At 41.9% G+C, this 144,179-nt stretch overlaps 3 protein-coding genes across 3 annotated transcripts; all 3 read right to left on the minus strand.

The window, feature by feature from the left end:
• Positions 1-5,846: 5,846 nt before the first annotated feature.
• On the minus strand, positions 5,847-10,291 carry LOC111228497 (annexin A2-like). The gene is made up of 13 exons (XM_022754400.1): positions 10,199-10,291; positions 9,548-9,605; positions 9,329-9,422; positions 8,780-8,874; positions 8,559-8,672; positions 8,314-8,404; positions 7,976-8,055; positions 7,836-7,895; positions 7,185-7,278; positions 6,967-7,062; positions 6,659-6,717; positions 6,271-6,393; positions 5,847-6,184 (listed from the first exon to the last, which is right to left on the minus strand). The coding sequence occupies exons 2-13, from the start codon at positions 9,593-9,595 to the stop codon at positions 6,125-6,127; spliced, it is 1,014 nt and encodes a 337-aa protein (XP_022610121.1). The 5' UTR covers positions 9,596-9,605; positions 10,199-10,291; the 3' UTR covers positions 5,847-6,124.
• A 266-nt stretch (positions 10,292-10,557) lies between these two features.
• On the minus strand, positions 10,558-19,718 carry ice2 (interactor of little elongation complex ELL subunit 2). Its single transcript, XM_022754519.1, has 15 exons — positions 19,598-19,718; positions 18,166-18,267; positions 17,710-18,067; positions 17,503-17,622; positions 17,277-17,411; positions 16,954-17,070; positions 16,484-16,643; positions 15,528-15,709; positions 14,587-15,421; positions 14,331-14,500; positions 14,102-14,231; positions 12,768-12,852; positions 12,497-12,547; positions 11,670-11,907; positions 10,558-10,992 (listed from the first exon to the last, which is right to left on the minus strand). Exons 1-15 carry the CDS (start codon positions 19,609-19,611, stop codon positions 10,843-10,845), a joined length of 2,847 nt encoding a protein of 948 aa, XP_022610240.1. The 5' UTR covers positions 19,612-19,718; the 3' UTR covers positions 10,558-10,842.
• Positions 19,719-27,048: 7,330 nt separating this feature from the next.
• On the minus strand, positions 27,049-68,175 carry LOC111228395 (nuclear receptor ROR-alpha). Its single transcript, XM_022754241.1, has 10 exons — positions 68,123-68,175; positions 36,314-36,399; positions 34,669-34,810; positions 31,955-32,350; positions 31,199-31,320; positions 30,961-31,093; positions 29,842-29,949; positions 28,685-28,795; positions 28,358-28,470; positions 27,049-27,958 (listed from the first exon to the last, which is right to left on the minus strand). The coding sequence occupies exons 1-10, from the start codon at positions 68,151-68,153 to the stop codon at positions 27,794-27,796; spliced, it is 1,407 nt and encodes a 468-aa protein (XP_022609962.1). The 5' UTR covers positions 68,154-68,175; the 3' UTR covers positions 27,049-27,793.
• Between the last annotated feature and the right edge of the window lie 76,004 nt (positions 68,176-144,179).

Below are 144,179 nucleotides of genomic sequence, written 5' to 3' on the forward strand. Positions count from 1 at the left end.
AGTCCCACCTCAAGACTTATCCTGGAGGGAGCACTATACTCCTATTCTCCATGGCTAATCATACTTCCTGTCTTTGTTATGTGCTTTAGACAAGCGTCAGATAGAAGCACAGGAACAGATTTGCCCCGAGAACCTGGAGAATAAAGCCTCTGGTTGTGCTGTGGCTCGTCTTCTCCAGCGGATTTCCTCATGAATATTTCCACTGTTTAGGAGTGGTGGATTTCAACCCATTGCCGCTTTAAGAAAAGGTGCTTTTAGGAGAGAGAGAGGGAGAGAGAAAGAAGAAAAAACCTTTCAGAGTTCAAGATGCCAGAGTAAATGTACTGTACGTCACAGATAGTGTATTTTTATCTGTACTCCAGTTGTTGACGACAGGAGGCACAAAGGCCAGGAGTTAGATCCCGCTGTACAGTCTAGACATCGTGCTCTTCACTCTGAGCCACGGCGCCTTCCTAACCAGAAGAGACGAGATCGAAGAAGTGAAATGGTTAACAAAATAATTTCACATGCACAGCATATTCTTTGGGCTCAGGCAATATTGCTCTGCCTGCCACCAGTGGCACTTTTCACCAAGAAACGTGCTTTGTGTATTTCAAGCAAGTACAGAAAAGACCATTTTTGCCTGGAGCCAAAAAGAATCAAAAGAAATAGACAAAAAATCCTTTTTGTGTTTTTTTTTTTCCAGGGAAGCTGGAGGTTATACAAAAACCATCTTGTGTTCTATTTTTGAACTGATTTCCATATCCATGGCCACCTGAGGGAGGTCAGGCTGCTCCGGCCAACTTCCTCACAGGGAGAGGAACTAACAGTGACAGCGACACAAACCCCGAGCACAAACCGTCTTCCATCCTTTCCAACACCCACGCCACTCATTATCCTCACTGGCACCACCAAGACTCTCACATGCATTGGGAAATTAATCGGCATAAAAGAAACAGAAAACAACAAAACCATTTCTCCTTTTTCTTCTTTCTTGCCTATATATATATATATATATATATATATATATATATTATCCTGCTTCAAAGCCTGCAACTCTCTACTGCGCCCCAGGGTTAATTAACATGAACCAAACAGTGAATGATCAGAGAGAATGGGAAATCTCCAAAGGTTAAGTGTCACATGAGAAACGTGTTGTCAGAAGAAGAAGAAGAAGAAGAAGAAGAAGAAGAAGAAGAAGAAGAAGAAGGAGAAGAAGAAGAGGAGGAAGGCTGTTTTTTTTTTTTTTTTTTTCCAAAACGTTCAAAATCAAATGAGAGGGAAGCGGAGCGGAGGGAAGAAATTTGTAGACACCTTTCCAAAACTTTGCATTTCTCCTGTCAGAGCAGGCAGAGCTTCACAGTCTGGGTTCAAACAATATCTGTAATTCCTTGACATTTTGATGAACAAAAGAAAAACCTGCAGTTTTCTCCAACTCGTGCATCTTTCAATGTTCCCTGTTTTGTATAATATCATTACAACTCACTTTAGAGAAGTACACACATTACAATTCCATAATGTGATAAGCAAAAGCTTGCAGAAAAAACACATCCATCACAAAGTTAATCACTGCTTTTAAAGACCTACTCATTGAAATTGTGTCTCCTCTTGGTTTATCCCCAGAGGGAAAAAAAGAAAATGACTTTATGATCCACAGATATCCTGGATGGCATGTCTTGCAGGTGAAATAGTATGATTTCTCTCTGTAATAATTAACATGGGCTCCTCTTCTCTCCCTGTGGCTTGTCGCTGACATTTGGTTCATGCTTGAGTGTCTGCCTAGCTGATTTCAATCTCCTGCATGAAGGTGAGGCTGTGTGTGTGTGTGTGTGTGTGTGTGTGTGTGTATGTGTGTATGCATAGGGTCCAGTGGCCAGTTCGACAAGGACATTGATGACAGGCCCTGCCTTCAGTAGATGGGATTAAGCATCATGACAATATGGATTAGAGACCCACTCAGTCAATCCCGAACCACCAACAGGTTAGAGGCTGAAAGCTAAACGCTCAAACACAAATGAGTCTTGTCAGCCTGTTTGTGTTCTTGCGAAATTGCATTATGCAAAGGATCATATCTCACTTGGTTCTGAATACATATTTTGACAATTCCCAAATTTATCACACCGATCTCTATACATTTTGTCTGCAGTGACACGCCGTATTGATTTACACCGTGCTACGTGGATGAAAACACCTCCGAATGGTCACCTCATACACTGCTGCAACAAGCCTTATTTTACATTATTACATTATGTATGCAGGCTTGAGTATGGATAATGGATGAATCTAAAGCAAAGCAGTTTAATTACCCACCATCATTCTGTCTCACCTAGATGCGGAGCACACATCTTATTAGCCATGGTGTAAATAAACATTAATATGCCACCCTGATAAAGACCGTCCTCCCCCTGCGCAGTTCTTGGTATATTATCATCATCGCTGCAAAGTACACACACCCAAACTGATCCAGTGGCATGTGCAAACAACGGAGGAGCTGCTGAAGCCAGGGCCAGACCATTACAACCACTTCACAGAAAATTATCATTAGTGCATCTGGCTGGAGGCCACACTAGCCCCATCAAAAGATTCAACTGTACACACACACACACACACACACACACACAGTTTGCATACATGCATCCAGTATGATATGAGAGCGGGAAACCCTGTGCCTCCACAACCTATGTCAGGCATTTGATCAAAACAAGTGGATCACAGCGATCTCAGCGAGCATGGCTCTCTGTCAGAAAATTCCCCCTTTTGCATGTTTGGCAGAGTGGCGAGTGGCAGAATAGGCACAGGGGATGAGTTTCGTCTCTCTGTGGGCCAACTGACGGAGGGGAGACAGTGGGTGTAGATAGAAAGCGTGTAGGTTAACCAGCCACAGGGTATTCTCATCCCTTCAGCACATGGCAACAGAGAGGAAGCTTCAAGCAAAGAGAAAAGTCAGCATCCAGTCCAGCCCTGAGCATCAAATACTGCTGATCTGATAAACTATAGAAAAGTCTAGTTATCTCTCCAGGCATGCTTTTCTAACAGACTGGATTGTGACTATTACCAGACATGATTGATTTAACGTACAATTACTAACTGCACCCTATGTGTAAATACTGTATTAAACAGGCTGAAATAAAACAGTAGATTCATTGTGCGCTTCAAGTATAACCTTGCTGAGATTCTCTTTGGCTCCTGAACTCTTAGCTGAACTCTTCAAAGGCATAAATTGTGTTGCATGTCCACAAAGCTCTTTTATAAACTTCTCAATATGTCTTTTTTTTTTTTTTTTTTGTCTGCAGATGGACTGACTGCAGCCAGAACCCAAGAGGAGACAGGCCTTTTTCTGCTCTCTTATGTTGTTTCAATCACCAGTCTACTGTACAAAGGAGGCAGCCTGATGGCATGACGGGTGCACATCGCTCATCTGCCTGTGCTGTTGTCTCAGTTTGAGCCTCATAAAAGGAAGCGGGCCTGACGATGCCAGAGGCGGAGGATCCAGCTCTGCGGTCTGAGCAGAGAAACATCAGCGCAGCGCCATCCTTTAGAAGGAGATGTCCTTCATTGTGGTGCCAACTCTCCCTGGGGCTGCAGCGTAAGACACAGCCTCTTATTTACCATATACAGGATCTCTCCATGCCCTTAATGAGCCAGGATATTCAGCATCACAGAGACAAAGGCCACGCTTTCACTGAAGAAGCTTTGGTTTTGCTGAATTAAATAATGATAATTAAGAAAATATTAATCAAACTCATGCTCTCCCGGCTCAGATGTGTTGAGGGAGCGGGTCTTCCAGCTGAGCCTGTAGGAGTTCTCTTTTATAGTATGCCTGCGACCTATAGAGCTGCAGGCAAACACACACGCACACAAACACACACACACAGATGCACACAATTAAAAGCAGACCTTGGTGGCCTGCTACTCTATAATTTAACGCCCTTTGGTGCTCTGCACAAAAATACTGAGCCAGGTTCAGATGTGTCAAGGAGAGAGAGATGAGAAGGAACGTTAAGAAGCTGTCGGTTCTCTGAGTTGCGAGTTCTGTTCAATGCAATGAATTAATAAAAAGCACAAACTAATACCTTCCCAGTGTGCAGTTGGTATGTCTGGCGGGCCGGCAGCAGCTATACAGCTGTACTGTGAAACTTTAATGCTGCAGGATGCCTGCAGCGCTGCCTGGGCTTTGTCTCTGAGGTGGGGGTGGTGGCGGGGGGGGGGGGACTTTCCACATGTTCGATCTAACTGGGACAAGTGCTAGAAAAAGGAACAGGATTTGTCTGACCTTTAAAACCACCAGGATATAACTGTGACAGCTGGGAATGGCCACTGGTTCCTTACTGGTGTATTAGATTATTTCAAAATGACAACTCCTCCTATAGATTTTTTCTAAACATAATGCCATCAAAACTCTATTCCCAAATTCAAACATTACTGGGTGATTATGGTATTATTCTTCACCTTTTAGGCTTTTGAGTGCCTGTCATTTGGCACTAGTTGTTATGGTAATGTGAGGTATTCCATCTCCTTTCCCAGCATGCTCTGTGTTTGACATTCATGGGGTTAAAGTCCTCTGAATGATGAAGTGCCAGCGTTTGGGACAGTAAATTGCATCGTTTCAATTGAGAAGAGAGTTCCCCTTGGGTTTGCTGGAGGTCCCTACGGGCTGGCCTTGAACAGAACAGCATGTTGTACATCCATATAAAAAAGGGAAAAATATGGTGGTACTTTCCTCTTTATGATGCAGAGATTAATCTGTCACCATATTCACGCATAAATCCCACTCCCTGCTTTGCAAAATACTGTTTTACCTTACTTTACACTATATTTTATTTTTTTTATTGCCAATAAACATAAACCATCACAAAGGGCTAATGTTCTCATCAATATTATTACAAAATGATCATAAATCCAAAGCCTTGTTAAAACTTGACACCGTTTCTCTCCTCAGCTACTCAACCAGTGAAAATATTAGACAGAAGCATTATTTTATCAGGCAATTTGGCTCCCAATAATAGATGATCTTCTATCATATTTGAGTTACAGTACACCACTTTTATTTTCATTAGATTATTATGTCCGGGCTTTCCTTTCACATCCTTTCCCTCATCGCTGTGTTCAGCAGTACTGATCTTGCCTTTTGGGGCCATTTTTTTCTTATACTTCAGTAGAAATGCCTTGACAACACTGTGGTGGTTATTTCATCCTGAGAGACCACAAACTAAACAGCAGAAACACACGGTATAGACGCTTGTTTAGTGCTATGCAAATCATCTTTGCCGGAGGTAAAATTAACATTTTTAATTAAAATATTAGCACCAAACAAACACAGAAAAACACACTAATGATTAAATCATCTTGATAGAACCACATAGTGGAAAATGAAGGAATATTTCTCATAATTATTTGTATGAAAAGATGCCGTATGGGTCGTGCTACTCTCTTTTTATGAAGTTATAAATCTTTTAGTTTTCAATCAGCACAGCTGACGTTTTACATTTAAACAGTCATTTTAACTACATTTTTTTAAAAGTCATAAAATGAAAAATAAAACTGCTTTCATCCTGTGCAAATGAAATATATGTTATATATCTGTTTTCATTTATTCTAACTTCATTTACTCCCTGTAATAAGCAGGAAAATGGATAATGATGAAATTCAAAAATGTCATTTAAGATCAAATATTTCATTATATTAAAAAATGTAAGTTCTCTGCATTTCCTCAGCAGGTATCAGATATTATGAGGCCCTGAGACATTGATTAGCTGGAGCTTTCAGCAGCTGCTTTTAATGTTACTATAGCTCCCTCCTGTGGATAACTATGTAAACCTCAAGTAAGAACAACCTGGGGGGAAATTCAGGGAAATTAGGAAACAATGCTTCAAAAACGAACTTTATTTCAAAAAAGGTAAGCTGTAATACAGATTTTTCATGTAGCAAAAAGATATAGTTATCACCTTGAAATTAAACGTGAATTTATTTAAATGTGTGTGCGTGTGTGTGTGTGTGTGTGTGTGTGTGTGTGTGTGTGTGTGTGTGTGTGTGGAAAGTAGGATGGGCTTTTGCTGCAGTTAAGTGTGATATTCGGAAGCCCACCTTTCCAGTGCACCTTTCCAGTGATGGAAAGTGAGACCCTTTTGATACTGATGATTCATCTTTACTGCTCTGGTCCACACAGGCCAAGCAGAGCCTTCTGGTAGTCTCCCTTGGTGTGCTCCTGCAGAAACAGAGCAGGGTGCATGATAGAGCAAGCCTAACTGTAGATCAGTAATAAGCCAGGGGCATGTTTTATAATTCACTCACCAAAATCGTCTTTTGCAGAGACTGTCCATAGTTGGTCTTGTATTCAGAGCAGATCTTCTTCAGGTCCACTTCGCAGCGTGACACAATAATTCTGGTCACTATCTTCTCTTTGGCTCCTTTACTCTGAGCAGACAAGAACAAGTCAGCACTTAACTCAAGTCGTACATGTTCTATACTTAACTACAGCAGCTGATGCAACACCGTTGTAAGACAACTTTTACCAACTTTGGATTCTGTGTTCCTGCAGCAAAATTGCACTTTCACAAGCAGATGTATTTCTTACATCTGTTCCAAAGCAAAAAAAAAAAGCAAAAAAAAAAAAATGTCTGGCCTTCAAACTAGCCACATTTCAGCAAGAAGAAAGAGAGTGTAACTGCAGTGTAACTACCTTCATGGCTTCATTCAGTCTGTTGGCGAAGTACAGCTGTTTGTTTTCAAAGCACTGAACTGGAACAAAAGAAAAACACAATAAATATCCACAATAATAAATTTTGTATCTCTATAATACTTGTATGTAATATGTATACAGCACATTTTCTATTATTGTATTTTCTGTCGTTATGAAAGTGATTCATATAACTAAACCTGAGCCATCAGAAGAATATTTACTTAAGATGATGAATAAATAGGACCACTGTCAAACCTAAGGAAGTACTTGGATTAAGAATATGAATATCCTGATAAAGATAAGTGTACCTAGCACCAGGAAGGACCTCTGCAAGTCTCCTTTGACTTCCTTCTGAATACTCTCCTGCATGTCGTAGGGGCTGTAGCTCTTGTACCTCTGAAACACTAACAAACAGAGAAAGATGATTCATTTTGATTGCTAAGAGGTATATTTTTCAAATTATTAAGTAGAAGTAAAAATCAGCACTTGTGCATGAATGATTCCACATGTAAACAGGGTGTAGTACCTTTCTGCAGGTGGGGTACACTCCTCTCAGACATAATGGAGATCCAGGTCGCCACATCAGTTCCTTTAATCTTTACGCCAGCGTCATAGAGTGCCTGAGCAGAATCAGCAAAATACCGGCAAACGCTGCCATATGTTAAACTTTGAGGCACAAGAGTGGTGCTGCCCCTTTTAAATAGGACTGCACCAAAATTTATAAGTATTTTTAAATAAGTCTGCAACAAAATTATCATCTGCACAAAGTTTGTTCAAATTATCCAGGGTGTCTAAGCTCGTTCAGACTGACTTCGGTTTTTGGTTAAATGCAAAAACTCAAAATGTGCATATTTAGGGGTAAAGTATGACACTGACCAAAAGTAGACTTGGTATTTACTTTAAGAATGAACTGGTTAAAGTCAATAAATTGTTCATATTTAAACAGCTTTGATATCAAACACAAATCAAATATCCATCATAAGGTTGATCTTAGGATAGATATAGAATATAGAGAGGTGACACACACTTAGGAATTTTCAAAAAACAAAACCTATAAGTAACTTCAGCAGTTTAACATTCACAGCTGGAATCTTCAATTATATGTAAAAAAAAAAAAAAATTGACTTTTAAAATCAATTGACTTGTATTTCCAGACAAAGTGAAAATAGCAACTTACTCTGGCATCTTCATCAATCTTTTCGTAGTCTACAATAGAGGATGGTTCGGCTCTCTTGGTCTGCACAGAAATGAGACTCAGGTCAGTTTCGACATTATTGTGTTGTATAAATCATAAAGACAGGCACTGACAGATCTCACCTGCACCAGAGCCAAGAGCAGCTTAGCAAAGTTCCCTGAGGTGTCACCTGCAACGTCTTTGTCCAGCTCCTTCTTGAACACTGTGGGAAATAAATTTTCATTTTTAGATTGTTCGCTCTCTCTGCATAACCACAACAATCACACAGCTGTTGAATTCCTGGTTCAAGGGCATTCAAGACTGGGCACAAGACTTTTTGATGGACAAAGAGAGCCATGGTTGTACAATAATGTTATAGTGCATGGAGAGCAGACAGCCCAACAACCTATGAGTGAGACATTATATATTAAGATGTACTTCCAACCCTTTAAATGAATTCCTGGGATGTTTTTAAACTTACACTCTTTGTACACCTTCTTGATCTCCACCAGCTCATCATTGCTGCGTGAGCACAAAATCTCAATCAGCGTTTCTTCATCTGTTCCTAAGCCCTGAAGAGACGGAAATCTTCATTACTTTTTTATACGTGACACAAGATATACACCACCTAACTTCAGATCTCAAGAAAAAAAAAAAAACACTTTTTCCAGTAGAGGGCAGTGTAATCCCTCATTGGAATCCACTGATGAAATCCATGTCCTTTACCTTGATTGATCCTCTGATCTCTGAGGCATCATACTGGGCCGTGCTCTTCATTAGTCCAAGGATCACTGTTTCCACAGAACCAGACAGCGCTCCCTTCAGGGCTGAGATCATGTCCTAAAAATATAAAAATATAATAATGTTACCTGATTGGACTGAATGTGCCCCACTACACCATCAGAGCTGTGGAGGGTTTTTTAATTTTCTGTCTGGGCCTACTGTACCTTCTTTGCCCTCCTTTCATATGCAAAAGCGATGTCTCTCCTTTGGGAGTAGGTCCGCTTTGTGAGGACGTCAATGATGGTCTGCTCATCCACTCCTAATGTTAACGCAATAAAGACACATAGATTACACACATTAAAAGGGATGGAATTCAACCACTAAATATATTTACAGAATTATATTTTGAATTATATGTCATGTGTCAAAGCAGGCTTGCTTTGGCATGGTCACAAGGTGTTTTAACCCTCATGCTCTCACTAGTAAAGAAAATTAACACCACATAGAACATGTTTATCATTACAACAAAATGGCGGGGTGTTGAAGAGTTAGTGGTCAGGCTGTTGCCAGTAATTCTTAGTCAGTGGTCAGAGGAGAGCTCTGGCAGCACTGAGGCACAGACTTGGAGGTGTTCCCAGCATGGTCAAAAGATTTGAAGCCAGGATGCTGACTCATAAATACCAGCTACTCATTTGTGGAGAGAAGTTGCAGAACCAAGCACTGATTTTTTTTTTTTTTGGCTTTTTTGAGTCATGCACTGTTTTGTATCTTGCCTTTGGTTTTGATAGCAGTCTCTATTCTGGCAGCATCTCTGTCAGGGTCAAAGTCCACAGCAGGTACCACAGTGGGGAACGTGGGTTCATGGGCCTGAGGATTCAAAGTGAGTGTGAGAGATAAAAACAAAAGCATTATTGAACAAACAGTATGCAGTGTATCCAGTGCAATAATCTACTGTATATTTTCAAAAATAAAAAACTATAAGTTGGCATTACCCCAATGTTGAGGGACAGCTGTCCAAGAAACTCTGATACCATCGACATGTTGACTTCCCTGGAAAAGGTGATAAAACTATCAACACCATACAATCTTGTAATCAGATCTCACTGTAATCCTGTCACTAACTTGAACCATGCACAGGGTCATGTTTTGTCTGAACACATAATCACTTAAGGCAATGTCTTCTAAACAGGGGCAGAGAAACTCAGTTCATTCAAGTCACACAAATCACTGCAAGTACCTTTGTTTACAGTTTTGGCATATTCACATTCACATTAGGTCCTAAAATTGATGGACACTACACTAACTTTCATATCCTTAACAGCAACCCCAGAGACACACCCTGGAAAAAGTGCCACTGTACTCCAGTCTGGTATGACAACTGAGCACATTCAAATTCACACAAAAGAACAGGTTAGAGCTGACACTAGAGGGCAGGAACTTAGTTTTATCAAGAAAAAAAAGACAACAAAACAGCACAAGCACAACACAAACTGAATGGAGACTATGTGGAAAGCATGTTATGACTCATGACTGCAATTTGGAAAATTAACTTAAACCTGTACTCTATTTACTGTTGTGTAACGTTAATCTCGATTACAAATCATGCTATTCCACATAAAGATGTATGATCACACTGAACTTACCTTATTTGTAAAAGTTGAGATGATAGAGACTTGTCCAGGCGATGTTAAAGAAGAATGGGTGTGGGAGCTGTAACTTTTCTAACATACAGAAAGGCTTCCCCTTTCACCTCCCCTGACTCAGATTCCCTCCCCTTTCCATGCACTCATAACTCCACCCTATTTCACTAGGAGCCACTGGAAGCCCCAGCAAAGAGTTCAAGGTTTTGAAAGCTTTGTTAAACTTTTACCCTCACACAAACTATTCCAAGCGACTGGAGCTCCGTGCCTTCAGTAGATTTTCAAAGTGATGTCTAATCCTGACTTCACAGTGCAGACCTTACAAATAACTGCAAATTACAGACAATAACCACACTCTCATATGAACACTTGAACAAAGTTTATTGTTGCTCTGTTTTTACAAAACATTACAAAATGACAAAATCTACAAAACATCTCTGAACAAAATTGAAATACAAAGTTTAGATTCTATACTGTAGAAAGTGCTTCAGCTGTCACATCTATAGTTAAGTTCATTATGTATTTCCAGTATGAAACCTTTCCTTTCCCTTCCTTTCCAACACAGACACGGCTCCTCCTCTGATTTACCTAACCTATGATATGAAATGGTAAGAATGACATGATATTAAATCCAATGATAAGGGATTTTAAATGGACTTCTGAATTAGCTTTTTCATAAACTTCTTACGCCTTGCCGCACGTTTTGATTTTTTTTTCTTCGTGTTGCCTCCTGTGTTCAAGTTGTTTGACTGTCCAGCTCCACAGCTGTTGGACTGTGATGACCCATCTCTCGTCGTCTGGTGGGATAAAGGAAAGCAAAAATGGATCTTTAAATAACCGGGTGCTAAATTCAAGTAGCACTACACATTATATCCTCCAACAATATTTTTGTTTGGTAGTCTCAGAAGTCAGTGGCAAATGTTGACAAAATGTACGGCTAAACACTTTTTTTTTATTGACAGTTGTTTTCTTTTGCTGTTGGACAAATTTAAAGATGTGTTCATGTCTTTACTATGTCAAATTTTTGACAGGCATTCTATGAATGTCTCAGAGTCTTACACGAATAAACCACACTAAGCTGCTGCTGATAATGGTATGCTACCTATTGTCCCTCTCGTTAGTTTTGGGCTTGTGCAGGCAAACTATGCAGTGGTGTGCTGGTTCAGCCTGCCTGATAAGGAAATGGCCAAATACTTTGTGCTCACTACAACTTAGTGGGAGACAGCATTTCATTTATCCTGGCTTTTAGGGAATCCCTGTGTCTGTATGCATTTGTGTGTCTGAGATAGGGTGTGGACTTCCTAGAAAATTAACCACTTAAGCACTTCCCAACAGCTCCAGTAACACTTCAACTTTTCATCTACTTGGGTGTGTCATTACTGATGTGTCTGGCCATGAACTCAGGGGATATCATATTTTTTCACAGTGCCATCCGTCAACACAGTAAGTACAGTGACAAAAAACAAGCACACACCTTTTGGAAGGGTTTTGGTGGGAAGGTGCAGGGGACACGGCCATGTGCTCGGTGGAAGGGTAGGACCACAGCTGGATCAACAGGTATCCAGGGCACGAGGCCAGAGGCTGGGGGCTGTGGGACAGAGCTGTGGAGCTGCTGCAGGCTGTATGACCCCCGACTCACTTTAGCTGCTTTTAATAAGGTCACAAATGGTTCCCCTGCTTTGTGCACAATCAGGTACTGTCCTTTGTCTAACCTACAAAATCAAATGAAGTGAATGAGGGTGTGTGAAAATCAAAACCCACATATTAGCACTCTGAGGGATCTCTTGTTTCCTGCCACATGATTGGAATGTAGGTAAACAGAGCCTTAAGAAAGCAGAAGGTGACACATCTTTTGAGGGTTGTTGAGTAATCGATTGTGTAACCCTCCAGTACAAACACGAGGGCCGACTGTCGTCATATCTTTAGCCCAAGGCTGTCAGCTCTGAATGTACAAAAATTTCTATCTTAATTTAATCTTAATCAAAGCATGAAGAAAGATGTTCCCAGACAATTCATCTGCACATGATCTTCCGCTAAAGAAAAGTTCAAGACCCAATCTCTCTCAAATTTTCATCAAATCAATCCACAGTTATCTATTCATATCTATCTTTACAGTTTTCACACTTTAAAAAAGTCATGTGCTTGCATTAGGATCAACGAATAAAAACTGTTGCATTAAAAATGCCCAAACTAACATTCTTTCTGCAGAAATGATTTAATAAGTTAACAGTCTTAAATGATAATGCATCTGAATAAAAAGAGGAAAATTATAGAAGAGGAGCTCAGCACTAAGAATCTTACCCAGTTAGCTTTTTCAATAGGTGGTGCAGTATATTCAGTGACTTTGATGGCCTGTGAATGGAAAAGAGATATCACCAAGTTAAAGTCTGTGTACTTTGGCGGGGTTCCAATTTTCAACACTGATTCAGGCGACAAAAACAGAGGCGATGATTGCGACCAATGATGAAAAGACCTGGATTATTGATAAACTGATGAACTGACTGAATCTTAAGTAACATAATCACAAAGAGATGCTTGGGTTAATCCTAATCATGCACACAACGACACTCACTTGAACCCACAGGAGACATTCTGTTTCCAGTCGTCTGGCAGCTTTCTCAGCAGAGCTACTTTTGATGTGTGTGCATTGATGTGAGCTACAGAGACAGACAGAGAGGGTGAGAGATACACCGAGAACAGAGCTAATGAGCGTGCATATCAAGAGCTTCACCTCATCATCAATGTCATTCCTAGTGCTTACAATGCAATTAGTCTGTGATGATTTGCCAGCGTTGTTACAAGCTTGAGTGGGGGGTAAAAAAATGCTTGTTGGTCTCGTCTTCTTTCCTGCCTCCCACTCCAGCTTATAATTCCTTCTTATTTCAACAGTGCCGTCCTTCAAGTATGGACTATTTTAAAGCCTAAATCCAAAACCATAAATAAACAAATGGGTAAGCCACATGATAAACCACATGATGAACTACGAACCAGAAAGCAAAGAAGGAAGTCCTTTATCAGCTGTTCCTGTCGCATTATATGGGAGATATTCCATATTGTTTCATACAGGCTATTCCTCTTATACTAACGTTAGTACGACAGTGTCCAATATTTCTGACTGGGAAATCTAACAATTTCTCTCTCTCTTTCAAATCTTTCAAAAAAATCATGGAACTCAGATGCCTGATGCAGAGTTACATCCACTTTTTTTTGTTTACAAAGTTGTTCATAGCAGAGCAGCTGAATAAAAGGAAGCAGTATAGAAGCTTGTACTTTCAATGTGTACTGTGCGTCAACTATGCTGACAGACTGGAAAGGCCTATAATTTGGAGATAGCTAGTTGCAAGAGCTATACATTAGACAGAAATTCATAATGCTGGGTAGATGCTGGTGACGTACAATCCCAGACAACACATACATAAGTCAAAAAAAATCAGTGCAGCTATTACAGGAAAGTATTTCCCTGAATCTTGAACTACAGGTAAACAGCACATGTAAGTCGACAGCATCCATTGAAGCAATTTAATCAAAGCTATAAACAACATTTAGCTGAGCTCCGCACACTGTATTCTTTGTAATTCCTCACAACCAAATGTGTCTGTTGTTATGGCAACAAAATAAACTTAATCACCACACAGTGGCAGCAGGATAGTGAGTCATCTGAAGACTATTCCATTGGTTTGTGGGAGGATATGCCTTGTGGACTCTTCTGAACGCAGTGAGGGAAGAAAAAGAGAAAATTCTCTTTTTCTAGCCACATAAATGTTACTTTGACTATTTTCTTAGCATTTATGTTGAGAAATGAAAGGCACTGCACTTGAACTGAGAGCAATTTGGGAACTTTCCTGCCTTGATTTTAACAGAATTCAGAAAGAACAGGATTGCCAGTAGCAGTACTAAAAGTTTTACCTATGTATGAAACTGTGCTGGAGTGGAGCAATGTCTCTGTCCACAGCTGGCAAGCCTCACTGCTGGTTAGACACTCAACACCATAACTCATCTGGTACTCCAGTTTGGGCAAGACATGCACTGGCACATGCTACTAGGGCAGAAAACAAAGGACACAAATAGGATGGTTAGAAATACGGATTTTACACTTCAATATATGAAGAGGATGTTTATAAACTAACATGTATACCTGGTTTTGGCCGCTGCCTACTTTTCTCGAATGGGTCAGTGAGACAGAGCTGCGCACCATGACCAGCAAATCTTGCAGACTGTAGAGCTTGTAGAGTAGGTTGCCCTTTTCTGGAGCCTTGTAATCTTGTTCATCCTCCGCACTAGCCTGTAGGTCTTGTGACAGTATTTCTGCATAGTGGACAACAATGCACTGTGTGTTAGTGGCATACAGACACAACTGAGATCCACACAATGAAAATCAATTTGACACTAACTTTTGTGCTCTGTCGTGTTGTTGTTGACCACTGGTGCAGATTTGTGGGGGGCAGTGCACGTCTCTCCGTCCTGGTTCTGGTTTCTCTCCAAGTATGAAGACACACAGGGCTTTACCAAAGACGTTTGATGGGAGTGAACTGAGGGTCCCGTGTTTCGGCTGGGTGAGTTAGTCTCCTGGGATATGGTGGAGCATTTGCCTGTGTCGTTGGCAGAGTTGAACATTGCTGTCTGCATGCGCAGGATCTCTCCCAGTTGGTCGCCAGCCTTTGATCTTTTGGATTGTCGCGTACGCCTTGGAACTTTTTGAGGGGAAGATAACTCTGAATTTACAGGGTCAGTCTTAGAGACTGGGGTGAGAGGGGGGTCAGATGAACATGATATGGGCTTAGGTTGTGTTGAAGGTGCTGGGGACACAGAGACATCAATGACCAGCTTCTCATCTTCAGAGTCTCCTGCAAACCCAAGGTCTTGGTCACTTTCCTGTGCAGAGTCCTGCCTCACCAGTTCACTCATTGGCACACTGGACTCACTCACAACTGGCTGGGCTGCCTCCTTTCTCATGGGATCATCCATAACTCTCAATGAGGTGTTCATCTCTTCTAGTGAACTGCTGCTAGTGTTTCCAAGATGCTCACTGGCCCTTTCACTTTTACTTAAAGTTGGGGCACTTGTAGTATTTTTAGTTTTAACACATGCATCCTGCTCATTGTGTATTTTCTGCTTCTTTGGGGCTTTAATAGGTGTTGTCTCTCCAAATGTCTCGAGGTCAGTAAGGTCCACCTCAAAGTCAAGACCGTTGTTTTCAAAACACACTGGATTTCTTTGTGAGCTCTCCTGATACAGAAACAGAAAACAAAATTATTGCCCTGATGAAAACACATACCACATACAGTATATTACCACCCTGTTGTAACCACCACCTCCTTGTACGTCAACATACCGCAGAGAGTTGCTGCTCATTCGCAGGAAGCTCTGTCATTAAATGAAACACATTTTTAATTCCATTCTTCTTGATGGAGAGCTTCAAACTCTCCTCATGGTAGAAGTGACTCCTCTCTCTCACTGTCATTTCAGTCTTCATGAGGGGTGAGTCTATGTACACAGTCTTCTTCTGACTACTGCCTGTAAATAAGACGTGAAATAAAGGACTACATGAAACAGTGACACCATGAGGCCATTTGATGAAAATGCACACTTCACTGCTACATACTGTGTTTCGTTAACAAATGTGATTAAAAATGTCTCACCTCTCAAAAACAAAATCAGATGCAAAACTCCTTATATGCAATGTCAACATGAAACCTCTTTTTTTTCTTTTTTTTTTTTAACAGTGAGTGTAAATCTATTACCTATATGTCAAAAACATAGATCCTTATGATCTAAAAATCTCAAGCAGTCTTTTTAAACTTTGAAACATATCATGGAGTAGCATTTTTTTTTTTACTATTTCAGCAAGTTAAAACTACGTGATTTTCAGTCTATTTTATTAGAATTCCTATAATCTTTTATTGAGAAGAACTTAAATTCAATAAGTGCCAACTTATACAAACTAAAACACAATACCATACTATACGTTTCTGTTTTCACTGTGCACACACTACTCTACTTTATTCTTTGGTATAAATGCAGCCGTATGAATCTGTGGTCACCATCTTATTCAAACATGTTTTTTGTAAGGTCAGGTCTACTGTCTGTATATATGCAAACCAAGATTTAAGTTGTCACCTGTTTAAAATGGGATAAAACAGCAAGATTATTTGGCATGATTTGATAGTTGAAGATGGCCAGCATGTATTGTTTTTAAGCATTGTACCCACTGGAAGTAGAGCCTAAATTTGCCCTAATTAATCTAATTTCCACCATGACAGCCTGAGTGGCTGAATGGTGTTGCTGTACCTTTTTCTGGATTTACTTTGATCCAAACAGGCAGTTCCCATGGCTCCCCAAAGTCAGGGCCATGGTTGTCCAGCAGCTTGACCAGGGCATCACGAGTCAGACACACGTGAGGCTCATAACGGGCACACAGCTTCTCTGCATTGCCATCCCTGCTGATGTTCTGTATAGAAAAACAAGACTAAGTCAAACCACCAGAACATCCACGATATCAATCAAACAAATACAAGTAACTACGCAAGTGTCTACAGTTAACTGGACTTTGACAGTACTGTGCCTGACCAAGCATCCTTCAGAAACACAATTAGTAGTGGTTTTGCTGAGCAAGACATGAACACCCTCTGGTGTCTTTTGTGAAAACTGCAAGAGCTGAAATGGAGTTACAATAGACCTGCGGTCATGAATCCCATTCTAGCAGTAAAACATCTTTGTGACTTTATTGGAGTAATTAAAAAAGCGAGACAATTGCTTACAGCGTGCATGTCCTTAGCTTTTTTAGCTGGAGGATTCTCTGATGAAACACTTTGATAATCCGATGCAAGCTGTGCATCAGCAGGCACTATCTTGTGGTCTGTAATATCCACATTGCCCTGGAGAAATAAAGGGTGCAAATATGGAAATGGAAGAAGTGAATCAACACCAAAAGACTGATTCTGCAATACAATACTTCAAGATGAAAGGTTGAACAGAAAACTGGACAATGGCATTTATGAACAGAAATATATGAAGTGGTAATCCTACACCTCCAGCACTGGAACAGCTCTTGTGTGATAGAAGCACTTCAAAAGTACATTACCATGATTAGCAGCTGTTTTTCAAAGGTCAGATTCAGCCCTGGGTTGAAAGTTCCCCCTGTCAAACTAGTCATCTCATGGATTTGGTAGAACTGAGGAAATGTCTTAATGCACTCCAAACAGCCCCTGAAGAAATCCTGAAAAACAAATTTGGGATCTGTATTTTAATACTTGTGAACACACATCACACAGAGCTGCTGACAGGTGCAATCCTTGAAGCATCAGTACCTCTGAATATTGCATAGCTCCCTGTGATATGAAGTTGTAGTCATCGGCACACATTTTGGCCACAGCTTGCAGGTACCTCATGAACTGTATCACTTCATTGTTTACTCGTCCTTTTAAGTTCTGAAATATCAGACCAAATTATTTGAGTTAAGAAATGCAACAGGGACCGTCAGAATCAAAATACTGTTAAGATGAATATGCTGGCACCTGTGGGGGATCACTGATTTTCTTTCTCATCAAAAAGCCGAGATATGTGTTCTGGTCTTTGCTGGACAGGGTGGACGTACAAGGGAATGGCAGTCTGGGTTCAGGGTAAGCAGGCACAGGCTCATTCTCAACCTGCTTGAGCTTCACTCTTGATTTTCTGGTATCCTTGCATTCTTCTTCACCATCCGCAACACTGTCTGCATATGGATCATCGCTATCAGAGCTGTCACAAAAGGACTCTTCCTTACTGATGCAACTGTTGTCTTTAAACTCTGCAGCGTCTTCTGTGGAGGGAGAGCAGGAGGCTTTTGCAGCCCCAACATCACACCCTTGTTTTATCTTGGTATTCTCTACAGGACTTAGGAGGAAAAAAAAAATCAAGGGGGAAAAGAAAATGCAGTCTCTAAAATGTATCTTAACTGATGTGTTACTTAATATGTTTATTTACTGACATACCTTTGGAGAAAGGCCCAGAGTTCCCTGATGTTAGGTGCGAGGGAATATTTTTCGTAGAAATCTCTGGTAAAGAATGGTGTGTCAGGAACAGGAGGGTCCTCCCTTTACATAAATATATTACATAATATATTATAATATATCTTTGCATTGCTTTTATTATAGCTGTTAGATTTGATATTCATTTTTACCATTTAACTAACCAAACACACATTCGGTGTCACACATGACATTGAATGCCATAGTGGTTAATGCCAAAGTCAAAAAAACAAAATATTTAAGATATCGCATTGTACACACATGTATTTTATACTTGATGAGCATCCACCAAGAGACAGATGTGGATGGGAGGCATGCACATGCCAATTAACCCGTATTCAATACTAATCTTATTTCCTTTTTAAACAGTTGGCCTAAACTAGATCAAATAAAATTAACATTTCCCTGTTTCAGCTTGAAAATACTATCACTAGCCTACTTTATTTTATTTTGTCAGTGCCATGTAGTTTTATTTTTTAGCTGCCAATCTTTGATCAACCCAAATTTAATCTGTGATCAATATTATACATTAGCCATCTGGCACTAATTAAAATGTGCCATTCGTTTTAGTAGTTTCTTCCTAATTTGTTACAAATAGCAAGGACCTTATCTAAATAACGTACTAACGAGAATGTAACGCTATATCTATCTCCCAGTATTTTGTGATAATGCCAACTGTACTATATTTTAGTACAACACGTGGGTAGAACACAGATCTCCTTCTGAGGCATGTTAAACATGTTACTATGAGCTTCCCCTTTCAACCATCAGAATACGGGATGACATTGTCGTTATCGTAACATTTCGGTGTTAAATCACTGTCCTGTATTATCAGTAACACGCATCCTGACAACAACGATACAATTGCAATGTCCAAATAATTATAAATGAATTAACAGTAGCGTTTTTGTGTAAGCAGTATGATTAGGATATTTACATGTTTTAGCTAAAATGATATACCATTGGTTTAAAATGATGCTAGACGTTGCATTCTATTATGCTATGTATTTCGTTAACTAAAGTTAAGTTTCTGTCTCACTGAATAGTTTGACTGACAGCTAAGGTTAACTGGTGCAGTTCTGTTTAGTCCTCCCCGGTACAGACTCGTGCTTTAAATATAACAGCAAACGTTCAGGAATAATAGCTGCGAACAGCCACATAATGGTAATCGCTGTCCGGTTGGGGACACTTTTATCATATAAGTAGCTAACGTTTGGTTAGCACGGCTGGCTGTTAACAGTCAGTCAAAACACAACTCTCAGTCGGGCTTAGCTTAGTATGCTAACTAGCTTGTTAGCTAAGAGCTAGTCAAGAGGATAGGTTAGCTAAATAGCCCGAGCTGTCTCAAAATCTACCACCACAGTCTGCAAAAGTTTGCAGTGAACGCATTACTTACCATACCAGCTCCATTGTTGTCCCTTTCTAATGGTCCGCAGGAATCACAACATATAACGTAAACGCTACTGTAAACATGTCAGTTAGCATTAGCCAGCTAACGAACGTTTGACTAGCGCCATTCTTCGTCTGGTGAAATTATGTTGATATTAAAGCTTTGTGAACATTGCTGCCCCCTTGTGGACATTTGTCTGTCTATCTGCCTATTTACTGAATATTAGCAAACACGTCCATGAAACAACAACATCTTTGTAGACTGCCTTTGGTGTCTGTCTAAAATATGAAAGCGGGAGAGGCAGAGAGTGGCAGCACCTGACTCTGCAGCCCATAATATCTTAGTATTGTCTGTTTCAAATAATAAAAAAAAATCATTCAGAAATTTTTACTCAAAGTTATAACTGCTGTAAATGAACAATCCCTTCATTGTTGTGGCTGAAGGACACCTCCATAAATTCTTATTCTTGTCCATTAAGACAAGGAACCTTAGCTGCCCATTTCTCCTCCAGTCATTCTCTCTGCAACTCAGCACAGTCTACATGCCTGTTTCTAAAAGCATGAATTAAAATAATCCCAAATACTGTCCTTACCTGCTCTTTGATTGTGTGCATAAACCTGAGTAAATCTGCAGATATTATCCCTGCTATTCCACATCTGGCTCAGGTATCAACGAGAGGGTACATGCACCCTTGTTTTGGTGAGTTCTACTCAATTATAATTCTCCATTATCATTATCTGGAAACAAATATAGTCCAAAACCTCATTTTGGGCTTACCTAAAATGGAGATATGCCTTTTCTGAACTCACTGAATGATAAAATGATGACACATTTACTAATAATCTAAGGAGATGACATTGATGGGTACATAGCGAAAACTAATTTAAAATTCATATAAATTATTACACAACTTTATCACATTGCAGTTCTTAACACATCATCGAAATGGCCAAGGTATTACATAGGAAAATGGAATTAAACATTAATTTTCCCTGCAGGGAAATTGGATTGGATTCATTTCCAGGAATGAATTTGGACTGCTATGACGTCTTTCATAAAATATCTTGCACTGATATGCTTTCTAAACCTTAATTTAGAGTATGGTTAAAAAAAAAAAATTCAAACTCATGATTTTCATTTCCAGCTGCACATATTTTGATGCAAGTATTACAAATTTAATGACATTATTTGCTCATAGGAGAACAGAACATTTGGAGAACAGTTTCCAGTGGAGTGGAGCTTTGATTAAATACTGAGTCACTAGGATGATTAGGCCTAATAAAATTATTGTGAATCAAAAATATTCAGTTTGATTAATTTTATTAAAAAAGTGTTTGTGTGTGTGTGTGTGTGTGTGTGTTTGTGTGGTGTGTGAGAGAGCAGACAACAGAAACAGTTAAACAGTCAGGAAATAAAAGCCCATTACAAGCGGTAAATTTTATTATGGGATAACAGCACATAAAGCACATCTAAAATCGATGTGTCCAATGCACTTTTAATAAAGGTAATATTAAAGGTACAGTTTCTAAGTACAATATAACAACATTCATATTAGAATGAAAAGTATTTAAAAGACAACATTAAATTTCTTATTTTTCTTTACAGCTGTATTTACAAAATGAATCAAAATACTTATTTTCATATTTAAGAATCAGACAAGAAGGAGCAAAACTACGTTTGTGAATAGACTACCTGCTAAAGAGAGTTCAAAAGAGCTGGATAAAAAGGTACATGATCATCTGTCCCCATTTTAACATCAGTAGCAAACGTGTGACTTAGAAATTTGTGACAACCACACACTAGTTTCGGCTTTCCCATAATTTGAACTGCTTTTGCATGGAAAAAGAATCCGAATCCACCCCTGCTCCACCCACCCTTCATGTTAAGTTACCCCGACCGACTGAGCGCACATTGAACACAGAACATTAAAGAAACCCAAATGTGTTGTATGCCTCTTATACAAACACATACAAATACTTGATATACAATGCATTAGTAAATCTTCTGTACTCAGCGAAATAAAAAATAAAATTGATATAAAACAAACAGAAAATGAAGAAAATATGGATTGCCTGTTAGTTTTTGCCTAGTTGAAACAAACAATGTGCAGGTGAACTTTTCTGTAATATTATTTGCGAGCATTTATTTGACCATTCAAGATCAATATGAAACAAACTTCCCATTTATGTTTCTCAAACAAGGTGGGGGGGGGGGGGGGGGTGACATGTACACTCTAAACAGACTGTCTATACATTAAAACCTTTTAACTTAGCGCATCAACCCACGTGAAAATGATCAACACAGAAAGAAAGAGTCTGAAAAAACATTTGAAGCATGTGAGAGTGAGAATTCATCCTCATGTACAAAAACACATTGTCACTTCAGTACACGTCTGGAAAAACCACAAAAAAAGACAATCAAAACCATGTATGCATCTTGTTACACCGAGAGGCACTCAGTGTGATACGTTGTGTATTATTGCAAGCATATTCTTACTGATATTTGCTACAGAGTGGAGAGAAAAGGTCAACTTTGTCCTCAAATGGCAATCCTTTCATGTACATTTGTAACACTTCATGTGGTGCAAAAGGCTTATGCCACTGGTCTGAAGAAACCACTGTTTCAGGCTAGTCTAAAATGGGGAATAACAAAAGCATACCGAGGCTCTGTTTAATGAAATCCAAGCACCACTTCCCTGCATCAGGTGAAGAACTATGCCGACACAAGAGAGGTAAATATTTAGTATCTTAAAACCTGACAAACTATAGCCTCAGTGAGTGGTTTTTTACAATCAGACAAAGAAAAAACACAATACTGCCGTTTCAGTTTGAATATTATCATTTTTCCACAAACCAGAAAAGCAACCTTAAATAGCTTGTTAATTAGCAGATACTAGCTTTGCTATAAGTCAGAAGGAAATAAGTGCCTTACCCCAAGACGAGCACACTGATACAGGTACTGGCTGGGTAATTTTACCACTATCATTTTCATTATTATTATCATTTATTGAGTCCTAATATCAATAATACATTAATATGCAATGAAATGAATGTACTAAGAGGGCAGCCAGGCTTAGGAATCAATACTTTGTTCACAAAATTAACTTACCTAGCACCACACATCAGGGCAACACAAAATAAATGTCAGCACACCCTGTCTCTATCAAACTAATCCTAAAGGAGGGAAGCAAACTAGAAACAGAGTTATCATACAATATGGTGTAATTGATAAACAGATAAATATTTTCACTGGGTAGGCCTTAGTAGCAGTATTTTCCTCTTACCTATACAGACAGAAGTTACAAAGCTACCTTTATACATGTGATCAATAATAACATTAAATATGGTGAATAAACAGCCGAGAATGAGGGAGAGAGAAAGAGTGAGAAAATAAGATATACAGCATACAGGCCATGTCAAGTTCTTAGTTCTCCACCTGGGAACAGAACTGGTCAAATATACAGATGAAACATAAAAACATCCACAAAATCAACACAAAATAAAACAAAAAACCAAAAAGTGATAAATAAGAGGTGTATTTACATGCAGATGTTCAAAGACTATTATGCACAAAAGAATCAAAAATAATACACAGACATATATTATTGCTTGACATTCGATTATGGCTAAAAGTTGCTTTTCATTTTTATTTTTTTAAACTATATTCTTAAACGTTTTTTTAATCATAAATCCTTATCAGCTGTGCTTTGGAAAATGAGTTCTGTTAAAATGTGATGACTGACTCATAATTCTGGGTAACACACCGACACTCCAGCACAACGTTCAGCGTGACATAACACTGATCTTCACAATTTATGGTCACAAAGACTCATTTTTTCACAATTTACAGTCCTGAATTCATTTCAGCTCATTTCAGCCTCGGCTGTGGCTGCGCTGTCCGAGCTGATGGCGAAGCGTGTTTTTGCCGTGAAGCTGGTCAATGTTGCTTCATGGCATTCTGCAGACCAATGAATTGTTGAAGGCATTATGTCATGCTTTTGAAACCTACACCTATTATGGATGGATCAAGCTCAGCATTTCCAAAACCTTTATTTAAAAAAAAAAACAAAAAAAAAAAACAAAAACAAAAAAAACAAGTCCAACATAAAATCAAGACCACCTCATCCGCATAACCCTGTTCCTCTGTAATTATTAAAGCCTTGTCTGGGGTTTATTTTATTCACACACCGTGAGAACAAATACATACACACACGCACACACACACTATTGCTTTTTACAAACAGACAACAGAGCAGAGACAGAAGGACCAGCACATTTTACTGTATACTATACACTGATTGAATAGCACACTTAGCATCAATCCCTTATTTAAATTGGGATTTCTCAAGTGAGAATATACAGAAGGACATCACTTTACAGGCCTGTGTGAAGGTGCAGTTTATAGTTAGACACAAGTATTCATGTGTTTGATGACCATTTTCTGCTATCTTGCCAATATCGCAACCATACCAGTACATAAGGAGATGAAGACAGTAATGGGGGTTTATTACATTTTGTTCTGGACTGAGAGGAAATGTTATCAGTTTGAATCAGCTGAATGAAGAAGGTCAATTCAAAAGGATGATGACTGCACTGTAGAGACCCGTAATTGTAACACAAGGCATATTGCTCGTTTTATATTGTCGAACATATTACAAGCCACTCAACTATTTAGACTTGAATGAAAATAAGATTTTCACTTTGTGACGGCAGACCTTAGCTGATCATATTTGATGAAATACTGAATTGTTTTATGTGACCATCAAACAAGATTCAAACTGAATCATTTTCAAGAAACAAACTTTTTTTTCTCTTTTTTTTTTGCAAATAAATAACAGGAAATCAGCCAAATGTCCGACTCTTCATTATTTTCTGAACAGTTAAGTGTTGTACTGCATGTTCAGTGTGCTATGCCAAAAAGTTCAGCCACCTCCTCTTTATCAATTGAGTGCTAATAAGTTCACAGAAGAGCTAATGAAATGCTCTGCAACTATCCAGAGGAAAGCGAGCTGCTTCTTCAGTCTACCTGTTACCTCCCTGAGCATTCACACCTCACCCTCCTCGCTGCTCTTGCAGGGCCTCTGGGCCTCTCAACCTGGATTGTCTAGCAGTGTTCCAGACTGGGTTTCTTTTGCTGGGAGACTGAGGTTTACTAGTCGTAGAGGGCTTGTGCATATCCAAATAGCATTGGATCATAACAGAGATTATTACTTAGGTACAGCATATCTACTACAACCCAAACACAAGAGATTTAGTATTGCATAAGAATATTTGGTTTTTCTAACAAAGAGGGTTATCATTTTTAAAGACCCTGATGACACCATTTGAAACCAAAACAGATTTTTTTTTTGTGTGTGTGTGATAAATATGCTGTGTACTGATAAAACTGTGGTTTGTAAAAGTGATGGGCTTTGTTGGTTTTACAAATGAGATTTTTTTTTTTTTTTTTTTCTATTTAAACTTGACCATAGGGGCGCAGTGGTCTTTGAGTGGCTGGAGGCCCCATCAAGAATGTAAAATTCTGAACAACTCAGTGATGAATATTCAAATGTTAATCTCAACCACCTCTCATGGACACATCCCTGAACAAAAAAAAAAAACCAAAAAAAAAAAAAAAAAAACCAACACAACAAACTAAACCTAATGAGTACAAACAAATGTCCTCTCTAACTGAAAGCGCAAAAGAAACTCTTCCCTGAGGGGTGACAGCACAAGGCATTAACGCCTTGTACAAATTGCACGGCAGAGGAATGATAGTGTGCAAACAGAAAACAAAAGACAAACAACTGGATTCTATGTCGGTGACAGATGTGTTAACATGCTTTGTTGGATTGTTGGATTTCTAAAGGGATATCATTTTTTTTTTTTTTTTTCCAGTTTTTTTCTTCTTTTTTTTTTACAGATATTCCTAGAAGCCGCTACTGAGATTGCTGGAATGTCTTAGGAATCCATTCTACATTACAGACGAGTAGACTGGAAAGCGGAAGCAACGACTACTGTTTGGCACATCCAGGGTTTTTTCTACCACTTTACTACCACACTGACAAGAAAAGACACACTCAACAAAACAGAAGCACGACAACAAAGCATTCTGAAAATAGCACTTGTCCTACCATTTTTATGTTTCTCCCCTAATCATACAAACAACAGCTAGTCTAATTATTGCAGGAATATAGTTAAGTGCTACCTGACATCTTTTTCTCTCCCTCGTTCTCTTTCATGAGTTTATTAACCAAAACATGTTACAAAAATAGAAGCTTTACTACCAGACAAGGCTTTGAATATTCACTTTCCCTTCACTGTTTCCTCTGTGTCCTGTTGCGGTGCTGCCGGGCGGAGGCTGTGGTGAGAAGGCAGACAAAGCCACTCAAAAATAACTACAAACCCTCCCCCACCCCAAGAAAAAAAACAAAAAACAAAAAAAAAACAAACACTCAAAAACCGTCTGAGAGAAGCTTGTAAATGTGCTTTTAGGTTAGACAACGTATCTTTGTCATCAGGCTGTTAAGTAGCTTGCTGTATCTTTAGCTTCCACTAGATGGAACAATTGGATTACAGTCAATGTGTGATCGTTCCAGTTCAACCACAAGAATATTCGATATTGATTTGCTAGACCTGGCTGATTTTATGTTTTATTTTTATGTTTTTTAATAAATTACCTTTTCCCAATAAAATGAGGACCAAATATTTAGAAAATAATATGACAGAATATGAAAACCATTGTATTGCAAATGTCTCACCATACCTTTGTTTTACTTATGTTTTAAATGCTGTTCAATCCACGTCTGTTCATAACACAGAACAGGAAAGCCTTGACACGGTAACATTACCTTTACTGTACGTGTGCATATATTCTCTAAAAGAAGTATCAGAGCTACATTTTGACAGGTGTTGTCAGGCAGTTGTTGAGCTAACAGGTGATTAGAGTGTCTCTAACCTGCCTTCTCATACATGCCTCTTTGTTAACCGGCGAGCAGCCACGCCAGCCATCCTACCAGACAGCCCTAACAACTTCTAGACCAGTATCATCTGTTGCTCCCAGGACCCGCCTCTATGACCATGGTTCAACTTGTATTTCTTGTGCACATGCAACACATCACTAGGTAAATATACACGTCTTAAATTAAAGAAAGGTGTAAATAAAAGTGCCTTATCAATTCAACAATTAAGAATGGTCTAACTACTAATATCATACATGTTATTTAAAATAGATTCTATAAACATTACTTTTTTCTGTATAGTAAGTACTTATGACCATATACCCTGTAGTACATTATAAAACAGGTGGAATGGACCCTTTTCATTGTGTTGGTGCCCTGTGCTTCTCCAGGGCACCTGTCCAGAGAAGGATTAATAGCAGATGGCCTTACATGATTTCACTATGCAACAATGGTGGATGGAGTCTTTGACAGCTAAAATCATTGCGGTTTCATTAGAATTACCAGAATTCTATGTTTCTTTTTTTTTTTTTTTTTAAACGATTGTCCATAGAGAGGTACCGATTGCATCACCATGCCGACGGAGCCTCCCTTAAAGTTGCTGTGAGTTTTCATTCCAAGCACTGCGTCCAAAAGATACGACTGAACACAAGAGAAAAACGGCTGAACTTGACCAAAGTGTGCGCATTTATCCGCTTTTTATTTCGGGATAGGGACAGGACTATTTGAAGTGTTGAATATGAAAATACTAAAAACAGTTTCGGGAGTGTAATCTGAAAAATAATACTGATGTTGATTCATCTTCATTATCTTCTTCATTTATCTACTGAAGATGTCTTCAGCTATTTTAATGCCAATAGTGTCACATTAATTGTTTATATGATTACAAATCAGATGCACAGATAAATCATCATAATAGTGATTCAATAAATATTGGTGAAAATGAATGAATGATCGTAATGACTCTCAAGTTCCATGTTAGAAATGCGCATAAAAAGGTCAAATTCAACCAGACAGAAATTATTTGTCCCTATCTCCTCTTCATGTCCCATGGGGTGTCGGGTCCCACAAGTCTTCCAAAGAGAACTAAATTCAATAAAGTAAACCTTGAGAATCAACTCCCTAAGCCCTCCCCTCCAATGCAAAAGACGAAGTTGAACAGCGTGCCATCTGTCCGCTCTGGTTTGTGCAGGGCACCAATAAAGTGTCTCAGATTCCTCCTCCACATTCCCCTACGGTGGGCACACTGGCACCTGGCAGGGCTGCTACCCGTCAACGGGCATGGACTGCTCAAAGTCTGATCCGAACAGCTCCTTGTATAAGGGGGGGAAGTGGGCACGCACAATGTCTGGGTATATTGCTTTGAAAGCTGTAAGCTTCTCTGTATGCCTACTGCACAGCGCTCGCAGTGTCGACACTTTGCATATCAACTGTGGAGAGAGAGGAGACAGGCTGTTTAGATTTACATGGAGGCAAGGACATGGAGCAATGGTAGTGAAAAACATTCTTCCCTACAGTGTATTCCCACTCGCACAGGGGCAAACAGACTTGTAAATATTGAGCCAAGCGCTCAGACACGAGGAAAACTTGACATTTCATATGATGGAGCTGGTACAATTGATAAATTGCCACTATTCTACTGATAAAAAAAGTATGTAACATTATGAATGCTTCCCCTGAAATCTATTAGTTTAATCTAATGTACTAAAAATGTTTGATAGCCTGTGGGTAAAGATCCTAAACAGCAGGAGATTACACTGCTACAACATGCTTAGCAGACAGCCACTTTCAGGGATAATGGATGGAGCATGTACTGCATCGCACTGTACCTTTGTAAGTATACCATCCTCTCTGTGGTTCTTCTGCAGGACGTGCTGGAGGGCCAGTTGGATCTTCTGCTGGAGTTTCTCCACCTTCACCTTCTCCTGCAGCCAGGACCGGTCTGAAAAGGAAATTATCAGAACTTTTCGTTACTGCACAGTCACATGTAGGCAACTTGGCTCATGTGAAAAGTAATGATGCACTGCCACTAGTCTAAGATATTAATTGATAGAGAAAAACAGGAGGGCAACAGCATTCCTTATCATGGTGAATGTGTGTACTATCCTTTTTTTTTTTTTTTTTTTTTTTTTCCTTGCACTGTGAATGACACCTACCAGCAGACATCAACACAAAGGCGGAGAACAGGGCGATCTCATCCTCAGACAGGTGCATAGAACACAAGTTTTTCCCAAACTCGAAGACGGAGCTGATCAAGTCGTCACAGCCTGCCACAGCAAAGGACGCAGAGAGAGGGCTTAGGATGAGGAAGACCAAAGAACAACATTCACTCTTGATCTTTATTGGGAGAGAGGCACACGGGGAGGGGAGAGGAAGGGGAAGGAATGAAAAAGAACGGCATGCTGACAGCACATGGGAGCGTCTTGAGCAGAACAGGCAATGCTTTTACTGAGTTTTGCCTCCCAGACGAGTCACTTTTGGCAGTTGGGTGGTGTTATGCAAGCCAAAATGAGGTCACTATTGAGGCTTTTAGTTAAATCAATTATCGGGGATAGAGAGAGACAGGCGGATGCCACCGCGGCTCGGGAAGCCCATCACTCTGCCTCCCCCGCTGCGGACCCCTCTGCACAGAACACACAGGACACTGGGACAGACACACATGCTCGCTCGTAAACACACAAACACAGAGTTACAGGGATTGTTAAACTCACACTAAGAAACAGAATTCAGCATTTTTTACTGCCACTATGGGACACATTTACATTTTTCGTCAAAAGGCAGTTGGAAGTGCAAGAAAATCCATGGTGGAGAGTCTTAGTAATGTCATGGCAGCCAAACACAAATGCTATTTGCTTTTGCCTGAGATGTTTTATGTCAGACTATCAATGATGGTTTTGATAGCTCTCTCCCAAAAGACACTCTGTCTGGCTTTATTTATTCCACAGTTACAGGAGCCATATGCAGCAGAGCCTCACTAACATCTCTGTTCTACCATAAATAACCACTGCAGAGACAGCAATGCCAGGTGAGGCAGGGACGAGTGCTCAGTGTTTGCTTCCAGGCCTTCAGCATTGTGTAGAACAGAACAGCAGACTCTAATTTTGGCTATTACACCAAGGAAAGGAGTATAAGACACTGTAAGAAAACACACACAGCAGCAGCAGCAGCAGCAGCAGCACCACCACCAGCAGCAGCAGCAGCACCAGCACCAGCAGCACACTAATACACACATGCACACTCACTCAAACGTGCACACACACACACACACACACTCACACACACACACACACACACATACACCCACTCTACTTACCTAATGACTTGAACACATCAGGTCCGGCATATTTTCCATCAAAATAGACTGTGTTGTTTTGCGAGTCAAAGGCACGGCACATTCTGACAAACACAACTTCCAAAGAGCCTGTGGAGACATACAGGAACAAGATGCTGAATCTGAGCTTTGTTTCTTTCTTTTTTTTCTTTTTCTCCCTAACAGTTGCACATCAGTCAGGGATGCAAAGCACATGATTGTGCTTTGTGCTATTCTTCAACAATATGAGTAACACAACCACTTTGAAATAGAGACGACTGCCATCAGAGGGAAAAGAAAAATCACCTCTGCAGATGATAATATCACAGACGGGAGGCTATTCTTCCATAATGACATGCCAGATAAAAATTGTGCTTCATTCAGTAGTGACAGTGCTTATTCATTCAACCTTTATTTAGTGAGATAGGTGGGGAAATTATTCTATGCTGTAATTTGTACCACTCAGTGGGAGTGGATAAGAGGATCAGGAAAATATAACAGAAGCCATTACTGCCTCTAAGGAAGATGCTACTGTTTTAAAATGTCATGTCTGACAAGGGATCTCAGTCTTTATTTCATTATTCATATGGCTGTGCTAATGTAAACAATACCCAGGGAAAGACCCAAGAGAGGTGTTTGTTTGCTGCATGCGCAGTAGGTGTGTATGTGTGTGTTTGAGCATCTCTATTTATGCATAAATATAGGTGACAGTGTGCACAGAGCCGTATCAGTGTTTAATATTCTGTAAGTATGTCTTCACGAGAGCAATTCCAATGGGCAGACATCACTGGTGTCTGGGAAAAGCGGGGGAAATGGCAGCCGTCATGATAAGTATTATCTGAGCTCAGAGAACACATTGCTTATCTAACGCTGTGTCCATCTTTGCTATGTATGTAATGAACAGAGGAAAATAGAGAGCGACAGAGACAGAGAGAGGAAACAGGCAGGGCAGGGTCTCCTCTCTGTGACACTGTCTGTGCGTGTGAAGAAGAGGGCTTTGTGCAGTCAGGTCAGCTACGCCCTTGTGACAATGCCAGAGGGGGGTGGTGGTGGTGGTGGTGGTGGTGGTGGAGGTGGTGGGTGAGTCTGACGGCAGCAGGCCATGTTGACAGGCTGTCATACCTGCTTTCAGCAGCACTATCTGATCGTTCTGACACAGCTCCATGAAGCCGTCGATGCGCTTGGCGAACTCCACCACATACTGAATGGCCTCTGTTATTTTGATAGCACACAGCTGCCACATGACTTCCCGGGGCTAAGAACAGATAGGACAGAGAATGGGTTATCTACTTTAAAACAATGTATTTGATGATTGCGACTGCTGTGGAAGCCAGCGCGGGCCCGGCTGCGGTCAAGATACCTTGTTCTGGTAGCTCTCCACCTCTTCCTGCAGGAAGGCCTGCCAGGTCATCTGCTGCAGCTCCTCCCTCAGGTACTGACATGTCTCCATGTGTGACTTGGAGATGTTCTGGGCCAGGTGCTCTGCAATACAACCATCATCACAAACCCAGAAGATCACAGTTGAGATCTGAATGTTCCTCACAAGGCTATGAGAAAGTGAAGACCTCACTGATGAAATATGCCACAGGAAAAGAAGATTTATTTACTGAGCTTTCAAGAAGGAGGAGAGGCGGATACGCGTGGGCTTTTTTGACTGGGAAAAGGCTTGTTGACATTTCCTTTTACTGCCTGCAGGAAGCTCATAGCTTAAGGTTGAGGCAAAGCCAATCTAGTTATGACACAAATGCATGGAGAGGAGGAGGGGTGCCACGTTACTCACTGAAACAAAGGTCACATTTTCTCTGAGAGAAATATTGAGTATAAGAATTTAAATGGTTTTGAAAACACATCTGTTAAAAGGAGTTCCTGGGCACAGGGGAGCCTAAAAAAATGATTTCCCCAGACGCCTGCCCTGCTGGATCCTGATTGGCCCTAATTAATGGAAACTAATTACAAAAAAGAGGCTCTTTTAATGAGTGTTGGAGATGAGTCTCCAACCTCCTGCTATTTTAAGCAACCTTTGTGTCGTTTGCCCCACGGTTGAGTTGTTCTCCCCCCTCCTCCATTTTGCTGTCTCTCCTCTTGTCTCCCCCTGTCTCTCTCTCCCGCTCCTTACCTAGTTCAGCCATGGACACGGTGGGGGAGGTTTCTCCGTTGGTGAAGGAGCAGTAAGGGAAGAAGCCAGAGCCGGGGGCAAAGTCGCAGATGGGCTCCGGCTTGATGCCGTTGATGTCCAGGCCTGACTGGTCAGGAGATGGCTGGATGTCCAGGTAGAAGCTGCTGACCGCAGAGTCTGGTTTGCTGCCATCTGGGGTGTGACCGTCCATGTAGCCGCTGAGGTCGTCATGGAGCTCTGTGAGGCCATTGGCTGAGAGGCCATAGCTAGGTGTGAGTGGCTCCGCCTCCCCAGGCTGTTGTTGGTGGTCACGCTGTTGCTGCTGCAGCCGGTGCTTCTGGACCTCAGCATACAGGCTGTCTCGCTGCTTCTTCGACATGCGGCCAAACTTCACCGCTGTGATTAGCAGGACAAAAACACGAGTGAGACTCAAGTGAAACAGCCCAAACAGTTTAAACAGATGCTGCTCTACTTTATTTCTTTATATGTGGCAACCAGGGTCTTCCCTGCGTAACGTAAAATAAGTCACCCAAAAAAAATCATTTGTATTCAAAATAAAACGAAAGCCCTAGTTAATGAGTCGATGTATAATTTTTGGAAATTACTCATCCTCCATGTTACTCATCCATTTTGTGAATTTTGTCAATTTTATTGTTGAGTCTAAAAAACACACACTCCGATATGTGAAGTAATCTCATATCAAATCAAATTATCTCGCACTATTGACTAAGTTCTTATTCCTCACTGTGAAAAAATAACTCTTGGAGTCTGAGACAAAATGACTTGTTTGGACAACAATGAAAAAGGATTGAATTGTGGATATTTTTTGGACACATTAATTCCCTGCTGGCTACAAACTGTTTTCAGAGGTCAATATGTGCCCTCCTCTCACACAGTAACACACAAAACTCATCCATGTTCAAGTTGTATGTTGCTATTAGACCAAAAGACGGCAGCTATTATCATCATACGCCACTAGACTGATGTACAGTCGAGTACTAAAGAGTGAGACACTCTCTTAACAGATAACACTGATGACAAAAAAGTAAATCTCCATATTTCGGGGGGGGGGGGGGGGGGTCAGTAATGACAGAGATTATTGCAAAAATGAACAGCTTCATAAGTGCAGGGGCAGAAGTGGGAAGTGACTAACAGCTTACCAGCCACTCAAACATGAGAAGGCTAAGTTGCTGCCTCCTGTTTCAAGGTTTCCAGACTAAACAGTGGTGCTGAGAATGAGACTCCTTGGCCAGAGTTCTGGGGGCCTGGCAGTATGTCAGCTGGTCACAGTGAGTGTGTGTGTGTGTGTTTGTGTAAGTGTGTGTTTTTGTCTACGCACAGTGGAGCGATGCAGAGGAGAGTGCGGGCAGATGGGCTCTGGTTGTGTTGAGTGAAGGCAAGAGTCACCTTCGTCTGTCCTGAGTGTGTGTGCGTGTGTGTGTGTGTGTGTGTGCATGTGCACATGTGTGCGTGTGTTAAGTACGATGTGAGAATGTGTGTGTGGCTATACAAAGGCCCTCATAAGTGCTAATGTACTTCTGTGTTCATTCACACTCATGAATATGTATGCATGTGTGTAACTGAATTAAAGCAAAGCAGTGTGCATAAAGGCATGCCGGCCTCTGTGCATGTATGTTCAGGTTCTCACTTGTCTGTGTGTGTTTTACAAAAAAAACCAAAAGCATAACTCTGCTCTGCTTTGTTCTGATAGAATCTCCTCAGCCCGGCCCAGTCTGGACCAGCACGGCACAGCAGGAGCACTCCAGCACACATCCCCACCTGTGCGCTCCCATTACTGCATCTCAGCTGCAGCAGCACTAATGACAACCTCGAACAACCTCCTATTTCATCAAACCTAGTTTCTATCACTGCAACAAATTAGGCCTGCAGACAAAGCACTCACCTGCAGACAGTGAATGAAGAGTGACGTCTTAGTGTTCACGTCAAGGTTTTTCTGAGGACATGTCTGCTCTGTCCCTTCGAGAATAATAGCAGTCATTGTCTGTGTGTCTGCGTTTTTCTTTGTGTCTCCATCAAGATATCAATATACAGTACCACACAAACAAACAGCCAAGCAACCATAGTGAGTTAGGCTGTCGCAATGGAGTTATGATGTTGTTTGTTTGACTGTTTTAGGTAATATACCCTGAAAAGGATCATAAGTTTTTACACATTTTCTCTGAAAAATAGCCAGATTTTTGCAAGGACACTTTTTTGTCCCTACATACCAATAAGTTCTTGCTGTAAGAAGATGCTGACCAATGTAGTTTAAGCACAGCTCAAAAAATCTTGTGGCAACAGAGAATGCAAATTAGCTGCTGATTATACAGTAAGTATATAAGTAAGTAAATATATTAAGTATAAGTGCATAAAAAAATATCCAGTCTGCCCTCATTCTTTTACTTTCAAAATAAACAGATGAACACCAAAACAAAAATAACAAGCCCTAACTCTACACTACACACAAAAACTTACAACAATGACCATTTGACTTTAAGGTCCCCATGAGGAAATTCTTTCCTCTCTTGCCTGCCTTCAAAAAGGGAGGTCAGAATCCACAACAGCATCCCCCGAAGCAACTGGCTCAAAGGCACTTCAGCAGAGCACAGTCTTGCCCACACATGGGCTTGACCTGAGCTCTTCACCTCTGTCTACTCACCACGCCACCCTGCTGCATCCGCCCACCTAAATCTCCTCTTCCATAAAGCACTTACCATCTCGTGACATGCCCACTGCCAGGCACTTCTGCAGCCGGCAGTGCTGGCAGCGGTTGCGGCTGGTGCGGTCGATCAGGCAGTTCTTCTGACGGGGGCAGGAGTAGGCTGCATTGCTCTGCTGACTCCTCCTGAAGAAGCCCTGCACAGGAGAGGAGCACGGAAACACCTCGGATGAACCACCGTGGGTGGAGAAATGTGTTGGGACTGGAGGATCAGATCATGTCTTCGTTGTGTTTTAGTGTTGACAAAACTCATTACTGATTGATAGTGATTTATTGCATTCCTCGTGGTGATATTTTTATTTTACCGCTGCCAAACAGATTAGATAATAACACTACTGTGGTGGTATTTTCCTGGCTGTTATGCCGTAATATCTGGCATTTAAAGAGCGCTGTATATCAGCAGTGTGTTCAGCATGAGGGTGGTGTGTTTGGGTAGGAATGATAACAGTGGATGCTATTTTTCTTCACTGGGGTTATTAGTGTTGATTAACGCAGCACTGGCATGTGCAGTGCTAAAGGATTGCGAATGCACACCGACTGGATTCCTCATCCTTTGACTTAATGAATTGATTCCAGCACATCATTAACATGCCCCACTCTACCGCTCCATACACATATGTCTTAATTAGCTGCTCATTGGCTGTTTAATTACAAGAAAACAGCTGACAGCTGCCAAGTTGCTTTATAATGGAAGCCATTATGGAAACAGGCTATAACTGCCAGTGACAAGCAGCACTCTTTAATAATGCTATGATTTATGGTCCAAACTTTTGTACTCGCACATATCATTAAAGGCCTCTCTGCCTGGACTAATTAGCAATCATTAAAGATAGATTTCAGCAGTTTATTCTTTAGTGTTTTGTTCCTTCCAGCTCCTGTGTGAGGGAGAGAAGAACAGCTGAAAGGAACCTCTCTCTCTGTCTCTCTCTCTCTCCTTCACACACACACACACACACACACACACACACACACACACACACACACACGAGCAAACAGCAAAGGTGCAGCCTGGCTGAGGAATGCTAATGATGTGCCTGGTGACAAGCACGGGGACAAGAATACACTCTAAGCACAAAATTCCCCTCACTATGAATGGCTGGTGCATTTGAAACAGTACAAAAGGCGGCTTCAATGGAAGCAACACACTGTAGCAAACAGCCAACAATCTGCTATAATTCAAAGCACTCTCCTTTTGATCATTTTATTTCAAGAAGAGCAGGCTGCAGCAGAGGCAAAAACACAGTGAAAAGACATGTCCCTGGGAGGGAAAGGCAGAGCAAGGCAGAGGAATGACTTTGTACTACTAATTGTGGTTTTCTGTGATGTCCTTTGCGGTGCTTGACCACTTTAATGATCATGTTCTTGGTGTTTACACTTCGCAGTCCCTCTCCAAATCTCCGTAAAACTTCAGCAACATTTTTCAAATGTTTTTCCTCGCAAGCAACTTTCTTTACTCCCTCAATTTTCCCTGTCCTCCCCCTCTTGGCTCTCCTGTCCCTCACACACATCTACACACACACACACACAGCTACACACACACACACACACACACACACACACACACACACACACACACACACACACACACACACACACACTACTTCCCATGACACAAGCAGGTTTAGTCTCATGATGCTTACCTTACATCCTTCACATGTTATCACGCCGTAATGGATGCCTGATGATTTGTCTCCACAGATCTTGCAGGGAATTATTTCGATTTGAGCTGCAGAGAAGAAAAGGAAAATCAAAGAAAAAAAATAAAAAAATCAACATTTTGCTGTCACAAGTCACTGTACAACACCCTCACCATGGATCCATGTTGGTACATGAAAGAGCAGTGTGCTTCTAAAAACATCTCATCCGGTGGCTTTTGAATCCTCACTTCCACAGAGCATTAGCAGAATATTTACAGAGTTGTGTGTGTGTGTGTGTGTGTGTGTGTATGTGTGTGTGTGTGTGTAAGACTGAGTGAGTGAGTGAAGGGAAGGAGGCCATTTTAAGTCCTCACAAGCAGCCAATGTAAACATAGTGTCAATCTGCATCCTCAACACAGCTCACATAAGGAAAAAGCCGTGCTACCCACAAACCATAATATTATCACGGTAGCGCTAATGCTAGCCGTGTGCAATGACAAAGGCTCATTTAGCCACATGAGGAGATGTATTCCCTCCTGGAAAACTTGACTTCACGAAGCCTCTTAAAGTTCAAAACCATAAAAACCTCAGGAGTAAATCCACTGTGGCCACAAAGAATCAAAAACATGCCCACTGCGCTCGGATGGAGCGGTGGCAGCGGCTGTGTGTGCACGTTTGTGTGCGCTATAGAAAAAGGGTTCAGTGGGGGTTTTAGCTGTGGTGTTGTGCTGTTGACAGGCTTGTGATTCACGCGCCATAGAGGACAAAAGCACTGAGAGGACAGGCCTCATCCATCGTTGGCCTTCTCTTCAGGAGAAGACCACAGGGCAACACAACAGAACAGACAGAACACACAGACATCAGAGACACAGAACTCCCAGCTTGTCCCACTGCTCTCAGCTTTATCACTGCAGCCACTGATGCTCCATCCCTCTCCACCTCCACCTCCCCCTCTGTCTTCCCCCCTCTCTCCATCTCTCTTTCTCTCTCTCTCTCCCCCTCCAGAGATCTCTATCTCACAGCCCTCCTCCACATCTCCAACATCTCAGTCCCGCCATCCCAACAGTGCACTGCAGCGCCAGACGAACTCTGCTATCTGATCTAAATCGAGGAAAGATCACCGCGGGATATTTTCTCACGATGTAATGGTTTTCTCCAACCAGTCATGCAGCCAACCAATCAGTGCAAAAAGAGATATTGCAACACAAGTCTATACCAATTAGAAGGGGGTGGGGGGGATATTATAATTTTGCCTTAATACGATGCAATAAAAATTATAATCATTAAAAAAGTGGTGGTACATTCACTATGTCAAAGTGTTACATCAGCCTCTCCCCTCTAGCCAGGCCTCACTGTCTGCTATAAAGCCTCGTGTCTCTTCCTAAGACTAGGAGCTTCAAATATCCCTCGTACACCTTAACAACCAACCTCTTTAAACTAGTTTGATAACATCAAAAGTACTTTTGCTGGGTTCAATCCAGAGATCCCTGCCCATTTTAATCAGCTGCCTAGGAGCCTGTAATGTGTCATGTGGATAATGTCCTTGTCCCTGAGGCATGCCCGGGAGAGGCCCTTAACACAGAGCCTCTAATCCACTAACCCCGGAGCCACACTCTATTCATTCAGGAATCTGTGTCTGTTCTCCTCGCACTGCTGGAGTCAACAAGACTGGCCATGTTTACATGGAATTAGCCTACATTTTAGTAAAATGAACAAAAGGGAGTGGTGGAACATGCACAATTAATTCTCCTCCAGACAACACCTCCTGCGATTTGTGATTCTCACATACAATAGAGGGCACTGCACCTCGTCGGCCCGGATTAGAGTGAAATCCAGGCAGGAGGCGGGCTCTGACAACCTAACTGAGAGGGTTAATTTATAATTAATCTTTTCCTTGCAGTGAACAGTTGCTTGTTATTTCAGTTAGGTCTATCGCTGTATGAGTGCACTCTATTGTTTGTTTTTGTGTTCTCCCTGCATGAGCATTAGCAGTGCAGTGTGTTTCGACTCCTTTAGCATTTTCAGCCTCATTACTTACATAATTTGTTCTGACATGCACTCACAACAACTGAAGCGTGTTGTAATTATGACTAGCTGTGGTTATGTTGAACTAAAGGTTGTAGTGTTACTCCCCTGCCATTGGGTGGCAGTGCAGGGCTGTGGCTATGGTTGTCTTGCCAAGTTAAGCCAAGCTTCCACCCACCCTATCCAGCCCACAGGCTTTTGGCTCTGAGCTCCAGCCTCTGATAGCTCCAGGCTTAGGCTGCTGCTAGCTTTCCCCACCCCCACAGCACAGCTGTGAGATGCCTTCATCTTTCCTGAAGAAGCGAAGCTGGCTGGGCGCTCGCTCAGGCCTGACAGAGGCTGTGCCACATCAGGTGAAAGCAGTGGGAGTAGAGACGCGGGGGTGCCAGGCCGGGCAGGGCATACACACACACACACACACACACACACACACACACACACACAAACACAAGCATGCCTCACAAAGCCCTATCTGCAGCAGGAAGGCCCTGAGTGCGCACAGCCTCACCAGCTAACACCCTCTCACTCCACCGCTGCACAAGCCCCTGGATGCTCAGTGCACTCAACAGTAAAAAGGGTTTGTCTCTGGACCGGCTGAGACAGGCTCTGTAGTGTCTTGTATGAGAAAAGATTTCAGTCTGAACATATAGTTATTTCCACTCTGGAAGAAGCCGCTTTCAAAAAAGAGGGGTTCAAGGAGAATAAACACTGAGCAATGACACAATGGAGATCAAATAGGCCATTAATTCACCTACATCATCAGCCTGAGTCAATATTTGTGTATCTGTATGACTGTGCAAGTTGTCCTCTTGAGTGACTGGTCGTGGGGCCCCTAAGCTACACTTTTGACACTGAGGATGATTTAAACTGAATTCACACAGGGGAGTCAGTCAAACAAAAAGGCCTGCGTTTATAAGCAGTCCCAATCTGGCAGTCAATATCTATTGACATGAGCTGCGGTGTTAACTGCCTCTTGGTGTGAAACAGGCAGCTGCTGGCTCGCTTGAGCTTGACCAGCGCATTGCCACTGATCCCATTCACCGCGCCTGCCTGCTTGCCTGCTTGCCTGCCTGCCTGCCTGCCTGCCTGCCTGCCTCCCTGCATCCCTTCCCTGCTAGCCAGCCCTGCCTGCTCTGTTTACGACATCAAAGCCAGGCACAGTTAGACGGGCAGCCATGCTAAAGCCCATCCCAGCAGCCTGCCGCTCCTCACAGCACTGTGAGATGGCCTCTGCACGCAGGCCACTTCAAAGACACCTGCTAAGACGCCAAAGATTATGTGTGAATCACATCGCCGTGCAATCATACCACGTGGATAACCATGAGGACTGGACAGCAGCGCAACACCAATTTCCTGTATGCAGCAGTGCAACCTGACGTGGGTGTCTTGGACAATGGGCATGGCGGAGAGAAGAGACAGTCAGGCCGAATGTGAAAGCTTGTTCTTTGTCTGTCTGTGGCTGAGCAGTTCAAGGACACTGATTCACCACACTAGCAGGCCCTTTGAGGGGATGACGTGTCACTCAGAGCACATGTACAATAGGGCAGCGTGGCCTCTGCATGATCACCCACTGCCCTTCACTGTCTTCACAGAGATCAACCCGCTGCTAAAACCACAGTGCATTATTAAGACCTGGAAACTGACAGTCACATGTAAACACCCAGAACAATTTACCAAAAGCACACTAACAGCTCACAGGGGCCTTGTCATAGTTTATTTCATTATAGGCTCTGAACAGACACTTTTCCCATATGCGCTGCAAATGTAGCACTGCCATAAACATTCACAAGAAGCGGAGAAATGAGCAATTAGTATGCATCTATGTGTGCTATAGTAGACTATATTTTTGTCAGATATAACAAACATTTGATTTAATTCTTTGCAATTATTTTTTATATTGTTCAAATGCTCAATATAGCATGATGCTGGTAACATATACAAAATAAAATAAAACTGAAAATCCTACAGGCTTGTGCAAACATGGAAAATCACTAGTCAAAATCTCCTGGCTTTTCCCACTGAACCCTTGGACTACTGACATAACGCTGGAGGATTACGATTATCCCTTACATTACAGACCCATGCCCAGTGCCACCGTCATAATGCTGAGAGCTTAACCCATTACTCGATTGGACCATTAAATCATTTTCTCATGGCCTGATGATTCATGATAGAGGTGCACAATATATGAGGCCTGACACCGAGGCTTCTGTACTGCTCTGTGCATGCAGGGGTGCTACATGTTTTTTTCATTGGCTTATTTACAATGCACAATCGTTCCGAAAGAAAGCATGTGAAACAGTTGGACGAAAAACACATTTGCTTCTCTGTGTCAGTTGTGTCAGTCAGTGTGTGTATATGTGTGTGTGTGTGTGTGTGTGCGTGCGTGTGTGTCACGTCGGCCGTGTTGTGTTGACAGCTGTCAATGACAAGAGTGACGCAAGCCAGTGGGCTCATGTCAGAGATTATGTAAGGAACTGGACAGGGCACAGCATTATGAGCAGATTAACAATTCGTCTCCCATCAGACAAACTGTGTTAATACATTCTCCTCTTATAATATTTTGCAACAAAACCAAACAAAAGCTTATGAGGATCACATGCCTGCTCCCAGGACTGTTATACAAAAGCAGATTTTCTTAAAAACAGAGAATTTACGCATGGTCAGCAAACACCAACACCGGCTGGTAAATGTGTGCTAAGCAATCTTCCTCCATGGTTGTGTGCAGCTATCTATTTTGCTACATGAACTGATTTCTCTGGCGTTGGAAATCAGCTGTTGGTTGATAAACAGTCTTCTCTAAACAGATACCCATGACTGTCGGATCTAGCCGTAGAGCGACGACAGCCTAACAAGAGCTGGAATCCGAATTTTGCCTCTCTTCATCTGCCAGGGGTCCGCTGTCATGTGAAGTCGCACAACACAATACTTTTTTATTCTCATTTATGCAGCAGAAGAAAGGTTATTTGAATGTCAGCGGCAAAGGACAGTCGTGGGATGGAACACAGGCTGAATAGTATAAATGTGTTATTTATTTAGGGATCGGAGGCTGTTGGCATATTACTATAGAGCTGTCCTAATGGCATTTGCTAGTTTGTAGCAAAAAAAAAGAAAAAAAAGAAAAAAAAGAAGCACACAGCACTGTACAGAAATTCACCTGCAGACCAAAACTCTATATCATCACTTTAAACAGCTTCCATTCAACCAATAAACACGCTGAAGTCATCAGAAAATATTCTGACCACAAGGATTAGAGCAAGGAAAGACATAATTGACACATTTTGATGTCTCTATGCTGTGTGTAGCTAATTCCCCCCCAATCATTTAGCTGCCTAAGCTGTGAACCCCCTTCACTAGAGACTAGCTATATTTGAAAAGATATTTCTGTTTCAAAAGATGGGCTCTTTAAGCCTTTCCTATTATTCCTTCATAGCAGTGCAGTGACTTTGCTAAAGCGCAGGTCTGGACCATCGCCCTGGGCTGCTTTTTGGATGAACTCATGCGTGCATCTCTGTGTTTGTTTGTGTGTGAGGCCTATTAATATTTCAACACTGCCCAACTCCAGATGCCTGTACAACACAGCAGTGCTTCTCTCTTCATGTCTCTCCCTGTATTTACTTGACTGTTTTATTGAAGTGCATTCTGACACCCTCTATGAGGGGGAGCAGGAGAGGGGAAGATGTATTCCCAAACCGCAGCACAAGACATCTCTCTCCATGTCTCTTTCTCCACCGGCGTAACAGTAATTTGGGCACTAATTTATGTGTTGTTGTGGCAAAGATTGACGAGCTTCCTGGCTGGGAGTCTGCACGCCTGCACTCTGGGGGAAACAACAAAAGCCCGGGTTTACCGAGCAGACGAGCACCATGAAGGGTAGCATGTGTGCGGCGCTCCGCTCCCCTCCCTTGTCTGCCCCACCTGAGCTCAAATCTCTCTCCCCATCACTCCTTACCTCCCTCTATCCACCCCCCACCCCACCCCACCCCACCTCTCCCCTTCTCGTCTGTGACTGCAGTGACAAGTGAAGTTGTGCCCGGGTGCTGGGGACCGGAGGGCACGCCCCTTCTGTGTGTGTGTGTGTGTGTGTGTGTGTGTGTGTGTGTGTGTGTGTGTGTGTGTGTGTGCGAGCGAGCATGTGCATGCGGGCGTACATGTGTGCCAGGAGGGAGAAAGGCTCACACTGTTTACTCTGATGGCAAAATACAATCTGTAGACAGCACTCACTTATGCATTCTACCAGCCCCTAGTTAGTCATAGAGAGCCAGGAGAGCTAAATAAAAAAAATCTGTGTTGCAAATATTTACATGCTTTGTCTAACTGTTAAGATCATTTGGGCCCTTCATAAAATCAAATATGATACGTCCTCTGTTATAATGCGATTGTGAATGGAAACAGAAGTTCTTACATTGTAAGTCTGAGTCAGAGTTGCTTGTGCATTGTTTGCTTTACTCGTGCATTGTGAAGCTAGACATTGGGATGCACCAAAACTCAAAACTCACTGAGGCTGAAATCACACAGGACTGCCTGATTGACTGGTGCAAGGGCCTGCTGTTTGAATCCTAAGATTTCAGCTGAGGATCATGTGATGCCTCTGAACCTTTAGTCTGACCACTTGAACTAAGCAGGCGGTGGTTAAAGCCTCGATTGTGGTACAGTGCCTTAGTTAAGCACCTCTCAGCCCTCCATCTCCCTGCAGGGACGGCAGCCTAGTAGGCTCCTTTAGAAAAACACAGGAATATATAAATAATGAATCCTTCAAAACATCCACTGCAATTACACGCAGAAACCTTTACATAACAACAAAGAGCCTTGTTCCATTGCACCAGGGAATTTGCTACTGCCACACTGTACAACTTCCTTCCTCCTATAATTGCTGTATTAGTATGCATTTCTGTAAGACAACCAGAATTCAGCTGTGGGTTTTTGAATAGGATCTTTCTACTGTTTCACACAAAGAAATCAAAACTTACATCCACACACAACTTCCTGCATGGTCTTTTTTTCTTCTTTTTTTTTTGCCAGAGGGCTGACAGAGTATATGAGCATTTTGTATGTTCATTTCAGACATCTGCAAATTGCATATTTGAATGCCTCAGTGATGGTGGATGTTGGGGGGTGAGGGTGTGAGGAGGTGGGGCGGGTGGGGGGAGAGAAGAGGAGGGAGACTCGAGGTCCCATCTCATGCTGCTGCTCAGGGTCAGTGGGTCAGAGGCACGCAGCCAGAACACACATGGAGAGCAGGCTGAATAGTTCAGCTGACAGTAATTGTCCCTCTGTGGTCTCCTTAGGAAAACATGTTTCCAGACAACGCAGACTGGCTGCATGGGCCAGATAGTAATCATGATCTTGATTTGCTCCATCGAAGAGGGAAGCTCAGCATAAGCCTCCAGTTATGGCGCGAGTCACTGTTTCCATTGGAGCTGACATCAGCTGAAGCCAGCTCTGCGCGAGGACACGTGTTAATAAATCAAGTGATGAGTTTTATTCCAAAAACATTTGCAAGACATTTTTGGAGAGAGACAGAGAGAGAAAAACACATCATGACGGGAGTGTCATCACGCAGTGTCTCTACATATAAGAGAGAATAAGGAGGATCACACTGTAAAAAAAAATGTGTGCCAGTGAACAACTATCTTTTCAAAAATTGTGATACTTGAATTGGTGGAATTAGAGTGTAAGGTATACAGAAATGCAGGCAATATGAGAACAATACAGATGCCCTCACACTGTGCTGTTCTTTGCCTGCTGATGCTGCGTACTGACTCAGGCAGTGGACAACAAAAACAACTGCTCTTAGAAGAGCTGAGATAAAAGAAACATGTTCTCGTCATCGGATAACAATTGTCACAGTGAATCTGAAAATTAAAAAGTCTTTCTACCCCTGATGAAATATCGAAAGTTTTCATCTACAAGCCTCAACAATGAATGCTCCATATACACCTCTTTTTTTTTCTTTTTTTTTCATGGCTGGGCTGATGAGCACTTTTTTACAGCACCTCTGCCATTCTACTTGAAGGTCTTGGGTTTTCATCAGCTGAAAAAGAGCAGGCAAGGACAGGGAAGATGAATGACATCAATGGCCAGCCGATACTTCCAGGGACATGTGATTGAGACAAATGAGCCTTGTTACATTAGCTGGGATACTGAATCCTGCTGCTAAAAGATCCAGAGCTTGATAGAGCTGAAACTAGAGGCACCCAACCTTTCCACAGATCACCGGTGTCATGGGGCCCCAGAAGAAGAGCTTTCTCAAAGAGCCCCGCTTCACTGGGCTCACTCTTTTTGTTTTCACCTGGTGACGAACTACTTTTGTTTTTCGCTACACACGTGAGCCGTAATTCATACGCACGCACACTCAAGAGCTGCTATTTGGCCTTCAAAGATTTTTCTGACCCTCTTCTCCAGGTGCAGAGAGCAAAGTAAAGTGAGACAGAGCCATTATCTAATCCATATACAGTGCCCTTGGCTATTAGTGTCTTAATAAGTGACTGCGAACACTTCCATCATGCACCATTTATCCTCAGTCCTATAATAAATGTGCAAAATGATTGAAGTGAAATCTTAGGATCGTGACCATGTAAAATATTTACTTGTGATGAAATTTGCAAAGCATTTTAAAAATCAATCTGTTTATTTCATTTCGCTCCTGGCAGTATCATGACCAGGATAAGTAGACTGAGGCAATGAATGTAAATGGCTTGCTTAAGCCTCAGTACACTGGTGTGTCACTTTATCAGCTGCAGAAAATTACACAAACATATATATATATATATATAACAGTTATATCGACACTGTATCTTATTACATTTTTAAATAAGTTGATGTTCCTTTATTCTTCCTTATCCTTGTAGTCTTTTTTTTTTTTTTTCAAACCACCTGTATTATCTCCAAAATGCATTGTCACTAAGCTTGAAACAAGGACATTTGTATCTCTTTCGAAAACTGTACGTGATACACGGTTTTCACGAATGATTACAAGAGAAACTTCAATAATCTCTGCCTTCACTGCGGAGGAGCTGCTGAGCAACTCCACTGTCGTCCTCCCTCTCCTCCAGTTGTAGCAGACCGTATGAAAGGCATTCCTAGATGACAGCGGTGCACGACGAGTGTCTACTGCCACACAGAGTTCACAGACTGCTTACAGCGTGTGAGGCACATTCCCTCTGCACTGCTGTTTTCATAGTCCTACAAACACTGGCCTGGTTTTGTTTAACATGGCAGGATTAAGCAGCCATGCGCAAAGCATGCTTCCCTACTTGCACGCTTTGCTTACAGAGGAAGGCCTGCGCGCTTGCTGCTACCTTTTGGTGAACCAGCTTCCCTGACTGCCGGTGAATGCGCCGTGGTGCTCTAATCCCAGGCAAATAAACAAGTGCCAAGACTAATGATTGCATAAACACATCCCAAAAGCCCTGGAATAACAATCAGCTCTTCAACCTGCTCTGCTGCCATGCAAAAGCTCTTGGAGTCAGCTGACAGCCAGTGTACTCCTCTTTTCCTTCCTACCGCCTCACAACAGCCAGGAATTGTCTGTGCTTTGTTGCTTCATTGACGACAGGAAGCTGTCAATATTTATCACACGAGACTGGGTATTTGCAGCACTGCATAGGGAGGGAACTTTTTAACCAGAGCGGGACACAGGGTCCCTCGCAGGTCTTCACTTCTTCCTTCTTTTTGCAAACCACGGCCACTACACAGCATGTCTTGCCCCTCAGCGCCTGACGTAACGCACGGGTCTGTCTGAGGCCATAATGAGGACGGCACGGTTGAAAGAAAATGGAGATGTCAATGCACCTCTGATTAGTTCATCAACCCACCGGCCATTCTGAGTTCTAAAACAATCGCATCTTTGACTTGTTGTGGAAAAACACAGTTAAGCAGACATCCAGGAGGACATTAGAAGTGTGTGTATAGCAATAAATCACGACCACAGCAGACCAAACAAGGCCATTAAAATGACATTAGGAGCACGGACCATCCTCTCATCCCTGTCATCCCTGGTCTGCGACTATAAGACGAGCTGCTTTGTGATGAGTATTGGAGACAGGGAGAGGTAGAGAGAGACAGATAGAGAAAAGAGAGGGGAGAGAGCAGTGCAGTCCACTGGTCCAGGGCAGGGGAGCGTGGGACGTTCAGATGAAGTGGGAGGCCCCTCTCCAGGAGGTTGCTCCTCAGCATGAAGGCAGACGCAGCACCCCGCCTAATGAGGGGTGAAGTGGAGCCCCCTGTGGGACCCCCTCAGGCACATTCATTAGGAGATGAAAAAGCGTTTCCCGCGGCAGAGCAAGTGCCTGCCTTGGCTCGGACATGTTTAATTTAGGGCCATATGAAAACACAAGGCCACATTGGCCAGGTCTGCTGTCATCGGTCAGGGGAATCAACAACACACAGGGCCAGTGAGCCGGAGCTTGACTAAATGATGATGTTCAGAACTGAATGGTGTTCTTTTTATGGAAAGGTTTAGGGTTTGATACCACCTTTTAAGCTTACAACATTCAGATTATTAAAGGTCAAGTGTGCTGATTCTTCCAACTGTGGGTAAAAAGTCTGTTGTAGACAGGCTATTATAGAGAAAATGTGCGGCTTATCACAAGTTTCATTCCCTTTAATGCATTGCATTTTGTTGCATCTTTTCGGCTCCAGGCAAAAATAATAGATTCATTTAGCCAGTGGTGGTTTGTGGAAGGGAACCAAGGATTATGGTAATGCAGCACTGAACGCTGCAAGCAAAATACAGTAAAAGAGAAATTGCTGCAGTAAGAGACACAGGAAGAATATCTGAGAGGTTAATTTATATGATTGCACAAATCTGCATTCACAAATGCATCTTGAAAATCTCATATCGCACAAGGTATGCTGTTTGTAAAGACAATGGAAGAGACAGTGCTTCTTTCCTTCCACTGTATGAAGAAGGGCATTACAGGGTATCAATCCATGCTGATTCAAATACATGTCCGCTTATCACAGCCGCTTATCCTTTTTCCTGATGAATCCTCACATTTATTAAGGCTGTCTTCTTGCCTTGTTAGATATGTATAACCAATCTCCTGTAATTAGCAACTGCTAACCTTTGGGGTGCTAATCCCCCATGAATTGTGGATTTGTACATCAAAGCCCACTCTCTCCCATATAGCTGGTGCTTGAAATTACACTCGATTTGAAACCTGCAATTATTTGTATAGCATGGATGCAAACAGTCTCCTCTTTTATGTCTCTGAGAATCCCGTGGGTTTGCAGTAAAGAATCCTTAATCCACTCCAGTGGAATCCAAATATAGAGTTAACACTAGCTCCCTAAAATTTAGATGCACAGCCAAGTGCCTTCCGTGCACGTAAAGCGGAAAAAGCTTCTCACTCTCACTTTTTTCTTCTTCTTTTCCTTTTTTTTCTTCTTGCGTAGTTAAGATTAGATTTCTTTAGTGGCTTAGATGCATCATATAAGACTGCCCGTGGGTATAACACGACGACGTTTCAACAAAGAAGCACGGCTACGCTTGTAGTTGTGATCCTGTCTTTTTCACAAGCATTAATTGAAAGTTAATTAAATAATCAATGGTCTTGCCCCTTTGTTTTAATATAATCACACGACCAGGGCTCTGTCAACAGGGCGAATGCTCTGCTGTTAAGAGTCAACTGCAATTTGTACTCTCTTCCATTCAAGGCCAGGCTAAATCCATTGTGCAAGGAGGGAGAGATTATAGAGAGGGAAAACAACTGAGATAGCTTCCCACACACACACACACACACACACACACACACACACACACACACACACACACACACACACACACACACACACACACACACACACACACACACACACACACAAACTTGATGCTTTTGCAGAGAGGATGCCTGAAGCATTTATTTTCTTTAATGAGAGACATGAGTCTCACATGTGTCAGTGATGCACAGCATGGGAACAATAGGGTGGGCTTTAATTCCATCAATCTACTGCATTTATCCTTGTATCACATCAATACCTGTCAGTTAAGCTGGATGAGATAAATCATGTCAAGCAGACTGAGTCAGGGCCGCACTGCGCTCAGTAAATATGCAGACTTAAAACTCATCTTAAAACTCAGGGGTGAACGTGGTTACACACAGTCGGTGACAAATTTAGAGCATGGGTTTTAGGGAGGAAATACAAGAGATTACCTTGTGAGACAAGATGACACAAAGATCATCCATCCTGCACTTACTCTAGTAAGTGATTAAATAGCTTTAAATTAACAATGATGTTGTTAGGTATTTAGAGGAAATGCTACACCTCTGCTGTCACCTAAGCCTCCCATGGAAATCTCTTTACTTACCTTATTGTAACAGGGATCCCACAGTTACACTTCTTTTGCCATCTTAAACAGGAACTGACACCTCACCTTCCGACACCTGACATAAAGCGCATGCATAAGGGCGGCCAAGGTGCTATTGAATGACACGGAAAACTTGCCTGTGACGAGCGGAGTCGAGATTCATATAGTTCATCCGTGCCCATTTGTTTGTGCATGCCTAAGATTACCTGTACAAGCATGTGCGAATCTGCCATTATGTGTGAGCCGTGAAATAACAGGCAACGGCATCTTCGAAAGTCCTTCCCACATATGTGTGCAATAACATCCGATTTATCGTCAAAGCAACACATAAAACACTTCGAGGATTGGCTGTGAGCGATAGCAATAACCCTGCAGGCAGGTAAATTATGATTTATGTACTTTGGCTTGAGAGTGCATGGGGCAGTAATGTATATGTGTATGGTAGCTGGGCTTCTCACTGTAGCATAGGAGCGACTCAGAGAGAATACATTTGGTGTAAAATTGCTTCATCTGTTTACAATTCCATTTGGAGTTTATGAGAAAGACAGGCAAACACAGGCTGATATATTGCCCCTGTGTCACGGCATGGCAGGAGCATCCACACAAAGATTCATCTCTCACTTAGAAGCCAAATGATACGTCTAATTTGCTGCGAGCACAGTTATTTTTAACCTCTCCAGCTGTCAGATAATGGAGCTTGACTGTCAGCGCTGGTGTATGTGAGTGTGTTAAAAGGTTGCAAACTCTTTTCAATTTACCATTCCCTTTGAGTGAATTACAAAATGCACATTCCCATTAGTTTCCCTGATTGACATTGCCTTTTCTTTTATCAAAAACCAAAGGGGGGGTTTAAAGAGAGTTGACTGAATTAAGATGGAGACTTCCAACGGCAATCTAAATTTGGTTTTCACATGCGTTGTCAATAATTATGATGCCCTGGCACATCTCAGAAATCGCAGGGAAATGAATATTGTTTTTCATGGGTATTAATTGGACATTGTGATGTCTTTTTAGGACTGTCCTGAGTGATCAGGTCCTTTTGTGCAGCATACTACACCACAGCACCATCATGCGCGAATCTGCCACATCGCCTAACCTCCACGATTGTTCCTCCACTTTTCATTCCCCATTTAGGAAGGCGAGTTACCGGGTTAAAAAAAAAATGTGCTGTTTAATCTTGGCAGCTTTTATTTCATTTGGGCATTTCTCTTTGACAAAAGACAAATTGAATTGTATTCCACGATGTCTCTTCTTTCCACTAACAGGAGAACAGCAACATTGTAGAACTAATGCAAAGGGCCAGTTACATAAGGCCAATGGAAACTATTCTTAATCAATGAGCTGGCAGCCGAGTGTACGCTGGTGTCACTGGTTTGGCTGATGTAATTTAGATGGACACTAATGGATTCCCCAGCCTCTCTTCATCAAACATAAAGTAGGTGTAAATCACAGCACCTTCACTGTGAAGGGACATTAGAAATCTAACAAGCAGCACTGGTCAGACTGCACTAACATGATAACGTAACGGGGAAACATTATGTCCTCAAAGCATTGAAAGATCCAAAGAACATAACAAAGGACTGGATGTGGGCAGTGGCACAGAGACATGGACAGAATAGAACAAGTCATGTCAAGTTTAGTTTTCTAGGCTTTACATTCAACACAACCTCTATCCTGAACTTTATCATCATTGTATGGAATATAAACTAAATAACAAATCGGCCATACGCCAAAGAAAATGTTTATTTTTTTTAAACTCATGACAAATGGCAGGAAGAAAACCATTGTTTGCCTCACACAGCAATCTCACTTTTCTACTGTAAATAGTGCTCCAGTGAATGGCTACATTTCCACTGTCCCAATAACCAGCTGACCTCTAATGTTTGCTAACTCCAGCTTAACAGCGTGTTATGTAAGAGAAGGAGCGGGACATGCTGGGACTGAGCTCTGTTCCCTTTGACCAGGCCAGCAGAGGCAGCCGCCTGCCTGCTCTCCTGCCTGCCTTTGTGTATCATTGTGTGCTTACAAAAAGTATAGCAAGCTCTCAGTGTGCAACGGCACTTCACATTGTCCAGCTCTGACTTCAGCTTTAAGGTAACTCTAGATACAAACCACGCTCGTGGCACAACCCCAGCTGCTCTCAGCCTTGTGCTTACATGACCAGACCAGAGCTCAAGTGACCTGTTATAGAACAGCTCCCGACCTCAGTGTTAAACTATAATCTGTGGCTGTTGTTGCCTTTAAATCTCCCTGTAAGGTGTTGTATCACAGCTAAAAACCGCTTGAGTATGACAGAAAATAAATTCTCTTGTTCAGCAAAAAAAAACCTAAAGGCTTTAGAAGAAGTAGTAGTGTGTAATATGGTAGAATTTCTCCTCTAAATGTGTCATAACTGCATGTTGCTTTTGATTTAAGATTCACTTGATATGCTGTGAAATGACAACTTGATGCCAATCATATCACACCTTGTTATTCTGAGGCTGAAATTAAAAAATCATGTGCTGTGCTTGGAAGAAATCAATACGTTAATGTGCTCCAAAGTCAAAAAAAAAAAAAGGGGTGGGGGTAGGGGTGGGGATCATCTTCTTTTCCTTCAAAAGATGCATGCTTATCAAAACTGAATTTTTGCAAATAGGCTGATGCAGTACAATGCTGTTCTTGCTCAAAAAACTTGCTGAAAAAGCCTTTATGTATTCTAACCAAGTGCTCACACTTCATGCTGTAGGAAGTGAGCAGCCACTGTACTGTTAATATGCTTCCACATTGGCAGTGTCTCCTGCCTCACTTCATAGGCGGCTAAGCTTCATACTCAGGTGCCAACAGTAGTGCTCTTTAAGGCTTACATAAGTAGCAGCTAATGGTGCTGGGTCAGTATTTGTGATCTAATCCTCAGAGGCAATATGATCCACCACAACAACTCTCTACATGTTGCCCGAGCCTGGCAGGAAACACAACACTCTTTATGAATCCAAACAAGCTGCATACAGTGGTGACTATAGCAGGAAGAATGATTTCTCTCTCTCTCTGTCTGCCTTCTTGACACACTAGATCCATTTCTCTGCCTGTTCACTTGGCACAAACGTTGCCCTGTTACAAAAGAACACACGGCTTGGGGAATTTTCTAGAAAAACCCTTTGCAATTCTCCTCCATGCTAGTTAAATTACAGAAGAGGTCACAGCAGGGGACTTCGAAACACAGCTACCAATCAACTGCAGCAATTCTCCTGGTGTGTTTGTCAACATTGCTGCCTGGCGTAATTGGCATAATTGTCAGGTTAGAGCTCAGAACAAACTGGGCGTCCTCTTGGCGAGCATGGGCCGTGTCATTAAAGGGACATGTTTCTGGAGGCGCTCCCGGGGACACATAACATGCGAGCATGTTGGAGCGACAGCTCGCCTGATAAAATGGCTGCCTCTTATCTCTACTATGCATATGAAAGGCTTATGCCTTCTCCATGACAGATTCTACGCCTCATCACCATGGGATTTGCCCAGATACACCAGAACAGAAGCTGGGAGAAAAACAATGTATCTCATGTATAGCCTCATCTTCACACTGTCGACTGATGTTTGTGTGTGTGTGTGTGTGTGTGTGTGTGTGTATCCTTGTGTGTATGTACACACATATCTGTGCTCACTTAAGAAAAATACAGAGTGAACATGAACACACCAAACTGACTCAGTACTAGTTTGCTGTGGTTAACAAAATGTGTGTGTTCCTCTCCAGCTCAGTAATTCCCTGTTTACTGGCAGCACAGTGAACTTGGCAATCCTGGAGCAAGCTTCAATTATCTTGATAATCTGTAGTGAATACTTGATATAATAATGATATAGTATCTATAATTACCATGATGAGGTGGTGTAGAGAGTGCTGAAAAATAATCATTTGTATCATCACCGCTGGGTAGCATCATTATTAATCTGACAGCACTCATACAGTGCTTTGTTTGTTTTCTCTGATTGCTCTTTTACTACCAAAATAAACAACTTGGCTCCTTTGAGTTACAGCGGTATAATTTGCTGGAACAACAAAGGCATTTATCTATAAATTTATTTTCAATTTGAGGTAAGCTGCAGTCATGAAAGCTAAATCACTACCAGGGAGAAGATTATTCTAATTACTAACCAGCTGTCGCACATGCTGCATGAGCACAGGATGTGTCAGAACACAGAGCAACCAGTAATCAGTTTCACAGAATCATTTGAGCACACATTTACATCTTGCACTAAATGTTAAACATGAAATTGTCTTCATTTGTATGGTAATGTTGTAAAACTAAAAGAAGCGTATGCTATAACATGGCGTAACTGAATTTAGAAACACACATTTTATGCTCAATTTGTGATGCAATCTTAAAAGCTGAGTGTTTATTTGCAGCTGGAGTAAGCCTGATGATGCTTTAGTTTCCGGTATTTGGAAAGATATGTTGATCACCTGACATAGCATAGGAATGTAATTCATATACTTGGAGTGATGCGGGCACTGTTTATGATTAAAAGGGAAAAGTGAGTCCATACTGTGATTCAGCCTCACAGTAAAAGCTAGAAAGGCAGAGCAGAGGAATTTTCTCATATGAAAGTCTGTATTTTCCGAGCTATATCTGAATTAGACCATAATGCTAGCATGGCTCGGTCCCTGGGGTTTTCTTTGCCATTTGCACTGCTAGCGCTGCAATCCCCCTGACAGGCCTGTTTATGACTGCTCTGCTATCAGAGGGCTGAGCAGAGCCAGGGACGCGCCTTCATTAGAGATTAAAGTGACCATCACAAAGTCCAAAATCATCACCGCTTCCCACAGCAAAGCGAGGGGAGACACTGAATTGGCTTAAGCTCAAGCATCCACAACTTCATATCAGACGGATCCTCCGCTTAACACACAAGTTCCTTTAAAATTTCAATATGCATATGTGAATGACATTTACAGACATGTTTTAAATTGGCTACAATCAATCTCTTCGCTTGCAAAAAACCTGTCGTGTTCATAGCTACGTTGCAAAAAAAAAAAGAAAAGAAGTATGTTTTGGCAAAAACCATGCATAACATTACCTTCTTAAAACTGCAATATTTGAAGTAGGAATATTTGCGCTTCAGCAGCAGACGTTTGTAACAGAGACGTGAGGATGAACTGCAATATATCAACATCAGATGCAGTTACTTTCTTACTAGAGCGATCATATAAGATTTCCACTGACCGCAGAGGTTAGGCTGAGTGGAGCTTCTTGCCTTTAGTGGTAAAGCTTATCTATTTCCTGATCCAGAGCTGCTGGACATTATTAGTGATAGGAACAAATAATATGAGACAGAATATGTGCATCTGGCCTTCTGACCATAACACTGACCATAACTGCTCAAGATGCCTTCTCCTCCCAGGCTGTATGCCATGTACGCATCTGTCTCTCTTCCAAAACCCTGCAAATTCACAGAGAGGGAGATGCTATATACTCGGTTACAACGATGATAGTTTTTCTGTGAGTAAAACTCACTGATGAGTTTAAATTCACAAAATCTGTGAGTTCTTTTACACCTGCATTGTAGGTAACAAAGAGAGATGTAACGCCTAACAATACTGCCCGGAAATAATGGAAGACGGGTGTTAAACAAAGCAACAAAGCCTTTATACACATTACGCACTCATTCCTCCCTCCCATCAAAATTCTTGCTGTAACTTCAGAACAAAGCAGCTATTCTCAGAGGAACATGAAAGACAGACACCTGTCAATCACTGCTCCTGTGACTCCATATTCCCCGTGTCAGAGGCTGCAGGATGGAGAAATGTGCAATATTCTGATAATATTTCATGCAAACTAATGCAAGTCAGAACACTTCCCTGCTGGCCAGAAGGAGGGGAAATGAGAACAGGTAATTATCGGATTGCCTCAAGGCAAGAAATGATAGAGATTGCAGAGAACGGGGATATTTAGCCCTGCTAATGAAGGCCCATGTTTTGGGAGCACCAGGAAGGGGGAGCAGAGGGAAGCTAGGCTGTGGCTCAGCAGGAGGTAGAGCCTGATAAGACCATCTTACATAATGGCCACATCCAGGCCTGGCTCTCTGTTTGGACTGAGGCTCCCTGTCCCCCTGGTTCTCTTCCATACACTCAGCATGGCCGACCAGGGGAGTGTAACATCGACTGGGTATTCCATTTGCCTCAGCATTAGCATTTAATATATTATCCCACAACAAATACTGTAGTATCATTTACCGTGTTTATGGTCTGAGGGCTGGGCCTGTTTACAGATGCAAAGCTACGGTAGAAACAATGACTACTGCGAGCATGTTAGATCAAATACAGTTTCTTATGTTAAGCATTTTGATGCCAATTATATCTGGTGAAGACAACCAAAGACTTGAGTGATTTGACTGAAGGAATCCCCTCACATGCCCACCCCCCACCTCGCCCCTTGGCCCGGTCCATTTAACCCTATTGAAGGGTTTATGTTTGCCAATCTCGACAGCCTTACTTAAAGTGCTGAAAAATAAAAAGAGATTGCTTATTTTGTATATGCAGCACTTCCCCCGGACGGATATGAAAGTTTAATCATGGCATTAGGATTCACAGGCATTCCCTTGCCAGACCTGCTTGCAGACATCAGAATTGCTAATTTGCTGGTTTTGCCCAGGAAGGCCTGGCTGGTGGGTGAGGAGGGGATGAATGGAAACAGGAGTCTGATTTGTCCAGATAACCTTGAACCCCAACGCTCAGCTTCCTGTGGCTGTACGGAGCTCAATCAGTCCCTCTTTATCATGTTGATCTGAACCGCTGTCCTGTGTAGCGGCCGGCACAGCGCCACACTCGCGCTAACCTGACTACTTTGAGAGTGTGTCATCAGCCAAAATCATTTTCCTCCTCTCTTCCCTGGCTCTTCTGACACAGCCAATAACTTCCGCTTAAATGTCATGAATGAATAAATGTAGCAAAAATAATTGCTTTCAAAGACGATCTAAGCTCTGCAGTATGATCCTGATCAGATATCAACATTAAGCCAAAACAAAGCCTTTGACAAAAATCACAGTAATTGTGGCTCGGTTTCTAATCTCAATAATTAATTTCTAATGCTTGTGATGAGAGTCCACCGGAGGCACAGACATGATAAAGAAGAAAGGTCCTGACAGGGTTATGAGTCAGCAGAGATGTGAAATTCAAATAGGCCAGGCTAAGCAGTTTGGAGCTGATGGTGATTTGAGTAGACTCACTGGTCAGCCCTACAGTACAGTACAAGAGCCCTGGGCTGAAAGATGGTGGAGTTACTCATGGGCACAGGTGCTTTATCAGCAGACCACATGTGAGGGGATGAAGCAGTAATAATTGAAAGCTTCATCGAATGATACGCTCTACTCTTTATCTTACCGTAAATTCTGAAATATCTTCCCACAAGCAAAGGTTTCCTTTCCTCCTTTTTTTCCCCCAAATGAACCAAACACATCTTCATGATTAGCCACATCGGGTTGGAATAGCTGTCTGTATTTTGTGCTCCGAGTCCATCGTCATGGCTGCACTTGTGCTATTAACTAAATTAAAGTGGAGTTCTATCACTGGCAGGGGAAGATGGAGCGGCAGGAGCAGAACTCTTACTGTTTTCTGTCACAGCCTCAGCTGTGTGCACACACTCTCCATGCACACTGCCATCTTTCACTCAGCCAGGCACTTGCCTCCTCGCCCACTGCGCCCACCAGGCCTGGGCAGCACATGCCACTGCCAAACATCCATTTACTCCCTGCAGGACTTCTGCATATCTAAAGTGGGCCTGTCATTGAGACCTGGTTCGATTTAACTGCACTGAAAGCCGTGCACACAGGTGAATACGTGTTATTTGATCAACTACACACACACACACACACACACACACACACACAAACGCACACAAAGCATGTAAGTAAACGCTTTGTTTAAAATCAGCTTTGATAATGTCTCTGCTTAACACCTTGTCGAGCTGAGCCGGCCAGACTCGATGGAGGGTGGTAAATGCATCCCTGCAGAGAGGCTAGTAGCCTGCAAGGGTATGTGTGGATTTACTGTGCCACACATGTCCACTGGTCTCAGCCAGTTCAAGCTGAAAAACACACACAATCGCCACAATACACATTATATGTACAGCTGCAAGTCTTTGTGTAGCCACGTGCTCAGAAGTTCAAGCTGTGGGGAGCAAACATGCAAACATTATGACCTGATGACCAGAGATATGTTCTCTCAACAAAGAATCCCACCTCCAACATCTTAGCCTGGAGGCAGATTTAATGCTAACCTGCAAACGCTGCCTTTGTCTTTGAAGTGGAGCGATGGATGCAGCAGAACAGATGGAGATGTTGGATGCTTTCAGGAATTATTAATGGCATGCTATGATCCCAAATGACCTTCAGCAAATAGTCTCCCAGCACTGGAGTACACAGGCAGCCCTGCACATCCATATTGTATTTAGACAACACACCTGGGTCAATGGAGAAACACCGAGCCATCATTACTGTACTTTGAGCTCTAATCCAGTCGTGGAGGGTTTGCTTCCCTTTTTTTTTTTTCATTCCAAGGCAATGTAGAAGCATCCCATCACATTAAACACAATCATATGTTTCAGGAATAGATTTGAGATTTATGCAGCGAACACACTAATTCTGTAAAGCCCAATTTGTTTCTCCCACAATGGGAACCACACACTGGAATTAATCTGCAGAAAGCCTTTCCTGTAGTTTTAAAAATAAACCAGTCATCATTGGAGGCTTTTTATGGTTGTGCAAGGGATATGCTATTGTGACATCAAATCTATCTTACAAACATATGTCAGTAATAGCCATAAAATAGCTGTTGCCTATGGATAACATTCAGTTTACAATACAAACTGAACAATCTCTGGATTCCCTCAGAGAGAAACTGAGCTGCTGAAATATACCACCCCTGCCTTTTCTCTTTCATGTGCTAGAACCAACGTGAAAAACTCGTGGAAACTTGTTTATGTCAACACACGTATGTAGGAAAATAAAAGGTTCATAATGCTGGAATCTTTTAAAATTCTGGACGAATGTAAACACACAAGACGCGTATCTCATTTCTGATAATTCACAAGAGTGTAAGATAGTATTTTGAGATTAAAGTTCCTTACTTATAAAAATTACATAAAATGTCAAAATAACTGTCAGTATCTATTGTGCTCCACTTTTCAGAACATTCATTCAATTTGCGCTTGCAGTTAGCATGTGATCTACTTAGGTTGCTACAAATTACTCAATCAGTGAGACTGCCCTCCAGGCACATCCATGTAGTGACAAAATTCATTTACAATGGATGCAATTAATGTCTGTCTACATATGATCGCTGCTAGAGGTGTCATGCGCTAGCTTGAGCCAATGTTCCTTTAGAAAAAAAAACAAAAAAAACGATGCTGCAGTGCTACCTCGTGCATGGCACACACGTCTAATCAGATTCCAGTTTACCAAAAGGCTTAAACACAGAGAAAGTATTACAAAGTTTCCAGTTATATAAGTCAAATTTAAAAATGATTGTGTTTTGCATATATTTTGTGATTCTTGTTTAAAAATTGTAGATTGTAGATGATGAAGGCTTGTAAAAAATAATGCAGAATAGTGTACAGATGTACAAAAGACAAGTTTGGTAATAAAAACATAAATCCACAATGTTGTTGACTACAATCTAACATATTTGCATGTTCAATATGGAAAAGGTAAGTGAGCATCCAGTGCTGTGTTTGTGCAGTCTTTTCACTGTGTTGTTTGCATGTGGTGCTAATTTCCTTGATTGACGAGGTAACGTGAACACAAACACACATCATGTATTACTCCATGAAGTGATTACGTCAGCTAGCATTACCAGATGTTGTTTTCATTTTTATTTTATTGCACACTGTGTCAAAGGCGCTCAGTGTTGTTTTATTGAAGCTGTGCAGTGCACTTACTAATTATTAGTTGTCATTAATATTTTTTAAAGTTGTAACAGTGCACTTTTCCTTTACCTGCAGCAGTATTCTTTTAGTAAATCCCCCAAAAATTGCACAAATTTTTCTGTGCAAAACTGGCCCTCTCATAAACCCTCCCCTGAACTCAAACACATAAAGGACAGAGACATTGTTTTTTTTTCTGCTTTCATGAAGTTGTGCCTCAGGTACCTGGAAACATAAAATCATAAATGTTCTGCTCATCTCTAGGGCACAGAAGTGAGCAAGGTAGGCTCATCTTAGTATAAGGCCCTCTGTATTTTTAGTATTACCCCGGCCAACAGTACACTGCAAACTGTGGACCTAACTGAAGCTGCTGTGCTGCAACACAAGACAGCAAAAGTGAATGTTTTACACCTGTACGGGTTTAATTGGGGTTATACAGTTCATATATTGAGAGGGAATTGTTGGCTATTAGGATGATTCAGGCAACAATCCCCTGCAATTTTTTGTACAGTATAAGCGAGGTCGGCAGCCTTCAGTTTCTAGAGAATAAATACGGTGGTGGTGCTCTCATAAGACACTGCATGTCTTCAAAGAGCTACATCTAAGGGAGGAATTGATCAGACACTTTTTCTCACACTCGGTAAAAGTAGAAAGGAATAAATTATTTGAACAGTGTCTATCTTCTCATATACCATGGCCTCTGATTAATTACCTTAGGACTCGCTAATGAGAATGTGTAAATGAATACAATGTTAATCTACTATGTATACGATGTTTACTCAAGTTTGCTGAGGCCCAAGAAAAAACAAAATCCCTTATGTATAAATTATAATAATCCCACATCAAGAGAAAGGAAAAAAAAATCCATGCTGAGATCAAAGCAGAAAGGCCCAACGTAATCATGTGTCAAAAGATCAAAAAACAACTTCCTCACCCGCTCAAGTGGGCAAGGTATGTCAAACATACAGTAGTTTTACTCTGATCATCCTCATTTTTAGGGAAATTTGCTTCACCTATCTCCCATCCCGCCTCATTTCCCCTTACCTTTAGTTCATCCACAGTGACAGCAAATGTGATCCACAACAATGAGGCTGATACACGATGAGAAGAAGTATGAAGAGTTGGAGTTTGCTTGTTTATTTACGTAACAAAGAAATGCGACTGAAAATAAAATCTAAGCACGAGATCCCTTAGGTTTAGATTTGATCCATTTGTTCTCTACAGAAATGAATGATACTTACATATATGCACCGTAAGATGCAATTACAAATATTTGCATAAATGTGTTAAAATGAAATCAGTTAATTTTATACACAAATAACAAAGAATTCCTGCTACACAAAAACAAATAACACACCCTATAAGAGCGCGCACACACACACACACACACACACACACACACACACACACATGCACACACACACACACACGCACACACACACATGCACACAAACACACACACGCACACGCAGCTACAAACAGAGTGTGGGAGGAGCTTCCCACCCATCACTTCTCAGACACTGTGGTTAGACATGGGACATGTTTGGTGCGTTTCATCGCAGCAGTATAACACCTTAAAGCATTTCATTTACACAAGGAAGCAGAGCTCAGACAATTGCCATTTGTTTACTGGGACCGATGGTGTCACATCTCTCCATCAGCTTCACCGTTGACTGCACGGTAACATAAGCTCTAAATTAGCCTTCAAATACATATACACAAGAGAAAATGACAGTTTATTGAGCCTGTGTACAATTAGACAGTACTGTTGGTAATATTTCTGTCTTAATTGAACAGCAGTATACTATTTGCGCTTCCACTGGGTAACGACACACATACGCATTTAAGCAATAAGCAGTAAAACTGTGGGTGATGCGTCTGACAGTGGGACGTCATTAGGAGTGGGCTGTACAGCTTTGATAGTAACCGAGAATGCTCTGTTTGGGCAGATTCCTCCTCTGTTGCCCCAAATCACACATTAAAGGCATTAAAACAGCCTTCAGCGCAGTAGGAACACGACTGCCTTCCTCTCCCCTGCAACTATTGACAAAAACAAAACTTAGTGACGACAGCTGCTGATTTGTAACTAAGTGACAGATTCCTGCGAGCAAATAAAGCAGTGGTCCCAGTCTTTTTGCTCAAAAACTCCCATTTGTTTCCCTGTGACAGAAACCCATTGAACGGCACATAAACTCTTAAAATTTTACATGGAGATACATCTTTTGAGGCGCTATTTACTTCAATTTATATGATGCCTTTGTCCCATGTATTGGATTGTAGGAGCTATGTCTACATCAGGGAGGAGGGTACTTTTTTTTTTTTTTTTTTCCCAAATTAAGCTCCTGTAAGAGGTTGATCATAAGCATATCCTGAGACTTTGAGTGAGGGTCTTTGCTGATGCTGCTGTTGTTGAGGCTGGACTAGTCTGAGCTGAGCAGCCAGGTTGACAAGGACCTGTGCTCAGCACTAGGAGAGCTCTCATCCAGAAACAAGAAGCCCAGGGGAACAAAGACAACAATATGCCAAAAAAAACGCACTTGAAAACAACAAAACAACCCGAAAAGCCTCCAAAAGAGTCAGTGGTGGGTGATTGCCAGCTGCACTCCAGATTACCAGGCTCTCTGAGAGTCTTTCAGCAATCGCTGAGAGCTGTAGCATCATCTCCAGCTCCTTAATCAGTTCAGCTGGGGAGGGATGGATCCTGACATGCAAAAGGCTCAGCACGATGGGGAATAAACTCATAATCAGCAATCATATATTCCACATTGCTAGAGGGGGCAGGGAGCTCATCTCAGATAGGTCAAGGATCTCTCCACAGCCGGTTAACCCCTTTGCTCCAGCTGGTAAACATCCACACACTCATTGTCTGGGACACCCATTGTTTAGATGGCTCTGATGCCTGACTCGCTGAATTAGGATATTGAGAACGACACGTGCGAGGGCGCATCTTTTTTTCTCTTGTATATCAACTGTGCAAATGCAGTTTCAATTAGAATACATACTGTATGCATTCATAAATGGGGTTGGGGTTTCATTAAAGCAGCATGTCCCTGAAAAAAAGCCATGTGCTGCGCCTTTAAACAAAGTTCACTGCCTTGCACATTCTCCCTCCTTTCATCTTTGTAATTAGCTCTGAAGCAGCATTTCTTTTATTTCAAATGAATGCATGTGCATAAAAATCAATCTTAAGCAGACTGTTCTGGCAAGGCTGTTTTTCTTTGTTATTTATGATGATAAAATTCCTTTCATGCATCTTAGTCGGGGTGATGAGCGCTTAATGCTGCCAACCTTGAGAGTTAGTTCTCACTCCAGCCCGCACAGGTTCCTCTGGGAGATTCTGACATGCTTTGTTACATTCCGCCATACGGAGGCGAAATGTAACGTTAACGGTGAAGTTAGGTTGACGGTAACAAGTTCAAAACTCTGGAAAGCAGATAGTCCTATCATTTGTCTTTCTTGAAGAGCCCCCCCTAGTGCTCAGGAGGATTCACACTGTTTGTTCATCAGTGTCAGACGCCAGATCAGATGAGTGTAAATGATGCCATCCTACAAGTAGAACCCCTAATGGCCTCTGCTGGGACATGTAATCAAACGCCTCACACACTTCTCTCCCTTTTGTAATCAAGCGGCAGAGCGCATGTTGTGACGACCTTTGTTATAACGCTGCCTGTTCCCTCATCTCATCAAAATTCCATGCACCTCTCATTTTTCATCCTTTGTTCCCCGCCACGGTCCCTAGATGCCGCAGTCGCTCTCCATGGAGCGGAGGGGAGTGTGACTTAGTATGCTGTGACCTCTGACCCTTCCTCATTCCCTGACTCTACAGCATACTTGTGCTGCAATTCTGGCAATGCCACCGCTGTTTACAGTCTTTTGTCTTACTACAAATTCCACAGACATCCATAGGTGCAACCTAGGAAATCAACGAAGATTCATGCAACGCGTCTACGCCATACAGTGTTTACATGGCATAATTGCTGAGTAAGCCATACCGGTGACAGCTCTTATCAGCGGCTGTCACCGGGAGCTCCTTTTTAGTCACTCTAGGTCACGTTAACACCTGAAAAGTACTCCTCTCTCATCTCACCTCGGCTGGACTGACACAGGAGGAGGGTAAAGGTGATAAACCACACAAACAATACTCTTCTTCTTGCCTGCTGCCTAGCAGAGAGATCTGATTACAACTGAGAAGAGAGCAGCTTGGTGTTTCATGGAAAAGCAGGTCAACTGGAGAGTGCTGTCAGAGCTCGGGAGTCACCGGCCTGATGGAGGAGGAGGAAAAGCTATCCGACATGGCGGGGAGAGACGGAGGTTTGTCTCCAGCCGTTCTGTGATGGGCTTTATTTACTCTGCCATTAAGAACAGAAAGGAGAGGAGAAATGATGGAAGCGAGAGGACTGAGCATACAACTCCGGGGAGAGATGCATTAGTGTTGTCTGGTGTAACTCCTCACCTTCTACCTCTTTTGGTCTCTCCCCCGTCTCCCTCTGGCTCACACACAAGAGACAGAGCTGCCCCACTGCCAACACCTTACTCCTTATGTGTTTTTCTGTCCTCAGTGTTTGAGTCAGACAAAACGCAAAATCAATAACGCTTTTTCTCCCCCATTTCCTCTTTGATGCAACTTCAAAAAGCCAATGGACAGCCCTCCAGAGGCCCATAGAGGAAAAAAGCCAATGGTACGAAACACGCTCAGAATGAAAGTACAGGAGGAAAAAACTTCACCCTTCACTCTCTTTAAAACATTGTTAACTTCTGAGCCCCAAGTGGCTCAGCATTTAAGGGCAAAGCAGGGCACCTGAAGACAACAAAAATGTTATTTATTCTTATTAGTCATCTCTGTAATTTATTTTTATATAGACTTTCTTAAAGCTAATTTAAGCTAAGAGCATGCATGTCAGTATTTCAAACTAATAACAAATAAGAGAAAGGAACAAGCAAAAATGTCCCATCTCTACTGTCTGTGCATATTCTACAGCGGAAGCTACAGGAAGAAAGAGAAAAAAAATGAAAGTGAAAATGTTCTTTAACTCCATGGACTGTGGTACCTGATTATCTAAGGAGTGCTGACAGAGGAAGTATTCTATCAGCAGCTAAATGCTGCATGACAGGGAGACACTTCAAAGGATCTATAAGTGACTCCAGAAATACTGAGTGAAAGTAAAGTAGGAAATTACCCTTAAGTTAGAGGCATTTGACTAAGCCCAGTGAGGTGTTTTACCTGACTGGAGAGCCAATACTGAGAACCCCGACTGAACTCGGGTGTGAATGTTTCAGAAGGAACAAAATGATCTCATGTAGACTGATGGCTATCTTGTGCCTCTGCTGTTTGTTGTATCACGCTGTTTGATTGGCCATAGGACAAGGCAGTCATTTAACCTCGCTCGTGATTGGACTAATCTGTCAAAACCACACGGTGTGACTGACAAGACAGGATGACTGACAGAGCTTTCTGGCACTCTGGCAATCGCTCGGACTGAGTCGCAGATTAATGTGTGTGCAATATAAAAACTATACTCAGATATGGCAACAAAAAGACTGTATTTTTGTCTATTTGGATGCTGCAAGGACTGTTATAGTCTCCTCTATGTTTGGGCAAATCAGTTCCACAATGAGTACTTACAAGATGAAAAGCTATTTACTTGCCATCAATATCTATTGAAGTACGGACAGTAATTAAGTACTTAAGTACTATAAAATGATACTTTTTTTACATGCACTATACAGATTGAGAATTTTATTTTGAATCAATTTATTTTGATGGTACTTTAATTTTAATTTATTTTATAATCATTAGTCATTCATTGGTGATTGATTATGATCACCTTTTATGCGATTTATGATTTTACTAGAATTATCAGTAACACAAATCATAACATAATAAACAACACTAGCAATTTAATTAAAAACAAAAGAAACAACATCAAATTCAGAAAATAATGCTCTCCTCTCCTCTCCTCTCCTGAGTGCACCTCCCTCTCCTCCCAACTTCTATGGAGCCAAATCAAAAATCCATGCTCTCAATGGGCAGTCAATATCTCATTAACCAGTCCCTCCACACACAGCCAGGCAGCCAGGATGTTCGTCTCAGTGTGCACAGCACAGACTGGCACACCTCACACACTTTAATAACCTGTGGGGACGCCATTCCACTTCCTCAGCCAGCTAAGAGGCAAGAGAGAGGGCTGAGGCACACACCCTCCGTCTGTCTGAGAGACTCTTGTTTGTTTTGTCTTTCCTCTGCTCAGATATCATCTTTTCAATTTTACTGTAACATGTAAATTTTCCCTTAGAGGAGGTGAATTTAAATCAAAACATTTTTCATAAATGCAGATTCTATGAGATATATAATTTGGGAGATTGTAGAAAATTTTATTTGAATCTATTACCATTGTTATTGGAATTATGTTCACATTCAAACAAGGATTATTTTAATCACAGACTAAAATAAATGTTTGTTTTTTGTTTTTTTTTTTGTTTTTTTTTTACATCAGAAGCTGTGAGAACAGCTCTTCTTAAAATATTCATTCTTTGTAATTGGGTCTTTTATTTTAAATCCTTGCAGGTGACTTGTGCTATATTTGCCTTCACCTTAATCTGTGGCGATTTTTCCTTTGGCTCTTCATGTCCTCAGTCCCTAACTGGATAATAGCCAATCTTGTTAACCTCTGCTTTAATGTGTGAGAGCCTGCAGCACTGAGTAGTGAGCACTTCAATCGGCCACTGATAGAAAGAGACAAAGACTACCAAATCTACAGCAAATATTTACAGCCTTGTTAACATAGCCTTAAAGCGCCTATTACAAGATATTTGGCTTTACCTTCTCTACGGCCCCAGAACATTTTTTACAGTCTAGTACACACTCGTGTTAAATCACATATTTATGTGCAGTCTGCATACACTGTAGTGGCTTACTGGGCCTCGCTTTCAACTATTTTAAAACACTGCTGCTATGTATACCTTTCCACAACAATGCCCTTTATGAATGGTTAATTATATGTACTGTGAATGAGACGCACTTTTTTTTCTTTTTTTTTTTACTTTTTCTGTCGATCCACACATCAAACAACTTTCTTTAATTATGTAATTGGAATTTTCATCTTAATTGTGCTGAGTAGGCTGGCTAATTTGCATGGGGTAATGAGAGGGATGTTTCCATTACAGGTAATTAGGTACTTGAGAGGCAGTGGTGTGATAGAGAGGCTGAAAAGAGAGGGAGAGGTGGTAGTGTTGGCGGGGGGTGGAGGGGGGTGGGGGGGGGTTTGCAGGATAGAGACAAAGCCACAGAGACACACAGAGATGTTTGGTATAATATATTAGCATTAGTTTGTAGTGTACAGTATGAAAAACAGTGGGGAAAACTCATCACCAAAGAAAAAAAAAAAAAAGGCACATGCATTGTGATCGCAAGAAAATATTAACATAATGAAGAAGTGCATGCCAAGGCAGCAAGTCATTGTGCTGTTCATCCATTTCACTGACCATTTTCAGGAATAAATTACTACTGCTGTTTAAATTAGTTTCCAATTATACAGCTTGTTCACATTTTAATTTAATTTCTGACACTGTCGCAGCATCCTATGATGACACCAGCAGCTCCTGTCAAACTGAAAGCACCAATAATGGAAAAGACAGAACTAAAAGGAGAGATGAAAACTGGCTACTGTACAGGTTACCTAAGTTAATTCTGATGAATTAAATTGATATATCAGTTCAAAAACTGACTTCACAAAAAAAAGTCTGCTATGACACCACGTCGAGAGGAAAAAGAAATATTCACATTAAAATGTCGTGTATACGCCACACTTTAAAAAGGTCACAGAAAAGCCACATAGCACAGGACACTCAATTCTGCCCAAATATATGTGATTTCATTAAGCCCTTCACTTTAAATTGCATATAAAGGACAATGGGTCAAAGGCCATTTTTCATATGTGTCTCACTGAAAATGCGAAACAGAAATGCACTCTCTCTCCTTCACACAAGTCAGACATCACAAATGACTGTGAGCCTCACTTCGTAAATGAATTCTCACATACTGTGACCAAAAAAAAAAAAAAAAAAAAAAAAAAATTAACGCTCTGATCATAGTTACCAGTCTCACATAAACAGCAAGATACTTAACAGCAACTGAATGGTAAACTAATGTGTAAAATAATGAATAGACATTAGATTACATTGTAAGGGTAAGTATAAATATTACTAACAATGTTAATAATATATAAATTTGGTTATAGCATTATTTTTTCCATACATGAATTATATTTGCTTAGAATAATATGTATACAGAGACATTTAGAAAAATGCTCTATTGGCTGTTTTTTTTTTTTTTTTTTTTGTCTTGACAATTAATAAATTAAAACTCACAAATGTAAATGTATTTTTTGACAGGTGGGAGGAGAGAAAAGCAGCATGTATCAAATCAAATTATCATTACTGACACCTCTCATTTAACACAGAATGACAGTGTGCCTCATCTTGGTTATTGTATTTGACTGTATCATCATGGGTGCATGTGAGCACATATGTTTGGATATGGTTGTTCACATTTCTCCGCATGGAAGAATGAGTGTATTCATATGTGTGAAAAACATGATTATGTGCGTGTGTGTGTTTGTGTGCAAGCATGCATGAGAGAAGTGTGTACTGTACTGTATATCTGACTGCACTTTCAGTATCTGTCTGCGTGAATGTGTGTGTGCGCATGTATTCCTGTATGATGGAGGGGGGTGGAAGAGCTGGGATTAAGCATACTAGATCAACATCACAGCGACTGGGAGGACCCAGTCCTGCTCTCATGGCCACACATGTAAACCCAACTACCCAAAAAATAGGTCAGTGGAACACAACACACTCACACACAGATATAAACACACATGCACCAGTATCAACTCAAAGAATCACAGTCTGCCAGTCGCGCCAGTGCCTTGTCGCCCGTCTGCGACCCACGTTCAACACTGCCACGCACATCTTCCCGCGGAACAGACACGTCCTCTGGACTGGAACAACAGGATTAAGAATGGGGCAAAAAGGAATAGCGACAGGAACCCCCCCCCCCTTTCCTTTTAAGACCTTCTGCCCCCCCACCACCCCTGCATGCTATCACACATCTATGCCAAAAAAACTTCTGCTCTGTAGCTCAGGAGCTGTTCTTGTCAGAGACGTACCCGTGCAAAGATTATACCGGCTGTGGTTTCCACAGCACCCCACACAACAGCAGCAGTTAGAAAACACACACTGAGGAGAGTAAAATCAAAGCAAAATACCTTTACAGATATTATAAGTTGAAGATTTCTAGCTCAGTTTCTTTTTCTGAATTAAAAGAAGAGATTTTGTCCATGCATGAAAAGAGATATTAGCAAAGCTTAATTCACTTGCACGCATTCAGGAGCACTGTATTACTCTAGTTCTCACTCCCTCCCTGCCCGTCTCCCTCTCCCCTCTCTCTCTCTCGCTCGCTCTCTCTCTCTCTCTGTCACACTCATGCCTTGCAAATGAAATGCAAAGAGTTGGCAGGCTATGAATAGCGGAGCCATACTTCCCTACTTGTTACTCTGGGTGCAGGATCAGCATGCATTTTGCTCTTACCTTTCATAGCTGAAATCACAAAATACATCATTAAGCTTCGAGTCCATAAGAGAAGAACTATCACCAGCGCAAAGCCCTCCACTGCTGTCTCAGCAGCAGCTGGCCAGCACAGCTCTGTCTCTCAGCCTCCGAGCATGACCACACCAGAATCCATGTGACTGTGACATCAGTGTTCATGTCTGACTGCTCCCCACCCACTAGCCTTTGATTGGCACAGCATGCAGCCAGTAGGGGCGCTGAGAGCTCAGGCAGGGAAGCTGGCCCTCTTCCCACTGATTGCAGTCAGAGGCTTGTATACCGGCTTGCTAGACACAGCAACACTCTCACTATCGTCTGTGGCTTATCTTTTTAGTGGAAGGATAAAGTCAGAACCAGTTCTAGCATACACCAGTTTTTCAACCTCTTGTTCTGCCCCCTTCTACTCCCTTGTTCATTTTTGTTTTGTTTTTTTTTTGCCTTTAAAAATGGTGCAATGTCAAGGATAAGAAAAAAAAAAGTCACAGAGGGGATAAAAGAGCTAGACATGGATGAGAGAGGGGTGAAGGAGAAAAAGAGCTGAAGAAACAAAAGAAGGAGGAAGCAAAAAAAAAAAGAAAAAAAAAAAGAGGAGCGTGGAGAGGATGGATAAGAGGGGAAGTGTAATTTTTCTGTGGCTCAAAGATCGAAGCGCTCTGCTCTTCTCCTCCTCCCTGTCTGTAGATATGAGTGATCAGTGTGAGGCCAGATGTCTGCGAGCAGCGGTGGGCCCTACACGGAGAGAAGATGAGTGGAGTCTCAGCTTCTTCCCGTGACCTCTCAGAGGACCCGCATTCCCCTCTCTCTCTCTCACACACACTCCGACGGCTCTCACACACTCTTTTTGACAGGTGAAGAAGGGGAGATAGTGACGGAAGGGTTTGGATGATCCCCTCCACCCCACAGCGACCGGGCGATGAGTTTCTTGCTATCATTTCTCCCTCTCTCCCTCCCATGCCCCTCACTTTCGCCCCCTGCTTTCCATTCCAGTCCCTACCTCTCTCTCTCTCTCTCTCCCTCTCTCTCTCTCGCTGTCTCTCTCTCCTCCCCCTCTCCTCGCTCATCCTCTCTCATATGATAATCTGTTCTGACTCCTAACCAGCTGCCTCTCTCTGATACAATATTCTGGTTTTAGTGCAATCCAGCCTTGGCCAATAACCACGTTGCATTTGGCATTTCCATGAATAAGCTGGTGCTCATATCATCCCGTCTTAAGACAAACATCGCACAGCTTCGGTTTCAGACGCTGCAATATTTGAAACAAAAAATATTACATTTTTTTTTTACACCACCAATATTTCAAATTTGAAAAATTTGGAGGCTCATTTCCCATTCTCCATAGTTGTTTGATCTTAATAATACTACTGCAGCAGCAGAATGATTACGCTTCCACAGGGCAATTTCTTATTAAGAGACACTTTGATTATTTATTTATTCCTATTTTACACTCTAAATATCTGTATTCATTTGAGGTCTTTGATCGTTGCTCTGTTCATTGAATAAAGGTACTTCTAACCATATATAAAATGGAAATGAGGACTCAGCAGCTTGCTACATAAATCTTCCCATGACAATGTTTCATTAGGACCTCTATGATCCATTAGAGTAACTAAACACATTAACTCACGTTGTGTCAACACTGGTCTCTTATTGCACACCGTCTAATGAACAAAATATCATTCAGAGACTGATAGCATCAAATGGAGCGTGCCTTGGATACAAACTAGCCATAGACGGGCCCTGGCAAACTATTCAAAACAATGTGATGTCAGAGACAGTACAATCGTCTCGTTTCAATGTTGGCGTCTCCCCACAAGATCTTCAAAGTTCACCAGATGAGTCAGGGCCAAGGCCTGCGCAGGAACATGTTTAACTGCCACTATCTGTGGTTGTCTCTAAGAAACTGGCTGCTGTATCAGTCTTTCTAGAACCAGCTGTGGCTCAACACAGTGTGGCATAACACTGAGCTATGGTGTAAGGGGGGAAAAAAACACAAAACATGATAGCAGGGGTTGAGTCTCTTGGCTGGTTATCCAAGAACATCTGAGAGGAGGATAACATCCATATAACGATCATCAGGAGAGAGTTGGAAGGAGCGCATGTTTTGTCTACTTACAAGCTATGTATGTGGTGAATAGGTGAAGTTCCGAGAAAGTTCCCTACAGGTTAGGAGGATTAGAATATCACTCTGTGGCTCCTTCTAAAAATACATTTAAAATAAAAAGAAAAAAAAAAAGAAAAATTTGTAAAATGTCGCATTAAAATCAAGATGTTGACACACAGAGAACAAATCAGCTGGATTTGTCATTTTTGGACATGAATAAAGAAGCTTTCTGCCAAGCTTTTCAGTGAACTGTAAGGTTTTAGATCACAAAGGGTCTCATTGTCCAATTAATTGTTTTCTGTACATTTACATGCTAACACACGCACGCACGCACGCACGCCAAATTCCATTCACCTGCACTATATGGTAGTGACAGAAGATGGATATCTCGCAACCATGGGCAAATAAAACCAAAACTATTCGCAACTATGTGCCAACATAGGTGAGTGTAAATATATAATTTTCTTTGTAATTTGGGTGAGCCAATGCCTCAAGAAAGACATATAGTAAAACTAACAATTCTAAATAAACTAATCTGGATGTTGTTCTGTCCTTTCAGCTCTACAACAAATATAGTGCTTCCAACTGTATATAAATGTGCTTAAAAGCACGGGCCCCCCTAAGGACAGATGTTTCCTGCAAAGCTGCTTCATTTGCTCTTCACCACACTCTCCCTTGACTGCTCCACATTACCAGTGACAGTATGCCAATATGATGCCGACACTTATCCATTAGAGCATTGATTAAGCCACAGAGGCACTGATGGTCAAATGTTTGTGGGTATTAATGTGGTGATGTGAAGCCATCAGTACAATCATTTTTAGTCAATTCTTTATAGATAGTGAAGTGAGTTTTTATCAACACACTACTGGTAGAGACACTGAGCTGAACCAGGCACAACACACTAAATTTCTGCATTAAGACCGGCGCAGCCGTGTGTCTCACGCTCCTCTTGGATTAATTCAAGCAAATGTATTTACTGTAAACAAGCCCTGTGGAATGGAATTCAATTGAGATGAGATGCAGAGCATCCACTGGTGCCCCTGGAGGAGAGGAGAGGACCAGAGCTGATAATGGCCTCATTAGCAGTCTGTCAGTAGCCATTCCACACACAGACTCACCATGCAGCTGATCCACATTAACTCTTACAACTCTGGGCTGGCCTCTGAGACCAAAGACGCGTAGTGTGCAGGCTGTTGCACTCGGCAGCCTTTGACCCCACAGGATAAACAGTTATGGACTTCCTCAATTTGTGTCCCAATCTCATTGTGAGGTACTGTATTTTAGAGAGCTGAGGCTTATTTTCTACCACGGAGCCACCTGGGTGTTTGGAAGTGCACCACCAGCCCAAAGCAGCGGTAGAATTAACAAGCTCCAACAGGCACTCCATGAAAACAATACAGATCAATTTAATATAGATGCCAAGGAGTGGAGGGCATAATATTAGAACCATAACAGCACCGGCCCACACCACACAATCATAAACCAATTTAGGGCCATTCCAGGCAATTTCCTGGGGGCTTCCACTTGTGGAAAGACTTCAATAAATCACACAGACAACAAAGAGAATATCTATTTCAGTGAAAATAGAGGACACTATTGGGTTATGTCCAGAGGACTGCAGAGGGTTGCATTTAAAGACAAGTTTAAATAAGAGCAGTGAGGGTTCAAAAACATACTACATGCCGATGCTGTGCTGTGGTATAATATGGTATTATGGTATAATGTGTAGCTACAGGAAATGCTGTTAAGTCATTACGGCTAATGGATTTTCCATGGAGCAGCACAGTATGTCTAGGCTAGTGAGGTAGCAGCTGTACGCGAGTCTCTTTTTACTATCTTTACAATTGTACTCTGATTAGATGACTCTATGTTAGTGACTATATACACTGCCCTTCATCCTTTATATACACAGCAGCCCCATGGCCAGCTCAGCACTATTCTCTCTCTTTCGATCTGTCACTCAATGCACATACACACAAACACAATATTTATAGAACAGCAGGGTCAAAAGGAAGAGATATGAAAGCATATCATTCCTACACAGGTGAAGTGTACACCTGTCAGCTGTCATGTAATCCGAATCAACAACACAGTGCTTATGGTGAATGGTTGACAAGGCTATAGCCTTTTGTTTTACAGCCATTGTTATTTATAGAGATAAATTTAAATCTTTTTCCTGAGCGTCTTGTATTTCCAAATCGATTGAATCAAATGTTTTCAAAGTACTGTGTCAACATGGCAGCAAAGCCAATTTGTCCTCCGCGGACTGACCAAGCCTCACATCATTTAAGGCGGACTTGCGTGCCGGCATCACATTAAACGACCCCTTGCAGGTACGTGTGAGGTGGTGACAAGAGGCTGTGAACAATATGCTAAGCACTAAACGACTTCAATGAAAAACTTCGTGCTTTTTAGTCGCTGTTCTGTTTAGTGGCTGTTTAGTTGTTGCTGCTAGTTGTCTGCTAATGAAAAGCCAGGCTGTTTCCTTCTGTCTTTGGGCACTTGAGCAGCAACAAAAGTGTTTACAATCTGCACACTGGAAGTGGATGGACTAGTGATGGACACAATCTTGGAAAAAAAAAAATACAGAAAGTTATTCAACAAAGGTTATTTATTCAGTTTACCAGATGAAAAGGCAGCGGTAAAGAGAGATCTTCGACACTGCTGGAGTGCTATCACATAACTCACGGAACAAATTTTCAATAGATCAATAGAAATCAGATTTAACAATGAATTGCACTGCATCTCTTTTGTGTGAGGCTGCCCTTGGGGACAGAAAGGAAAGGGATAGGAGGATAGAGAGAGAAGGAGCGAAAGTGAACGAGGAGGGGAGATTATCGCAGGCATGGCAGCCTGTGTGAGAGGCTTAGCCTGGCTAGGCAGGGAGGTGGAACCCTGTGAATTCTAATGAACTGGCAAGACTCCCCCAAAACCAGCTCCATCTCCATGGCATGAGGGCGACAGGAGGGAAGGAGGAGGTGATTAGGAAGGCGCAGCCCCTCTACGGCAAACCAAACAGAGCAGGTCATTTTCCCCGTGATAATTATGGCTATAACCAGGCATGAGGGATTGGTAATGGACCTGCTTATTCTTCATGCCGTGCAAAGGCAACCACTGAGCCTGTCAAGGGGAAAAGCATGATGATGTGTTTTTTTTTCTTTTCTTTTTTTTCTGTTGGTAGTGTGACTCTGGTAAGAGTTGCAACGGCTGTTGAAAAGGGCAGCAGGGGAACTTGGCCTTTGAGGGAGAAGTTAACGAATGAACTTCATTATTGAGGAGCATACCAGGGAGACCCCCCGGAGTGTGTGATGTATTACCTAGCGTCAAACTTACACACTCCCCCAACATCACCAATATAGCCCAACATCAGCTCTGGGGGGAAGGTGGGTGTGTAAACTAAAATAGTTAACCTTCTGGCTTAAGGCTAGAAGAAAAGAAGAAAACACAAACAGAAACTGGGATGTACAAGATTTGCATCAATAAAGTTTTTCCTATTTAAAAAAAAAAATAAATCTATTTTAAAACTTCTAAATTACTCCATATTTTCTCCGCTTTTAGGCTGAACAATTTGACCATTATTCTCTCTCCTGAAACACCAAAGTGAGTAATGAGGCTGTGCCCTTTCCTGTGACTGCTCAGCGCAGAAACCCTCAGAAGAAAACTGTTTTAGCTTAAACTAACATATATTTAATGTTCTCCCTGTGACTTCAGGTAATGCAGTTGGTCCAGTGAGGCGGTCCAGATCAACGCAATGTAGATTACTCTCATTTATTAAAAAGCAGCCCTGTTCAAGCATGAAAGGAAATTTTCCTAAGTTCTACAAGCTTTATAAAAACAAGTGACCCACCAGAGGGACTAATGTTTTCCTCAAGATTGAGGGAGATCTTCAGGCTATGCCGGACGTGCACCACTTAGCCTTCCCCCTTCCTGTCTTCCATCGCGCCTGGATGGAGTTTCTCTACGGTGGACAGTGCGAAGGAGCTCTTTTACTGAGCGCACTCTCAACACTTTTACTCTTGACTTATGAGGATGCCACGGGTGCAGGGGAGTGATTCATCACTGGGTGTGCTCCTCTTGCACCCTCACACATTAGTAATGTGGTCCGCTGAGGAGGAGTCCTGTCATCAGTCTGTACCTGGACCCTCTGAACAAGGTAGGTCAACAGGAGGCAGCAGCGGCTGGCCCACTTTTAGTCTTTCACAGCACCTTTAAGTTTCCTCCAGCTCTGCCACAACTGAGCCTGACGGACACACTAAGACCAGCCTGGTCAAGGGGAGACACTGCCTCGGTTCTGTAACTGGTGTACTCACTATATGTGTTGACTCAGTGAAGCCTGTCCTCCTAGTGCCCAAGTACAGCAGGCCAAATAACACTTGGTGAGAGGTTAAAGTGAGAGGGGGATTGTAACATCTTGGATGAAGATACAGTCTAAATACAAAAAATAAAATAGAAAAACAAACAAGAAATGACTCATAGTTTGGAAAAAAGTTCCCAGACTTATCCATCTGAAAGTGCCCGAGGGAATTTCATCACAAGACTCCTTAGTCCTCTGTAATACAGCTGCAACAAAATAAGTGGCAAACACATGATCTTCTGTTCTTTCACAAAATACAGAGCCACTGTAAGTTAGTCATAAGCCTTTGACCTTAACATTGCAGGTAATGCACATTTAAATACCTACCTCAGTATTCATGTTTGTCATTTTACTTGTGAAGATTAGGTGTAAAAAGGCTATTTGAAACCAAAACACAGGATTAAGGGATAATGCTGCTCTGTGTCTTGTGAGTCGACCTTGATTCTGTAATCCAGCACAATACTGGAGAACAGCATATTTCTCTCTCTTGTACATTCAACACTCTCACTGTAGAACAGCTCACTCTGATGTAATGGTAAAAGCATAATGGCACCACGCTGAAAGTAATCTGAATTAAGAGGAACTTCATTGTAATATCTGTGTAATAGAACTGGAATAGTATTACATGATTTGTACAAAGAAAACATACCACTGACAGAACCTTTACATTTATTAGATATATAAAAAAGGAGACTACATGAAAGTAGGAGCTGACACTGTTGTTACAGGTAAAATAAATAAATAAATAAATAAATAAGTGATTTGAATTACGCAGACCTGCACTTTAATGACCACGGTGAGAAATGAACTTGATCTTTAAAGTGAACCAACCTACAGTCAGCCACAGCATTATTAAGCACTGTGCCACTTAATCAGAGAGGACACCAATTTAGCAAGGAGCTAACTATGCAGGAGGGACCCTCTGTGGCAGCTAACACATTAAATAGCATTGTGTCACCTGACTCACATGCAGGTACGTATACATGCCCCTGCCCCCCCTCCACATCTGCCTTATTTTCCTGACTCCATAACTCCTTTCCTGGTTTTTTTTTTCTTCTTCTTCTTCTTCTACTTCTTCTTCTTCTTCACCGTGCCGCAGACACAGTAGAATGAAAACCTGCCTTTGATGTCTGGGATCCTATAATGCTGAGCAGTAGAAATCCGCATGCCTGTTATCTGTAGAATCTTAATGATGATGGCTAACTTCACAATGGGTTAACCGCATCCCTCTGTTCTCGCACTGCACATGCACAGAAACACAAATTAATAGCAACGGGGAAAAAACAGCTTTTCTCTAATAAAGCAGATTCAACAAAATGCGCACAATGCGATCAGCACAAATGTCAATGTATAATATCACCGAAAGCTTTTGTGAGCACTTCTGCTTTCTTCTCTGTAGATGTTACTTTTTTTTCCTACTTTAGCATCTGCACAGAATGACATTATTTGTCAGAAAAATATGATCCCAGATTCAAATTTATCCAAATTCAGTTTCAATAAACATGTGACGCTCAGTATGCAAACAGTCTGGTTTGTTGTGTTTTGTCCCAACATATTTTTCTTTTTTGATATGCTGCAATGATTGTTATTGATCTTGAAATGGTGCACACAAGGTATTTCAAAAGACTGATATTATCGGGGACATCTTGCTCGTTGCATGGTTTATTCAACAACATTCTTCTCAACAATTCAGGAATTTAATTAGAAATGTTAATTTTACCGCCTTTATTCATGCATGATATTGCATCAGAATTTTCATATCCTAAAAAATCCTTACAATAGACTTTTTTTTTTTTTTTTGGGGGTGCTGGTTTTTTTTTTTTTTTTTTTTTTGGGGGGGGGGGGGGGGGGGGGGGGGGGGGGTACACACCATACAGGACGATAAGCTCTGAGCACAGTCTGAGTGAACGGCTGTGACTAGGGAACTTGATGATGGCACAAGGACATTTAATTATGGCCCCCATCTTAAAGCTTCCCCATCAGCATCAGTCAGGATCATATCTGGAGGAGCTCTATGACCTCCGCCTCTGTCGCCCTCCATGAATCAAACCTTTCATTACATGCCGACACTCTTGTCCTGCGCTGAATGTGTGTACACCATGGGAAAGTGATGAGGCATCGGAAACCTGATGAGTGACGGATAACCTGCGCTTGTGCAAAGGCTCGGCTGACTGTTCGCCGCAGCGAGTGCGAGGCCGGCCGTGCCCTCCCAGCCATGCCAACTGCTTCGCCTGGCAGACGCCACCGTCTCAGCACAGCCCTCGCTCCCTGGCCCCTCTCACCTGAGGCGGCAGACAGCCGGCAGAAGAGAAATCGCCCACAGCAGATGGGGCCACTTACTTTGGCTGGCCCATCCAAGCATTGTGTCCTTGTCACATGTCACTTATTCTTGTTTTCTGGTCTGACAACACCTCAAGACAGGGCCTTTTAGTATTGGGTGAAACACAAAAGGGAAAGGGTGAGGAAAAGCTGACGAGGCCTCTCTTCGCTCTGGCTAAAACTCTTTGAAAGAGCCGGCACCAAGAGAAGAACCAGATTAAGAGCCAACAAAAGCGGAGCACCCCCAGCCCCACAAAAAGCTGTCGTGCACCCCTACAGTCCCCCTCACTACTCCCCTCCTTATAAAACACAGTGGGCCCCCAGGAGGTGATAAAAAGAAGCGTCCTTACCCACAGAAACGTATGCAAAGAAAGTGCATTTTCAAAGGCCATTTGCAATTTTACAAAATGGCAGACATAATGCTTTACTGAAAAATGAGGACCTGCCATATTGTGTTGGAGAGGGAAAAGTGTGGCAGGGGAGGAAAAATGGAGAAAAATCATGCTGGCCTGGTTTACGACAAATAGATAGCTCTATTGATTTCCCTTTTACAGTGACTGTCCATCCCTCACTGTTGTGATTACACTGACCTATTTCAGAAAAAAAAAAAAAATAGCCGTCTATTATAGATTAAACCCAAATGTCCAGAAAGAAAATACTCTTTTTGTGGAACAAACAGAGTAAGATGAAACATAACCTACAGACAGAAGGAGAAAAAGATTGTGTCAATTTAAGCGTTCAATGTTACTCTGGGAGAAGAGGAAACAACGAGTTCTAGTACCATGCTGAGAATCAAATAACTTTCCACAGAAAGAGCAGCTGTGCTTAGTGGGGCCCTGCATTGTCAATTTCAATTCTAACAAAAAAGGCAACAACAATAAAATAATTGCAATATTGCTCAACTAACATTTAAACATAATAATGCCAATTTTACAGACTTCGAATGGTGTTTTGCAAGAACAACAGAGCGTAACATATTTGATAATAATCTAATGTACTGTATGTGTTACTGTATTGTGTTTTCTTACTCTAATACTACTCTAGCACAGTTCAGTGTTGTATGCTTTGTGCTGATGATTCCTTTGCGTCTGTGTGTATTGCTGTGTGTGCTCGTCCTGCTCCACTATGTCTGTGCCGCGCGTCTCACTAGACTATCTCTCTCGCGTAGCTCAGGGGACTCTGGCTGGCTGATCTTCATTATCAGCCCTAGCTTAACAATGTACTGGATGCACTTCCCACATGAGTGCAACTAACAAATCCCCACAGAGCTGAATCAAGGCAACAATGTGATGAAATACCTTCAAACAACCACTGAGCATGGAACACTGAGCTATGCAGAGACAACTCACACTGCCCCGGGCGATTCCACAGGAGTGCGCCTGTTGCCAAGCAAAATTAGACAGCAACTGGGACATATTATTCTCCTAAATTGGCAATGTACAGCACTATTAAGGACCATAAATCTCATGTTTGATTAAGTGAGAATACCTCAACTCACAGAGCCAATGCATTAGCATTGTACAATTCAGAAATCCGAGCGGGATGTGCCATGTCATTTAGAGGTAAAGCAGATGCTTCACATGGGTAAAAGCTGTCATTGTGGCATGTGAACACAGAGAGCATTATTGGGATTAATAATGCTGTTAGTATATTTTTTTTTTACCAAACATACACCAGACTACTTTTATGAGAAATTTCAAATTCACAAAGGCGTGAAATCTACAAACTCTGGCTTCATAACTTTGAGTGATTATAATTTCCCTGTAACTTTGAACTCTGTTTTTCTAAAACAGTGCAGAAGAATCTAAATCATCTGGCTCCTTTAAAACAGATTGGCTGTACTATTACTATGTGAGAGCAGATCGCTGATGAGAAGAGCTCAGTGCAAGCTGCTAGCAAATAAATGAAGATGCAGCAGCGAGGCCATGTTTCTCAATCAGTGTAAGGAGTCTGTCACCAGAATGGAGATAAATATAGTGTGAAAAATCTGGGACTCTCTACAGCGTATCTGTAAGACTGAAGAGAGGAAGCCTCGTCTGTCTCCTTCCCTCCTTTCCCGGAGTTACATTTATACTACTGCCTCCCTCTGGCCACTCTACTCCCAATCTTCAGACACACACTACACATACTACACGTTAATAAAGGGGATCTGCAGAATAATGCAAAAACCTGTGAAATATAATGAAAGCAAATACAATAACATATCATGAACAGTGCTTGAATAATAGTGAACAGTGACTATTCGGGTTTTCAGTTTCTGTTAAGACTGTTGGAGGTGCAAATTCAGCTCTATGGTGATTTTTGAGAACATAATTTCTAATGTTGTATATATATATATATATATATATATAATAGCATGGTCTAAATACATCTTGTATGTTATGTCTAATCTTTAAAACAAAACAAACAGACAACTTCATCTGTATATGCAAGCCTTTGTTTTGTTGTGTATCATAGTCTGAGCAGCCAGCAGACAATCAGTATATTGTGCATCTACAGCTGCAAAAGAGAGAGGGAGGATTAGCTCTAGGTAATCAGGAGATCTGCTCTGTTCGGGGAAGAGCATCCTGGCTTCATGACCTGTGTGTGTGTGTGTGTGTGTGTGTTAGCGAGCTCTCTGCTATTCGAGCTGTGAGACACAGCCCCAGACTGCTGATGTTAGATTAGAGGTGAGACGTCTAATCTCAGTGTAATGAGCTGCTGCATCTGATCCTCCGCTCCACACCATCTCTCTCAACAGGTCCAAACAGAAATTCATCTCGCTGAAACGCAGCCCTGCCAACGCAGGAGAAGGTGACGGCACATATCTTGTGTCCACCATCAAAGTAGGAAGAAGAAGAAAAAAATAACAAAAAAACCACAATACAAAATTTTAACTGCTTTGGAAAGTCCAAGTAGCGTATGTAAAACTGTCAGGGAAATGTACAGGAAAACCACAGCTGACTTCTTGCTGAGAATTATAGCCTTGTGGTAAAAGTAAGTGCCGGTGAGGGGCCGCCCCTTATGGAGAATGAAGAAAGAAGGGGAGACAGAGATGAGAGAGACAGAGAGAGAAGGGGGGGGGGTGTGTGCTGCCTCAGACAGTAAATCTACATAAGAGGTCATCACAGTCATTGGCACAATGATAAAAGTATCTGTTTTCATCTAGAATACTTCACCTTCTGATGGCTCAATGATTAGACCAGTTGAGTGGATGGAAGAGGGAGGTAGAGGAAAGAAAAGATGGGCAGAGGAGAGGAGAGGAAAGGAGAGGAGAGGAGAGGAGAGGAGAGGAAAGGAGAGGAGTCTGCCAGTGAACAGCTGCCCCTGTAATTTATATTGATGAGGGGACTGGCATGGCGGGGAGCTTCCAGCAGTTTGATCACTCAGGCAGAGTGGGGAGTTAGTCAGAGACATGGCCCATCCCTGTGGTCTGGGTTGGACTGGGAAGACCTTCTAAACACACACACACACACACACACACACACAAACACACACACACACACACACACACACACACACACACACACACACACAAACACACTTGCACACACATACACACACAAGCAAGACTGCCAAGCTAACATTACGAGCAGCAGTGTGGACTGGCGTAGTGGGGAAAGCCAATGTTTTCACTCTGTGAATAGAAATAGATCCACAGGCCGAGTATAACCATGTAGGGCAGAGTGATCTCCCTCATTATTACTCCAGCAGCCATATAATCACCAGGCTTCTCTGAAAAAGACCTTCCCTCCACATTCTCAATGACCATTAACTGGCCCTTGAACTTCTTCATGTGCACACAGCTCTGACGAGATTCTACAGCCGCTTCCTGTCTGTGAGGCACACCAATCAACTACTTGTTAAGGGGCTTTACTTTGATTTCCTCACATGGACAAGATTTGAATATTTCTCAGTGAATTGAGACAGCGTAGTCCAGTCTCTGCCCAGGGCTTTGAACCCAAGACTCCTAAATCATGCTCTTTGATTTGAGCCCCCTTCCGGTGTAGAGGTGCTTAGCGCCGCACTAATTAAGATCGCGGGGCGGTGGATGGTGGGTCAAAGCATTTCTGTTCTACCTTGAAGATATCCTGATACAAACACGAACATTCACACACACACACACGCACACACACACACATCAAAAAATACCATACCCCCTCCAGATAAGCAAATAGCTTAACACACAATCATGCTGCTGTTTTGACGGCGCTGTTTGAGTAAGGTAGAGATGTCTAGCGTGGAAGATCATATCCTTTGCCCTGCTGTCTGATGTAAGAAAGAGCCGGGGTGTTTTACAGGGCGAGATGCAGCCTCTCACAATCTGAAACACTCCGACCGCTCTTACAGAAAAGCCCTCTGGCCTTCCCTCTCCACAAGTTTCATCAGAGTGATCAGAGCGAAAGGATAGCCTTCAGGGCTAGTTTCTTCCATTCACACAGTGGGGTATGAGCACACACGCATAGATGTACACACAGGCACAGACACACTGCAAGGCACTACACAAAAGCGTTTTTACATGCCTTTTCGATTGCACTTCACGCGTGTCAAAATCCAGTACAAATCTCTTGGAAATCATTGATTTCTACAGGTTTGACTGTTCATCAATTCTTCATGAGCAGACTGAAATTGAAAAGGCAGTGATGGTTAGAAAAGGCAAAGCCTTTGTGCTATTGTTGTAGTGCACAAAGAAGCTTTTGCATCTCACGTGTGAGACATGTGTCACATTCTGTGTCTGCATCTTTCAATTTCAGTGATATGATCTGTACTTGAAGACTACAAACTGGTAGTTAATGCAGCCTCAGAGGTTACAAACCACCACACAACACCACATCCGTGTTGTTCAGCTGCAAGGCCTTGCAGAAAACAAAGAGGTGCTTCAGCACAGAATCTGCTTCAACTGTGCGTGATTATCAAGCAGTCATAAGACTGCATCGCATTTTAATTTCCTCTCTGGGGTTATCATCATATTCTCTCCAGGATGGAGATGGAGAAATATGCAATAGTGAAAGTGGATGGCACATATCTAAATGAAGGTACTGATTTATTACATTACTAGTAAGGCAATAATATGTTTATAGGCAATGATAGGAAAAACTCAAAACACAAACACAAACACGATGATCTTATCATCTCTACTGTGTAGATGTACTGTAGAGATATATGATACAGAGATTTTTGTTTTGAGTATTGGATAAATCTTAAGAATTAAAAGACATTTTTCAACAGAAAAGAGACAATAAAAAGTATTTCTACTCACAGGTATGTGTCTTCTTTGTTACTGAGATACCTGCAAAGACAAAACAAAGAAATCATGAAAAATAAAACAACTGTAAAATATTCGCCACAAACCATCCTTTTTAAATTCACATGGAGCACTGATTATGGCTGACTGATAGCGACGACAGTGATGAAGGAGGAGACCCTGTGGTCCAACAGACTGTCACTGTCCAAGGTCACTGAGGTGGCAGGCCCAGGATAATTATGTGTGTAGACTGGTGTCTGACCTACAGCCATGCTACATCAACATCCACGACAAGGTGGTTGAAACTCTATCCTCCGCGGGCACTGAATGAAAATTTATACTAAAACAAACAACATTTGGAATGCTAATGTGTTGAGCAGCCACACTGATTGGGCCTGAGCACATGACTAAGCCTGTGGCCCAGAGCGGGATGGAGGCACTTTGACCTCGATGTTAGTTAGTAAATCCTTTATTTAAACAGGTAGTCTCATTGAGATTAGGACCTCTTTTCAAGAGAGGCCACATACAAAAATGTATATGCGAAAAGCAAAGGACAAAAGTGTAATTTAAAAACAAATTAATTGACTAAATTAATTAGTTTTATTTGTACAGGTATTTAAAACTGGTTTTAGAAAGCTTGAGATTGAGAATGTGGAGCACGGAGAGTTAAAAACCCCAGTCTTGTGACACCAGATAGCAGAGGCTGCTTTTCAAGCAGCCAATGTGCAATACAAATTCTTTCTTTAAAAAAACATGAACATCCCAAATTTTAATTTAATATACAATAAGAGTGGAAAATGTGCACTATGACACAAAAGATCCTGAGTTCTTAGGCTGGAGGGAGAGGCATGCCTATAGACTACATCTACACAATTCAGTTAAGACGTGCTGTAATGATCATCAAAATAGCAGAGGAGAATTATGATTTGTTTCTATACAAGAATGCACTTTTAACTTCAGGTGTTCACCTACTGTCCAGCCAGATTCCCACGTTTATATAAGTGAACATTTTCAATCTCAGTATTGTTAAGATATCAACACATTGTTTTATCAGCATTTGCATCAAAATGTTTATTAGTCCATGATAAGTTAGAGTGGCACAGATAATATTTTAAAAGTATGTAAACATATAAGGATGCAGTGCTTAAATTAAATGAGCCCTGAGGCGTAGAAGAGGAAGGATCTAAACTATCCCCATCTTCAGACTTCCAGCAGTTTGAACTGACCGATCGGTTGTGAACGTCACTCTGCCTAACACAGGTCTGAGAGCAAATGTATAGTGGCATTAGTAGAAAAGATTAAATAAACTATAGATGAGACACGCGCAGGGATGATGTGTGTGGCTGAAAAAAACTGCTTATCAAACAAGTGGCCAGTCTGACCAGTGTGAGTCAGACCCGGCTGACGCTGAGGTGGAGCCGGGCTGCCCTCGCGCTCAAGCTGCCCTTCCTCGCCCCTTCGGGTGTCAACTCATCGCATGAGCCACTTCGGTTCTTGCTGTGGCTCCGGCTGCTTCTCCTGTCTGCAACATCGGTCTGATGCCCCAGGAGCCTGACGCGGACGGGCGTACAGCCAGCCGTGGTCCCCAGCGGCCCACTGGATGCTCATGCTTTGCAGGGCGAGAGCACACTAATAGATCCCACTTGTCATGCGGAAGCAATGGCTAATTTTTCTACAGCTTGCATTTGAAACTCTGGGGACGGCGAGCTGACATGATTCAATAACTCTCTGTGAAAAAGGCGTCTGGCCGGAGATAACAATGTTTCAGACACGTTTGAGGGGAAACGAGTCAAAGAGCAACAAGGGGGAAAACAAATAAGCCCTTCAGCCTCCTATAGACATACACAGAGATACACATAACTGATATCAACGCCACTGAGCAGAAAGAGGGAAAACAGTCACCTAGGGGCTGGCAGTCTGTGATGGAGCTCTAGAATTGTTCCAGTGCTCAGGGCCAAAAGCGTCTGTTCTGTCCAACTGTGACATTACGCAAGGAGAAAATAAACAGCAATCCAGTCTTAATTCTACACTTCAATCAAATGACATGGAAGCCAGCAAGAGCTGATGGTCCATTAAAGAGCAGCGGTGTCAAGGTGCGGCAACACAAGGCAGCTGTAAAAGCCTGTATTAAGCAGTTAACTGGCTCTTTGTTGTGATGGGTAAGGAGAGTTCTCACACCATGTAAGGAACATGGCTGGTGCGCTTCATGGAAACTGTAGAAGGAAATAGCAAACAGGCAGTTTTTTCCTGGCTTTTATTCAGACCTTACAATACTAATACAGACACATAAAACAGACATTCTCAGACTGCTCAACAGGAGACTGGTGACAATTAGACACGAGTCATTATATAATCTAAAGGTACTTTATTTGACATCAACTATAAAGCACACACAGATGATACAAAAGGAGACAGACAATTCAAAACAACAGCCTGATGCCTGTCTTCGTCTAAAGTGTTAACCAATGTGCCTTTACCAGACCAGAGATCTTCAAGTTACAAACAACCCTTTTGCTGTGCAAAATGTTTATGACAGAGGAAGTGAAAGAAACACAAGTCAGTTTGTGAGTGTGTACAGTATATGCGAGTGCTTTCGCCCAAGATCAGCCACACAGACCACACTGCTGTCACTGGTTCCTTAACTGATTAAGTCAAGAAGTAACAGTTCATCTGGCCGTGCACAGGCTCACGTTTCTAAAACTCAGATTATTCTATGATCTCTAAATTTCTTAATTAATATACTATAATAATTACAAATAACTTGATGAATTTATTTATTTTTTATTCATTCTGATGCCAAGTAAATTTCTATTGCCCCTCTGTAGTGAACATATTGAATCCGAATGCCTCATAAAGTCTATTTAAGGAGAGGTATTTACTGTAAAGGTACTCTGGGGAATTTTCTGTGTAAACAAACACTGTTTTGTTTACTGGACTTTGGAAGTTTCTCACTACAAAGAATTGTAGGTATCCTTAGGCCCTTAAAAAAAAAAACATTTTGAATGCATTAATACCTCATGAAAATTTGCTAATTTGTTTTGACACTTTCATTGTTTAAATTGTCCAGCAGTTGCCTTCTTCCTCTTTTTTTTTTGTCCTCACTGGTACCTGTTATGGTGAGTTATGCTCCTCAGTCAGCAGGAAAATGTACAGCATCACCCCTGTGCTTGTAGCATTGCCTGTGTATACTCATGTGCATGCTTGGGGCGACAGTTCAACATATCTCTCTACAGTGCCACTAGCGGTCAAAAACTCCACAGTGAACCTTTAGCAGGTTCGTTACTAAGTTGATAAAATCAGATGCACAGAAAGAGATAAAAACAAACGATAGAAAACATATATGTGCGGCAAATCACAAAGCCCAAGAAACATAGAAACAGCCAACACAACCACGGCTTGCAGTTGCTGAATCAGTGTGTGTGTGTGTGTGTGTAATAAGGGGCACCACCAACTGTTGTCCGTCTCCCTCCCAGCGAATTCCGAACATTTAATAACATGAAAACTATTCTCTTCATTAACGACTTCTAAGGTGCAGAGTGAAAACAATTACTGTCTTTTGCAGCAGAGGCTCATTCGGCCCGTTGCTATGCAGGTTAGAGAGGAAACAGGAGGGGTGGTTAGTGGGCCCACTTCCTCCTCTATATGTCATTCAGAGCCCTGTGATTGGAGGTGGCAAGGCAAAGGGGCCACAAAGCCAATGAATGAGTCAGGCGGTGAGAAAGAAGGAGTTAGCTCTGGGCACTGACATTGGCAATGGCTGCCAGCTCATGTCTTCTCCACTGGATGGCAGGTTCAGAGGTCAGTCTGGAGGTGAAGCTCTCCTTGGCTGACAAACAGGCTGCTATAAACATGCTTACAGCTTGAGGGCCACCTTTTATAACAATCTACGTGCCTTGTTGGCATTTATTCAAAGTAAGTAATAATCGAAATTGAAGTTAAAAGGCAAGCCAGTTGTCTGTATGAAGTTGCAGCTGAATTCTAATTTCTACATTACCATTTGTCACAGTGGAAGGAGGGACAGTTGTCACCATGTGGCCTTTGATCAGTCATATTTTCCCTTGCAACGGTAAACAATTCAGTGCATGTTCTCATGAGACTTTGCCTATGCTATAGAGGAAGAGAAGCGCTGTGCAGGCGACTGGAGGTTAACCTCCACCACATCTATCTGCAGGGGGGCACACATCCTGTAAACATGCCATTTAGACAGGAGGAGAGTGAGTCTGGGGTTTGGCAGCCACAGTGCTGCAGCCGGCTGTGGAGCACCGTGCCATCGCAGGCGACTCAAAGTGACAGCGCTGTAATGAAGTCTGAGGCGCACGGCAGGCTGTACGTCATAATTTCAGGTTCCTTAAAGCCTGACAGGGAATGATTATCATGGATGGTTATTGTCACCCTGCCTCCCTGGGAGACGAGGCGTGCTCTGGGGTTGTTGCACCGTGACATTCAAAGTTACAGTCTCCTTCATATAATGGAGCTGTCCTCTCAGCGCGCTAATGGGAGCGATCCATTTAACCTGTGCCAGAAACACACAGACGAGGAAGTTCCTAATGCGAGGCCTCTCCCGTGGGGACGTCACACTCCCCCCCTGGCTGCTCCCTTCCTGCTGCTTGATTCATTGACTGGCGCTCCTCACTTATCCTCATTCACTGTTCAGTCTGGGGAGACAGGGAGGTTCGCTTCCTGCCGCCTGCTCCACATGCCACTGCTGCACGTCCGCTGCACACAAGGACACAGCCGGTGCAACAGACCCAGCTGCAGGAAGCAGCCAGTGAGGGCCCAGTGAGGGACGGGCTAGATACCTACTGGAATTACGGGTCGATTCCATAGGCCTTGGGAATGCTAGACGTGCACACACTCACGCTCACAGTTAATAAGGCCTCTTAGAAAGAAAATCATGAAACAATGAGGAAAAAGGTTTGGTTATTGTTCTGTCTTAATGACAGCAGCTGAATGGGACTGTTAATTTTAGGCTACTCCTGAGGTTGCTAGTTAATGACAGTGGCTTAGCTATGGTCATCTTAAGAATGATAGATGTAGCCAGATTCAGTAGTCCATCTTTTGACTGCTGCCGCCTGCCCGACTGACAAATTGCTGCTACATCCCTGAGAGAAAATAATTAGAAACAATTAATGTGTTTCTCCTCTTAGCCATCACAAAGCTCCAAATGCAGCCCCCCAGTTGTTTAGGAAACATATTTTGCTGTGATTTATGGAGCTGTACATGTAAGAAATTCAACATAGTACGAATTCAAGCTTGAAGAAAACTAGAATTATTCAGTAGGTGACTTGTTTAGATAGTGCTTCAGCAATTCATACATTTATTAAAAGAAAGAAGAAAAAATAAACTCTTAAAGTAAAGCAGTGGATCAGGCAGTATAAAGTACTGCCAAAGTACAAAGATATAATGCAAGGTTGCTCTTGCATTAATGCTCATCTCATCAAAAGTCATAAAATAAGATGGATGAGCTGATTCAAGGATCTCTGTGCTGTTCTAACTTCAGCAGTCTTTGTGAAGGCCAAGTTTCATACACAAAGTCATTTAAACAATCCTCCCTTTTGCTGTGACACACTTAGCCTTATTAGCTATTATACTGCTATAAACTATACATGCAAAAATTTAATGATTAAAAAAGCACAATGATTCTAATCAGCTGCCCCCTAATATACTAAAACACTTAATCCATGGAGAGGCCAACTCTCTGGGGAGGCTCAAGAGAAAAATGACTTCTCTGTCTCCAGGCGCTGTTATTTCTGGTCATTTCTAATTGGTTTTAACTAAAAGCAACCACTCCGAGACTCCACAGGTTACTCCAATGCATCGCTATGGAATTGTCTGCAAATAGAAGATATACATCCAAATTAGTTTTAGAGGACACCACAATTGTCTTTCAGAAGACGAAAGGAGAAAGGTCAGGAAAAAATAAAAGGATACATGCCTTAGTGGGAAAGGCAAGAAGTTGGAAGATCCCAACGGAGAAGCGATGTTATCAGGGTGACCCTGAGATCATAGAAGCCCTGGCTGACTGGAGGTACCATGTCTCACGCACCTCGCCCCCTACAAATGTCTCCCAGACTGATGTACTACAGCTCCCCCAGTGCAGTTCTGCATTGCTGGGCCTGCGAGTCTCCAGGTGAGTCCTCAGTGCTGTTTGGTGGCTCGTGAATTATACATTGCAGCAGAGGAACTGACGTGGCCCAGGAGGGCCGAGAAACAGCAGGCATGGCTGGGAGGCAGATTGAAGACTCTGACGGAATTTTAATTGTACCGCAGGGAACACTGCGATAAGTGCTATTGTTATTGGTAAGACACTCCTGCAAAGGTTTACTTAGCTGAGAGCATAAAAAATGACAAGTTCCAAAAACGACTGTTGCACAGCGGCCAAGGCTCTAACATGGCACCAACAGCCCTACTGTTAATGACTATCCTGAGGAGAGTGGTTCATATCACTGTTGTACCAATGCTCATCTCTGTGCTCTCTCTCTGTGCTCAGGATTTATCGGCAACATGCTCAGAGGACCAGTGAAAGCTAGCTATGGCAAAGGAAGCAAAATTCAGGAAACATCTATAAACCAAACAAGGAACCGCTCCATCAGAAACCACTGAGGCATTCCACTCAGTTATTTTGTTGTGTAATTCAGTGCAGTACTGCAGGTGAAAAGCCAAAATGTTAGGGTTTCTGCTGCTCTGATGTTGTTCACTCTGATCCTGGCTCTAGCCGGACTATACAGTAATTCTCCTCTGAGTGTGAGCTGGTCCCGGGGGGCCTGACGGATGCAGGAAGGCCCTGGGCGCTGGTCAAAGTGAGGCCAGGGGCACAGGCAGGCCTCTGTGTACTCTTTGCGCTGGCAGTTCCCAGCCCAGCGGTAATCTCCCAGTGATCCAGCCTCAACCACACATGAAACCCAATAGCCTTTCAGCCCGCACCATAAATAAAGACAAACCGCATTCAGCAGACCACCCTGGCTTACTTTACTGTTACTGAGCTACACTGAACAGCAGTCTGCATGGGCCACCATCGGCTGTGTATACATACTTATATATATAAACGCTTTAACTACATAGATTTAAAATTGATACTCTGCCATGGGAGGGCTTATTTCAAGTGGTGTAATTACGTGAAAATATAATCTAGACCTTTCTTTTATCTACAGAATGTATACAGAAAAATGCATCACAATTCCCATTATTACAATGTGGAGGTTAGAGGTTGGTCTACCTCTCTACTAGACAACAGTAATGTTCCCCAGAGACAACACTTGTGAATTTCTATTCACATTACAATATATTACCTTAGCCCAACACAGGTTGAAATCTAAAGGGGGAATACAATTACAATACCCACAGCTCCTCAGGCATACACTCCAGTTATGCACTTTTTACAATAATGGGTTGTAAGAGTTATACAGTTGGCCAATAGAGATGTTCCCCCTTGGGCGAATCTACTCAGAAGAGCTTAAATATTCAAGATGCGCAGCATACTGCAGTTAAATAAAGACAATCTCAGATCTACAGGCTGCTTGTTTTCACTTGTTTTGTTTTTCTGTCTTTGGTTTCTATGTATGGTTGAAAAGGATGATTCACAGGCCATCTACCCAAGGAGACCACAGCTGTAGACCACCTTTGCCAAATATGTCATTGTGAGAGATGAGGTGTTGCTCAAGAGTTGTTCATTCAGGTCACCTGTCCAAGCCTGATACGCATATCATATTGTCTCAAGAATAGCAGTTACAAAGAAATGGGACTAGAATAGGTGAGTTGATGCGTGCTCTGGCAGTTAGTGACAGTCTGTTACCAGAGCTTTCCAGGTCTGTCAGTAGAATGTACATGCAAGCCTGGTTGTATAACCACCTGGGGGGGGGGGGCTACAGCTCTGATGACAAACTAATGTCAGCTAATATCAGCTCCATAAAGGCTGACTCAGAAATATATTGGTACTGTTTCATTACCATCACTCATTCAGTCTCAATTCTCATCCAGTAAAGTACAGTACAGCAGGCACTTGTCTAATGAACAAGGGTCTATGGGGAAGGATCACTCTATGTGAGTGTGTTGGAAGTCAAGGTCCCACAACAGTGGACTCGTGGCTCTGCTGATAAGGACTTGGCTGTAATTGCTCAAAAGGGAGGGAACTGCAGCCCCATTAGGTCTGGTCTTAGCACTTGCCAATAAGCCAAACTGCCCCTCTGAAGCCTCCCATGTAATGAAAACTTCCTCTGAGATGAATTACATGTCTGTCAATCCACTAATTAATATCATGGACTTGTCTTTTTTGCTTCTCCGCAGTAACGAACTGAGTCACAGAGACAGGGATTGAGGTATTTCTTGAGCACTGGAAGACATAAAGGAAGGAAAAGCAGAGGCAAACTAGCAGGCGCGCGCTGCTACTGTGATTCACTGCAGTCATGGTCGGCACTTAGTGCAGCATCTATTTTTCATGTATTTCATAATTAAAACCTGCGAGTTCTGTAAGCCCTCCATGCTCCATGCAGATCAAAGGTAGTCCTATTAGCAGGGAGTTCATCAGTGGAGCCACTCTTCCATTTCCAGGCAACAGAGCCATGCTTAAAGCACAAATACCCTGTAATTACACACATGTGTGATAACGGGACAGCCACGGAGCTGGACTATGATTAATAGAACACAGATCACAGTTTCCTCCTCCTTTTTCAAAGCTAACACAACAGAGGACTTTACACACGAGGATAATCCATGCGTAGCAGATAAAGAGGTTGATGAAAGACTGAATACATATTTCACACATTGCCTCTTGTGGTGCAGGTGGAGTGTGCTTCAGTTTGTTGCCTTCTCCCTCCCCGCTGCATTCTCTATGTAAATGTAATCGGAGGATAACACGGGATAAACCTCTGCAGAGCAGAGACATGATGCCTCCATTCTGCGGGGATAGAGGGATACAAACGTACCTCACATGGTGTAATCAACAGAGTGAGCTGTCTTGCGTTATTTATTTGTCCCATTGACTCCTGGGTAACTTGACGCCACAGGGCGCGCTGTCAAGGCTGTGAGAGATATTTTCCAGCAACACTGTAACAAGACAGCTGATAAACACAGCGATCCTATCTGTTCTTCATTTTGAAATGATACCATATATTTCTGCGGTTCAAAGCCTTTCTGGCTTGTGGTCCCTTTAAAAAAAGCAATGTGTGCTTGCGAGCTTTCCTCCTCCTTTTTTAGTGGTTGTGACTAGTTCAACCAAGGAGTGAATGGTTGTTTTGTTTTGGTTTTTTTTTAGGTTAAATGATCTAGTAATTTCACAAGAGAAAAGTAAAGATTAGATGAATGTCTGAAAAATGAAACATACTTTGGTGAAAGCAGAAAGAAATATATTCAGTATACAATAATATAAAGTTTTTAATACTCTTTGAGTATCTTTATTCATTTTTTAGTCTTGGTTAATTGTAGCTGAATGCCCAACTAAATGTTTTGCAGGGGTAGAGGAAATAAAAGTAGCAAAACCACAGTTAATGTTGTTTAAACTATTTTACATACTCTTGGGTGGTTTATTTTGTTGTTACAGGTCGCTAATCTGCAAAGTATAACTGTCAAATAAAGCTCTAATTACTCAGACAAGATGTACATCTGAATTGTAGTGGAGTAGAAGTATGTATACAGAGACACAAAATTTAAATCCTAAAGTACAAGTGCCTCACACTGCTGCTTAATTACAGTACTTGAGTAAACATACTTACTTACTTTCCACCACCGAAGCCTTTGCCTGATCCCCAGCAACAACCAAAATCGAACAGTGAGATCATATAGCGATTTAGAGTGTATGCACATTTTATATCTAGAAAATCTGCTTACTGTATCTTACTACTACAAAGCTTCCTGCTCTCGATGGGGTTATTCTTATGCTGTTGCATGACAATGTCAATGAAAGAACTCGTGGTGAAGTCATATGAAAGAGGAACTATAATTAGCCATACTAGCATTTGCACACTCATAGGCATAGCAGTCGAGTTGTTTATTCTCCCTTTCTTATTGAAAGCATAACAACTCTCCACTCCAGAGCCAAGTTAACAGTAGGGAGCAAACTGCTGAACCTCCTGCAGGCTCATGAGGTCAGTTACAGTTCACGGTGCAATTGCCCTACACTAACAACTGGACAAGGTAACAGGAAGGGCTGTTGGTTTATCGAGTAGGAAGATGACAATCCTAATATACACTTCTAATGTTACATGATAAAAATGTGGCGTTTGTCCAGGAGGCACAGCGAGATAACACATCCTACAGCCAGGCCAGGTTACAGAGAGGACAGACAGTGGGGCAGGGATTTTGTACTTTACACAAGGGAAACATCCAATCAGCATCAGCGATCACAATGCTGGCCTATAACAAAGGCAGTCTCAACCTTCCCAGTGGTGTTCAAGCAGGACTATGGGGAATACTGCCCATTTCAATAAACATTTTTTTTTTCATCTATCTCACATTATTTCTTATGCAACTGTGACCACTGGGACACAGTCGACACAGACATGTGCTATGAAGAGCATATAGAATGCACACATACCCAAACAGACATCGCCAACATATGCACAGACGGGCCTCGCTGACTCTCACTGCAATCACAAAGTCAAGAGGGGGCCGAGGTTGAGGCTAGGACCGCATCTATACTGCAGCCATACATTCTCAGCAATATGAAAGCTTGCAGCCTTGGCCAGCAGTAATAATTAATAGCATAGTCTATAAGCATTCCATTAGGTGCAAGCAGCTGTCATAAACATCTTAATTAATTTACAAAGCAAGCAACTAGGGAATTATGGCGACGTAAAAATCTGCTTCCCTCTGCCGCTCCATAGCACTGGAACAGATCGGGCTTTTAAATTTTTAAACATGCCTTTCATGTTCTCTAGAGCACTAAAAAGCCTTTGAACAGTCAGCTTGTTAGGAGATGCACCTAGCAGCCCAATACCTACGGGTCGTCTTGCTATTCTTTTCATACAGTGACAAGAGGTTTTGGGCTTCTCTTTGCTGCTCTGTCTTGACTCAAGGAATCTATCTCTTCCTGTATATGGTATCGGCCCTCCCTCATCTCTTCTTTGTCACAGTGACATAACTGCGCCGTGTTTTTTCTGTCAAACACTCCATCTGAGCTCTGCGTCCATCTTTCTCGGTTTGCTTGCAGCGTGTTTTCTAAAGGAGGTGCGAGGAAAGACATTTACAGTTAATCTACTGATGAGATGAACAGTTTTCCTTAAGTCCCAGTTATAGATTTTATTTGGAATATGACAATATTAACTACAGCACAAACAAGGCTCTCAGACAGAGAAACAAAACCCTCCCACTATGTGCGTTATGTAGGAGGGAAATCCTCCTGGGGAGCAGGGACGGGAATTGATAACATTCCACTGATACGGCTGGCATTATCAGTTTTATATCGGTCCAATTCTGTATCAGTTCCCTTAACGATTCCTGATCAATTTTCTTGTGGAAAAAATAGTAGGCCTACACAGGTTTTCAGCGTCAGTGCAAGAGTGCAGAGTCTGAAAACAGGCTGTAGCCCGAGAGCTAGCTGTAGCAACAGTCTGTCTGTCATCATCTAAAATGGATGAAATGAGAGAATATTTGTACAGAATTCATTTCAATTTAGGTTTTTCTAAGTCAAAGGAAAAAAACCTGCTAAGCCTGCCTGCGTGGCCCTAACTTTATTATAACATAAGCTATTTACCGTCTGTAATGGACGGAGCTGCTCAGTTTCGAAGTAGTGGCACTCGTGACCATTTTACAGACATAACAGTGTTTTCCCACCGGTTGAAATTTTGCTTGTGATGGTGGGCAGCGTGGCGTGTGACCGATGTGCTTGCAGAGACTCATGTGGTTTAGAAGGAGAGTGTGTAACCCAGGTTATTTTCTGTAGCTACAATTTCCAGATGTCCCATAAACGCCTAACATGCAGACTATCTTTAGACGCTACAATTTAGGTTTGTTCCCCGAACGCCTCACATGCAGGCTTTCGGTAGATGCTAAGCTAGTCGGCTGCACGCAGACGAGCCCAGTTAGTTTGTGAAATGACGCCACAGTTTGGACCATTTGTTCCTCTCTGCAGTGACTCCTTCTTCTTGCAAGTTTCCAGCAGCGTAGACGCATGAGTTCAGCGTTATTGTTTTGCAATGTGTAACTGCCAGAAACACATGCTGGCATCCATAAAAAGAATTATTAAGCTCTGAGGCATACGATTCAGTGGTTCGGACACTGGGTCTCAGCTGGAACTGCTTCTCGATCCCCGTCCCGACAGAGGGAACTGGATGTTGCAAAGAGGGAGAGTGGCAAAAGAGCGAGGATGCCACTCCTGCGCTGCTCTGTAATCTGGATAGTGTAGTGGCAAAGCAAAGGTCAGAGTGTTGTGGTAAAAACTCTTTTCCTTACCTGCTCTCACTCAGAGGGCAAGATTAGACTGGCCACTCCATTATAGGAGAAAGGCTTAAGAGCATTTCCACTTTCAGAGCGAGGATATCAGCAGCTTCTGACACTAAGCAGGGCTGACCTATCATTTTGGAGGGGGTTGAGTGGAGGGTATCAGCTGTCTGGGCTAAAATCATTTTTTCTGACAACTACAGTCCTTTCAAAGAAATACACTGCGCTCTGAGACAACGGTGCATGTGTGATTATTCTATTAAGAAACAGGGCCACCACCTCCTCTTCTCGTTAATACATATATATGCATTCACTATCTGCAATTATGAATCAGTTTAACTATGCATAACATCCACAGTATGCCATTTACCAAGCGGACATTGAATTTTAATGTGCCCATTACTCTCTGATGATAGCCAGGCATCACATATCCCTTTTTCTCACTCCCATTCTAACCTGTCTCTTCCTCCCCATCTCTCTCCATTTCAGCCCATGCCATATTTGCTTAACCCAGCCAGTGTGACAGCACTCAATGCTAAAGCACTCCCAAGGCAGATGATCAAAGTCAGCAGTCAATTCACATTACAATGCATTGATTTGATGTTTCCTAACCTCCCAGGCCTTTCTCTAATGCTGCCAAGGACCTTCAGGATATTTCACAGCGTACCTCCTTTCCCAGCTTTTCTCTGTCTCCCTCTCTTCCTCTCTCTCTCTCTGTGTGTGTGTGTGTGTGTGTGTGTGTGTGTGTGTGTCTGTGTGTCTGCAACTGAAAATGTGGTTGACAGAGATGTTTCTCTGGTCATGTTCGCATATGATTTGAGTCTATATTCTGCCTCGTTCACAACATATGGTTTTAAATTAACAGACGTGACTCAAAGCCCAGCGGTGGGCTGACTACTTCAAAACCACCCTCCTTTTACAATGTAATTATTGCCCTTCACTCACCTGCTGTTTCAAATATTGTTTTAGAGTAAATCAGCCCCTCGTTCTCATATACCACACTTCGTTTGCTCCTCATCACTTATTCATTTCCAATTCTTTATTGAGTTGGCTTCTATGCTTTAGTGACTGCCATTTCCCTCTGAGGGGATGTTCAGAGCACTTCCATGTTTTATTCAATTATGAAAACCTAATATGGTGGAAAGGTGTGCATGCCGCTCACTCATAACCATGCATTATTTCACACGTATTATTCTTCCTCTTTTTTGTCGGGTGGCAGAGACGTGAACGAGCAGCCTAAACAGAGGCGTGCTCTCTTGTTTCTGCCCTTGACCCGCGGGTCTGCTGGGTTAATAAGGGCCACAGACAGAGAGAGAGAGAGAGTTACCGTACCCATGTATAACAACTGAATCTATTGCATCTGCCTTGCTTTTGGAGGGAAGAGAGTTACTTTGGGGTTTTATTTTTTTCCCACTCAGAGGTTGTCAAAATGCGTAAGCATCATGGCCATGGCACAGTGACACACTGACCTACAAGCACAAAGGAGAACTTTGTCTGCCTTGATAAACACACACACGCATACACAGACAGACACACACACACACACACACACACACACAAACACACAAACACAGAAAGAGCAAGGGAAAGAGGAGAAGGAGAGAGAGAGTGTGCAAAAAAGAGAAAGGAGGAGAGAGAAATAAGAGCTATTGATTTATGTAAGAGCGGCATTCCTTAAACAGCATTAGTCATCATGGTTGTGTGCAGCAAGCTGGCTCTTTAATTATTCCTTAGAAGCCAGACAAACTCAGCGCCGCGTGAAGAGCGCCTATTGATTTCTGCCTGGCAGATGGGACACACTTACTTATAGCAATTCACAGACCGTGTGGATGATCAGAAAGACAGAGATGGTACTTACCTCCTATTCAATCTACAAAGCAACAACAGAGCGACTGTTAAAGCTGGCCATTAGGGAGGCGAGGCGGACTCAAGAGTACGTTAGGTCAGACTACAGAGGTAAGACAACCTGTTGTTTCACGGCGACTGTATCTGACAGGTGAGCGGCACCTGTTGTGGCGTATCACAGTTAGAGGTCCGGCCAACAGAGAGCGAGAGGACGTGAGCTACGTGTTACTGACCTAAGCGTAAAGAGTGGCTTAAATGAAAGGATAATAATTGGATGGTAGGGTTATTTACATACAGGTTTGTGATGTTTTTTGTTGTATAGCATACTGTAGCGCTGCAAATAACATCTTTTTCATTGATTAATGAAATGAATTGTTTTTTTCCGACCAACAGACTAAAACCCAAAGATATAACATTAGAAAAATAATAATTTCGAAAAGCAGGAAATCCTCTCATTTGAGAGGCTGGAACCACTAAATGTAAATTTTATTCTCTGTCTAATAATCATTCAATCAACTTGTTCCATCACTGCAGCATAATCTGAGTCTCTGTTTGGCAAGGCTTCTGTGTGTGTGTGTGTGTGTGTGTGTGTGCATGGATGAGAGAGAGAGAGAGAAAAAAAAGAGAAAGAGGGGGTATGTGTTGTCTGCTACACACAGTTACATATGGGAAGTTCTTTGCCCAAAAGACCAGCTTTCAAGAATAAGAAGGATATTTAGAGGACATAATCAAAAACTACTGTAAGAACAGATATCTAACACTATGGTGTAGGCCGCTTGATACATTACATCTGCTGTAGGATATTCAAATGTTCCAATTAAAAATCAAATAATCCATATCAAATCCAAAATACACATAGGAAACTGTAGCATGACAGTCCATCTGTCTTGCTATTATGCCTTTTTTGGAGCCGACTGCTCATCCTCTGTGAGGTCTGCGTTTGAAAGTGCCACTCCATTGTTATTTCATGAGAAGGGCTGAACACAGAGCCGGAGCATCGTCTTGAGTTGTGGAGGGAGAATTCCCCTGCATGGCTACACAATACACAGACAGCACATTTAGAGATGTCAGCCCCTAACTACAGAGCAGTCAGTAAGGTGAACCCACTAACCCCACGTCTTCACCATGTCTCGCCAGGCTGCTCTGGAAACCCCAGTTAAAAAATGCATTTGGTGTAGCTGATGCGGCGGGCAGACCAGGCTGTTAGGCATGCCAGGCCGGCTCACATGTGCCGCTCACAACCCTGGTTAGTGAAATGCCACTACTGTATGCCTCATCACTGCTGCTTTCCCTGCACTTACATAATTTACACAAGCAAAGGGAGGGGAGGACAGCAAGAGGGGGTGGGGAGGGTGGGGGGGCCGGGGTGCTGAGCTACAGGGAGCTCACGTCCAATTGCATTTGGCCATGTGGAGAGACAAATACGGCAGTATGAGGGGAGCTCATGCCACAGCGGGCCTTGATGACTACATGCTGAGACGCCCCTACGACATGCTGATAGATAGTAGAAAGACCCCACCCCTCCTTTGCATTTACGAAGCCAAGCGGAATATAGACGCAACAGGAACAAGGCAGAGAGTCTGAGCACATTAGAGGCGCACTGATCCAAGACCATGGCATGGTTATTTATTAATCAGCTGAGCTTAGCTAACTGCCTGCTTAGATGAACAGCACAAGCCCGTGGTACATTGCAGCATCAGCCCCAAGACAGCAAAACTGTTGACATAATGCAACTTAAAATACATGATGCGTGAACTTCAGATAAAGCTGTTTGCTCGAGCAATTTCCCCATATTTTCATGTAGCATGTATCATTTTTCCATTAACGCTCGCAGATAGTGTGTGAGGAGAATGCAGTCGAACACAGTGAGCAAACCATCTGAAGCTTAGCACTGTAAATCTATTTTTGCTTATTTGGCTGCAAAACAAAACATTACTATGTGATCCAAAGTAAATACTGTCAGAGTGTACAACAAACAAAGAATGTTTGCCCATTTGCACATTATTCATCTCATAGGGTGAAGTCAGTGATGAGTAACAGCATGGCGATGTTGTCAGTAAATTCACTCTAACATACACAAAATCACCCTTTTCATGTTGTACTTTTGGAGTTCACTGGCACCACAACACTGTGCGCTGACAATGTTTTTTGCCAATTTCAACACCTCACAGTTGGGGTGTCAGCACATTGAAATGGTGTTGAGAAACATAGCCTTTTAACTGAGAAGAAACATCTCTTGGAGGAGAAAAAAAAAAAAGAGAGAAAAGAAAAACAGAATGGGATGCAATTCTCCAGAGTGTATCCCCCTCATGTCTCTTCCACTGTTTTTTTGGCAGGCCCGGTAATACACAGGAAAGCTCTGGCACACAACACTCTCTCTACCTGAACACAAAGGGAAACATCTCAGCCTGGAGTTTGGGCTTCAGAGACTAATAGGAGGCTTGCACATCACCACAGGGAAAATGAGTGTTAGGCTCTCCATTGGCTTATACTGTTGATGCAAGCTTTACAGACTGGAGTGTTTTTCCTAAGTCCTTCATTACTTCAGCAGCCATTTACGAAGGTGCCACGGAGGAGTGATGGAGGCTTCTGAAAACATTTGGGGAACAGGCAGTGAACAGGAGAGGGAGAAAGTTGATGTGGTCATTACCAGGCACTTCCTTTCATCATTTCTGAGACTACCTCACACACTCTCTTATTCTTCCAGACTTCTGCAGCACTGAGCTGAGAGAGCCTAAGCCTCTTGGACAGTTCATTTAGGATAATGGAATGATGAGAAATGGGGAGGGGGGTGGGGGGGGAGTCTTGTGTGTGCGTGCCAAATCATGTCTGATAAATGTTTCTTTTCAAACTGTCTCCTCTGACTCAAACACATTTCAAGCAAGATGCAAAACATGTCAGCAAAGACAAGAATAATTATTTTCATAACCTGCTGAAACATAAAAAGGCAATCTAAAGTGTAGACATATAATTATTTTATGAATTCAAATGAACAACACAAAAAGGATATTTCAAAGAAATTTTCACATAAAAAAAGATGGAACAGAAATTATCTAGGGGCTTTTTTCCCTTTCTTCAGACTTCAGAAAAGAGAAATTTATTTCTGCCTTCATCTCTAAATTGGATGCAATTTATTGCCTCTCCAAAGCACATTTTTCACTAGCTTGCAGGATCCATGGGCCATGGCAGGCAATGCGTATCTGCCCGCCTCCCCTGGCCTCGGGTGCTAATATGTGGAAACTGGCCTGGGGATATGGAGCCCAACCAATGGAAGAGGAGGCAGAGGGACAGAGGAGAGAATCAATCCCTAATCGCTGAGGAGTAGGAGGGGTGAAGAGGAAGTGAAGAAAAAAAAAAAATCAGGAGAGAGAAAAGACAGAAAGCAGTGTGTTTACCAGCAGACATTTGGGTGCTGTCAGCTGACTGCAAGAGCTCTGGGATGTCAAAGAAAGAAAAGGGAGTTATATAACCAGGCTGTTAAAGCAGGAGGAGAGAGTGAGAGAGACAGACAGACAGAGAACAAGAGAGGGACCAAAAAAAAAAAAAAAAAGAGAAAAAAACCCCAAAAAAACATCACCATTTAAAGTGACAGGGACAACATGATCAAAGCAAAAGCAAACATGGCACACGGTGCAGCCTGCACACACACCAGACACAGGCAGGTGAGTGTCCAACGAGCACAGATCTCTGGTGAGTAGTTAAAAATGCAAGCACCACACAGATGTGTACAAAGGTCAGAGGTTGTTGCATCCATCATGTATGCATTATCTTGGCACAGGGTCTCATGTAAGCAATGCTTGCATGCCCCTGAAGCCACATAGTTGCCTGGTAACCTCTGCACTGTGAAGCTTTTTGGGCTTCATCCAGCTCAACAGAAAGGAATCTCAGATAGTCCAAGCCACACCACGAGCCAATACCCACTAAGGCCGCTAATAGCCTCTAAAAGTCCACTAAACCCTACAGTGCCCACCCATCGACTACCATTAGCTTTGCACTTGAGCTGGACTCCATCAATTTGGTAGGTGGCTTACTGTAACATAACAAATCATTTAATAGTCTCTTTTGCAGAGGATGCAAAATAGGAACTTAATTTTTAGAAATGTGTTCTGTTGGACACCACAACCACACACACACACACACACACAGTGCAGGCATACGTAAACATTAAGTACAGTTAGCTCAAGGTGCATTCTGTCCTGTGACCTTGCTGTTACACATCCACAGAGCAATGAATAACTATCGCATTTCTTTGGCTGACAGCTGACACCAAGAGGCCCAGGTGATATACGAGACATGACAAGTGATTCTAATTAAATGTAGAGCTTGTGGATGTAAAGTGGCAGGAAGGGAACAAATCCTGTCCAGGCAGCAAGCGGCAAAGCGGCATGCCTTGCTCCAAACGAGATGAGCTGGGCTGTCAGGGCTGCCTCAGCTGTCCTGTAAACCTGGGCCCAGCTCCCCAGGGGGACTGACAGGTTTCAGCTGGAGGGGAGAAGGCACACCGCAAGCCTCCTGCCCTTCCCACAACAACAAACACATGACACACAAACAGGCAGTTCTGATGCAAAGCAAAAGCCATGTGGACCATGTGCATTTGTCACATAACTGTGTACTAACAAGGCACAAAGCATGGTCGTCTGTATCCTGAGCCCAGATGAAGTCTGTCATGGAGGCATCAGCTCCGGTGTGATTCGGTGACTAAATAGAAAAACAGGCTACAATCACAAAGAATCAATAGATACAGGAAGGAAGACACCTCTGTTGATGCTGCATCCCGCTTGACTGTATTCATCCAGCTCAGTTTGTGAACAAAAGACTAGACATGATGAGTTTTTTTTCCACAGAAGCCAGGTTTTTTTTTTTTTCTTTCAGGACAAGACAGAGGACCCAATGGTACTCAAGGCAAACATGAGTGTGTCAGTATGTGACACAGGACTGCACTTTACAGAGGACACTCACAGGGCCTTCAGCTTCCCAATCAGACCCCCGGAGACAAGCCTCACCAAATCAGTTAACCTCTGACCCATCTGAAACAACTTGCGTCCCAAAAGTCACGGTCAGCCAGCTAAAAGACAATGTACATCATGCTCTTTTCGACTGACAGAAGCAGTCACGTTGGTTGGCATCTGTCCACTCTGGAAAATGATGGAACAGAAGTCTATCATAAGCCCATCTAATGCCGGCCAGGAAATATTTCTTTGATAATACAAAGTCACGGCTCAGTGCTTTCTGTTCTCTCCAGAAAAGCAGGGCTTGACTTGATACATCTGGCTTGCAACCTGTCGATTTTTCTGCTATGGCAGTTTAATATAATGTCTTCAGTGAGACAATGAAAATGATATAAAAATATTGATATATATACATTCAAATATCTAAATAAAAAGTAGTTGTTGGTTGGTGGGATATGTTTTTCATTTCAGTCTTCCAGAAATATATGGGAACCTTTTCAGCCTGGGAATCTCCCCTGCAGGTTATTCACTGCAATAAATGCCATACATTGTATCTGGCCAAAAGAGAGATGTATATGAAAATATCTGATGCAGATTTCAATTTGAGGTAGTCGTCATTTCATAAACAACATCAACACACATGATACTTAAATTTTTTTTCCCATATGTTGCCTTTGCAAGCAGCTTATTACAACCCATAGTTCTAAGTTTTATTGTTGGGCGATAAAGGTCCAGTACGCCTGTCACTGGTACATTCCTATAGGTTGTATCCAAGGCTAGGGATGAAAATTTAATAAACTGACTTTGGGACATGGGAAAAAAATCAAAAACTACTTGTATGATACATGCGGTTGTTAACAGTTCTATTAGCTTACATCATGTTGCATCAATTCACTAATTTTGTAAAAATCTGAGGCGTGCTTTTACTTTCCTAGCTGACATTTTGACATGTCATCACAGGAAATATTAATGATGGCGGCATTCTGCTTCAATAAGCCAGTTCCAGGGATCCGGTACTAGGCGTGATGGCTCACTGGAAGGATTCATGGGACATTTAATGCAAGATGCAAGATAGAAGAAGTATTAACAAACATTAAATATTAATATTTCCTCAATACTACATAAATATAAATTATTACAAAAATTGTGCTAAGCTTAGCTAATTGTATCATGGCATTGTAGATTTGATATCATGAAAGATATCGCATATGGTGGGAAATATTGCGATATTTGATATTATCAAATATCAGCCCAAGCCTAAGACCAATGTAACATCAGACAGACATTACAGTTTGGCTGAATGAAATTGCTAATAAGGCTCAGAAGGAATGTTTTTAACGGGAGACATAAAAAAAAAAAAACTAAAATTAAATGTAAACATCTAATTAGTTTCAGGATAAGTGCATCCCATTTTGGTTTTGTGTAGTCAAGTTTGTTGCCCCTTTCATTTATGACATCTGTCTTTTTCTTAGATGCTTGCTGCTGGGCCCCAGACCATTTACTTTCTTTGGCCCTTAGCAACTAGACCCTTCAGTTTTCCCCGCCCCCTGTCCAGCCCACAATCCCTCTATTTTGGGTGTCTCACAAAGCCGCTGATGTGATTAGAGAGGATGATGATTACAGTTACATAACAGAATCAAATTAATTTGTGGCCTGAACACAGCAGTGGCAGCAGGAAATCACTCAAGCTCTCAAATCTCCCTTTCTCTTGGTTGCTCCTGTGTTCCCTATCTTCACTCAACACCCCCCCCCCCCCTTCTGCACTCACTGCCCCCTCCTAGAACACACAGACACACCCCTCTCTCCTCCCTGCCCCTCCCTCTAGTCAATTAAAGTCACATCGAGGGATTAAAAGGAAGTAGGTCAGTGGAGCATTGCTGGGGGAAAAAAAATGCAACAAACCACGTCAGAAGTCACTGTGTCGACCTTGTGAAACACAGACCAAACTAGCGGCGGCGTATGATCTCATCCTGCTTCGACCAATGCTGGGGCTCGTCATGGAAGCCAGGTTCAAATCCCACAGACCGAGCTTTGCCCTCACCTTGATTTCTCTGCAGCTCACAGGAAACCCCCTGGAGGGCAGCCTGGGGAGCTAGGCTTTGGTGGCGGACACTTGATACCCTCTACAGAACGCTTTGTCTCCAGTCCCCCGAACAGATCCTCTTCAAATGCAGGATTATAGCAGTGCTACAGGCAATGAGAGCCCCATAGCTCCACTGCAAGTAGACAATGCCAATAGCCACCATGCAAGGCAGAAACACTACACATGCTTTGACACTTTTATATCCGTTGCAAACAGTAGATACATACGATGCAGGTCTAGTGAATGTACGTTCAGAATGCATAAGACTGCGATCACAGATTAATCCACTGCCTTTACTGTTAACACTCTTAAATCTTCAATTCTGGTTCCATATGCATTGCTGATAAATGACATATTAACAATGAATTACATCACATACCGTGTAAACTTCGAGGACCACAACACTATGTTTGCAGGTTCTAGTTTCATAATCCTTGCAGACAATTTTAAAATTAATTCTGTGCAGTTACAGATTTCTGTATATATGATTTTTTTTTAAACCACAAATTCAGGCAGCCATTGGTTTCCATTCATTTCCATCAATTAGCAGACTCTTCAAACTGTCCGACTACTGATGTAATCAATCACAGCAAACACCGAGTCGGCACACATGACGGCCATTCGATCAACCTCCAGCACAGATTTAACTTGCCCAAACTGTTTCCGTCCGAATGGAGTGTTAGAAGTGGCCTCCACTGTGTGATGGAAACTCAGCAGGGGAGGTGAGCAGGGAAAGACCTCACTTGAGCTGTGCCATGACAGAGTGGTGCTGCTGTCGACGTATTGCACTGTATTTGTCCAACTTAATCAGCCTCATACACGCCGCGCACCATACAGGAGCGAATAATAATGGGAAACAATGTAACAAGCTTGTCATCGCTGCACGTTAACAAGTGAAAATTATCTTAGCTAGCTGCATGCTCACCAGCTGTGAATGTCTTGACAAACAATGTAAAAAGGAGTTTTCTTTTCTTCCTGACAGTAACAAAGACAACATGACACATCTAATCGTTAAGCAACACCACATACTGAGGTGGCAAAGGGTTTGAAGTAAAGAGATTCTGCAAGCAGTTTGTCAACCCTAACCCTAACGAGAAGATTAACAGACTGGACACTAAGGGCATAAAAATGTTTATAATGCATCACAAATGCGACACTGTAAATCAGCTAAATGAAATACTTGTGGATTTATATATCTATCTATATATATATAGACGGATGAATAGTAGTAGTAGTAAATAAATCATCAGAAAATGTATTTTAGAAACCAGCTGTGTAAATTTGGTTAAATAACATGAGTTATGAAAAAGTAAGAGCCTTTGAGTATTTTTCCTCTAAGTTGATTTCCATAGTATTGTGCTGGCTACTTTATTTAGAGTTTACTTGGACATTGAATAAATTGACATGTACCACATGTTATGTTTACTACTTGTTACCTGACTGCACAGATGAATTTCAATTTTATATTTTTTCATGAGATCATCTTGTGCTGAATCAAGCTGACCAGTTGCAAATTCCTATAAAGACTCTCCCACCTGTGGTGTTTCTTGTGTGATACAATGTGTTGTTCCAGAAGAAAATCAGTACTTCAATCACAGTGCACGTGTTATGTTATTTAAGCTTACTCTTGTATATAATATATAATATGGGTACACCTATGATATCCTTAACCTTATTCTTTGTTGCAATGAAGGTCCCAGGTTGTCTAGTTTTGTGTAGTTAATTTTAGACAAGTGCAATTCAGCAAGTAGTAGTTCAGCCTGGTTACATAATACAACAGTCTCAGTAGTCCTGGATATAAAATTGAATATTATAAAAGTTTTTTTTTTTTTTGTATCGATCACCTTTCAAGAGTTGTATTTTGTTAATGAAGAAAAAGGTTTGAGAGAAAACATTCTGTTATGTAAACACAAAGTAGAAAGTAATCACTGAATGTAAAAAGAAACTTGCAGATGATGAGTTTTAACATACAGCTGCTGCACTGGCAAATCTCGTTACCACTAAGCTGCCTGACTGATATAGATATATGGAGTAAACTCAACATACATGTACAAACAGATAGCGAGGCTCAGAAACTGTTGTCATCGATCTGAAAAGCTGATTCACGAACCGCGCTGAGATCGACAGAGTTGATTTAAGGTGTGGGCAGACAAGCAAAGCTGCAGCCGCACCAAAGTCAGAGGGATTTGCAGAGCCATGTCTAATGCTCCCTGATGACCACTAAAGGGCCTAGAAGAAGGAAATGAAATAATTCCTTTTGACATCAGATAGTCCAAAAGACTTTCCCAAGCTGAGCTCATGATGCAGCTCTCTTACTGCCCATCTAACTCTTTCCAGCACACAGTCTCCGCAGTGCTGCAGTGCAACAAAGCCATTATTACTTCAAATGCTATCAAAAGTGCGTCAGTGACAGTCATGGCTCCTATTTGTTACAGCTTAAATTATGTCTGATTTCTTGTTTTGGCTTTTCTATCAATAAACTCATATTTGACAACAATTTGTTTGCTTTATCTAAGAACCATTACTGAGTAAGTGACACAGTATTGTGTAATTAGCTCTGATGAAGAGGCATGAAGGAATCAATGCTTTCTGCAACAACCTGGTTTGAGTAAACAGCAGGGTTTTCCTTGGTGAGTGAATACACTCATTATTTCATGATGTGGATACATGAGACCTGCTCAAGCACTCCATTTACAGCACTCAGTATTTCAATATCCCATTTACAAAATAGTTAATAGTGTAACACACCGAAGAATAGTACATTTTCACATATTACTTTCTAGGAAGCAAATGTCATAACATTGGTCAAAGTCATCTGAACTAAGAGATCTTGATAAATCTTATGAGCAAGTACTTACAGTAAATATGAAAACTAAAGATTATTTGATAAGTGAATACAAACTTTGAGGTTAGCAGCTTTGCAACTGTTACCCTGGAGAGAAAAAACAAACAATGTAACAAGATTAGACAATTGAATCAGCAAAAAAGTGGAATTTAGAAATAAACATGCTAATTAGAATCTCTACTAGATTACGCCAAACTGCTCTTGACAGCTTTGCATTTGCTGTATCTAAACTTTAAATGGTTGTAAAATGAAATATTATTTCTTTTATTTGCATTCACTACATACAGTAACTGTGTTCGTGTTGAGACATTTCACCGCCTATAAACATAACCATGTTTGAGGAAAAACACATGTCACTGCAAAGCCCTCCAAACAAACTAAACTTTTTTTTTTTTTCTACCTTTGACCTCTTCATCATCAGGTCATATGATTCTTTCTGTCTAGTTTTACCTCTGGATTCCTTCAGTCCACAAACTTCCCTAATAAATAATAACCCAGACTTAATGAATGACAACAGGGTGTCTGATGATGCAATCCACTTGTTAATGGGACTTAACAGGGCGATATCTCAGCACAAAGCTTTCATTAAGGCATCAAAATAAAAAGCAAATCGCCCCACTCCCAAACAGCGGTACACTGGGAACAATGTTGTTGCTAGATGATGATAGGCTAATCAGCTTCAGATGCAACTGGAGACACTCGCACACTGACTCAACTTCTCCTCTGCCTATGTTTTGTGAGATGAAATACTGCACTGTTAGAGACATTGATTTCTGATTAACGAAAAAAAAAAAAAAAGAAAAAAGAAAAAGTGGTCAAGCCTGCCACATCAACACTACATCAAGGCAAAACCCTGGCGGGGATGTTGGCTCGAGTCCATCTTTTCAGACTTCCTCCATAATGAGCATGTTATCGCATCCTGATTTCAATTAGAGCAGGACACAGATCTAGACAGCTGCATGTTAAAGTGTCTGCACGTCAGGATTCCCCACCGTTATCAGATGAGGAGATGACTGAGACAAACCTGATTGGTTCTGTGACAAACTGCCGCAGGTCACGGTTTAAAACTGACTCGAGAATCCATTTGTTGCGCCTATCATACGGAGAAATCACAAGATGTGACGATATGAGAATTTTGATTAGATAAATGTTGTCGAGGATAACATAAAACTAATATCTAGAGCTCTCACATCTTGCTCTATGTGAGGTTGAAAGGCCCAGGCTGCATCAAGAGGACGCATCCCGCACTTTAGTTGAAAGCATGATTGTTGATACAAACTCACAAAAGGGATTATTATACGCGCATCTTGTGAAAAATACACAAAGAAATAAGACTCGGTGTGATCCTCCCTCTGATCTAAAGGTCTAACAGATTCAGAGCCACTTAATTATGTACATAAAAACAACTCTGCACTTTTCCTCATTTTATCAAAGCACCGTCAACAAAAAAGTTCATATATATTTTTAGAGGTAAAACTAAATGAAGATAGCAATATTGCTAGCAAGATTAGCCTTTCCGAATCTTTGAAGAAATGGCTGTGACAGTGTGATATTCCACAGACTCGTCACTGTGAGGATGAAAGTCTAAGAAAAGCAAAGGATGAAATCTGCATCCCCGAAAGAGCCTGCTGCTCTAATCTTTGCATTGTGAAGGCAAAAGACGAGTGAGTCAGATTTACGTCACTATTTGTTTGCTCTTTTTTTTTTTTTTTTTTTCCACCCACAAATGCCTCTTCCTGCTTCCTCTTTCAGACTTGCCTTAAGGAGATGAATCGTTTTACAGTTTAGTTCTTCATTTAAATGAAGTGGGCGGGATGTGGGGAGGGTATTTTAATCACTTATATAAATATTTGCATTCACATGGGCTGACCCTTGGAATAGTCTATTACTTCATCTCTTTCACCCGCTGGCCCCCACCTCTCATCCAGACACGCTTATTTACCTCTTCTGCTCACCCATTCAATAAGACTCCAACCAGCCTAGAGACATTAGCATAGTCACACAGCTCCACCGACCAGACGGCTATGCAGCTTTGTTCGCCGCTTTGTTCTGAGGGGACAAATAAAGCCTGCTATGTGAGACTAGTAGCAGAGGAGGAGAGGGGGGTTGGACCACTGGGGAGACTGGCAAGTCCTCTGTTTCTACCCTCTAATGCTTTGACAGCGAGTAATAAATTGACCATAGCATTGGGCATGATGCCGACCTTGAGATTCCCTCTTAAAGTAGTAGCTGGGCAGCGGAAAGAGAGAGGTGGTCATCATCCGACTGCAATGTGTGTGTGATTTACTGGGCAGACTCAACGATAGTGATCTGGGATGGATCTCAGAAGAGACAGGGCTCCTGCATCTTTAATTGTTCAGAGGAACAGAGCCTCATCACAATTATAGAGCATTCAGGAAGCCTCCAAACTCATTTAGCTCTCCTCATCTGGGAACAGGAATCCACTAAACACAAATTCCTCTTCTGCCGCCTGCGGCAAAAAGCCTTCTTTTTTTTCTTTTTTTTTAAAGATTAATAAGATAAGAGATTTAAGAATATCCAAAAGACAGAGGAAAAGACTCATTGTTGAAAATGAAACATCTCAACGTGTCAGCATGTACAATGGGGAGAACGATGCACGAAAAACTTGACAACGCCCTTATTGTCCATTTCATTACTTTAATTAAACCTTAAGTAAGCTCTAAAAATATGCATTTTTTTTTTCTCTGTACAAAACACTCTCATTATGTCTGGTCTTTCAGTCTGCTCATTGTCTGCCTGTCTGTAGTGATCACACAGGGACAGTGAGTGAAACATGAGCTCATGAGAGGAAAAACATGCACGGGGCAATACACCAAACGTTCATTATAAACCTTCTCATCTCTCTGTGCACTCATAATCTACTTCCCCTTCCAGCGCATGAGGTAAATTACAACTATAATTGAAACATTGCACATGTTTAGCAAATGCGAGCTCTCTCATCCATAAGGAGACGGAGGCAGGAGATGCATTAAAACAAATAAACTAATCAAGTCAATGCTGCGCGGCACACTCGTCAACAGATAAACACATAAACAATTTGTACCAGTGCTGCATGTCAAAGATGTGAAAATGTGAAAGAGGCTGATGCTGCTGGAACAGCTATGGGTTTGTGCAAAAAGAAAAAAAAAAAAGAAAAAATGCCAAAGAGACTGAGTCTTTAGAGTCATATTCTTCCTCATCTTAATGGATATATGCCTGTATACGTCGTAGCCATTGTGATGGATGTCCCTGGGCACTGGTGGTAAGTGCACTCTGATTCCTTGCATGGCCCTCAGTGAGATGCAGCATCACAGACTGAAGCCCAGAGTGTTAGAAAGGTGTGACCCAGGTATCTCTCTCTCTCTCTCTCTCTCTCTCTCTCTCTCTCTCTCACACACACACACACAGGCATAACTCTATATTTTACCCCTTCAAGCAATCCACATTGAGGCTTTCAAGGGCCATGAGAGTGAATAAATATTTGAGGTAAAGTAAGCACACTGTTCCTTTACCTTTGACAGGGTACATTTTTAATGCTGCCACAAACTGGCCGACCGCTTTATTGTTCCTTTTCAGGAGGAACAATGTTTATAAGGAACTCTTTAGCCAGGTGGCCTTTACTGATATTTAGTTGCATGCGACTACAAGCGCTGAAGACTGCATCTGCTCCCCTTCAGAAGGGATGATTTTTGTCACTGTAAATCACTGCAGAATTTTCCAGTTATGACAAGAGCCAGGTATTTCTTTTTTTTCGCTCAGCGTCAGTGACAGCTAGGACTGTGGAGTAATTAGATTTAGTCAGGAAAAAGAATGTCACCAACATACACCTGTAGAGGGCATTGTGATGCATGTAAGGAACAGTGCCCCTGCTGTGCGCCTTGTGAAACCAATGAAGAAAAAAACAGACATGGCACAACTGTCACCACAGTGCGAGTCTCCCTGTGCGTAATCACATCCCCCTGATCATGGCTCTTTAGTCATCATGGTCACATGAGAGAGGGGAAAAAGAAGTGACATAATTTCCTCCATTTCAGCACATCTGTTCCACATCTGACAGCCATCCAGACAGATTTAGTGAGGTTTTCTGCCCCTGCTGTGGAGATTGTAAACAGGCCATTCAGCTTGTGTTGTTAACTCAAACAAGATGTGAGGCCGCGGGCCAAGTCTGCGTTCAACCTGGGGCCTTCTGATTACGCTGGACTCGGGACAGATTCGTCCCCCTTGCCGAACATCTGCGTAAGCCGCAACACCTGGTCTGAGATCAGTGAGGGAGTGCAGGCTCTGAGAAGAGGGGTTTGTCTGCTGTAAGCCAGGGCTGAGTGCTGAGCAGATAACTCAGGTTGCGTAACGCTGCCCACTCCAACACTAGCCTTAATGAGGAGAGAGCCTTTCAATTCGCCTCACAATGACGAGCTGTAAAGGAGAGAGTGAGAGAAGAAAAGCGCAGGGCTGCAGGAATCCCATTTGTATTTTCACGATGAGCTCTCTCAGACAAAGGTGTCGCTCGTAAGTATCACTGTGTAATGTGGCTAATCTCACACCGAAGATATTGTAAATGACTGCTTAAGACCTCTCATTCATCTGCTGCACCGCTGCTACTCATCCATTCGATCAGCATCATTTAGCACGTAAACACGCAGCCAGTGACAGGTATCAGAGCTGCCTCTCTAATCATACACATACCTCAGCACTGTGGCATATCCTCATCTATCTCCCTCTCCTCAGAGGCAGCACTGCCTCCCAATCAGAATGGATAATACCCTGTGGACCAACTACCACTGTCTGCACAGACAGAGAAACGCCGCAGCTAAAAAGAAAAGACAACCCGGGCCCATTTAGCATTGGTGTGTTGACACTAATGGACACACAGACTACACCCTCATGTTTGAGAATAAGGATATTATGCAGACATCCAGCTATCCCTTTGCTTTCCTCCCTAAAGCATAAGGCGGCGGGGGAACAATTGGTTTCATGGGTGCTGTGGGGTATCATTTGGTAAGGTCTCCCTGTCTCTGCCTCTACTTTGTGAGCTGGAGCTGGTGGAGTTTAAGAGGAAGGGGTATTATCTCAGACTCTTGCCAGCCCAGTGCACTCTTTGGGATAATGTTCTTATTGGGCGTGATCCTCTGACTGCAGAAGTCATGCTGTCTTTACTCAGAAAAGCAGAGGGGGGACTGGAGGTGGGTGGCTGGCTTCGCCCCAACAGATTTAAAAAAGAAAAAAATAAAGTTCCTGTTACACTTGCTTGAACCCACATGTTTGCAGAAAATTAGGGAATTAGTAATAACAAGAAAGGAGGTTCATATTGCCATAATTACTCTCATAATCACATGAGAAATGCAAGAAAAAAAGACACCAATTTATTAGATCTCTGGTGCCTGGTGAAAAACAGCCAGCTTCAAATTTAGGATTTATTCTTGTTTTTAATACAGTTATGAAAGAAAAAAAAAGAAAAGATTGATTTTGTTTTAAAACCAAGTTTTAGTTCACCTTTGGCAGACGTTTTGTAGTGGAAAAATACACTTAAAAGATTTCTGCACCAGCAGCCCGTGTGCACCTGCTCTTGCTAAACAAACAAACCACTCAGGAGGTCATGTAGACCAAAACAAGAACAATTCATCTATTCTTTAAACTGAGAACTTTGAAGAAACTTTTTCAGTTGAAACTATACGCTATGTCAATATTTGACTCGGACCTTGACAGGATGTTCGCGGGAAGCCAGAGGGATATACAGTTCCATAAGTACATTACAACACAGGAATGCAATAACAGTACATGTGTCCAATAACGCTGTATGGGCATACTGTAGAGACAGGTTCACCCTCAGCAGACCAGAACAGGAACATAGGTTGGTGCCACGGTTGTCTCTAAGCACACAGAATTAAACATAGCATTATGTTAGCATCTCCCCTCCAGCATCACATCAGAGAGTCTTTTGAAGAATAAATAAACAATCTACGAGGCTTCAGGTGACAACGCAGCGTACTGGCAGCTCCTCAGCATCTGATAAGGTCCATCTCCTTGCCCATGGCTCACAATCAGAGGGATCAATTTCAATCTGGAGACGTGATAAAGAGAGTTGACAATGTGCCCCCGCAGCTGTAAATACACAATGTCGTGTCTGAAAATAACTGATGAGAAATGATCTAAGATCAAAATGTGCATTGATTTCATTGCCTCACTCCCACCCCCATTCCAATAATTTCAAACTCAAAAAAAAGAAAAAAAAAAAAAAAATCAACAGCAGAGCACCAGGCTCAAATTCATAAAAAGATCACCCTTCCTGCTAACATATGAATAAAAGATATTGCATTACAGTCATTTTTCTTCCAGTGTGGTTTCCCAGTTAGCTAATCTCAACGATACAGTGTCATTTCATACAGCAAATGTGTTCTTTATTAACCAACAGACATTCTAGTCAGACAGTGTTGCTTGCCAGACGGAGGTGATTGTGTTATCTGTGGGGCCGGCTGTGCAACTCTCCGCTGGGCTCCTGCAGCTCGAGGATTGTCCCTTACCTCTCCACTACCCCAAGCACTGCTTCTCCCCTGCACTCTAATTGCCTCCATTACTGTATCTGCAGTCAGATAAAATGCTAATTTCACAGCACATTAATTTCTCCAGGCTGAACAATAAGCAACACAAAGCCCAGGCCGCCTGTCTTTGCCTGGGCAAGCATGTCTGCAGCGCTGGGCTCCTTCCCAATGGTAGAGGAGTGAGAGCACCATTATGCACAGGTCAATGAAATGAAGGAAAAATCCATCGATTCTACATTTGAAAAGAAAACACAGGAGAAGGGCTGGGACAGGGTGATTTATCAGTCTCAGACGGAGTCTGGCAGTCGGGCCAGGAAAATGCTGAGGAGAAATGCTCCATCCTCATTGGCCTGTTTCAGCCAAACCATAATACAGTAACATCTGTCCATAAATATATATAGCTTTTCAATCTTCACCTGTAACATGATAAGACTTTTTGAACTGGGATCACAGTTGGAGAGATTAAACTGTAACTTAACTAAAAATGATCTGTTGTTGACATTTTGTGGATTTTGAACACAACTCTATCTCTGATCTACTTAAGCTTTATGGGCTGATGTAGCTCATTTCATATCTGTCATTTTTTCCTTCCAGAGTTCATCGATCATCCCTATTTCTCTTGCTCAGAAGCACCCGTCTGTGTACATCAACCTAATGTTCTCATATTATATGCATGGCTTGATTCCTCCCTCCAGCATCCCCAACTGTCTCTGGATTAGCAAGTCCACACCCCACTTCACAAATCAAAACGTTTAACATAATAGCTCCCATCCTCTAATGGCTACACAACACACTTCATTTATTCAGCCACACTTTTTAATAAGTCATTATCAAATTCTGCTTAATTCTATTCAGCCCTCCAGAACAGCAAGACTAGTGAAGGAAGTGCTGTTAACCCTATGCAAAATGTGCATTTGTTTGTGTTTGTGTGTGTGTGTGTGTGTGTGTGTGTGTGTGTGTGTGTGTGTGTGTGTGTGTGCTTGTGCCAGGAGCAGAGTGAATCCTGACCCAAGGACAGCCTCTCTTCCTGGGAGAGGCAGATTTCTTCCCTGGAGTGGGGCTGGCCTCGACTCTCTCCGATAAGCTCTTCACATGAAGAGCACTGCAGGGCTCAGTACGCTGTGCCACAACATAAACAAGTCACATCAAGTCACAATTCCACTGTGTGATTATACAGTATATTAACAAGGGCCCCTGACATACTAATATGTCACAGGTCGCGTGGTGATGAAGAGCCAGGCTGGGCCGAATGAGGCCCAGGTGGTGTTCTTTCCTGAAGACTCTGGAAGCTCTCTGAAGTTAAGAATGATCCTACATAAAGGATGTGAGCATGTCCAACAGCTGATGAGAGATTCAGAGATGAGAGCTTATTATATTCTTGTGTAAAGAAAAAAAAAAAAAAAACGCGTACATCTAGAATTTGAAGTTTGTAGACGTCGGTGTGCCCTCGTGTCCCTCTGTTATAATATATGATGACAGCTGTCGCAAAAACATCCCCACTTCCTCACCCCAGCCACCTCAACGCAGCCTGTCGACAGCAGACATGTACACAATACTAAACAGGCAAATGATGGGACTGAAATAAACCTGTGTAAGAAGGTGTTTTCTTCCCTACAGCGGGAGAGGTTTTGAGCAGGAGGCAAACTCAGGTCAGGACAGTCGCACGGCACTGCTTCACTTCCTACTGCAAATGATGTTCACTCTCTCAGTGTCAGGCAGGCTAATGTTTTGCACCTCACCAGGGTAATAAACATTATATATATATATATATTCTTTAATGGTAAATTATTCAAATCAGCCTGTTGCATATGAAGTTAGGATCATAGTTGACATCCTGAAGTGAATATCCGTGTTACAATTACACAGCAATTCAGCACAGCACATCATGCTTTACACATTGCAAATATGCAAATTTACATTCTACACCTGTACGATAGAATACACTGTATTTGTAATGTAACATCACTAAAAAGAAAAAAAGAAAAAACAAATAACCAGCCAACCCTTTTGATGCATCTAAGAATCTGTTTAAATGGTCGAAATATAATCTTGGAAAACTAACTGATACGAACTGATATAAAGTTGCAACTGGCACTGAAATGTTTTGCTGTTGCTTTATCTGGAGGCCAGAGAATCCACACTAAATTGGTGAAATCACAGCTTTTCAGTCTTACACATCAACTCAGACCGCGCACTGACTGCTGCCATCTCCTTTAGAACATGCTCATTTGGCCAAACAGTCTGTGTTAAGGATCAACGAGTGCAAACACAGCTGAACTCATTGCAAAAAAAAAACACTGAGGGGGAACGGCTGGTCCCAGACACTCAGTGACGGCCAAACAATGCAGAGCTGGTATATTTCAGAGCCGTAGTGCTGGGCAACAGCCAATTGATCAAACGTTCTGCAAAACATTATTAGATGAAATTATAAACATTTGCTGAGGGCAGCAGATCTGTATGGGTAATCTTGGCAGTTAAAGTAGGAGACGACATCACATTGGTTAGTTACAGCAGTGTGGACTGTCTGCCAGGAGACAAGTATGACCTTTCTTTAAATTTCTGGATGATGCCTGAAGAAGAGTGCCAATTTTTCCGCACACTCTTTTCATTTAACAATTTACCCCCTCTCTTCTATGGCAACTTTCTCAACAAAAAATTAAACATCATACAACACAGTGGTGAGCTAGTTTATTAACTATTAAATCATAATGTTGGGTGACATGCCAAGATGCTCTCTCTAATCACTTTAATTATTTTAGCAGCTTATCATAAAACATAATATCGTACAGAAACAAATGAAATATTGGTTTGAATAAACTGCAGAAAAAAACACTTTTCATCGTTGTGGTTTAATTTTTTAAGGAATTTCACAGCGAGATTAAAATTGATTTGAGAATATTTAACACACAGGGACTTTAAAAACAGATTAAGTGAAACTATTTGAAAATTAAATATAAACCATCTAATAGTTCTTCTGCTCAGTGTGTGTGGTTTAGACCACTGAAATACAAATGACGGTTCGTGTTTCCTATTGTAATAACAGAAATCCCTCAGTGTCTAATGTAAACCTGCACAGTGTTACAAGTATAAACATTCTTACTTAAGAATTTCAAAATGTTTACCATCCACAGAACTGGAATGGAACTGAATATCTATTAAAACATGGTAAGCTAGTGAAAGGCTTAAGTGTGGCAGACCAAGTTACATCATACTGGAGCTGCTATTAACCCCCTGTTTCTGAGGCCTGTTATGGCAAGTCTGTGTGGTTCCTCCTGTTTCCATTCAAACACTCTGAGTGCTGTGGAAGTGTTGACAGACTGAGCACGCCCGCACTGGCTGGCTGGCTGGCTGGCTGGCTGGGGACTGGGTGGGGTGGAGAGAGAGTGAGCGAGTGAGTCTGCCGGAGGAAAAGGAAAGAGGATAGGAGGCTGGGGCCACACGCTGCACGAGGGACAGTGAACAGACAAGCTCTGTTAACTCTGCATCTCGGTATGCATCAGCAGGCGCAGTGCTAACATCTTCAGATAGTGTTTATCAATCAAGATAGTGTTTATCAAAGAGTGTGGAGGACGACTGATAGATTGAGAGGTGTCTCTGGTGTGGAAATCACTTTGGCGGATGTTTGAGAAGTGATGGCAGGTGGGATGCCATGATGCCTGCCTCCCCTCCCCTAATTAAACCATTACTGCAGGGCGTGGAGACTTGGAGGGTATTACATAATGCACTCCAATGTGCTGGAATGGGCCAGTCCCAGTGGACAGCAGGCAGTGAGAAAGACAGACAGAGAAAGAGTAGAGGAGAGAGGCATTTGAGGCATTTGAGATTAAGTCCCTTTCATCTTCAACCAGACTCATATTTCCTAAAGTTAAGTACTAGATGAAGACTGTGCGATTACTCTCTCCCTCTCCGTCTCCCCCTCTCTCTCTTTCATTCTCTCTTTCACACACTTTTGCACACATGCACACTCTACATTGGTCTCTCTCGCTTTCTCTCTCTCTCTTTTTTTTGCCTTTAGTGGAGGACTCACAAAATGTGCATTCAAATGCCTGTGGAAGATTCAGGCTCCCAATCCCCAGTGCTAAATACAGGAATTTCTAAGAATCACAGTTCAAAAAGGAGGCACTTAGCTATCTGCTCTCACATTTCACAAGAGAACCAGAGTCAATGGCTGGGCTAGGATGCTTATAGTAGATGCTTCAACATGGAGTGGATCATCTCAAAAGCTGCAGTGTTGCCTAACACTGAGGGTTATTTGTTGCTATCCTCATTGTTACTTTTTGGGAATTAAAACAAACACATGTGGAAATTAAGTGGAAGAACATCACAAGTGATGTCTGGTATCCACTGGGAAACTATTTTCACTAATGTGATCAAAAAGGGGGAAAAAAGACCTGATGGAAAAAATGTGTAGCGGCAAGAGAAAATACAGACATGTGCTTGTATTTAAGGCAGCATTTTTCTGATTTACACAGGGCAGATTCACATTGCACTTACACAGTCTTTCAAACATTCTGCATACTGAGCAAACATTTCGGTCACACAGTGGGTTACACCTAAGAGAGGCTTCCCGCAAAATCATCCTTCCCGTAACAGTTTTGTGCTCTGCTTTCTCCCTCAAAAGCTCCTAGTGAGAGAATGACAATCACTCAGCATCACCATTCACATCTCTAAAGACTGAGATAAACTCAGATAGAAACTTCGTAAAACAAACACTAAAGCTCAGATAGGTCACATGAACATGAGTACATGGATGTATTATACTAAAAATCTCCAGTGTGATGGAATTGTTTCAGCCAGATACGGGGCAGGAGAGTAAATCACTATGATTGCTCACAAACAGTCGGATTCAGTGGAGATATGCTCAGGTTGGGGAGCTATCACTCAAGCCCAGAGAGACAAAACACTCAAATCCGCTCTCTCTGAGCCTTCTCCATGTCAAGTGGATTGGGGGGGGGGGGGATATCATGACATGAAAAATGTCTATTCTCTGGCTCCAATCACACGGGCCCTCATATGATTAAAGCATCGCAGCAATCAAGCAAATTCCTGATTGTGTGTTTGTGTGAGAGAGGGAGAGATCTCCACCAGGGCAGGTCTTCTCCACTCAGCAGTGTTTGCTGAAATAAATCCTGCATCTCCAGTGGTGCCAGACAGCAGGCGCTGTCTTTGCCAGCTGTCTGCCATGCCGCTCTGCTCCATTCTACTCGCCGTTTGCTGCCGTGACTGCTGTCCGACGCTCAGCACTCAGCCCCTTGTTTTCATAACAGTTCCGGCACGGACGGCTGGCACAGCTGTTCTGTGGGTCCCCACGGCCTTTTAAAAAAGGCAATAAATCAATCTAGGCACTCAATACAGGCGGGAAATTGACCAATTAGAGTGGCCCAAGATGCTTATGTTCAGGCGGACGATTTTACAAATTGGCTATCTATTTATACCAACACAGGCACTCCACAAGAAATTCACTGGCTGCAGTCAGTGCATTAATGTTTTTTTGTTTGGTTTTTTTCTCAGGCAACAGACACCGCATCTTAGTATTCTGAGGCCCTGCTGCTTAATCACACACAGCCTTTGTATAGCTACTACATTCTTTGTAACTCCCACTGTCTCTATTAGCAACACAAAGAAAAGATGTGATCAAACATCAAATGGTGTAATTTTATGTTTGTTTTTATACTTTATGTGCAAAAAATAAATATGGTCTTATGAAGGCCTAGAAGTAATGAGGTCTTATTAGCATGTAGACTCACTTGCTTTGACAAAGCCTAATGAGAAGAGGCGGCCCAAAGTATTTCTTACAAGTGCTACTAAGCAATTTACTTGAATAGTGTGTCAGAGTTTAACAAGCAATCACTCATTTGGGCTACAAAATACACAGGTGCACACAATGCTGTGGTATAGCATGAGATTAAAAGGTGATAACACTTAATGGTTACTTGCTGTGTCTTTTCACTATACAGAATATTCTACTCATCTATTTATCCTCTCCTCCCAGCCTAACACAGTGGCTAAATGAGATACATAATGTATTTAGTAGGTACTACTTGTTTATGAGTACAATGAACTTTAATCTCTGCTTCTATTTCACTGTTACTGCATCTTTTTGTGATCTACAGGCCTGTTGCCTGTCTAACACCTTTCTTCCCCCAAAACAGAAAATGAACTCAATTAGCAGCTACAGGTGCGCTGGCATCTGTTAGCAATCTGTCTGTATCTGTGTACTGGCATTTTTTTCTGCTCTATATAAAAAGCATTTATTGGAAGCCTTTTCATTAAGCAGACCGAACATCATCCTGATGCCTCTGCTCTATGATTATCAATCTCTAGGTAACAATCAAAGAACAGGCTGCTCACACCTGCACGGCTGTATCTCCATATGCTGATCTCATAACAGGTAACAGTGTAAGTTAGCATTCATCCCCAGAACTGGCTGATGCAACGCTCGGGCTAAATCATGCACAAGATCCAGAAACAAGCCACAATGGTGGTTTTGTAGAGCCGCTGGCTAAACGTGGTGAGGCCTAATTAGTGCTACTCTGTAACAAAGTCCACTGACTACATTCTGAAGAATGCCATGAGCACAAGCAGCAGTCCCTTATGTTATGCTAAGTAGAACTCCTGAGCATCATTATCATTCATAGTCTACTTGCCTGCAGACTCATTTATGCTTACATGTCACTTTCCCTCCATACAGTCTAATCAGCTGATTAACACACACACACACACATATTTGTACAACACCACACAATCAGCGTGCAGCAACACACCCATCATTCACCACACACCCCACATGACACACCAACACACAACACCCACACCACACTACACACACACGACAACAGGCCCACAGTCAAGACTTTAAAGGTTACTGTCCTTATCCTGAGTACTTAATCTAGATAACCTCACATAGCAGGGGTTATCTAGATTAAAATAAACAGGAAATGAAAACAAACAGGCCTGTGTTGTTTTTCTCCCCCATTCTTTCTCCTAAAAAGGATGGCCCGTGGCTCTTTAGCTGCAGCAAGGGAGAAAAACCCCAATGCCTACGCTATGACTCAATCCCCTCAGTTTGGCACGACTCATTCGCCGGTCATTTGCGTCTTTCATTCTTGTCTGTGACCACGTACACCATTCACAGCTAGGTTCAAGGGTTAGATTTGTTCTCAACAATTTTTATCACTTGCGAAAAAAAAAAAGAAAAAAAAAAGGAAAAGTTGGTTTTACTGCATTTTTAGCACATATTGTGGCAGCACTATTAGAAATATTTAAATAATATAACAGGGTTCAAACACTTCCATTTTGATGCTATCAATTACCCTCTTTATTCCTCAATTCCAACCCCTTAAATATTAATATGATTCCATAATGAGGCTGAGTGGTCGGAATCACTCACTGTCCCTCAAGGCAGCTTCGCAGTGGACGAGTGCACAGACCTCGCTTGATGAATAAAACCATCCCATTAAGCTACACTTCACCACTCATACATGCCTCCGTGGAAATTTTGTCTTCTTCTTTGTCACAGGAACAAAATAAAAGGCTCCATGCTCAGTTTGCAGGTGCCTCCTCTAATAACCACATTCTTCACCTGGTGTCTTAGAGCTGCATGCTGCCAAGTTAGATTTAATACATAGTAATAGGTTTATGTGTGTGCATGTGTGTGCTTGCACATGTATGTGTGTGTATTTCTTTGTGTGTTTGTGATGGTTTTCTGGTCTCTGGTAAAGGAACTAAACTGTATAACCAATGTAGGAGGGGAACAAACAAACAAAAAAAAAAAAACTCTACCAGCAAACTACCAGCAACTTAAACAATTACCAACAAAGTATTTACTCCTTTCTCCTTCGAGCCTCTTGATGGGCTTGAAAAAGAGTTTTTCATGCCTCCAAATGAACTGTATGATAAATTCTACGGGGTCAGTGGTTTACAGGCAAAGGGGGACCTTTCAATTACTGCCTGATGAGGCCTGAAAAGAGACAGTCCTCAGTGGAGTGCACAGAATGAGAAATGAGATGCTTAAGATCACTGAAATTGTTACATTTCAAAAAGCAATTTTCTTAAATTGCTGAACAAGTTACTAAAATCAGACACCCAATTAGGATCTGATTTTGGAGAGTGGAATTAAAGGAGTGGCTCTACTATCAGCACTGTCTGGGGTACAGGCAACCGTTGCTCATCTCCACAGCAAGGCTTTTATGTGTGGGACCCCATATCATGCAACTCACACAATCTAATTAGCTCCTCTCAAACGGAAGAACACTCATTTTGAAATGCAGCTAAAACACGACACAAGATAACTTGGGCTGCTGTTATTGTCGCATTTATCGACAGATCCTCCCTTTCATGTGTCATGTGAAAATGAGTAGCCATGCTACTGAATCATCACTATTTAGACAGTCAGCTAATACACTGTGAAATGAGCACCACTTCACCATCACAGAGCAAAATAAATCATGCTCTGAATAGAGCGTCTGACAAGAGCGTATATTATTTCTATAATACTAGCAGCTTGATACTTCTTGTAATAGTGTATTAGGAAATGATCCTCTCTTGGAACTGCACTGACCTTTCACTGAGCAACTTAGCATAATATCCTTCAGAGAAATTAAGCGACGGCAGAATCTGCTACTTACTTACAAATTCAATAGTTACATAAAGCAATTCCTTATGCGAATGCATGCACACAGATATACACTTTTAGAGTATGTACGCTCAGAGGCATACCGACAAACTGAGACATGTGCGGATTCACCCAGACACACACAGACACACACACACACACACACACACACACAAGCAGAGACGAGGCAACCAGTGAACCATGAAACATCTTCATCCATCTCTGTTCCCATGGCAACAAGTGAAATCATATTCCTTTAACAACTTTGTTCTCCACTCAAAAATGTAACCATCTGCTAAAAACATATAGTCACACAGAAAAGTTATGTGATGAATATTTTAGGGGGCTTTGCTATGGGCTGCAGGCATTATGGTCCCTGGCCAACGTCTTCCTTCGAGGCAGAAAACAGCCACATCCTCCCCCACTCTGGATGATGCTGAGGATGATGCTTCTTCAGGAGCGTCTTGGCTGCTCACACTCCTGTACGGCTATAATTCTTCCACCAGAGCACCACAGAATTATAGCTGACCTGTCTTTTTCCTTTTTGAGCCAAACACAATTTGTATCACTGTGTATTTATAGTTTCAGGTTTATCTTTCTGTGGGGAAAGATTTGTTTCCGCACTCAACAGGAGTATGTGTTCCAACACACTCATCGCTGAAATTTGATATTTAAGAAGGATTTATTTTAATCAATTTAAATTAACTTGTGTGAAATTCAGTTTTGCAATATTAAGTTATAATTTAATTAAATAAAAGGTTTCAAATGATCGTGTAAGACAAAATACTGCTCTGTACAAATTTGCAAACTGTGGTCAACATTTCAGGCTCAGCCCTTTTAAAGTTTTATAGTGATTTTTGGTTTGGTTTGTTTTGTTTTTCTGCATGTGAGAGAGCTCTCTTGGTGCTTTTTTCCTCCAGTGTTTATCAAATGCATACTAACTTACTAAAAGATGAAAAATATGTGAAAAATATCATTTTAAGACATTTCTCTCCATGTATTATTGCAACATATCTACAACATTCACTCAGTCTTAACATTTTTCTTTCACAAAGCTGATTAACAATCATGCCATCCGGTTGTGAATGAGCCTGATGATAATAATAATAGAATTTTTACACCTGAACAGTTTCGATGATACATATTTCACAGTAGCATAATCAAAGAAAAAAAAAACTGGTGTCTTAATAATTTCCCAATAGTATCTTCATTGGAACTGCTTGGAAGCGTGAAGTTACTTTCAGTCAACTTTTGAACCATGAAATTATCTATTCTCAGCTATTAAAGACAATAGTTTCATAACATGTACATTCAAAATGTTCAAAGTGCATGTTACAAGCACTGTAACTACACAACAGACTGTCAAACACAACAGTTTACCAACAGTGTATCTAATTAAAGTAGCCCACTTCTTAATGAAGCTACTGATTATGGAATGCAATGCAATTAAGCAAAGACATTATGAGCCTGACCTGTAGCACAAGACAGAAACTTGATGCTATTTCTGGTCAATGTAAATAATCGAGCAAAAAGATGACAGGAGTTATCATGTTATGTTTATAACAATGGGAATTTAATATGCTGTTGTTTAAAATTAACATGCAAATGTTTAGCGTGCTAATATGTTAACACGTATATGGTTTGCAAGGTAATAACGTATAACATTTAAAAAACTGAAGAGAAAACCCTGCATTGGTTATTCTGTCTATTCTTATTTTTATCAAATGTGCCACATATTACATGCAAATTATTTATCTATAGTGATTTTTATCTATAAGCTCATGTGGCAATCAACATGAATAAATATTAATTAGTGAAGTTTTAAAAAATGTATGTGAATGGTAAACATCTTTTTATTGTAACTTACCTAATGTGCACATCCAAATGATCCTAGAATAGGTACTATGTGAATTCATAGCATTAAAAATACAACATTACGTTGGGCTATGATGAGGCTATGTGACTCCCTCCTCCTTCCCAAACATGTTTAAGTTTGGCAAGTTAGCATGCTAACGCTAGCAAGTACAGCTGAGGGTGGCAGCTGTTTTTGGCCAGGCTGAAAAAGACCAGAGTGGTAAAGAGATAAACAAGATAAATATGTTCCAGTGTGTATTTATGAAATCATTAATGTCATTATCAAAATAAATTCAAATTCAACAGCTATAATCAACTATGTTTATCATTCATTTTTTTTTGAGTCCAAATGTCAGATGTGATATTCGGGTCCACATCGTACACTGCCAGAAAACATGAAGATCTTATGGGACCGGTAAAAGAGACTTTAAAATTTGGAATCACCAAAACAGCAAATAATTATGAATTTCTTCTTAAGATGGAACTTGAAAATCTGGCCGTTTAAGTAAAGCACAGTTTTGAAAATTTGTTCATCGTCCACTTTCTAGAAAGTGTATTTCACCTTTTTTAAACAAAAATGAAGAAAACTGAAATGCATTGAAAAGTGTAATGACACTATAAAGGCCCTCTAATGATGGCTAATACTATACAGCAGAGAACACGCTTCAGACAACAGCTTACACCGCTCTCACTCCCACTCTGGACCAGTGCCAGGGAGCTTCACATGGGCTGAAACCCCATCGTTACCAAAGGGTTCGCGCCTCATGCAATACATCACGGGTGGACAGGACACTGCCGAGGAATAAAAGGGACAACTGAACCAGTATATTAAGTACAACAGCATCCAATCCATAAAAGTCAGCATTAATAGCCAGGCTGGCCATTTAATATTTCATCTACAATGAGGCCAATTTAGAAGAGTTGAAATGAGCTGTTGGAAACATGCCCATTTTTTAGCACCGTGTCACAAGACACAGCCACATTATTTATTCCCCCCTCTGCCCCTTTCACCTGCCAGAATTAATGGCTCACAAAAAGCTAATTATCCGGTTTAATCTGGATTATAATATATGTTCTCCTGACCAACAGCAACAGTTTGTGAAGCATATGTAGCGAGTCTGTGGTGTTCTGCTGACCTCGTGTCGAACATTACTCTGGAGGACTGACACTCTACAACACCAGATGGGGGAAGACCAAGCTCACTGTGTTCAGGAGGAGAGTTAAGAGTCTGGCTAAAACAACTCACATTAACACCACAGCCAACACATCTGTTTCATCCTGTGGCTATACTTGAATTCCACTCATTTTTATCCTGCCCCTTTCTGGTTGTCTGGGAACAACTTTCGACACGCCTGACCAGGCCAAAGAAACGGCATGTGGTCCAGAGGAAATGTTTGTCTTGTTTTTGTTTTTTTTGTTTTTTTTATATGTAATGAGAAGTTCAAGTTCAACCACAGACATTTAATGAACACTATTGTGAATTTCTGAGGCTCTTTTTTTCTTTATTTATTTGTATTTTGAGTTGGGTTGGAATTTGCATTCCCCCTGAAACCTCACACAAACTCACACCCTTTCAAAAAAAAAAAAAAAAAAAAAAAAAAAAACTCAATCCAGCTAAGTAAAAAAAAAAAGGAATGAAATAAATAAAAACAACAGGGCTTTGTCTGGTGATTTTATAACATAACAGCACAGTGTCTACTGAACTGTGAGGGAAAATCTGCCAGTGTTTTGGCAGAAAAGATGGCAGTTATGAAACAAGTTACAAGTTCAATTCACCTGCTGTTGGTTGCGACACCAGTTGAGTAACTATGTATTGAGCTGTTGTTCACATCAATTAGTAACATGTGTTTAAGGTGTAGCTTAAAAACATGAGAGTGCTCAGAAGAGTTATCTACCTTTGTGTGACAACAGTGACATCTTCCTGTGTCTACAGTAGTAACACTGACACCTGCTGGGAGAGGAGTGACTCCTGGCTAAATTCAGGGACAGGTAGAGGATCCACCTGTACCTGGTCTGAAGAAACCAAGATTTACCTTAAACCTACTAAATGCACGGTTATACTGTATGTGGAAGGGTTTCACACTGAGAGGGAAATATTTTACCCACTTCATTCACTTTGTCTTAAAAGTGGCTAAACTAATGGCATCATAAATTCATGCGAGCTGTGGTGGGACAGGGGGGTTGTGGTAAGTGGTGGGCAGAGGATTTTAGCTTAAATACAAATGCTATATCTATCCTTCCCTTGTTGACTGCATCCTTAGGCTTAGAGACAACTTAAAGTAAATCTTACCCCTTCCCTCCACCCTTTTACCATAGCTCTGGAGAGTGGAGGTGGCAGTGAGGGGGGAGGAATAAATCATTTGGCACTTGAGGCCCCGTGAGGAGACCAACTTTGCCTGTAAAATAATCACAAATACAAGTGAAAATGTTCCATTTTGAACAGCATGCCTCCTAATGTAAAAGTGGCAGGTGGCATATTTCAAGTGGGCTTTGATTGATCCCCAGCTGTTTGTAAAATTGTCCGTCGTCACAGAATTCAGGTCAGAGTGATAAGCATTGTGGGCACTCCATCTGGGAGTGATGTTCACATGTTCTCATTCAGATGTCTGTGTGCTACACTGTTACACTGTGGCAGGGGCAGGCCGGCGCTACCGTGCCGAACAGGGCAAGGGATGGGAAACAGAAAGAGAAGTTTAAAGGCAAAAACAAATCATATTTAAGAATGCAAATTGATCCCCCCCAAAAAAAAACAGTTTAGAATTAATTGTTAATTTTTGGAAACACTTTGTTCTTTCTTTTTAAACAATCTGTGTCCTCTCCAGCAATTTGTTAAAAAAAGCAACATACAGTGTTGTGTGTAAGTCAGCTCCAGCGTTAGCAATATGAAAAAACAGACACTATCCTTAGCTATATGAAAAGTGAGTTTTCAATTGAGATAACTTTAGGAAAAGGAGCTAATGCCATGAAAAGCCAGTGCATTTTTTAAATAAAGTAACATTAAAAAAGACGGCAGCTGTTTTTCTTTCTTTCTTTTTTTTGTTTGTTTTTTTTTTTTTTACCATTTCTTTTTATTTTTTTCTGCCAACCTGGCAAATAATCAAAGCCTCCAACAAAAGAAGAGGGGGGGGGGAGAAAAATGAAATAAAAACTACATGAGCAGTCATACATTTCTAATGGGACTCTTTTAATCTTGCAAGGGAGACTTTCAATAGTGAATTAGTCTTTTTTGTATTCCTTTAATGCTTCCAAGAGAAATATATGCAAATCTCTGGCTAATGCTAACAGCAGTGACAAAGGAGCCAGTTCTTCCCTGCTACACTGTGTTACCCAGCCGGCAGTGCAGCAGTGGCCAGCATAATGCCTCCAGATTCCAACAAGGCCTCCTGGATCAAAACCAGTAATGAATACATGTGGATGTTCTCTGAAAGAAAGATTTCTATCTTCTAACAGCCTGCACCTTGGTCAAAGCTTTCTATGTTTTTTTAAGCCTCACCAAGCTTTGATTTTAACCACTAGTGCATTGAATGCTTTTTGACAGTGTAGACATCTCCATCTTCCTTTTCTCTCCTTTAAAAAGAAAACATCCGACATGTTTGACAGGAAGTCACTATGCTTCAATTAAAAAAAAATGTCATTGTCAAGAGCGTGACAGGTGCTTACTTTTTAAAAATTGCAAATCGAAATTTTAGGGAGCTAAAATAAATACGCACATTAAAAAAACGCGGTATGAAAATAAGAAAATTGCAAAAATATTGCACTGTATATCGCAATTAAACTCTAATAATAATTACTATTCACCTGCAAAATGTTCAGTTGGAAGAACACTTGTTTTTATCCTGTGCTTATTTCTATTCTAATTATTGATAAATTGATAAATGCATTGCCACATGATACTTGATGACACACAATCAAAACACATTGATGTAGGCATTTGAAATCCATCTATTTTCATTTTGAGGGCCTGCTTGGCAAAGTCTAAACATGGTTAACTAGTAGAGGCAGAGTTAATCCTTTTATCTAGATCCCTGCTGCAGGGGATCCCAAACGCACTCTGATTAAAAAAAGAAACGTGGGCAATGAACAGTTTAAGAATCATGGGCCCTAAACAGATAAAGGCGGAACATCTTGTTGCTATGGCAGTGCATATGGAATGACTGGCGACAGTTCTCTCCCCGTCTAATATATTCACATTATTTATGAAATATTTTATAAGTAGCATAGCAAATGCTAAATATAAATCCCAAGGAGATGCTCTGTGCCTTTCCAGCTGGAGTTGTGGAATGCCAGTGCCCGTGTTACACAGCTTCTTCTTTGGAAAGGCTGGGTGTTTGTTCACAAGACACACTGCTTTTGATTCCCCCATCCTCCTATTCTTCAATAGAAAAAAAGTAAAAAAAAAAAAAGAAAAAAAAAAGAAAAAAGAAACCTCGATCTTTTTACATTGGCAGATAGAAACCATGAACAAAAGAGACAATTTGATCTGCTCATGTGGGAAATCAGATTCCCGTCTGAGATTTATCCAATGCACTCCAGGATACTAGCAAAGAACGGCCAAAAAGCGAGTGTAGGAAATTAAAATATCATATAGAATAGGTACAGTGCTTTCACAAAGTACTGAGAGCCCTTCACCTTTTTCACATTTTGTTATGTTGCAGCCTTATGCTAAAATCGTATAAATACTTTTTTTCACTCACCAATCTACACTCAATAGCCCATTTTGACAGAGCGAAAACATAATTTTAGAATTTATTTTTATATATATTTGAATATACATTGCGTATATTTGAATATATTTATTAAAAAGTAAAAACTGAAATATCACATTGATATAAGTATTCACACCTTTTCCTCAGTGCTTAGTTGAAGCACCTTTGGCAGAGATTCAGCCTGGAGACTTCTTGGGTGTGACGTGACAAACTTTGTGCACCTGGATTTGGGGATTTTCTCCATTCTTCTCTGCTGATCCTCTCAAGCTCTGTCAGGTTGGATGGAGACCGTAGGTGGACAGACATTTTCAGGTCCCTCTAGAGAGAGTTTGATTGGGTTCAAGTCAGGGCTCTGGCTGGGGCACTGAAGGACATTCACAGAGTTGTCCAAAAGCCACTCCGGTGTTGTCTTGACTGTGCGCTGACGGTCATTGTCCTGTTGGAAGGTGAACCTGACGCTCTGGACCGGGTTTTCATTGAGGACATCGCTGTACTTTGCTCCATTAAGCTTTCCATTCTCGCTGAAAAACACCCCCACAGTATGATGCTGCGACATGCCACGTGCGTCACGCTTGGGATGGTAGGTGATGGTGATGAGTCAGGTGATAAGTGGTGCCTGGTTTACTCCAGACATAATGCTTAGAAATGAGGCCAAACAGTTCAGTCTTGGTTTCATCAGACCAGAGAATCTTGTTTCTCAAAGTCTGAGAGTCCTTTAGGTTTTTTTTTTTTTTTGCAAACTATCACTGAGGAGAGGTTTTGGTTTGGCCACTTCAGCAAAGTGCTGATCTGGGCTTCTCTTAAGTTTCTCCCATCTCCATGCAGGATCTCTGGAGCTCAGCCAGAGTGACCATTGGGTTCTTGGTCACTGCTTCTTCACTGATTGCTCAGTTTGGCTGGGTGGCCAGCTCTTCCATGTAAGAATGATGGAGAACTTTTTTAGCTTTCTGCAGATCTGTGCCTGGACACAATCCAGTCTCTGAGCTCTGCAGGCTGTTCCGTCCACCTCATGGCTTGGTTTTTGCTCTGCTGTGCGTGTCAGCTGTGAGACCTGATACAGACGAGTGTGTGTCTTTCCAAATCATGTCCAACCAATTGAATTTACCACAGGTGGACTCTAACCAAGGTGTAGAAACATCTCGAAGATGATCAAGAGAAATGCGAGGCACCTGAAATAAATTTCAAGTGTAATAGCAAAGGCTCTGAAAACATTTTTGAAATTCTGTTTTGACTTTGTCATTGCGGGGTATTGAGTGTAGATTGATGGGAGAAAAAAACGTAACAAAATGTGAAAAAAAAGAAAGAAGTAGATAAGAAGATAGACGTAGAAGTCTCTAAAATATCCATACAATTATCATTCTTTAACAGCAAATGGAAAATATTCAACAGAAGCAGCAATAGAAGAAGAATAGATGCTTAAGACACACGGTTCACATCAGACAGATGTGAACTAGACATCCAGAGTATAGGACACATCCCCCCCCCCCCTTCGTCTATACACTGTGACAGAGCAGGACAACTGCACTGCTATTTCTCCTGTCAATACTCTCGCAGCATCCATTTTCACCTGGCTGACACCTTTTACTGGTCAAGGGATGAATAAATCACACTTAGTGTTCTCCCCTGGTAGTTTGACTAAAAAAAGGATATCAACATGAAGGAGGACTGCAGTGTTTTCCTGTCATCACTGCCCCTGAGGTACGGTGAAAAATTACCGTTGATAAAATATCATTTTTCAAAGAGCCTTATTGCTCTTTTAATCTATCCGCCACAATGGATGGCTTCTGGGATGTGTTTCATTTCATCTGAACACAAACAATCTTTCAAAGGGCTTAATAACAGTTACACAAATGAGAGTCATTAATTACCTGCTAATGGAATAATAGATGTGCCATCCAGTGCAGCTCTACAACAGGAAAGGTGTGGAGCTTAAAAAATAAATAAATAATAATAATTATCTAGGACTCCACTTGTCTTTGAGCTTCATTAGTGCTCCAACACAAGCCCCATAATGCAAATACAGGCACTAAAATATGCTGATCATATTCTCTCTGATTCTAGTTATCTGTTTACATAATGATAGAAAAATTCACGAGTGGGAATCGTTTCAGCTGCATAGAAAAAGGGCAAGGTAAAGAAATAATGCAAAATGTGCTGCGCTTTGAATATTACTGCAGAGATCCTAAGGAACGTTTTATGGTTATTTTTGTTTTTCCTCCGTATTAATGTATTTTGTGGAATTCCTGCAATAAGATATAATTGCAGTTTAAATGCATTCCTAGCATTAATCTAAATAAATTACTTGAGCCTAAAAAAAAAAACAAATGTTAAATATTTTTGCAAATGATCCCAACTGTGTGCCACTTTGGCTTCTAGATGACAACAACTTCTACGACTGAGGGAAGAGTTTCGCTTTGATTATCAAATGGGATCTGACTGATGTGACACACTTGCAGTCAAAAATCGCATTAATCTTCCTGCGGAATCAAAAAGGAACACATAGGTATTTTTCATCCTAACCTCACTGATAAAACTAACAAATAGAGATGGATTTAAGGGGAGAAAAGAGTAGTTAATGAATGATGAATTAGAGTCGAGGGGAAACATCATAAATTCTGTCAAGACGCTGTTGTCTGCTGGATGATAAACAGCACTGTTGGATGGAATCTGCCTCTCTGTGTATCTTTCAGACGCTGGCTGCCACTTTATCTCTTCCATCCTGCTAGATTACACCTCCAGGGTTCAGGTGGGAATCAATCATTGCTATTATTACCTGAAGTCACAAGATGCATCTATCACCACTAAGGTTACCATAACCTCAATATTAACAGAGGAAAAGCCCCTCTAATAAACAGCAGAAAGGATGGGCTGGCTGGTGGGATTTCATCTTCCTTTCACTTTTAATAAGGCACTCAGAGGAATAAAGATTACAGGCCATATTTAGCATGCAGAACAAATCAGGCTCTTCCAGGCTCTTCCTCTCCTCCACTTCTCATTCTGGTTAGTCATTAAGACTGAGGAGGAGGAAGAGAGAGAGGAGGGGGGGGGGGTTCTGGTGTGGAGAGGCGTTCCCTGGTTCAGCAGTCATGCTGCCGCTCTGTGTTCTTCTACTGCCTGCAGCTGCTGTTAATAAGACTCTTCTACGGCCCAATATGTGTAAACTTAGTAGTGAGTCTCCACATGCCTCTACAAGCCTGGGTACGGTTAGATCACTGGCACTCTCAGGCCTCTATACTGCGCCACCAGACAGATCCAGTGGAGGAAGAGTGGTTAAGGTCCTGGGGACACAACCCTGTTAATGTTCATCCTCTTTTATAAGCCACCATTATACAATGGTGTCTCTGTAAAACAAGATGCAGAAAGAGAGTGAGCATCAGGGCAAAAATGGCTAAGCTTCTTTGAGGATTAATGGAATTTAGTCAAGTAGGAGTCTGTGAGTGCATTAGAGCAGCTGACATGAGGGTCATGGCACTGCTGAGTGTTTTCACACGCCACCCCTGACATGAATCATTCATTGACATTCAAATGAATATCATCAGCCGAATAAAATATCATTAACCACCGCTAAAGTCATTCCATAATAATATACCTCCAATTAAACTATGATCAGAGCATCAAGCCTGATAATAGATTCCTACCAATTAAGTTAGAAATATATTCAAAGGACTTTTCACTTTGAAACCAGTTTTGTTATTCCCCTCGACATCCAACAACAGCACTCATTACAGTGGCTCCAAAACTAGAAATGGAGAGACCATGTAAATATTTAAAACCCTCACAAATATATAAATATTCATTCCAGAATGATTTGATGCGCTAAATAAATAATCCCTTGTTAAATAAATGACACCCTAAATAAAACTTTAAAAACAGGATCTGGGGAAATGAAGATGAGATGAATCAGAGGGGAGGATTCTGGCAAGAGGGGACTAAGGGGGAAATGTCAGCTATCACTCCACCCTGTTTGAATTCCTAATGGCAGCCATGCAAACGAGCCGGGCTAATTAAAGCCCAGCAACCAATTAGACGAGCTTTAGCTGAACCTTTTGGGGAGGTACTGAGGCTGAGCCACAGAGGGGGGATATCTGTTTGGGAGGTGGAGCTATGGAGTCGAACTGGAAAAAAAATTCTTCACTTTTATTCTGTCACTTGCTAAAACGTTGCGTTTCACTTCTCTCCAGCCTTTAGATCGATATACTGTCGGCCTTTCTCTGTGTGCCAAGGTCAGCATCGTGCAGGATGTGCAGGAAGAAGGTAGGAAGGCGACATAAATAAACTAACTGTGAGAAACTGTTTTGACCGTTTTAGATTTTCACTTATCAACAAGTTTGATATAAAGCCCGTCGTGAATCGTCTATTATCTTTTATATGAAATGAGCAATAGGAGGAATATTATTCACTATTCTCTAATGTCACACACATCTTCAGTAAAGTACAATATCAAACAGCTGTTATCGCCTAACTTTTCTTATTCTCATCATGTGTTCTGAAATTATTACTGTTCATTGCTTCGGCCCCGAGTCTGACCTCCTCTGATAGATGTCTGGTCCTGCAACGCCTGCACTCTCCCCACACGGTGGACGAGACATAATCTTGGGTGTCGCCTGGCCTATTCTGCTTCCCATTTGACTGCCTCTTCCAGCCTTCTGGCTCTCTGGAGGGCCAGGCCTTTATGCTGCCGTAGCCTGTTCTATCACACACTGGGCTGCAGGAACAGCGCTTTTGTGATGGCTGTGATTAGTCTTTTGTGTTCCCAGGTAGAATTAAGATGAAATTCTACAGGCAGTCATTGTGTTCCTATCTTCAGGACACTCAAAGAAATATGTTGGGTTTTGAAGGGGTGAAATGAAGCCCGCGGGGCCTTGGCAGACCTTGCTCTGTGGGGAAATACACAGTGGAAATACAATGGGAACAATCTTGTCCTTCAGTTTCCTTTTGTGTTCTGCTAAACCTTAGTCAGTGCTGCCCATTTACTGTAGCCTCTTTTTAACAGAGCAGTATTGTCTCACTCCAGTCTGCCTTTCCCTTTTTTGCTAGCTTCTGAGAAAGACCCAAAGGCTGATGAGATGACAGCCGCGACTTTGCCAGAGTCTGGAAGACCCTCAGGGTTTATTACCCACATTCCTCCAAGTGTTGGGTATGCAAATAAAGTTTGAGATGGCGGCTTTCAGATGTGATAATTATGGATTTATTTGTAAGCTGTCACTTCCCTTAATGCTCAGGGACATCAAAATAAGTTCAAATGCAACCATCAGAGAGGATCACATTTGCTAGTGTACCAGAGATTCAAAGAACATGTGATTCTCATGACGCCAAAGGTCTGTCAATAACCACTCATTTAGACAGCAGTGTGCTTTGGAGACCTTCGCTGCATGCAGTCCCGCTCAAAATGTCTGGTAGAAAATATTTACATTTTCTCATTCGGTTAGATATTCAAACATCAAGGCGCTTTTATCAGTGGGTAACGCACAAACAAAGACAGAGAGCAAATTTTTATTGCCACCTCATCCCCTGAAACAGACTGGAGCTGTGTGCAACTGTTTCAATCAAACCTCTGATTAAAAACAGAAGCAGCGTCTTAGACTCACACACTGCACATCGAGCCAGTTAGGCTGGATGTCGCAAAAGTCCTCAATTAATACCCATACTCTTTAACATCTGTAGATCACAGCCAGCTTCTTGGTAGCAGGAAACGAACAAACATGTAAAGGAATCAAAAACTCGGAAATAAGGAGCGAAACTATCAGAGTTTTCCCAGCTGTATGAGAGGGACAACAAAGTGCCTCACAACGAATTGCACACCTTTTGTCTTGCGTGACGTGGTGCCTAATGGGGGGAGAGTGGGCGAGGGTTTCCAGCTGCTGTTTCAGCAGGAGTGGGAAGGCTGGGCAGAGCGCTGAGCGCCGTGCCTACCTGAGAAACAGCCTTGCTGCCAGGGCTGCCTCACATCACAGTCTCTGTGATGGGAGGAAATAGCTGGGCCTGGAGAGTGCTATCTCCTTCCAGCTCAATTCTCAAACATTGGTCTGTCGGCCTCCAGGAGAGTTCTCTGTCATTGTATAAGTGCACATTAAGGCCTGATAAAAAACTATGGAATCCAGCCATCCGTCTTGATTTGCTGATGTTGGTGAGTAGAGAGTATGAGCACTGAATACCTGCCACTCAGTGGAAGAAGACTGCAACTGTAGGGGTTTGGCTTTAGACAAAGACTGACACCTGCCTATGTGTATACTCCTATTTACAAATTCACTGCTGGGATTATTGATTATTGTCTTTTTAACGATTATTGCCTTTCCTATGTAGATGAACACTTATTTTGGGAGGATGCGCAGGGATGAAACTGAAAGTAAAAGTGAACTCATCTCACCCTCCTTTTCATTTGCAATTAATAGAAGTAGAATTACAGAAATGCAGATATATAATAATGCATGTATAAATGAGTGATTAAGCATGTCACTGCAACGAAAACCACACATAAAGAAAAACCCTTTTTCTGAAAAATACTGGTGGTTATTTCTCCTATGATGATCACTAACTTGGTTGGTTGCGGGGCAGTTGCCTACTTACCTTGTTTGTGTTTGCATTCAGAGGACAGGGAATACATTTTAGATTGAAAAACACACGGAAGAAGAACTGGCTACAGCTAAAACAAGACAAATACATCAACAATCAATGTGCAAATGCGTCACGAAAAAAGCTGCCCTGTTGTTGCACAGTGTGTAGTTGATGTACTTTAATCACCGGCGGTTTAATTAACAGTCTGACGTATGGTTTGGTGACAGCACTTACCTTTAAAGTATGTTGATGATCATGTGAAAAACGGCGCACAGGGAAGAACACAGCACCGGAAAGGAAGAAAGAGAGAAAGAAAATTTATTCAGTAACAGTTGTGACAGCCTCTATTAACAAGACAATTTCCAAATACAATAAGTTAAATAAATCAAAATGTTCTGTATGGGGGGGGTGTTATATTGTGAATGGCATTAAAATTGCACTTTAACAGCACAGCTCATACATCGCAATAAATCATACGAAAGCTCACAGAGGACAAGCAGTTGCCTTGTAGACAAAGACCTTAAAACATGTCTGTATTAGCCCTCTGCTGGTTACTATCAGGAATTCAAGATGATAAACGATGCACAAAATTCATCCTCTTATTACAGCGCGGTCTGTTCATTGCAAACTAAATGAAATGTAATGATAAGAATCAGCGCAATGACAAACCGAGGTTAAATACTGTACCCTACTGGCAAATACGTGTGTTATACTGATAAATAGAGCTAGTTCCCAGAGTCTGTCTCTGTGTCGGTCTGTTGGTCTCTCTGTTCCTCCAGCTCACTCCGTCTCTCTTTCTCACACTCTCTCTCCCACACACACACACACACACACACACACACACGCATACACACAGACAAACACTAGATAGATAGAACTCACACACGTGTACACACGCTGAGACTGTGGCTCTCTAGGGGCTGTTTCACAGTGGCGCTGGGCTGCCTCAGAGCACATTCTATCACCAGCGCAAGATAGCATCTGATGACTTGTGCGATGTAATTGAAGTGTAGATTACTATCTCTCATGTGCTTGCCAGATCAAAATAATAAAAATGCAGGGAGGGAGAGATAGAACGTGAGCGGGCTACTCCACTGTGGCAGTGCTGTACATGCCTTTCCACTGCTGGAGACTGAGAGACACCTCGCTATCCTTCTCAGGAGGACGTTATGCCACTTAGAAAATTGAATCCCCCCACCACACCTCCCCTCCTAAACTGCATGAGTGTATGACAGGCCAGGACATGTTCCCCTCATACAGAGTGCGGCGGAAGCCCGGGTGTTGAGAGATGGAAGAGTGTTGGAGGACATGGGCGTCACTGAAAGTTGACTGACAGCTGTGACAGCGCTGAGATGTCAGAAGTGGGCTTTACAGGAGTCAGACCTGGACCTAACAGTTCAAGGACACCGAAAAGCTCGGCAACTTCCAGACACGCTGTGACGGATCCTGCGGATGGCCATCTTTTTTCTTTTTTTTTTTTTTAAGTTTGGAGATATGGCGACAGAACAGCGTGAATGTTAAAAGGGGTAAATAATAGCTAAAGATGAACAGCAGCGAGAGTGATAACCTTGTGCACGACAGAGGAAGAATCTTAAACCTCAACGCAGCTGAAATAAAGAGGGGATCAATGAGAGGAAATCTGAGGGGAGATGGAGAAGGTGGAAGGAGATGAGAGACCAAGAGAGAGAAAAAACAAAAAGAGAGCAGGAGGAAGTGAGAGAAACAGAGCAGCAGAGAGCAGGAGACAGAGCAGGAGACAGCGCACACAAAATGAGAAAATGATCAGGTTCACATGAAGCGAGGCCACCAAATTTGTCGTTGTGTAGAAGAACCCCTCATTACCGCACCTCATGGGCACTCGGCGTGGCCTTTGAAGTGCTTTGAGGTACATCATCCCATGAAACGAGCATAGTTAATCCACTTGTTAATCAAGTGTGCTCATGAGCTTATGTCTGAAGTGGCTCTTTCTCCTCGGGAGACTCAAAGCGTTCAAAGGAAATAGTGGCGGGGTGAAAAAGACGAGATATCGAACATTTTAGACAAAATCCAAGTGCAGCTGTGCCAAAACATACACAATGTTCCTGAATCAGTTGCACAGTTCTGCTCCGCAACACGCGCTGACTCCTAAACGTCTGGCGTGGTTACATTTCTGAAAACCAATCATAATATGAAGTTTCCCTCAACTAAATGTGCTAAACGTGAACTTGTATCCTTTTTCAAGGTTTTCTTTGCACTGTCTATTTAAGATAAGCGTCTCTCATTTATTACAACAAACAAAGGTTGTCACCCCACGGGTTGTTGTACGCAAACTGAAATATGAAGGCGCTGACTGGGAAGGGAGGAGGCTGTCTTCTCATGCTTGTCTTCCTCGTTCACTCGCCATCCATTCCTGATGAATGGGTTGTCTCCCCTTTCTCTCCACAGCAAACAAGGAAACAGACAGAAGTGAGAGAGAGAGAAACAGAGAGAGAGAGAGAGAGAGGGAGAGAGAGAGATGGCTTCCTCTCCCTCACTCCCTTCGTATCGCTCGTTCCCTCTCTTCCCCAAAGCCTGTGGGCCGCTCTGAGGCAGAGCCACGGAGGCCTGGCGCTGCCTCCCCCTGCTGCGCCAACAAGTCTCCTTTTCACTTCAATTAATGAGCCATAAATAACCCAATGAAGGTGTCAACAAAGAGCGCCATTTATCATGGCTTTCACCAACTCCACTTCATGTGACGAGCAAAGCTCATTCCCAGCCTAGAGCTCGCCCAAACAAAGACAATGCAAAAAGAGAGAGATTTATTCCTGGACGAACGCTCCAACCTAGAATTCATCTTGCGCGGGGACTCTCACAGGTGCAGTGATTTGACAAATATACCGGGAACAGTAGGCCCGTGCCTTTGTTAGATTTCCACAGTCAGACTAGCAATAAATTTGGTTAAGAGTCGGGGACAACACTCTCGCTAAGCTCCCAAGAGGGTGCCAGGGAGCCCATGTTAAAGACACTTCTTTCTGTCTCAGTCTACTTCAGGGCTGTGGATCACAAAAGGCAGCCAGGGTCTCCCAGAAAAAAAAAAAAAAAAAAGAAAAAGGAGTGAATACAAATGAATGAGAAAATCTGTTGAAAATACCGGGCTGGTCTGAGCAGCAGGAAGAATTGCTTTATCAGGATGTCCCATAAATGTCACTTTGAGTCAACAATGAGGGGGGAGAAAAAAAAAACTACAGCACTGAATCATAGACCCTCCTCTGAACTGAATGGCTCCTAGAATCATGCAGCAAGCAGAGGTACAGTACTATAGTGAAGTGCTTCGGAGAAAAGACGAAAACTCCCTGAATAATATATGACAGCTTGGGTTTTGAAACCGACATTAAAAGTGATGACGTGAGTATGAACTCAGCTCTGCTTCATCTTGCATCTACAAATCAAAACTTAAGGCATAAGAGTAAACGGTGAATAGCCCATCTTTAGTGTGAGCATCTATAGTGTAAAAAAAACATAATTATAATTGTAATAATAATAATTAATAATGGTGATAACAACAAGCAGGAGCTTTTGAATATATCTAAACGCAAGCATTTTCCGCCTTGCAGCTAAGCCGGAACTAGTGTCTATATGATCCTGCTAAACCAATTAATGGTTCCTGTTAACCCACTCATCTTTGGGGAGGATTGTCTTTCTAAATAATACAGCAAGATGTCTCCTATCCACCACTCAGCCCACACACATGCTCTGACAAAGACTAGCAGATTGTCACTTGAATCTGGGGCTCTTCTCACACCACAAACACAGACTTCAACTCATAGATTCTGCACAATACGGAGAGCGGTGGAAGTCTTTGTCTGGCTGTGGAGAGAATCCCCCGATCTAAAACGCCTCCACACGCCAGACACTTTGATGGTGTCTGATACAAGCTTCATAAAATAAACTAGCAAGTACAGCATATGATTTTTGAGACTATTCAGACAAGGGAGAAGAGGTAAGGGAACAAAATCAAATCCATTACAGCAAAAGGGGTATTAAGTGCCGTTATCACAGAAAAACATAGCATTTGTACAATTTTCCAAGCCACCCCCAGTGATATAAATGTCCAGCAACCATAATCAGTCTGGGTTACAGACACGGCCAGAAAACCGCGATAAATGACATTTCCCAAAATCACGCTGACATTTTCTCTTATCAAGCAGCAGGCACTGGCATGGTGAGAGCAGGCTTGTCAGTCAGAGGCAGACAGGCCTCACACCTTATCACAAGGGCACTCAGCCTCTCTGGAGCTAATGCTGAGGCTGGGGATGGAGTTTAGAGATGGGGGCTAAGGGGCAAGGACCGATACTGAAGCTGAATCTGGACACCCCCCCCCCCCCCCAAACAAAAAAGAAATTGAAGAGTATAGTAACACCAACATCCCGGATCCTTGGGTGTTTGGAAATGGTAGCTCGTAACTGGACTTCAGATGGAGCCGATGTGGAGAAACACTGCTATACTTCTGCTTTGGTTGAAGCTGACTTTAAAGCAGCGGATGCAGATAAGGCTGGTGCTACAGCACGACTCTTTCAATCCCACCCACCAACCCTCCCCACCCGCGACCCCCTCCCTCGCCCTCCCCTCCCCTCCCCTCGCCTCGCCGCCGCTGCTCTTCCAGTCAGCCTCCCTCGGAAGCAGACACAGAGCGGAAAATTAAATATTTAAGGTTGATAATGACGCTCTTCATTAACATGTGATTCCGAATAAAAAGTGGAATACATAAATAAAGAAATAATAGAATGCCTATAAGCGGACATGTTGAATGAATTCCAGTGGCGATAAAAGGAGCGAGCAAGAGGGATTTCTTGGTTGGGGAGAAAATGATTGAAGCAAAGGGGAAGAGATCAGAAAGAAATGGCAGTATGGGGGGAAAAAAAATGAACATACAATGTACATTACTGATTGTCATGGGTTTTCTGTGAACTCCATATAGATTATTTCCCTGTGTATTTATTTATTTTTTCAGCTTGGCCCAGCTTGTTGTGGCCTTGCTGTTCTGTATTTTCCTTTCATTATGATAAACTCGCTCCAGTCCAGATGGCGCATTTCTTACCGTCGCTAAAACTAACTAACCAACTCAAACTGGACTTCCGACTCTGTCAAAGCAGCTGGCTCAGCTTCACAATGTTAACAACTGTCACACAGACACCTCTCTCCCGGCACAGACACAAAGTCACCTAACGCGATAGAATGTGAGAGAAAAACCCCACATATTCTTCTTGGCAATTTTCACTGAGGTGCTCAGATTGCAGTCAACAAGCTGATTGGCCTGTGTTCACGAGGTAACAAACTCAAGGGACAAGTTGTGTTTTTCTGTGTGACGGGAGGGGATTGGGTTTGGAGATGGCTGTCTGAGGCAGCATTGTGGCAGTGAGACAATAAAAGTGGGGGAGAAAGCCTCTATCCCTGGCAGCACATGTTTGAGTCAGAGCAGTAGATCCTGCTAAGCCTCGGTGACTCACAGCACAGCTCGCAGTGCGAATCATCAGCTGTGTTTCTCTGATGTGTAGGAGCTTTTCAAAGTCAAAAGCATTACTTCAGGAATGCAGGGTTAAAATCTGCATGAAATGAAAGACTAAGCAAATAAACACCAGTGTTTATGAGAAGAGCACATACAAAACATCTGATGCTATGAAGAGAATTTCTGGAATACAGTAGAGATAAATGCCATTTGGGGATTTTTTTTTTTTCTCCTCTGTAGCTGAGCAGCACTGGGATCTCAGCTTGTAGTTAACCGTACGCGTTGAGGTGATGGATGGGTTAACAGGGTATAAATTATATAACAGCAGGTAAACGCAATACACTCATTAGATTCCAATGCTTTTATTTTCCCCAGGAGTAGCTACAGTAATTGATGTCTCGCTCTTCTGTCTGTTTGTTTTACCCTGACAGAATCAGTGAGATAATTCACACTCAGCTGCCACAGTGGCGCTAAATACAAAGCAACAGTGTTTTCCCTGACTGCATGGAATAAAAAAAAAAGCGACTATGGAGAAAAGTAATTTGGGATATGATGATGAAGCGAGAGCTCGTGGCAAATAGAGGTCAAACTGGGATTTTTTTTTTTATTTTTTCTCTCTCTCTCCCAGAAAAATATAGTGAGACATTGACCACATTTATTGTAGCACTGCAGCAGTGAATGTGGTCAAATATATAATGTAATAGTTATTGAATAACTTCTACAGGGTGAACAAATAAAACCTTTTATAGAGCCACTGTTAGAGAAAAAAAATTGAAGACAAAAAAAAAACCAAAACAAACAAAGCTGAGTGAAGCCATCAGCTGACTTCCTGTCTACAACAGGTCACACAGGGGTCATTCACAGAATCCACATCTAAAGAATCCAAATTGCAGTGGACTGGATTTCTGTAATGACCCACTGTACTGTAGCTAAAAAACCCCAGTTATGGTGTGGCAATACACAAAGGAATATAATTATTTGTTTACTCCTGCCTGTCTCTGGAGTGTGCTCTGGAGTTATCATGGTGTTTATGATCCCTTTGTGCAACAGTGACTTCACTGCTGTTGTCATCTCTTACACAAAAGACACACAAGAAGAGGGAATTATTCATAAAACTGCGTGAGTCTGTCCGCGGAAAAGAAATTCCACTGATTACACGTACGATTTTTGTTTATCGTCGTCTTCTCCTACAAAGACTCTAAACAACACAAATCTTAATGTGATTGAATTTTTTACTAATTAAGCATTTCGGTAATGTTCAAAAATGCATTACAATGAAGAGTAGTGAATGAAAAATTAAAACACTGCTCTTAGTTTGAATGTAAAGTACAGAAAACCTGATGTTTTATGTCAGCGGATGTTCCAGCACGGCTCTTAACTGTTATCTTTGTTTTTCCAATTGGTGGTCTTTAATTCACTCACTTCAGTGAAGTCATCAGCGCAGATAGAGCAAACATGACAACACATCATAGGGAAGGAGTTGTTCATATTGTTTGGAGCATATGGGCTGCCATTTCTCTTTACAATCTTCATGAAGGTTCACTCTAACAGTCTATTATGGAGACGGGGCTACTCCAAACCCCCAGCCTGTACGCAGGGAAGCTGCTTGAGGACATTGGTCCTATTTATTTCCCTCTGACATTCTTTCTTCATTATGTAGTGTGCTGTGCCTCCAGCCACAGTCAGTCGGCTCCCTGTCCAGTCTCTTAAGTCTCTAAATGGGACAGCACTATTGAGAAGATTTGGAGGAAGAAAAAAAAAAAAAAAAAAAAAAAAAAAGTCATTGGGACCATACTGATGAGTGGGACAAGACATAGGCAAGGCTGATCACAAATGATCACATCAAAGAGATTAAATTATAGCCGGAGAATCACAAAATGAAAAGTAGACATTTTATGATGTTCTCTTTAATAGAAAAAAAAAGAAGAAATTAAAAAAAAAAAAAAAAGAAGTTGCAATAGCTTACCATTTGACATTCATTTTTCAGGGAAGATATCTGACGCCCAGCACACTAGCTGTGATCAATATCTAATCTGGAGAAATAAATTGCTGCTGTTTGTCTTTCATCTTTGAGGAAATGTATAAGCATTCTGACAACACCGTGGAAACATTAATCAAATAATGAAATAATGATTTGGGGAGGAGGAGGGGAAAAAAAAAAAAAAAAAAAAAAAGCAGCATACTGTAGCCTGCTCTGATATTCACTGTGACCTAGCGTTGTTGACATCCTTGCATCTCGTATCACATCTTGTTACTTCAGTGCAGCTGTAGGGGGGGCTTCAGCAGAGATCATCTCCTCTCTTTGTCAGAAAGCAAAGCGATGAATTGGATATCTAAGAAAAGGTATCAGTCCCCTGTGTGCATTGTGAATAATACACTGTAACATGCATGGATGTCATACACTTGTGCTTCTGACCTTCCTCTATCTGACAGTAAAGAACTCTTTTTTTTCCCATTTATTCTCAGCCCTTGTCTTTGCAATTACCATGTTCCAATCTTGCCTTGTCCCCACAGTCACCCGCAATACCCAGAAGGATCGGCAGTCTTTCTTCTGGTGCAGCAATTACCGCCCCTATCTCTTTGAAACAAAAAGTTTGGTGTAGGATATTAGAAAATGTCAAATTCAGGTTATATTTCACTTAAGTCCAAAGGCGATGCGGTGTGCTCTCAGGAAACACTATTTTCACAGCCTCTGCATTATGCATGAACCTTGAGGTCCATCATTATTTTCTCGAGGAGGCAAAGGAAAACTGTTTGCTATCAGCAACGTGGAGAATACATGACTTAAAAAAAAAAAAAAAACACACACACATACATACACCAGGTATTGACATTCATAACTGAGACAGAAAAAAAATCCTCCTCAGAAGCGCATCAGTCCCAGTCAGATTTAGTAGCTCAATTAGCAAATGAAAGGCGATTGACTTGAACATGTATTTGACTTTTTTTCTTCTTTTTTTTTTAGCAAGTCTTTATAAAGTATCACTTTTTGAGAATTGAGTCAAATAGTTCCTCCTTTGGTGATATGCATGAACTGTGGCCTCTTATCACAATCCTGCAGGACAGACTAATCACATTCCAGTCTTTCACCTGCATGCCTGACATGCTTTGCTAGAGCTCATGATGAACCTTCTCAGGCAGGCATGACACCACTCTGTCACTGATGGTGCCAGACTCTCATCGGTAGAATAAACTACTGCCACTGCTAGTTCTACTACTATCACTGCTGTTACTACCAGTGATAATAATGACAATGATAATAATAATGACAATAATTTTCCCACCTGAAAATGTATACAACGTTTTGGCTCTCACACCATGTCCTCAAAATTAGGAGTTCAAAAAAAACACATCACTGTGAAAATACTCCACATATACAAGTATACAGGGACAGTGGTGGGCCAGGTGTTTTAACAAGGGGCTCCGTATTGAAATAGCCTTTTCAAACATATCACGAAAACCAATTGCAGTCCCTGTGGCAATGCATTTTTAATCAGCAAGTTAACTAGAAGTTCACAAGATCTGAAAGAGAAGAGCAGCTCGACGAACCTAATAAGTGGTGTTTGTGTGTGTGCTGATTGACTAAATCACTACATTAGTTCATTTGTTTGTCTGTTTTTCTTCACCTATAAACAGTTTTATTTGTTCCTTGTAATTTTCTATGTGTAATATTTGTACACCACACTAGCAATTTGAATATTGAATGCATTTTACTACACTGTAAATCCAAGTTCTAAAGATCTAACAAGAGTTTTTAAAGTGTAAAATGTGATAATTGTATTTTGAAAACTGAGAGAATCATTACTGTGAGGGTGTCAAAATAGTTGCATATTGGTATTTTACACTGATTTGTATCTGCACAGTGTAGTGGTCCAATGTCTTAACAACAACAACAAACATAAATATATATATATATATATATTCAACTTTATTTTAAAGTGTCTGTGTAAATAGTGGCTCAGTGTCTTATCAAGGAAGGAGTTCAGGTGGTTTCTGTTTAGGAAGCTCAGTTTCCATATTACATGTGCAGTCCAGACAATATATACTGCATATATGCAAGTGAGCGGAATATATTCTTTAAACAAATTTCTAAAGAGAGTGCATTTACATGTGCATTAGTATTGTGGTTTTGGGCATGTTTGTGATTATATTTGGGATACATGGAACATGAAAAACCTGGTTGTTCATGATCATAACAGTAACCTGGTTTCTGAT

Source organism: Seriola dumerili, unplaced genomic scaffold (genome assembly GCF_002260705.1).
Source record: "Seriola dumerili isolate Sdu_G_001 unplaced genomic scaffold, Sdu_1.0 BDQW01000219.1, whole genome shotgun sequence".
Taxonomy (NCBI): domain Eukaryota; kingdom Metazoa; phylum Chordata; class Actinopteri; order Carangiformes; family Carangidae; genus Seriola; species Seriola dumerili.

Bases quoted from the DNA above. Each gene is read 5' to 3' on its own strand.
- LOC111228497 (XM_022754400.1), bottom strand. From the start codon at position 9,595: ATGTCGATGGTATCAGAGTTTCTTGGACAGCTGTCCCTCAACATTGGG. The intron at 7,063-7,184 runs GTACTACACCCT...TCTGTTTGTTAG, and splicing joins TGTACCCCACCTGCAGAAAG to TGTTTCAGAGGTACAAGAGC. The intron at 6,718-6,966 runs GTACACTTATCT...CTTTTGTTCCAG, and splicing joins GAGGTCCTTCCTGGTGCTAG to TTCAGTGCTTTGAAAACAAA.
- ice2 (XM_022754519.1), bottom strand. The intron at 15,710-16,483 runs GTACAGCAACAC...TCTTATTTACAG, and splicing joins CAAAGTAAATCCAGAAAAAG to GCAGTAGTCAGAAGAAGACT. The intron at 14,501-14,586 runs GTTAGTGTCAAA...TCCACTATGCAG, and splicing joins CAACACGACAGAGCACAAAA to AAATACTGTCACAAGACCTA.
- LOC111228395 (XM_022754241.1), bottom strand. From the start codon at position 68,153: ATGATGTATTTTGTGATTTCAGCTATGAAAG. The intron at 34,811-36,313 runs GTAAGCATCATG...TCTCCTGTGCAG, and splicing joins TAACATGTGAAGGATGTAAG to GGCTTCTTCAGGAGGAGTCA. The intron at 31,321-31,954 runs GTAAGGAGCGGG...GTTGTATTGCAG, and splicing joins CGTGTCCATGGCTGAACTAG to AGCACCTGGCCCAGAACATC.